Below are 115,668 nucleotides of genomic sequence, written 5' to 3'. Positions count from 1 at the left end.
GGAGGGAGATTTATTTCCTGTGAAATGGTACCAGCTTAACCAGCTCCCAACATCTGCCTGTACATGTCCACACTTTCAGTTTCCCTGTACCCGGGACAAGAGAGTCTTATTTTAATAGGGGTTGATAGTGCATCAAGTGTGTCGTTTCAGTGCACAGATGTCGTGGAGTTTACCGGAAATTTCATGCCAAAATGATCCTTTTACTTCTTTTAAAAACCTGACTTTTCTATGTGGATAAAAGCACAGACTGTGGACACTTTTTTTCACTCAAGTTAGTCAGAAATAAAGTTTCCGATCAATGCAAATCTTTGTGAATTAAATTGGTCTAGTTCTTTTGCCTTAAATTTGCCCTAAAATAAACCAGACTAGGAGTTTCCTCTTGTTCTTAATCTGTAGGGGAATTTAGACCAACTTGGTTGACCATTTATTGGCTTCTTTCCTCTCGTCATACTTTACTAAGAGGGTTGGATTTCCCTTTCTCTTAATTTCTCTTCAAATCTCTCCAAGTTCCCAATCCCTTCCTTTAAAAATAATCGACAAACAAACTAAATAAGAATAAGGATAAGAATTTTTTTTTTTCAGAACCTTTCAAGACAAGAAAAATTCTACTAATTTAAAATCTGTTAGCAAAGCTGTTTCATATAAATTATGCCAAAAAAAAGAAAGAAGAAATCTTACGATAGTACCTGTATAGGATTTAAAGGGCAGTTGCAGCCAGGTGCTGCTAGTTATCTGTCCTTGGTAAAATGATCCCCAGCAGGTGTGCAAACCCCTATACAAGCAGATGTTTGGGCATTTTACTGGAGCATTCAGGCGTGTATTAACACCACCACACCCAGGGGGAAAGACATAAGCAATAGTCTCAGAGAAGCAATTGTTGCTGCTCATCAATCCGGAAAGGATTATAAAATAATTTCAAAACATTTTGAGTTCAGTGTTAGACGTGTTTAAAATTATACATAAGGGGAAAAGATCATTTAAGACGATTGTCATTATTCCTAGAGATGATTGTTCCAACAAATTTATCCCAAGGTCAGACCAGGAAATAGTCAGAAAAATATTAATAACTCAAGAGCTAAATATAACCTTCCTAATTCTCACTTACTGTATATTGTAACTTCCAGATCTTTTCTCAATATGCCACGTATTTCAGTAATTGACTCCATTTTGGACATTCATATGGATCAGAAAAGCCTTATCTCAAAGATGTATACCTTGATCTTTGACCTTTCAAGAGATGCATCCCTTGAAAAAAATGACAGGATTGAGAAGCAGAGTTACGGTTAACAATGACTGGGATTCTGCACTAACGCAAGTAAATGAGAGCACTTCTTGCTCCAAGCTTAATCTGATACAATTTAAGGTTGTCCTATGCATCGACTTCACCAATTCCAATCTCTCCAATATTGCAGATACATCTAACAGATGTCAGTTGACACCAGCGAACATGCCGCACACAGGTTCTGGTCCTGTCCCCATCTGCAAGTTTATTGGACAGATATTTTTAAGCATCTTGAAAAAGCACTAAATCTGAAGTTGACGCCTTGCGCAGAATTGGCCATCTTCGGAACATTACCAATCTCCCAAACAATTGGGAAGAAGTTTAAGAACAGTATTGCCTTTGTACGCAGAGTGCACAGACAGATTTTGTTGGAGTGGAAATCGCAGTTTGCCCCCAAAACCTCTTTGTGGCTTAAGGACCTTATGTGATACTTAGATCGGGAGAAAATTTAACATAAACAGAGGGATACACCTAAACAAATTGGATTCCACCTGTGGCTGTATGATTAGTTACATGGTTATATCAAAGAAACCACAGGACAAATGAAACACTCACTTTTGAATAAATTTCTACCATATTTCATCCCCATCTGCTTTATTTTAACTCATTGGCAATGTTGCTTCTCTGTATGTTGTTACTTTCTGTTTTTGTTTATTCTTTCATTTGTCTACCTGTTTATTCTAAAAGAGAAGGTGGTATATTACTTCTCATCTTGACAAATTTTTAATAAGAATATGTAGAAGGGGAGGGAGGGTAATGGTTTGTTAATTTTTATGGGGGGAAAAAAGTTCTGTTCTTTCATGCCTGTTTATTTTACCTGTCAAATGAATAGAATCATAATATAAAATAACTCAAGAGCTATATCTCACACCCTACAGGTCCCAGCAAGGATTTCAAATGTAAACATCCATTACAGCACAATTAGAAAAAGACTGAGTATGATTTGTTTGAAGTGGCTGCCAGCAGAAAGCCTCGTCTGTCTGTAAAGAACATGGAAACATGTCTGAGGTTTGCAAAACAGTGGAGATGTTTGGCCAACACTATGTTTGTTGAAAATTAAACGCAGCATTTAGCAGGAACACTTGACACCCACTGTCAAGCACAGAGGTGGAAGTGTGATGATTTTGTGTGTTTTTCAGCCACACCCATCAAGTACACCATGTAGTAAGGCAAGTTTATTTCTATAATCCAATTCAACAAAAATGTGATTCAAAGTTCTTTACAAAGTCATTAAAACATAAATAAAAAGCATGATTTAAAATTTAAACAAAAAACAACAATAGATAAAAATCTGATAAAATCAGTAGTTAAAATATGATCAAGTTTAAAAGTAACAGTGCAGGTTCAGAGCTTTACTCAAATGCAGCTGAGAACAGGTGAGTCTTCAACCTGGACTTGAATAAATTGAGTGTTTCAGCTGATCTGAGGCTTTCTGGGAGTTTTTCCCAGACATATGGAGCACAGAAGCTGAATTCAGCTTCTCCATGTCTGGTTCTGACTCTGAGAACTGATAAAAACTGGATCCAGATGACCTGAGGGGTCTGGAAGTTCATACTGGGTCAGGAGGTCACTGATGTATTTCAGTCCTGGACCATTCAGAACTTTATAAACCAGCATCAGAACTTTAAAGTCTATCCTCTGACGGACAGGCAGCCAGTGTAAAGACCTCAGAGCTGGACTGATGTGGTCCAGTGTTTTCATATTAGTGAGGACTCGAGCAGCAGAGTTCTGAATGAGCTGCAGTTGTCTAACTCACTAGAAGCACATTTAAAAGCATCTGTCCAGCAGCGCTTGGAACAAGACCTGAGGATCACCAGCAACAGACTAAGTGAGTCCAGACATTAAACCAGTTGAACTGCTGTGGTGTCACCTTAAGAGAGCTGGGCATAAACAAACACCCTAAGAGCTCACTGAACCGGAACAATTCTCCACAATGATGTGAGAGTCAGATGAAGTCACGCAGGAAAAAAATAGTTCATATTAAAGCTGCAGAGGTGGATCCACAAACCACTGACTCATACAGGCTCTCAGTATTACCCACAGTTCCCCCCGTTTTGGTTTAATGTAGATTGATTAAGGGCATCGTGGGGTAAAAAATATTTGCCTGATAACCACTATGATACAAAAAACATTGCAATAAAAGAGGGCGCATTAACTTTTTCATAACCATTGTCTTAAGCTACATCAATAAGGAAAGTTTTGCCCCTGGTTCATCCCTGTTAATAGTGAAGATAATAAACTAAACCAGGTAAACTGCTAACACTTTTCCACATTTCATGTAGCATTAACTTTGTAACTGTCACCGATCTTCTCATACAACTTCATGTAAAAGCAATGAAGCATAATTCATGAAATCTTAAACATAAACACTGTCTTTATGGTCCATTTCTCTTTAAATTGTAAGCATGAAAACTCCATTAAATGAGTAACAATATTAAACCAGCTGTCGACTACGCTTTCATTATCACAACTGCTATTTTTCACGTTACTACTTTTGTGGAAAATCTTTCTGGTTAACGACTTAAATTAGTGTCATGAAGGCTTCTCGCAGGAAAAAAAAAAGATTTTAAACTCAGGTGCTATAGTCATTCTTTTAGAGGTTTTACTTTGTCAAGAAATCTAACCATTTTAACAGAGGTTGCACCTATATCTAATGATCCGTTCATCTGTTGACAAAACAAAGTGATTCAAAATGTGGATTGTAAAACATCCAAACACTGTGAAAATTGAATGGTTAAATACAGTTTTAATCGATTATTTTCAAATCTCATCAGACCAGACTTTATGTTGTCAAGTGTCTCCTTCTGACTGACGATCTTTGAAGGACTGTAGGTGAACTGATAAAACTTGGTGTAATTATTCCTCAGGACAATAAAGTGTAATAAAATCTCAGGCTCAGTCGGATTCAGGTGTACGTTTTAGTTTAGCTGCAGGGTTATTGGTTGGTTGGTTGTTTGGTTTGGGGAGACTTTGGGGAATCCTGAACAGATAGGATGAGTTATGTGTAATGGAAACAACTGATCATAAAACTTTGAATATGGAGAGTGGTTTTAACCTCAGTTGAAACTTTCACTACCACCACTCCAATGAGGCAACAAGCACTTTCAGTTCAAAGTTCATCATCACACTATAAAATTAAATGTTAAAAGCCCATATATGACAGATGAGGATTAACATGAATTCCTCCGTTGATTGTCTGTGGTCAATCAACCAACCAATCATCCAAATTTGGCACATTTTGCATTTAGTTTCAGAGTTTGTTTACTTACTTTACACGTGTATGTGAGAAGGGTAATTCCAGGTAAAGGCTGCATCTATAAAAGGAGTGTCTCTTTTTGTTCGTCACAGTTTTTTTGTTTTTTTGTTTGCTGTTGCTTGGTTACAACACCCACGGGAGTCCCCGGACCAGGGACTTCACCTCCGCATATAGGAGCAGGCTGCAACCACAAGTGACAAAAGAAAAAAAAAAACACAGCTGAAAGTGAAACTATGAGCAGCAGTTGTTTTGATTGCTTTTCAACATCTTTTTTTTCTTTCTTAAATTAGTCAACTCCAGGACCGTATAAGGACAGTAGCTCTGACAACCGATGTTTTCGGTGACGTATGCAAAGGTTATTCAAATGAACTATTTTCCTCAGAAAGGCACGTTTATCTGTATAGCACATTTCAGCAACAGGGCAAGCCAAGGTGCTTTAAATAATAATTATATGAAAACTGAGGAGTAAAAAGAAAAGGTTACAGTGCAGTGACAGAGTAAAGAAAAGTTAGACTTCAACTAGAGTTACAGCGCACTACTGTTCAAAGACAGCTGTAGACAAATGAGTTTTTTTTACCTAAAGGAAGGCAGACTCTCTTGCAGTAATCAATTCAACTGAAGATAAACGCATGTATGAGTTTTTCAAGGTCCTGCTGAGACGTTAGTCCTGGAGATGTTCTTCAGGTGATAGAAGGCCAACATTTTAAACGTCTTAATGCATTTCTGAAGGTTCAGGTCTGAGTCCATGACTACACCCAGATTTGTGATTTTGTAGCTATAATACCTGAAGCTGTGTGCTGACTCTTAAACGCTCTTCTTGTGGTCCACAAACAACTATTCAGTTTTGTTTGTGTTCAACTGAAGAAAATGATCTCATGCACTGATTGATTTGTTAAATCCATCTACTCAACACTTGTATGGAATCATTGTCTCCTGGTAACATTTGTAATGTAAAGTTGTGTGTCATCTGCGTAGTGGTAACATATCTTGTTTATTATTTGAGTTAACGGAAGCATGTAAAGTTTAATTGGAGGGCTCCAAGAATAGAACCTTGGGGAACCCCACATGTAATTTTTGTTGATACCGATGTAAAGTTACCTATTGACACAAAGTAGTCCCTATCCTTCAAGTTAGACTCAAACCAGTCAAGTGTCACAGGTAGGGTTGCCACCCGTCCCGTAAAATACGGAATTGTCCTTTATTTGAGAAAAAAATGTTGCGTCCCGTATTGAACTAATACGGGACACGATTTGTACCGTATTTTCATTAACTTTTACACCATATTCTAGTTGAATTATTGAAATAAATTAACTTTTACACCATATTCTAGTTGAATTATTGAAATAAATTAACTTTTACACCATATTCTATTTGAATTATTGAAATAAATTAACTTTTACACCATATTCTAGTTGAATTATTGAAATAAATTAACTTTTACACCATATTCTAGTTGAATGATTGAAATAAGCTAACTTTTACACCATATTCTAGTTGAATTATTGAAATAAATTAACTTTTACACCATATTCTAGTTGAATTATTGAAATAAGTTAACTTTTACACCATATTCTAGTTGAATTATTGAAATAAGTTAACTTTTACACCATATTCTAGTTGAATTATTGAAATAAATTAACTTTTACACCATATTCTAGTTGAATTATTGAAATAAATTAACTTTTACACCATATTCTAGTTGAATTATTGAAATAAATTAACTTTTACACCATATTCTAGTTGAATTATTGAAATAAATAATAATAAATATATTCTACATCTGGGCTGATGTGGACATACGTAGCATAGGAGGATATTTCAGTTGCTAGTATGGCTGGCTGTCTGTACAGTCATGCAAGTTCAATGCTATTAAAGCACTTTAAACTTTAAATCAAAGCATTTAGTTTTTTCATATAAAATAAACACATTTTTATTCAGTTTAGAAGTTTTGGGGCTTTTTTTTTGGCTCCTGCGCTGCTGAAATCAGGACGTCCCTTATTTCTATTTCTGAAAGGTGGGAACCCTAGTCACAGGTGGATTTTTAGGAACCAAATGCAGGACAACATCAGGTAAAGTTTAGAAAAGCCTTTGACTGAATTATCAATAGGAAGGTTCTTCAGCTGGAAGCAGGTAACAGTCCTTGAAAGACTTGAGGAACCAACAGAAAACAGTCATGTTTGGCAGGCTAGTGAGTCCTCTGGAACAGGCGCACTACTCCTATGGGTGTTTGATGAAGCCGACAACACTTGGAGGGGCTAGCTGGAGTCGTGATCAAGGCAGAAGCAGTATCAAAACTGGCCAGACCATCAACGGGGCAAACAAAGTCCAGAAGGAGCAGGAGCAGACAGGGGGATCGGAGTCAGGATTCGGAGTCAAAACAAAGACATCACTCCACTAATGAGTGCTTGAAAGTAACGCAAGCTGTGAAGACAATCTGGCCCAGACTGAAGACAGTGCAGCTTAAATGCTAGCTGGCTGATGAGCAGTGATGAGCTATAACTGGGACCAGACAGGTGTGGTACAGGAAGCAGATGAGGTGGTGTGGCAGGGAAGTGAGTGAACTCACTCACCACAGCATGAGCCAACAGGGCAGACTGTGACACGAGTACTGTGCCAGAAAATCCCACTCAATTCTCCAATAGCTTTGGCAATATACTATGGTCAACAGAGTCAAATGCTGCGCTGAGGTGCAATAATACCAGCACTGTGGTTCTTCCACTGACTGTATTTATGTGGATGTCATTGAGTAGTCTCAGTGCTGTGGTGAGCATGAAAACCTGAGTGGGAGATGTCAAAGCTGTTGGTCAGAGTTAAGAAGGTATTTAACTGTTGAAACACAGCTTTTTCAATAACCTTACTGATGAACAGAAGATTTGAGATAGGTCTGTAATTTAGCATCAGCAACTTATCCAGATTGTTATTTTTCAGCAGTGGTTTGATGACTGCTGTCTTCAAGGTCTGGAGTTTACTATTTGAATCAGATCAGAGGCCATGACAGATAAAGCTTTCTTGAAGAAAGTTGTGGGGGAAATATGACCCATAATATCCTCTGGGACTTTCTAGGTGATTGGGTGAAATGTGTCATTTTGTCCAAATTGGTTTTGCTTGGGCTCAGCACTGTTCCTGGACTTGACTGCTTTTCTAATCTTCTGAATCTTCTCAGTAAAGAAGTTGACAGATTGATTGCAGGCCCTAGAGTTCAGATGATACTAACACAGGATGGTTTAACTGGTCCACAGTAGCAAACAAGGCACAACTATTACTGATGTTTTTGTTGCTGATTTCAGAAAAAAATGATTTCCTTTCATTCCTCAGTTGTAAATTATATCTGAAATCTATCTGAAATCTCTCTTTATAGATATCATAGTGAACCTGGAGTCCAGGCTTTCGCCACATTCGTTCAGCTTTTTGACACTCCCTTTTTTCACTTCTTACTCGTGGGGCATAGAGACAACCTTCACCTTAGTGGGAGCAATAGTATCAATGATACCTGAAACTTTAGAGTGGAAGTTATCTAGTAATTCATTTATTGAGTAACAGGACAGAGTGGAGGTGGAAGAGCAGACTTGGTTAAAGGTTTCCGTTGATTCTTCCTTAAAAAAACTTTTTTTTTTTTTTTTACGACTTAGTTTTGGCTATTGGAGTGGATGGAAATGGTGCTTTCAAAGAAAACAGGAAAGTAGTCAGACAAGACCACAGCAGTCACAAAGACCTTGGAAGTGTTAAGACCCTGAGTGATGAGAGACTCAAATGAGATGAAGTCATTACACAGACAGTCAAGCTTTAAGTAACTTAAGTATTATTTGAAAGAAGACAGGTGGTGTTATTTGTTTAAATTATAAATTTGCAAAGTTCTCTTGTTGTAGCTTGATTGTAATAAAAAGTGCATTTGGCTCCATAATTAAAAATACCGTCCTGCTTTAATTTAAAGCGTTTTGCCTCCATCTGTTGGTGAAACACACTCATGACATTCCCATATGGTAAGTTAAAGAGCATGAAGTGTAGTTTTCCGTTTCAGGAAGGCATTATTTACAGTTTTCTATTTAGCGATAAATAAGTAGAGATAGAAGTAGTATTAATAAACTTTACTTATTTGAAAACACAATTTTAACATTAATGTGGATGGTTTATTAACCTAGCTAAAAGTTTATTTTATTCTTAGCCGTCTTATCTTCCATTACTGTTATTGTTACCACTGCTTTACTTCGTATTTGTGTCTTTAATGACTTTTTATATGTTTAAAAGTGTTTGTGTTGTTCGAAGAAGCGGACAGCCTCTCGTGTAAAGATGTTGTTTATCACAGTGGACATGCTCAAAGTGGGGAAATCGGTCAAACTGCAGGTTTGAGTAACCTAGAGAAGGCTTATTTTTATGACATGGCATTTTATGAATGATTGATACCGAGTTTTTAGAATAAACTGAAATGGAACTGATTCTAATTGTAATATAATTGGACTCAAGTGAACCGTTTACCTTTGCTGTAAAGTGCTCTGAAATGACTTGTTTGTGTATTGGTGTTATGCAGTAGAAACAAAGTGAATGAAAACAAGCCGATTAGTTTTTTCTTATTATAAAATTAAAATGGATTACTGATGAGCTGACAAGTTTTAAGAAAAACAAACAAGCAGCCCCCTGCTTTTTTCTCCTGTACATGTTTGCAGGCCAGAGCTTCAGGACCTGCATGACCTGACGTCACACCCTCTGATCATCCCACTTGTCTGTATGGATGTCTGGTAGATGCCTGAATTAAAGTGATAACAAAAACACTTGCTTTTTGTTTTCATTTTTTATTTTTAGAAATCTTATACACACTTTTATAAGACAGCTGGTCAGAGAGTATTGACATTGATGGAGGGTTTTCCCTTAATCCCCCAAATGTCCTTAGCAAGGCTCTTAAAAGTTACCGGGACATAAAACACGACTGAAATAAATAAACATAGGTGTAACGTGTTGTTGCTGTCTGGAGCACCTCCACCTTTACATCACTCCCAGGTGGAAACAGCTTTAGCAACTGCAGGAATTCTCCAAATGTGGACTCGTCACTGAAGCAGAAACCTAGTGACTAAACTCCCTCCACCGCTGGGCGAGTCTCTTACAGTCCGACCTACTTTACTTTCAGTCTCTGTCCCGTTCAGATAGTTGAGTTGGTCAATTCTTCTCTATGACATGAGGCTCCAACAGTTTCTTCGTTTGGAGCTCTTGCACTAATTTATCCACAAAGACCTGAAACTGAGGCTCGGGCTCCTGGAAGGCAAGAGTCAGGGAAAAACAAAACAAAGTCAATAACCTGCAGGCACACGACTGTGCATACTGGACTTAAGCAATACAGTCACGAAAGCAGTTTTATGAAACTGGAAGCAATTCAACACAATCAACATAGAAACGCTCCTAAAAGACGGTTTTATGTGGACGCCTTACACTAACTCTATACTCTCTATCTCTATACTCCTATTGCTGGTTTCCACAAGTCAAACTTTGCATGTTTACCACTTTATTATTCCATCCATTTCTCACTGGTCTTTAATGCAGCTCTCCTGCTCCCTGGTCTCACCTATGGCGCTTTTCCTTCTGTTTGAAATGAGCCGTTTTAGCTCATTTCTCTCAGAAAGTCTCTCTCAGATTTAGCTCAATCTTTACTCTCCAAAAGCCCATTTTCTTCTAACAAGCTCTAACTTCTGGAAGCATGCTGACGGACAGCAGCAGATGAGCTGTATAAGACACTTTCACAGAGCGTTTACCTGGTTAACTGGGGATATAGCGACATTTAAGAGTAAAGTAGTATTTATGAACTAAATATTATATTTATGACAGAAAAAAAAGAACATATAATAGGACTTCTCATGTCCTGCTAACTGAATTTTACCTTTGAGTCCTCAGCAACAATCTGATAGCACCTGTTTCTTTTTAGTGTTTGTTTAGTTGTTTTTTTTTTTAACTATGAGGAAACAGGAATTAATCTCTGTTAAGTGCTTATTAAAAACAAAGCAAAAAAAATTTGCATGTGAAAAAAAAAAATTTAAACCATCAGTGCTACACATTTTAAACTCACAGCTCTCCTTGCTTCGCTGTCTGCACAAACTTTACAGAACTTTTCTTAGTTATTACATCTAGAGCTCCTGAAGACTACAGAACCAGTCTTCACGTTCACTTTGTAAAAATGATCTCTCCTGAAATGGAGTCAAAAAGTCAGTTAAAAATGTGCTGAAGCAACCACTTTATGCCACAATTCCTGCAGCAGCTTCCCGGAACCAATATTCAAAACAACCAAGATGGCTGCAGAACGCCTAAAAAACCTTGGATCGACAGGTTTTTACTGCAAAACAAGTCATTCACCAGTGTTCCTACACAATGTATCTTACTTGTCTGGTTACAGCTCCGCCTCCACCGTGTGCTTAATTTCGCTGATTGGTTGTATGTCTATCTAACGTGTGACCAGAGACAGTTTCTTCTACATCTGTTGGTACTAACCCCTGAAAAACAAAGCTGAGACTCTACAGAACCACAGCTCAAGCAGACAGTCAGAAGAGGGCCGTTACCTTGTATTCCAACACTCTCTGTTTCTCCACAGCCTCCTCCAGACTTAGACCCACCCACTCCGCCTCTTCCTCTGGGATCTCAAACTCCTGGTTAAGTAAAAGAAAGTGTCAAATATCAACAGCTGATTCATTTTTTTCTAATTCTTCTCATAAAAAAGTCAAGCAGTTCTCCTTGAACTGGAAGATATTCGACCAACCTTGTATTTGCTGTAGATCTTTTCTCGTTTGACCTGATCGTTGGGGTAAAGCTCTGTGTCTCTGCGTGCCAAGCGAAGCAGCATTGCCCTTTTCAGGTCCATTCCCAGTTTGGAGTTCAGGTCTTCCTTTGGTGTCTAAAAACAGTTGGTCATTACTGTCACGTGGAGAACTCAGTCACAAAAGTCTTTTTGTTGCACCTGGACACTTTACACTTACTTTTAGGATATAATGGTCAAAGCCAAAGGCGGCATCAATGAGGTCTAGAGTGCGGGATGTGACTGTGATGGTAAACTTGTGATTGAGGATTTCACTGTACAGCTCTCTCGTGAACAGCTGGGGTTTCCAGGTCTTCTTCAGACGATTGGACATCTCAATAAAGGGACAATCAGAGTTTAGACGGATAATCAGTGACACTTAGGCCCAATCCCAATACACCCACTACTTTCTTACATACGTGGCGCGTCGCCGCGTAACATCGACGCAGAGCCTACGGCGTAGGTTACGTAACCTACGCCATAGGCTCTGCGTTGGTGTAAAGCTGAACCATAAACCAGCCTTTATTCTGGCGTGATCTTCGGCAAACGGGCAAACGAGTGATTATGTACATTCACTGAGTGAATATTATGAAAGTAAAATATATATTTCTTGCTAGAAATGTAATCAAAACACATTTTTATGCAGAAACTAACTCTAAATATTGATTTTATTCACTAAAAAATAAGAAATGTCCACCATGTTTTTTTTTTTGATTCATTCCGCAAATGACGACGAAAAGCATTCTGGGAAATTTTTCTGTCCCTAGATCAGCTAGTCAGCATCGGAAAACACTCGATCCGTAGGGACAGATTCATAGCCACTACACTCGTTTTCTTCACTACCCCTAGGTGGAAAGAGGAATTGGGACACCACTACCCTCACGGGAACGCGCAAAATTTAGGGGTAGGGATGAAAACTAGGGGTAGGGGGAGTATTGAGACAGGGCCTTAATGTCTGGAGTTACAAGAACAAGTTGAGGCCATTGGCTGTATGCAGATCTGTACTTTTATCAACAAAGAGCCTTCAATTTAATGAGTATCCATGGTAACCAAACGAAAAGCAAACAGCATTGAGCAGAAAGTAATCTTCCTGAGGACTCACTTTATCATTGTTGGCATATCTGAATCCAGAAATCCATCCTTCTCCCCCCCACAGGCCGTCCTGGGACTGTGGGGGGTAGTAGATGGGGATGGGGACGTCCTGCACCCGCTGCTTCTGCCCCGTGACCGGGTGGGCTCGGTACTGGACTCCCAGGGGCTTCCAGTGGACAGCTGTTGGTTCTTTAGGCTCAAGGGACTTGAGGTAGTGTTTCGGGAGACGGGCGTAGATGCCCTGCTTCAGTTTCAGGGCGTCCCAGATTTTTGGGGGGTATTTATGAAGAGGCATCGTGTACTAGTTTCCTTTGAAAGTCAAATGTGAAACACAGAAGAAAGACAGTATCACACTTAGTTACTGTAGAAAATGCTGTGGAATAAAACAAACAAAAAAACCCTTGGTCCTCTGTCGTCTTTATATGCACCAGTTCGTCCAAAAGCAAATAAGTAGCTCCAGAGGAAAAGAGAAACCCTCTCTGTGCTTGATGAAATAATCAGCCAAAACAACAGGCTGGTTTTACAAATGTGAAATATTTTCAATTATTATTCATAATATACTGAACCACTGGGGTGTTAAAAAGACTATCAAATAATCAGGGGTGGAAATTACATTTACTCACGTTACTGTAATTGAGTACTTTTTATGAGTTATTTGTAATTTTCTAAGTCGTTACTCGAGTACATTTTGACCCAAGTATTTTACTTTGCTACATTTGAACCCCCTCACGTTACTGAGTACAAAATGTATGGTGAAAATCTTGTGGGCATTTTATTGTGGTTTATTGTGAATAGCAGGATCCTGCGGGCATTGGGCACTTTATTTTGTGTTTGAATACTTCGATTCTGGTTTTAGTGTTGTCGGTGGGACAATATGACTGAAAATAGTTTGCACTTTACAGCACAGGTTGTGACTGTCCTTTTTGTCCTGTTCTGCGGAAGTAAAAGGATAATGTTACTGAGTTCAGCTGAGCTTTTACAAGTGTGGATGTGTACTTTAATAGGCCTCGAAGTTAATTAAAACAACTTGTGCTGGATTTGATTCGTGACTCATCCTTTTTTTGCATTAAATAACTGAAAGTAACTTTTACTCAAATTACATTTTAAATGAAGTACTTTTGTACTTTTACTCGAGTAAATTTTTAGATGAGTACTTTTACTTTGAGTAGGATTTAAGCAAAGTAAAGATACTTTTACTCAATTACAATTTTTCAGTACTTTTTCCACCTCTGCCAATAATATTTGGGTCCAAGAATAACCAAAATCTTTTTTATATTTTCTCTTAAAACATCTTAACCTGTTCCTCCCTTAAGAAAGAAATAATTAAGGTGATTAGAAAATGGTTAACCTGACCTCGAAAAAAACTAGAAAATATTATATTATTCTCCTCCACTTTGGCAATACTCACAGGAATCAGTATATATTAGTAAGTTTGTCGTGGCAGGAGTCCCGTCATTGCTTTTATTTTTGTGAACCTATTTGTTAATAACTCCGACACGTTCCAAATTGAATTTAATGGGTAACAATTCAGTAATAATTCAATAATGTTTATTAACAGTAAACCACAGCTGAGTAGGTTTTATAACGTTGCTCGCTTGCAGGAACCCACTGACACAGATCGATATCGATAAACGTTGTTATTAGCTGAAACAAAGCCTTAAAAGGTCTCTGGAAGAAATAGAATTAAAATAACATACCAAATGCAAAAAGAAAGAAATCTCTGTCAAACACAGGGCGAGTTTTACTCCAATTTATCCCAGGAGCAAACATGCAAGGACATCGTGCATTGTCTACCCGGAAACCTGACGTCCCCTCAGAACCTGATTGGCTGATTGACAGGAAGCTCTTAAAGACTATTGGCTGTAAAAGCTGTCAATCTCATTTTTGTTCTGACGAAAGCGGATGTAATGATTTTTTTTTTTTTTATTGAAAGACAAGATGCAAACAGCACAATACAACCGCCAGGGGGAGACATACACTCATCGGCGGAAAATCAGGACACAATGAAACAATGAACTACAAAAATACATTGAAAAGAGACATAAACTTAAGGTCTTGATGGCCTTTGCATTGGTGGAGAGTCTAATGGTTCTAATGTATTGTTTGACCTCATTTTCAAAAATACAAAAGAGAGGCTTTTGATTAGTATACCGGGATTTATGAATAAACCATTTTGTCAAAAGTATAATATAGTCAATGAAGCCAAATAATACATGTTCAAAGCAAAGGGAGAAATGTGGTTCAACACAAACACAAATCAAATTACAGATATGGACCCATAATGTGTAGTGAAAGAGCAACTCCAAAATAAGTGAAAAACATCTTCAGGGGATCCGTCACAGAAACAACAGGCAGTGTCTATGTCTTTTTTGAAGCGTTGAAGAAAAAATTTACATGGGTAGACTCTGTGAATTATTTTAAAAGATACTTCTTTCATTTTATTTGTAATTAAGTATTTTGAAGGTAACGACCAAATCTTTTTCCAATCAAGATAGTTAACAAGGTAACAAACCACATATGGAATTGATACAACAGGATGTAATGGTTATGATGTAGACCATGTACAATTTTTATGTCGAATAACATTAATAAATGTATTCTTTCTCATACATCATACTCAAATTCGAAAAATCCTATTGGTCTTTAAAAAATGAGAACATGCAAACATTACCCAGCCAATACCATAATTCACCAGGCCTGCTCACAGTAGTTAACGGACAATAACATGCATTTCTGTGCAATATCTGTCTACCTAACCCATCCCACCTGATCCCCCCCCTCATCACTGCTCATGAGGTGAGAGGGGTGTTGAAGAGACTTAATCCCAGGAAAGCAGCTGGCCCCGACCTGGTGTGCCCGAGGCTTTTGAGAGTCTGTGCTGAGGAGCTTGGAGACCCTCTTCAGTACATCTTCAATCTGAGCCTGCACCTGGGGAAAGTCCCCTCACAGTGGAAGACATCATGCATCGTCCCCGTCCCCAAGACAAGACACTCCAAGGACCCCAATGACTTCCGTCCCATCGCCCTCACTTCACAGGTCATCAAGTCCTTGGAGAGACTGGTATTGCACCGCCTGAGGTCACAGGTGCAGCAGACCCAGGATCCACTCCAGTTCGCCTACAGGGAGAGGATAGGATTGGAGGATGCTGTCCTCTACCGTCTCCATCGAACACACTCCTACCTCGATGCGGGAGGCTGCGCTGTGAGGGTTCTTTTTTTCGACTTCTCAAGCGCATTTAACAGCATACAGCCCCCACGACTGCAGGAAAAACTGTCTACCATGCAGGTGGACCCCCTCCTCATCTCCTGGATCTCTGACTACCTGACCGACAGACCACAATTTGTAAGTATCGGTAGCGGAGTCATTCTATAATTAGGGGTACATTTCATATCAACCAAAAGTGACAAAATCACTTTTCTTTTTTGATAAATAATCTAGTTGTTTCCATAATATACCCCCTAAATGTGCTAAATTCATTAATTGCCAAGCTTAAACTCTAATTACATATTAAATATTTTAATGAAAATAAACATTGATGGGGGCACGGTGGCGCAGCTGGTAGTGCAGCGGTCTCACAGCAAGAAGGTCCTGGGTTCGATTCCCGCCGGGGGACGCTGTGGGTGCTGAAGTGCGTGTTAGTTCCCCCATGACTTCAGTGCCCACACCATGGGTGGGGTTGGCAAAAGGATCTTTCTGTGTGGAGTTTGTATGTTCTCCCCATGTTCTCCCCATGTTCCCCTGGGTAGCTAATGGGAGCTACCCTCACAAAAACATGCACACAGTCCTGGGCTACACATGCCCCCTCTGGCCAACCGGGGCGCCAGATGGGGTGGGGAGGATCTGGCCGGAATAACGTGATCCTTCCACGCGCTACGTTCGGCCGGAGAAGCCCCACCCTGTCTGGTGAAAAGATGCGGCCTGCTCACTCAGGTTAAGGAGGAGACTGAGCTCAGTGCAGGGCCCTCCCGGGGTTGGTAGAGGATGGCAATGCCCAGGACTGTCAGTAGGTAGGAGCACGGGGTGGTAAAAAATGGGAAAAAAAAACGGGATAAAAATATATTAAAAAGAAAAAAAAAAAAAAAAAAAAAACATTGGACTCATTTTGTCAACCGGACAAATGTTGTGTCATATACAACAAGAACTAGGTACTACACATTTGATAATACATTTGTTTGAAAGGTTTTGAGTCTATTCACCAGGGGTTTTAAGGTTGCCTGTCTAACTGATTTAAAAATGTGAATTTTGAGCTTCATAATGGACATTCTATGGGATGTTATCAGCAGGGATTCATATTTTTTTCAAAATAAATGCATATTACACTGAATTTAGAGTTATTCACCAATCTTATGTAAGACCTCCCTCTCTACAGATATCCCCCATCTTTTTTGTTATAGTTTAGTCAATATTTAAAAGATATATGACACAAAAACCATTCATAACACAGTTGACAGGCAAAAATTACTATGTAATTAGGCAACTCCTATGTAATTACTATGTAATGTCTGTGTTATAACAATAGTTCATGAATGTTTTTTTTTCAACAACACTCAATATAAGCATAAAAAATGACAATAAACTGCCAACATTGTCAACCGTGTTAATCCCCTGTCAACTGTGTTACAGTTGGGTAACGCCATGGACATGACATGTACCCCTAATTATAGAATGACTCGGTATCTCCAGGACCAGCAGCACTGGAGCTCCGCAGGGGACCGTGCTGTCCCCCATCCTCTTCTCCCTGTACACTGCTGATTTCCAACACAACTCGGAACTCTGCCACATGCAGAAGTTCTCGGACGACACAGCAGTTGTAGCATGTATCAGGGAGAACGAGGAGGGGGAATACAGGGAACTAGTGAGCGACTTTGTGGGGTGGTGCCAGGAGAACCAGCTGCTCCTGAACACCTCCAAAACAAAAGAGATTGTGATGGACTTCGGGCGCCAGCCCCCCGCCCCACTCCCTGTCTGCATCAAGGGTGAGGAGGTCGAGATAGTGCCCTGCTACAAATACCTTGAACTCATACTGGACAATAAACTGGACTGGACTCAGAACATTGATCACCTCTACAAGAACGGCCAGAGCAGGCTTTACTTCTTGCGGAGGCTGGCATCATTCAACATCTGCACCAAGCTCCTACAGATGTTTTTACAACTCTGTAATCTATCTACCTCACAGACACCCTACCAGCTTTTTTTGCACTGTTTTTCTTCTTTCCCTTACTGCACTACTTTTATTTTCTTTCCAATGTATATACTGTTTATATTTCGTAATTATATATTTTTTACTTTTTTACCCCTCCCCTGCATGTGTGTGTTAAGTGTACTGCTCCTGCACAAAGTGAGTTTCCCCATTGAGAGAGAAATTTGATTTGATTTGATTTGATTTATTTTGTACATGTAAAAAACAACAATTCAAGAGAAGATAACAAAACAACAAAACAAAGAATTTCATACTTTTAACACTTGATATCTTAATTTACATGTGCAAAACAGAGTAGGAAGAAGTGTAAACTTATTGAATCCTATCCCCATTCACTAATCATTTAACCCATATTTATAAATACTCACACACTGTACTCACACTGCTAAATAACATTATTATTATTATTATTATTATTATTATTATTATTATTATTATTATTATTATTATTATTATTATTATTATTATTATTATTATTATATACTGTAATTATACTCACACACATACCTATACATACACATAGTTGAATATTTCTATATATTTGTACACACATGCCCATATAAATATTTATATAAATATACTAATTTACACTATACTGTCTATTAACTGCATCTGCTCTATATCCATGTATATATCTACTTACACACATATTCACACACACACATATGCATATATACATATACCCATATATACGCATACACCCATACATACCTATATATATATATACATATATACACATACACATATAATTAGCTGCCCATTTCTGAACATAATTATAAACAAATCGACCCATTCACCCAATAGTGTTATCTGCAGGCCCCTAAAAGCCACTAAACCCCTTCCTCTTTATACCTCGTGAAAATCATGTTTTTATATTTGTTTTTAAACTGGTTAATGACATTGTTTTAATTCTGAATCCATTCTGTTCCATAGTTTAACTCTGACTCCACTGAAATAAAGGATAATCTAATCTAATCTAATCTAATCTAATCTAATCTAATCTAATCTAATCTAATCTAATCTAATCTAATCTAATCTAATAGTGGTATATTAGTTTAGGCATATGTCATATCAAATATCAAAGCTTGAATTGATACATTTTTGGGGGGGTTAAATAATGAAAAAAGAACCTAGTCAAGAAAAAGGTCTTAGTCAGGTGCTTTTTGAGCTTTTATTATGAAATGGAAAACCAAACCGGAAGTTGGCTAGGTAAGTTATTTGAAGTGTTCCCATTTTTGAAACAGAAGAAAATACAGATATAACCTTAGCTTTACCTATTTATACAAGTAAAAGCTTTTACAGTAGATAAACATATATACGCCCGAAAGGTGGAATTGAACCACTCTGCCGCTAAGCAGCTACGGGTTTGAAGCCCGCACCCCGGACCACCGAGGCTCATCCGGGCATTTAGAAAGAGGGAGAAGAGACGTATATATATGCTAGGACAAGTAAACCTATCTACTTCATGGTTTTGACTGGAAATTTACTTATATTTGGAATTCATCGGATACAGATAATATAAATAATTTAAAATCTTACGTTACATGTGATATGACGTATACCTGTTAAATGAAGACTAAACGACACATATTGTTTGGGAATTGCTGCCCTATGCAAATCAGACGCAACTTCATTGGCTGTCTGAAAACACAGAGAGAAGCTGCTGCTCGAGCAGGTTACGGTTCCCCGACATCCAACATACATTATTTGTGTGCTTTAGTTTACGTAACTTATTAACTCAATCTTACAAAACTATGTATTACAATTTGGCTTGTACTTCTGTTTGCAGTAACAGTGACTACAGAAGTGAACTAGTGTTTGCAGGCATTAGTTGTTTGTCAACTCTTATTGTCATCCAATATATATAAACGGGTGACATATTATAACATAGTATGCAACTTTAGGGATATAGAAAAGATGTTTCGCATTAAAAGTAACAGTGGACAAATACTGTGGATTAATAAGCATTGCAATATTTTAAAAATAGAAGTGTCATCACATTATAGCATATTATTTGTCATGTATACAGGACTGAAAGAAAGGTCTCAGAAAATTAGAATATTGGGATAAAGTTCTTTATTTTCTGTAATGCAATTAAAAAAACAAAAATGTCATACATTCTGGATTCATTACAAATCAACTGAAATATTGCAAGCCTTTTATTATTTTAATATTGCTGATTATGGCTTACAGTTTAAGATTAAGATTCCCAGAATATTCAAATTTTTTGAGATAGGATATTTGAGTTTTCTTAAACTGTAAACCATGATCAGCAATATTAAAATAATAAAAGGCTTGCAATATTTCAGTTGATTTGTAAAGAATCCAGAATGTATGACATTTTTGTGTTCGTAATTGCATTACAGAAAATCACAATATTCTAATTTTCTGAGACAGTCCTGTATATCCTAAATTCCCTATACATTTAAAAGGTGGACAGCTCTTTATTTTATTATGCAGAGTGACCCTCCAAAAGTTGTAACTTTTGATGAATATATTTTTAGAGGTAGAACTAATTAGTTCTATTTCACTATTTCAATATACTGACAGTCATAGAGGGTTGCTAAGACGAATGTAATATTTGATCATATTTGACTATTTATGGATCCCTAAGCAAAATGTTTATATGAAAATGAAAAACAATGTTTTTTTTCTAATGTTTATTTCATTTTAATGCATACATGTGTGAAGATGAAGTATGAGAACAAAAAGTTTCAAATGAAGTCACATATATATATTATCAAAATAAAATAACATTTAAAACCCTTTACAGAATTCCTTTTGACAGTCAATAAAAATCTTCAGAGCAGCACATGGTAATGCAACAAATGTAACAGAACACAGCAGTGTTTCATGAGATAATTTCATTCCGCTCCACTCATCTTCTCCTATACATTGGAGCATGAACACTTGTTCATAAATGACTATCAGAGGAAGGTGTTCTCGATAACCAGAACATGAGGCTCTTCCTTTGTTTCCCCAGATGGTGGCGTCAGAACGCTCCGGGCCTCCTCCTCCAGGAGAGAGCAGCACATACTCCGAGCACAGGCCTTTCCACAGGCCAGGCTGCAGGCGGGGCACAGAGGAGGAGAGGGGTCGTCTCTGTGGATGAGCGGCGAGGGGTCACCAGAGCTGCCCGGAGAGGAGCCAGAGAAGGAGGCAAACTCTGGTTGAACGGTGCAGCAGCTCACGCCAACACTCTGTAGGACTTTTGTGGCTCCTGACATCAGATCTGCACACCTGGACAAAGAAAAGTTATTATGAGTTTATAAAATAATACAAAAACATTTTTTGCAAATACATATCTTTGGTTACAGACTACCGAGTAAGCTTCTGCCCTGCTTATGATCCATAGGAGCTGGTAAACCAAAGTAATATGTGATTTAAAAAGAGGTTCACAATTTCAGTCTTTTCTTAGACAAAAGCCTTCATTATGTTGTCCTGTTCAGCTCCCGGGCATTTATAAAACAATCTTAAACTGATATACTACTGTCATTTAGCAGATGCTTTTATACAAAGCCACCTTCATCTATGAGAACAACACAAGCAAGAAATCACATACGTAGGAGGGTCCAGCATGGATAAGTGCTGGTCAGAATACTGACAGTCCAGTTGGACACAGCTGCTGCCATGCTAGTGCTAGGGTTGTTTTTTTTTTGTTTTCCTTTCCCACCCAACACAACAGTCCCTTTATACAAGAAAACTGTGTCTTATAAGACACCATCATACGATCATCATATGCTTTAATGAAGAAAGATATCTCTTTGAGTCATATTTGTCATCTGACCCAAAACATCAGCAGATTTTCGTGTGCAAGCGCAGATAAACAAGTAGATATAACATTTCCCATTATATATTTGACAAAATTAAACAACAAAAAAACAAACAAAACTCATATGGGAAATACTAAGTACCCCTTACTGCTTTCCTATATATTGTATACTGTGGCCCGGTGCTGCTAAGCAACAGGCACTGATGAATTGATGATCAGCAAGTTTGCAGAGCTCTATAAAAGCAGATGTTTTGGAATTTTGGTTGTCTGGACCATTCAGGTAAGACAATGCCAAGTTGTTGCTGCACATTGATCTGGAAAAGGTTATACAACCATCTGTCCATCCATTACTTATGCCAGATTATTCATAGTTTAGGGTCACCAGGGTCTGCTGGATCATGGCCCAGCTCTCTTCAGGTGAAAGGCAGGGGTACACCTTGCACATGTCGCCACCAGTCTATTGCTGGTTACAAAATCAATTTCAAACAATTTGGAGTCAAGGAGTTTGTAGTGAGAGAGGTAATTCACAAGTGGAAAGCATTCAAGACCGTTTCCAATGTTAATATAAACGGATGTCTGAGCAAATTTACAACTAGGATTGACAGTGCAATGCCAAGTGATAAACAAAAGAAATCCAAAGCCTAATAAATCTAAGACCCAACATGGCTCACTGAACATGTACAGTAGGATATCAAAGTTCAAAGCAGCACAAAAAAAAAAAAAAAATTAAGGAGTGTGCCCAGTAAAAACAGACTTTTCTTTCTCTGGGTTGTTTTGCAGCCACAGGATCTGTGAGCCTTGCAGTCAACCCTGAACTTCTCTGTACCGGCCTATTCTACAGACAAATGTGAGGCTGTTTCTTTGACAACTACTACAGCTTAGTTGGATTTGAGTCATGCAGCAGGAGAATGATCCAAAGCACACCGGCAAATCTATGTCAGAATGAGTGAAAAATAAAAGAATCAAGGTTTTGGACTGGCAGAGATAAAGTCCAGGCCTCAACACAATTCAGATGCTGTGGTAGGACCTCAAGTGAACAAATGCCCAAAACCTCATAGAAGTGAAGCAATGACAGACAGAAGAACTCCCCCACAACCATGCTAGAGATGATTAAGTCAGGCAGTAAATAACTACTACAATATATTCTGCTAAAGGGGAATGAAAAGTCTATTTAATCATGGGGTACTTAGTATTGTACACATCTTTTCTTTTTTGGGTTCATTTTTGTGAAAAAAGTTTGTCATTGTTCATCCAGGGTTTTATTTACACAGAATGAAGATTTTCTATATACCAGATGATTTTCATTTTGGACTTTTTGCAACTTTTGCACCTGATAATGAACAGGTAGATATAGTTGTGTGTATTATTTCAATCTGTTTTAATCTGTGCAAATTTAAATCATACTTAATCATAAAGCAGAACTGCTGTGATGAACTTCACCTGTGTACTTGGTACCCGGCGTAGCAGTGCACATGGACAGAAGCCACTGTGAGTGTTTCGTTTAGCTGCCAGATGTGCAGGTCATGCACGGCCTGCACTCCAGGCACACTCGCAATTCTCCGTCCGAGATCAGACACACAAACGTGTGGAGGTGAAGCCTGCAGCAGTATCAGGCCATACCTGCACACCTGCAGGGTTGTACCAGAGAGAGAGGGGGTTCATGTGTCTTCTCACCAGAAAAGACCGTTTATCTGCAAGTTTTTAAATAAGGGATTTAAATTAACATGTAAGGCAAAGACAAGGATGTGGAAAACTTGGAAGCAGACCTGTGGCACAGTTGTGGCTATCAGTGTAATTACAGCCAGCAGAGAGAGGCCGGGATCCAAGTAAACCAGGACGCTGCGCGCTCCAGAGTCGTGCAGGAACTGTGGGATGATCAGTAGAGTCACCAGGCTGTTGATCAGAGCCAGGAAGGCTGTAAAAAGCCCCTGAATGACAAAGGCAGAGGGCAAGAGGCAAACCGGCCACGGGCTGTGTGGTGCAGGGAGGGACTCACAAACGGAAGCGCTTTTAGATGTATTTTGATGGTCTGAAACAGCAGAGAACAAAGAAGTGTTAAACTGTTACCAGGATGTCCCATGCAGGGATAGTTTTAAGTCCTCTTTTTGATGTCTTTTGAACGATTCTCACACTTTAACACCAGAGAGTTGATGTCCTCCTCACAGGCGGCTTTTGGTAATTGTTGCAGGGTTTTGCAGTCACTGTCAGGGATGTTGGGGGTTCCTGGATTACAGAGGACAAGCCCCCCACTGTGGACCGAGTCAAGCACAGCAGACTGGATGTTGGATTGGACTACATCTTCAGATTTGTCCCGGCCTTGGGAGTCCTCTTCAGCCAAGACTGTGGGGGTCGAACAGAGGAATGCAAAACAAGTATGGTCAGCCTTTTATCTTACAGTGTAACAGCTGAATATACACTGAGCAGCTGCACAGTCACCTGGACCGACAAACTAAACATTGTTAACACATAATAAGTGTTTGCTTTTGCATTAACAAACATTTTGTTCTGTTATTGTGTCAAAATGCTTCTTTAAAGTTGAATCAAGCTTATTTACAATGAATGGTTTTTAGGTCTAAAAACTGCCAGCGAGCATATTTTAAATGGGTGGGTATTTGCCTGGTGGATTTTAAGAGCTGCAGCAGTTTGCAGATGCTCTCATTTCTCGTATGTGTTACAGTTAGGGTTGCCACCTTTCAGAAATAGAAATAAGGGACGCCCTGATTTCAGCAGCGCAGGAGCCAAAAAAAAAAGCCCCAAAACTTCTAAACTGAATAAAAATGTGTTTATTTTATATGAAAAAACAAAATGCTTTGATTTAAAGTTTAAAGTGCTTTAATAGCATTGAACTTGCATGACTGTACAGACAGACAACCATACTAGCAGCTGAAATATCCTCCTATGCTACGTATGCCCACATCAGCCCAGATGTAATATAGCCTACAGGTGAAGAATATGGTGTAAAAGTTAATTTATTTCAATAATTCAACTAGAATATGGTGTAAAAGTTAATTTATTTCAATAATTCAACTAGAATATGGTGTAAAGTTAATTTATTTCAATAATTCAACTATAATATGTTGTAAAAGTTAACTTATTTCAATAATTCAACTAGAATATGGTGTAAAAGTTAATTTATTTCAATAATTCAACTAGAATATGGTGTAAAAGTTAATTTATTTCAATAATTCAACTAGAATGTGGTGTAAAAGTTAACTTATTTCAATAATTCAACTAGAATATGGTGTAAAAGTTCATTTATTTCAATAATTCAACTAGAATATGGTGTAAAAGTTAACTTATTTCAATAATTCAACTAGAATATGGTGTAAAAGTTAAGGAAAATACAGTACAAATCGTGTCCCGTATTAGTTCAACACGGGACGCAACATTTTTTTCTCAAATAAAGGACAATTCCGTATTTTACGGGACGGGTGGCAACCCTAGTTACAGTACCTTTTTGGTTCACTTCAAGGTGAAATTCAGTCTGTGCCCGTCTCACATCCTGAACCTGGTTCCGGTTCAGCCAGAACACCGCCACTTTATGGAGCAGACTGGCGGTGCCGACCACCACCGGCAGCAGGGGGCGTTGCACCGGGTGAGGTGCCAGAATAAAGCTGATTATTTCCATGAAGTAAGAAATGGATAGTGAGACCAGGAGGAGTGCAGAAATGAAAACTCCCACAACCTGGATCCTGCTGTTGGTGAAGGAGAGTCTGCAGTTTGTAGCTGGGGTGACGGGTTTCTGTGATCTGACCGGGGAAGATGCCTCATGATTAGTCTCATCTGAGGTGGTTGACCTTCCAACCACGGTCTGGGTACCAGACTGAGTTTTGGTAGGTGATTCTGCACATGGGTTGCTAGAAAGTGTTGGTAAAGAGGAGGAGGAATCCGGAGAGGAAAAGGGAGGTCTGGCGATGCTTGCAGACTGAGGAAGAACCAGGTACATGAGGACGAAGAGCGTGTGGAACCCATCTACCATGGTGATGAGGGACTTACACAGCTGACTGATGGCAACCTCACATAGCAGCAGCAGCGAAGTCACTCCCAGCACGCACCAGTGTGATACCCTCATACCTGCAACTTAAAGCACAATTAAGAAAAACAAGATTTGTACAATTAAACAAATCCAACCGCGAATGAAAATACAGAGTGGGTGCCGTTATTATCATCAAGTTTGATCGAGATGGCCACAAAACATGCTGGTGTTCATTGCTTAGGTACAGACAAAGTGATAAACTATTCCCATGTAGATTAGTGTTGTCTCTTCCAGAGGACTCAAGTGGCCATTAGATGAATTAGGGTTATTTGATTATTTTCAAAATGAAGTTAATCAGATTATATGGAGGCCTTGGTCACCAGATTTGAACCCAACACAATTAATTTTGGAGATGTTGGACATTATTATTCACCGTCATCATCAACACAACAAATACGACTGTGGACTGTAGAATCAGTGCCAAAGGTGCACTGAAACATTATGTTGGCTTTTATCTTCTAACCAGTCTGTATCAGCAATGAAGTGATTGATAGTTATCCAAAAAAATTAATAGAGAATTGGCACAGCATTTTTTCAGACCACCTGTAGTTTTAATTAATGCATTTGTCGTGGCATCATTTTGATAAGCTGCAATGTTTATTTGTGCTCAAAGTCGTCTTCATTTTTCACCAAAAACTTCTATTAACTCCGGGAGGGAAGAACCACGACATACTGCCCTTTACAGCAGGCCCCAAAGATTCTTAATGTGGATCAGGTCTGGAGACTTTGGTGGCCCAGATGTGTAAAAATGATGTGTCGTTCTCACTGAACCACTCCGTCACAATTTGAGTCCAACAAACGCTGGCATTTTCACTTTGCTGTCAGTGATTCAAAATGATTATCATTCATGCAGTCAGCTGACCTTACGTTTTGGTCATATGACCTTTCTGGACCAACCGGACCTTCAAGAGCAGACACTTTTCATAGCGCTGTCCTCCTGACCTGCTTGGTAGGCACGAGACATGGTGGGTGCATCACATCAACAATGTGGACTTTGTTTTGTAGATTAAGCATAAATCAAAATCAAATTTCTCACACAGGGCATAACCTGCTCTCAGAAAGCACATTTCCATAAAGGCCAACGTCCTTGATTTGTAGTTCTAAGTTCTAAGAAAGTGATGCCGATCACCAGCAGAGTTCTTGGGTTTTGCTCCACCTCAAAAGCAAAAATACTGTCTGAGTAGTTTTTGCATAATGTTGCTGCTGAACAGAAATCAGTGGTTACATGCCTTCCCCTCAGCTCTTAACTGGCACTTTACTGTTGGAGGAATAACGGTGGTACTGTAGTAGTAAAAACAAAATTGTTTGTGTTTCAAATGAGGATGGGTTCAACAAGGCCAATGAACATTAACGTATGACAGCAGTTTGCACTGATTTAATGATTTTATTTTGTAATTTGATAACAAAAATGCATCAAATACAGAAGATTTGTTCAATGGAAATTCAAATATTAATAAAGTTTTTAAAGGTAGTACAAATATGTGGTAATGATCTAATAAATTATCTTGGATCTACCTAATGATCACTTTGGATCTAAACTGAATCTTTCTGCAAATTCAGATCCTTAAAGCAACTTGAAAGATCAAATTATGAACAGTTGGTTGTTGATCATTCAGAAATCAGTTGTCCAGATAGTGGAGTTAGTCTGGTCTCATGTTGCATCTGTTAAACTCAAAAGTCAGGATGTGAATCTGCTCGTGCCAGTGCAAGTGTGTGTCCTCAATAATTTACAAGCGGAGTAAAGTTGAATTACCTCAAAGAAGTGGACGCCCCTCAACCAACAACCAAAGACAAGCTGGGCTCCTGGATGCGATCTATGCAGCGGTATCAGGAAAATGTCATTCATTGTGCTTCATCGCTCCCTGTCTGTCCCACCACACTCCTCCTCTGCTCTAATCACGGTCATGTGAGCCGGGGAGGAGGGCCGGCGTTATCGTCTTCTCCTCGGTTGTCCCTGTTTGCATTCCCTCCTCACACGCCGGTGGGACCAACCGCACAGCCACCCACTCTTCATATGCTCCCCGAGTGGATCGACTGAAGCTAATTTGCAGTGATTAATTCCACATAATGCTGTCAGAATGTATAACCAGATTACATAACCAGATCACATCAAAAGGTGAGACCTGCTTAGTGCAGTTAGGCCTCAAAGCATTCACAGCAGCACTATAGATGCCTTATATGGACTCAGTCTTCAGTTATTCTCTAGAACTAAAACTACATCTAAAACTCAGCAGGCTCTTGTTTTTGCATTTCATAGACAAAGTGGTGGGCCAAGTTATAGGGATTTTTAATAGGTATAAAAAGTGATTGAAGGATGCACATAATATAGTGAAACTACGGGTCAACAGAGGAACAGATATCAGGTTGGATTTTTTGAAATGTTGATGATTTTATTTTTTTTGCAGTTTTGACATCTTTTGCTTTGTAGAGCCAGTGTATTCATTTGACCCGCTGTGTTTCTCATCTTCCCACCACTGACCTCCAGTTTTCAGTTTGAGGCTTCATGTCTGAGACAAAACTGAATTCCTCTGCTTTGTAGACAGGACAGACAATGAAACAGAAGTCGCTGTATTTGTTATGTTTGAACACAGCAGGTGATTTACATGAGCTGCTTCTTTTGTGTTGAAAATACTGAGGGCATTTTTTGTGACTAAGATGATTAAGTCAAGTCAAGTCAATTTTATTTATATGGACCCAATGTGCTCAGAAATACATAAACAAACAAATAAAACAAAATTACAAGTTTACAATAACAGAAATAGATAATGAGTATGAAAAGAGAAAAAACAATAATAACAACCATAATTCCATTTTAACAAAAGTGCGATCACCCTGGCAACCATGAGTTTAGTCAAACGCCTGTGCAAAAAGGTAAGTTTTTACTCTGCTTTTGAAAGAGGGCTGTTGGAGCAGACCGTAGTTCCTGTGGCAAGGAATCCCAGAGAGTGGGACCGTAGTGACTGAAAGCACCATGAGCAGATCTAGTGTGGATTCTAGGAATGATTAGAAGACTCTTATTTGATGATCTAAGGGATCTGTCCGGAATGTATTCAGTCAGCATGTCAACGATTAAGAGACTTTTGTTTTTAAGTTAGGCACTTATCAAGAAATTGAAATTGAAATTAGGTACAGGTATAATTATTTGATTATTCCAGACTGGAAAGTTCTTCAGGCTTTACATTGCTGGTTGGTAGACTTTAACCTTTATGTCCAGTCAGTTGCATTTTTCTTTTTCTTTTTTTTAAATGGGAGTACACACTTGTAGATCTTTGAAACTGTGGACACCCCCTCCCTCTCGTGATCCCCTCAATGATGCTGCGGTCCCATCAGCCCCTGCTCCTGTGTGTGTTTCAGTCCACTGGGCTGCAAATCAACAGGCCAGATATGGGCTGACACCGCAGATAAATCCCCTCTGTTTCACCAGCTTGCCGGCGCATTCCTGAGGCACGGCTAAGCCCAAGGAAAGACCCGGCGAGGAGGCATTTAATCGCTTACTGCTGTCCCCAAACAGAAAGAGGGGTGACTGCAGATGCAACAGTTTGGTTAAACTTTGAACAACCACAAAGCTGTCTGGGGCTACTGTCCGCCTCTCTGCACTGAAATATTGCTCTGAATTAACTCACTGCGCTGGGCACAATCTGAACTCAGTTATTTTATAAAAGTATTTACACAACCGGCTTTGATGGAGAAACCTTGTGTTTTTCGAGTACTACTACTACTACAACTACTGTAATTTAGCAGATGCTTTTTATGGAGCTAGAACAGTCTCATAATTCGCAAATGCACACACCGTTTCACAAATGCACAGGACAAGTTACACAAATGCACACACCATTTCACAAATGCACACACGGATTTGCAAATGCACACACCGTTTCACAAATGCACAGGACAAGTTTCACAAATGCACAGAACAATTCACACGTGCGTAGGAAAAGATATACAAATGTATTTTTGATGCACACACAAATATAACCTGATTTACAAACGTTTTTTTGTCTGTGAGCTGCGCTGGATTTGCGTGTGACTTTTGAGACTCCCCTGACGTGACTAGATCCACAAATAGGTTTTTTTTAACACAGAAGGATCTGCAACCAATCAGATGTCTCCCTTTGTTTCAGCCAATCATAAGAGCGCACCCCACGTGGGGGACGATTTACTTGTAAACCAATCAGATTAAAGGGGCGGATACACCTGCTGTTTCAACTGCGTTAGCGCCGTTCGCTTAGAAAAGTGATTAATATTTGGAGTTGGTGGAGTAAAGATAAATAAACAAGACAGCAACACGGGATGGAGAGGAGATTACTGCTCTGCTTTTCTTGTGATCCCGGTAAAGAAAACAACGCGATCTGAGATGGTTTGTCGGGCTGTTCAACCAGAACCTTCGGGAGAGCTCTAGTCCTGCCGATGCAGCAACTGATGATGAGAAACAGCAGAGATATTTCTGTATTTGAACTACAGGTGTCTTTCAGGAGAAGGAGCCTGTTGACGCGTCAAATGACGGGGGTGAATATTGCTGCAGGTCGTTCTGGCTCTGGCCGCGAGTGGCGCTGGTCCCGGTCAGACACCAGCTGACCACAGTGACCAGACCTGGAGGTCAGAAACAAGCAGCTGTTATCCTCACATTTATGATGTGACATTGTCACCACACAGAGACAAACATGTGTCAAAACAGCGGTGGCAGATCAATACATTCCTGGTGCAGATAAAGTCATGCTCACGGGAAGATGCAGCCGTGATGATGCTGGTCGGGGTTTAATCCACCGATCATCAAACATCTGAGCTGGATACAGAGGTTCTTCGGTTATCAGTCGACTGATACCGACTTTACTCCAGATATTTCGGTAAATTAATCTCCTGACGACATGCTCGTACTGCTCCACCTGGCCACTGCAGCTCGTCCCCGTCAGGTAGCGCAGCAGCTCTCTGCTGCGGTCCGTCTGGTTCTGAATCAGCGGGACAATCCCATGTAACACCAAGTCAAACCAAACGGAGCAAATACATAAATATCTCCGCTGTTTCTCATCATCAGTTGCTGCGATTGGCAGGACTAGAGTTCTCCCGACGGCTCTGGTTGAACGGCCCGACAAACCATCTCCGATCGCGCTGTTTTCTTTACCGAGATCACAAGAAAATCAGAACAGTGATCTCCTCTCCATCCTGTTTATTTATCTTTTATCTCTTGTTGCTGTTTATTTATCTTTACTCCACCAACTCCAAATAGTAATCACTTTTCTAAGCGAACGGCGCTAACGCCGTTCAAACAGCAGGTGTATCCGCCCCTTTAATCTGATCGGTTTAGAGTAAGTCGTGTTTTATCCACTGCTCTGCGTCCCCCACGTGGGTAGCGCTCTTATGATTGGCTGAAACAAAGGAAGACATCTGATTGGTTGCAAATCCTTCCGTGTTAAAAAAAAACGTATTTGTGGATCGAGTCACGTCAGGGGAGTCTCAAAAGTCACACGCAAATCCAGCGCAGCTCACAGACAAAAAAACGTTTGTAAATCAGGTTATATTTGTGTGTGCATCAAAAATACATTTGTATATCTTTTCCTACGCACGTGTGAATTGTTCTGTGCATTTGTGAAACTTGTCCTGTGCATTTGTGAAACGGTGTGTGCATTTGTGTAACTTGTCCTGTGCATTTGTGAAATGGTGTGTGCATTTGCGAATTATGAGACTGTTCTAGCTCCATAGGTTTTCAGTTCTTGAATTTGAATCTTTATGACTCATGTTGTTGTAATATAACAGAGGCTGTGTGTTTAAAGTCATTTCTTACTTGTGCTTCTTTATTACTTGTATAACATTTCCAATAAAGACAATGTTACTCAGTGCAAATGAAAAATAAATTCCCTTGTCTCCTTCATCTCCAGCACATAATCCAGTCTACAGGCGGTAGAGGATGTTCAAACATGCTGTACTTGATCCTGAGGAAGGTTACCTGCTCCATCTCACCTGAGCTTGAGGAAATGAACAGTCTGTGGAGCCACGCCACAAAAAAGAAAACCCACCAATGATCCCAGTGATGAACTCGTCTGCCACTCGCCCCGAGGAGAACTTTCATTTTTCAGTGTGGACGCAGACCGGGTTCAGGAATTTCTCTGGTCATAAGATGAGTCAAGACGACTGAAAACATTTTTTTTCTACCTCAAGCATAGTTTTCACGAGAGGCAAAAGCAAAGAATGCTGCCCAAACAGAATACTGTACCTATAAAACCTACAATGAATAACAGAAACAACAACACTTGAATGGCACGTTCCTGTTTAAACATTGGTAGCAATAACGGAATGAAAATAAACTTTAGCTATCATGCAACTGACTATTATCTTTCTGAATGCTGACATTTCCTTAGAAGAAGGAAACTGTTGTTCGACTGGAAAAGGGTGGATAATATGAAAATACATCAATGGTGCTGCAATTTGAAACAGAAAAAAAGGCAGAAAATCACTATTTAGTGTAAAAATAATACTGTCTATGGCTTTATTCTCAAATTTTCAACATGATTCACATTAAGAATAAATATTTCTGACACTGTTCACAAAAAGTTAGTTTTAATTTTACTGATTGATTATTGGCTGATATCATGGTGGACTGGTGACGTGGTACATCCCCACTGGTCAATACGGATCAATCACCACCAAGGTGCAGTATTAGACACAATCGTTTGCGTTTCCATTAGTTGAAAACTGTATAAGCCTAATGTATGATCACGTGTGTGTTAAAGGATGGAGCTACACCAAAAGTCGTGCATTGATTGGTCAACAGAGTCGTCACTTCCATTTAACATGGTAGAAAAACAAACAAACAAAACACCAAAAAGCATTATTTTAAAAGCTTTTATTCAACAGTGCTTGACCTGAACTTGTGCTAAATTTCCTCTACTGTTGTCTTTACTTTTCCTTTTTTCTTCTAAATCGGAGTCGTGTTCCTCTTCCTTGATTTTATTTACGAAAAATGATTTATACTTTATTATAGGGTATGACGTCATGCGTATTGCACTTGAACTGTGGACGAAATATCAGTCTAAATAAAAAGAGAAAAAGAAATAGAAAATCAGGACAGCAGATACTTCCGAAAAGCAAATTAAAGTGTGTAAAAAGTTTTGCTTTTGCTAGAATATAAGAAGCGCTTGAGGGCATTTACAGTAACATTGCATTGCAGTAACCTCGGACTCTCTCAGCTCTGCTGGGCGGGGCGGGTTCAGAGGAATTCCTACAGTAACAACAGAGCAGATTCCCAGCCCTGACTCCACTCCCTCACCCGAGGAGACCCCCCTCGTGATGCTGCTGAGGGCTCACATGAGGGGACGGTTCCTGACGGTTCCTTTTTTTTAAACACTTTATTTATTTCAATTATTACAACAATACAGTTATTATTACACACAAAACAAAACTGAATCCTCCCTACATTATCATTCAACAGAATCATCCAGTACAGGTCCCAATGGATTACTCCTCATAAAACGAATAAACTGTCCCCAGATTTCCCAAAAGTCATCAGATTTCCCTTTCGTGGCATATGTCAATTTCTCTAATGCAAGACAATTTGAGAGTCTTTTGTACCATTGCTTGATGTTTGGTTTGTCTGGGTTCTTCCAAAACAATGCTATTGTACGTTTAGCCTGGAGAAGAGAGTAAATGATCATACTCTTCTTTTTACTGTTTATTTTAAAGTTATTAGGAAATATACCTAAGATACACAATTGTGGACAAATAGGAATATCTTCTGAGATAAGATACCAAGTACTGGTTCCTGCTGGTTCCTGCTCCCTGCTGCGCGGCCCAGCCGGACTGGGCCTTTGTTTTCTTGTCGTCTTTAAATGCGTAAAACAGACTAGACTATCCCAGACCTGGAATCATATTCACACGGTTAGTGGAGGCCTGTTTCTGGGGGGAAAAGAAATGTTTTTTTACGTGTTTTTCGGTGACAATTTAGTTAAAGACTTTTGTGATTCTCTGACCATCTCCACCAAGTTCATGCACTTAATTGTTCACGAGGATCGATAGTTGGCATGTAATGAGATAAATGCAAAGACAAACACGGGATTATAGCCGTCAAAAAGCCAAAATACAGCTCATATAAACCTCCAAGTATTATTTGGGGATCTGGGAACTTTTGAAGACACTTTTGTGCAATATGGATATACAACGAACCGCCTCACCACAACCGGGCCTTTGCAAGCCCAGATGTTAACTCACTAAGCAGCTGAGCCACAGCTGCAAAGTCCTCATCCTTTTTTAATGGTATGAAATGCCTAAAAAAAAACAACAAAAATCAGGAAAACAAGGAAGAGTGTGAAGAATGACATTCTGGCTGTGGAAATGTTTTCATCTGCTTCTGTTTTAGGTATAAAGTGCTCCCACCTTTATTTCTCACATTTTATGTTAATTTATACATTAATTTCACTTTTTCCATCAACTCTTCCCTATATCAGTGTTTACTGTCATGTTTACTAGAAAAAAGTAAAACATTTGCACCAGCCCCTAGAGGTGTTTAAACTAAAACTGGTTCATTTTTTGTTTTACACCCATCTTTCCTTCTATCATGTTATGACAGCATGTAAAGGCAGATGAGCCGCTCCCAGTTATGTCCAGTGGACTCATGTTGGTGCATTTCGCCCAAACCAGCTGGATGGAACCAGGCTAAGCTGCAGGCGTCCAACACTCTTGTATTACATGTTGAAGAAAACACTTCAGAACCATGATTTTAGCTTTTTGTCAAAAAGAAGAACTGAGTAAACTATGGAGGATTTTTTGTGCCAAAATTAAATAAATAAATACATCATTAATTAATTAAAATGGGAATGAAATATATAATTAATTAATTAAATGTGTAATTAATTAATTAAAATTAGAATGAAATATGTCATTAATTAATTAAAATACAATTCATTTTAAGTAAAAATATATATTTATTATTTCAGCATTTAATTAATTAATGACACATTTAATTAATGATTTCGTGTTGCGTGTGAATCATGAAATGTAAAACTGCATTTAATTAATTAATGACACATTTAATTAATGATTTTGTGTTGCTGAATCATGAAATGTAAATGTAAAACTGTCAGTTTCACTCGTCAAACTCAGTGGGCGGATTCCAAACTCCTCATTGGTTCCCCTGCACATCAAGTCAAGATGGGAAAGTGCAGAAATAACTTCGAGCAGTTCCTCAATTTCACACGCAACACAAAATCATTAATCAAATGTGTCATTAATTCATTAAATGCTGAAATAATAAATATATATTTTTACTTAAAATGAATTGTATTTTAATTAATTTCATTCTAATTGTAATTAATTAATGACACATTTAATTAATTAATTATATATTTAATTCCCATTTTAATTAATTAATGATGTATTTATTTATTTAATTTTGGCACAAAAAAATCCTCCATAGTAAACTACCCCCCCCCCCCAAAAAAAAAACAAAAAACCCCCCAAAAAGGTGAGCCAGACATCTGAAGCAATGCAGAAAACAGTAGCAACAGTTCACTCTACTTGGTAAATGTGGCACGATTGAATCATTAGTTTATGTCACTAGTTTATATCACTTAAAATCCTCAACGCCTTTTCTTCCCTCCTGTGTCACGTTTTGAAGGCACAATCTGAATCATTTCACTGACCACCGACTCATCTCATTAGTCATTACATGCATTTATTTGAGGAACAAATTTCGCCATACATATCTTTGTGATTACCAGCACATTTCAATTAAGTTAACAAATCATCATTAAAAATTTCTAAAAATTAAAGCATTACAAACAGTGGGGGCAAACTACCTGTTGGGTGGAGGAAAGCAGGAGGGGGTGAATGATGCTCCATGTAGGAGAACCCCCACCTCACCAGGCTGCGTCTGCTTCAGGGGCAAAAATAAAGCAAGAAAACCGTCTCTGTTCACAGACACTCATGAAGCTGATATTTAATGTTCAATTCTGCTGGCTGGCTTTGGAAAACTGTGTCACTGTTCACACTAATCTCCTTCAGGTAGCAGGAAAACAAGCAATCATCACCCCCTTGTGGTCACAGCTTCACCCAACAGAGCAGCTTAAAACAACAAGGACCTCCATGTTGACGTGTTTGCCGCTTCCTTGTACTTGCTTTCATTATTGCACCCCAGTAGTCAATGGTTTAGTTACTTTACCTCCCCTTATAGATTACCCCCCCCTCACAAAAAAAGTAATTATTTTCTCTAGTTTAAGTATGAAATATACATCAAAAAAGGGGCTAAGCTTTAAAAGCAACCCCCAGACAACAAAAAGGATAAAATGAGGAGAAATCAACTGAGAAATGGAGAAAATAAAATCAGAAAAGGCTCCAAAAGCTATGAAATAAATACAAAACAAGTGATTCCTCAAAGCAGCTAGATGGGAGGATCAGCAGTGATGAGATTGAAGGCAACATGAACGTGGAGCAGAGAGGTGAGAGGGTGCAAAGTCCCAGCTGATGCCTGAGGGAGAGGAGGAAACGGGCGGCAGATGAGGACAGACAGCAGGCTGCTATTTTTTCTTTTCTTTAAAGGAGGTTCATACAACGATGCGGAAATAAACTGATCAAGTCTGGATCTGTAGACAAACTGAAAAGGCATCTCACTTTCTGATATTCATTTAAAGTCTGTTATTTAATTTTTTTCCAAATCAACATGGAGCAAATTACCGAGACTGACTTTCAGACAGTAGTTTTGTAATAGGGGGGGGGGGGGGTCGCAAATTCTCCATGTGAGATTTGACAGGTCTAACGAAGAACACGAGAAGAACGCCAATTCCTGAGGGGCCGAAGGGAGAGAGCAAGACAATTCAAAGAGGAAGGAGGTCACTTTGGCAAAGGTCCCTTAGAGTTTTATTTCCAGGGGGAGAGGAGGAAGAGGAGGTCAGGAGGAATGATGGAAACGCACAAAATGTTTACATTTAAACAGACACGTGAACATCCTCAGGTTTCTTTATATAAAAACCTTCAACAGCGACATTCTCCCATCTCAAGTGTTTAAAGCCAGCAGGTTTACTCAGCAGGGTCCACCACTTAGTCTTCTGAGTGAACGCTGCTCGTCTCTTCTTCATCACCGTTACGTCTCTGTGAGTCAGGAAAAAACTTTTACTGCTAGTAAATTTGCCTAAAAGCCATCTACGGAGGAGAGCGAGAAGGAGCGGTGAGAAAAGTCTGTGCTGAGTCTTTGGTTAGTGTTTTCATCCTCTCTCTTCTTCTCCGTCGGTTCTCCCTCTCAGAGGCTGTTTGAGTTTAAAGATGTCGCACTGATAAAATGTAGTGAAAACCAGTTGATTTCAGTTTTCTTCTCTCCTCTTCAAAGTGTAGTGTGAATGTGGAGGACTCAATATTAGTCAGATGTTGGCTCCAGAGGCTGGTTTTGTCCTTTACTTGTATTTTCATGGAGCTTTGACTATAACTGGGTCTTTTGTTCTTTAAGTTTTTCGATGTTTGAGTAGAAGATGTGTCAAAAACATTGTGGCCTTGTAGCAAAACCCGACAAACCATCCGAGTGCTGTTTTCACGTGCTCCCACTGTTCCTGTGGAAGAAGAGCAGAGAGAAACCAGTTACAATTGTAGCAGAAGTTGTCTTCTTTTTAAAGTAAATTTACTTTTTTTATACATTTAGTATGTCAACCTAATTAAATGTTGAAAAAAAATGTATAAATGTGTATATATTAAGAGTTGTTTTTAATGCATTTCCTGTGACAGAAATGCTTATGGAAGAAAGAAAATCAAAATCCCATATTGAATCTACTTAAAGATGTTAAAATATCTTCCCTGGAGTCCTGCATGAAACCAACACCAGCAACATCAACCACTCTTAATCCTGCTTGAGGGAAAACCTGCATCTTCCATCTGTTTAAACACATTTTGGTTTTGGTAACCTTTACTGCAGTTCTGCTGGATCAAATGCTGTTTGGTTATAAATACAGGACATTCAATTCTAACTTCTTAGGAAACTCCCAGCTTTAAAGTTTGTCTTCAAACACCATGTGGTGAAAGCAGCCTGCCAATCCTGGTTTAGCATCAACACTAGATGAGCCGGGCCACAGTATAATTGCTCACAGGCATAAAAAATACAGCAGATGTGCATGCTAACTGGCAAAAAATAAAAGAAAGAAACACTTAAAAACTACTGACTTGGAAGATCTATGTTAACGCAAAGATCATGATGTGGATAGAAACAAGTGAAAGTGACAAATGAAAAAGAAAAAAGGTAAAACTGAGTGCCAGCTTTTGTTTTCTCTCCCAGTTGGTCCTGTTTTTAGTGATGTTACTATAGTTACAATTCAAAACGTCACTGTAAGGAACAATATCATGAATATCATGATCAGAGGGACAAAAAGCTAAGTATGTATGCATATGGATGGATTTGATTTCAGGAGTTTGTGCCAAAACTGGAGGTAAATGACCGTAAAACTTCTCTCTCCAATTATGAAAACCCTAATCAGACAGACGTCATTGTGTTCTCACTTTTATAAAATTGCAAATGTATTTAAGAATATGATATTAGTGGGCGACCGATAATCGGCCATATTCATAATTTTATTAATAATCGGTATCGGCCCCCCCCCCCCAAAAAAATCGAAAATAAATAATTTCGATTTTTTTTTTAAAAGTTTTTTAAAGTTTTTTTTTTAAAGTTAGCTTACTGTTACTACCTCCAAGTAGGCACTTGCTGTGGTTTGGGTCTGGGAATTGGGAGTATTGTGCCTGACTGTTCTAAAATTGAGGCTGTTATTCCTCTTAATTTGTTATTTTTTATAGGCAGCTTTTTTATTTTATGTAAAGAGAAAATTCACTTAATGTTATTTTTAATAACTGAAATGCTGCTTGTTTTGTTTGATGTTCCATAATTTGCACTTTTGATGTGTGAGCCGTGCGAAGTGAATATTGCTGTCCTTCCTAGTTAAAGCAATAAATTGCTCACCATTCATTTAAATGAATTCTTGTATTGAAGTTTGTTTTCTCCCAAAAAGGTAAAAAAGGGTAATAATCGTATTGGCTGATATCGGCTATCGGTCTTTTTGATTTCCCCCTAATCGGTGATCGAAATAATCGAAAAAAAGGCTGATCGGTCGGACACTATATGATATTATGAAAACTTTGAAGGAGAGTTCATAGAAATTCTATAATTATAATAATCATTTTTGTAGGCTCGAAAACTTCTCAAGTCACCTTAAAGGCAGCTTCAAAAAGCTGGCCAATCAGAGCCGTAAGAAGAAAGCCATTAATTTCAAATCGATGAATGAAAGTCTAATTTTATTTTGACTTTCAGACCAACTTTTTGCACGAGTACAAAAAGTAGTCATTTTAGATGGGTAAATCAACAATTTCACACTAATGTTTAATGAAAACCTAACAGTAGGTGAATGGTTTGGTTTCTATTGTGTGTTCATACATACAGATGTGTAGTTCAGCAGTTCATGGCATGTCTCTCCCAGTCTCCAAGCTGGCCTCTAGAAGCAATTCCTCCAGCTCCTGTCCACAAGTGGCACTCACTGCAGAAGCCACACGCAACACATCTTAGTTATCAGGCTTTTAACAAATTCAAAATAATCAAAAATAAGTGAAATCACTAGAGGTACACACCGTGCTCCATCACACAGCTGCCAGGCTTTGGGCTTTCAGTGTCGAGGAGATGGATGGAGAACTCAGGCTTGAGGCCGTTGGGCAGAGTGGAGCCCTCCGCCTCCCCCTCAAGAGCCTCCACAAAGCACTCGTCTGCAGAGCTCTCATCGGCAGATTCATCTTCTTCAAACGATGAATCTGGATTCTCCTCAGGCTGAGTGGAGGCAGCGCCCGGAGCCCCCTGTGGTGCTGGATTTGACTCCTCTGCTCCGCCCTCAATGACAGATGGCGCACTCTCATCAGCTTGGACAGAGTGAACAGGCGCTACTTCCTGCTCACCTGCTTCCAATTGGTGCTTTGGCCTCGACTCCTCTTGGCTGGTCTGCTCTTTCAGTGTTGAACTGGGTTCTTCATTTTCTGCTAAACTGACTGGTCCTTCCTGCTTTTCCTGTTGGTTTGGAGGAGGCGTCTCGTCTGAAGCGCGCTCACTCTGTGGCTGTTCAAGTGCAGGTGTTGAGAGTTGCTGCTGGCTGGGCAAACTCGTCTGGGATTCATTCAGTTCCTCTGATTGTTTACATCCTGAAGGCGCTACTGTCCTGTCATACTGTACACTGACCTCCTCCTCTCCTTCCTTGTTTCCTTCTGCCGTCGGCTCAGGCCTGGGGCTTTCAGAGCTCTCGGTCATTCCTTCTGCTAGCTGAGATGCTTCAACCTGCACTGAAGAGGAGTTTGAAGGCAGAGCTGGTGTTTGTAGACTTGGGTCGGTCACGTCTGGGTCTAAGGGTTCGCCCGTCACGCCTACAGTGGGAGGATTTGCTGACTGGGGGGCTTGTGTGTGGATCTTTGCAGTGTTTAATTCAGACTCTAACCCTGCTACAGGACTCTCCTCTGCCTTTTGAGGGTTTGTTGGTGGAGGTGGGGAGCTCCCTTTCACGTCCTCAGGTGTCAGTTGTGTTTGTGTGGGTGTTGGAGATGTGGGTGGAGGCTGTGTCTGCTGTGTCATGGGTGTGCTAATGTCTACCAGGCTTTTTGCAGCCTCTTTAGTCTGGATGGGAGCTACGGGGGAGCTTGTCTGAGACTGTAGCAGCAGCTGCTGCTCAGGTGGGCTTTCCACTCTTGTTACCATAAAGATCTTGTGACCCCGACCGGGGCTCGAGACAGATATGCAGCGTCCGGGAGAGGGAGGGGTCCCGGGAGGGACTGGTGCCTCAGTGACAGTGATCCCAGACATGAGACTTGGTCCTCCAGCAGGAGCGGCGGGCGGGAGTGAGGACGCAGCCGAGGCACTGAGGGGCGACTGCGTAACTCCTGTACAGGTTTGAGGAGCAGTCTGATTTGAGACAACTGAGGAGTTTGAAATGGAATGAGACCTCGTTACCACCTCTTCTTGGTCCTCATCCTCAGTGTCGGAGTCAGACTCCAGATTGATTACAGGAATATTCTTTTGAGATCCTGCTCCCAACTGGCTGCTTGCTTGTTCTGCAGTTCCTATCGAGTCACCGCCCCCCTCTCCTCTTTTCTCATCTTTCTCTCCCTTCCCATCTGTTGCTTGTAGTTCATCCTCCTCTTCCTGCCCGGTCCCATCCTCTGTGGCAATTTCAGCCATGGAAGCTGACTGCCTCATCTTCTGCTCGTTTTCTTCCTTCTCTTTAGCAAGGATGAAATTCCTCTTGCAGCCATTCTGGATCTCAGCCAGCAGAGCACGCTGTGTGTCAATGAAGCTCTTCACCTGGAAAATGGAAAGACGAGTCTCACAGTTGAACATAAACAACTAACAGTTCTTTTCCTCTGTTTTTTTTTTTAAGCGAAGAAATATCTTTTTCAAAACAGTTAAAAGCTTTTTAAAATCAAAAATATGTCTTTCAACGTGGGTCATATTTAGGGTTGCCACCCGTCCCGTAAAATACGGAATTGTCCTTTATTTGAGAAAAAAATGCTGCGTTCCGGTATTGAACTAATACGGGACACGATTTGTACCGTATTTTCATTAACTTTTACACCTTATTCTAGTTGAATTATTGAAATAAATTAACTTTTACACCATATTCTAGTTGAATTATTGAAATATATTAACTTTTACACCATATTCTAGTTGAATTATTGAAATAAATTAACTTTTACACCATATTCTAGTTGAATTATTGAAATAAATGAACTTTTACACCATATTCTAGTTGAATTATTGAAATAAATTAACTTTTACACCATATTCTAGTTGAATTATTGAAATAAATTAACTTTTACACCATATTCTTCACCTGTAGGCTATATTACATCTGGGCTGATATGGACATACGTAGCATAGGAGGATATTTCAGTTGCTAGTATGGTTGTCTGTCTGTACAGTCATGCAAGTTCAATGCTATTAAAGCACTTTAAGCTTTAAATCAAAGCATTTTGTTTTTTCATATAAAATAAACACATTTTTATTCAGTTTAGAAGTTTTGGGGCTTTTTTTTGGCTCCTGCGCTGCTGAAATCAGGGCGTCCCTTATTTCTATTTCTGAAAGGTGGCAACCCTAGTCATATTCACAGCCAAAAGTATGAAATTGACTTCAGTTCGGGTCAAGATGAAGGAGACTGTTGAGAATTAGACAGTAAAGCAGATCAATTGAGGAACTAAGTGTCTGCTTTTTTAGGTTTTTGCGGGTGAACCTGCAAAACCATCACTGCCTGTCAGCTCAGCCCCGCTTCAACTATGCTGCCATTTGGTCATTTTTTTATTCTAAAGGTGAGGAATGATGCTCACCGTTTCTTTCTTGGGCTCTCGGTCGAGGTCGAGACGCAGCAGAGACGTGTTGACCTTTAGGGCCAGTGACAGGGCCATGAGGCCGCCAGTCTTGATCTCGTTCTCTCGAAGGTCCAGACGCAGCAGTCTGGGGCTCTCAGCGATGAATTCAGCCACAGCAACAGCTCCTGTAGCCCAACATCATAGAAGAAAGACACAGTCAGAAACACTTACACAACAGTACACAACCGACAGCAGATGTGCACCCACAAATTCCCACCTTCGCAGGACAGTTTGGTGGAAGCCAATCCCAGTCTGAGCACAGAGCGGTTGGCGATCAGTCCATCTTTCAGCTTGTGAACTCCTTCGTTTCCTACTGCATTGTGGCCGAGGTTCAGGGTCTCCAGACTCTGGGTGCACGGCTGAGAGAAACACAATGGCACTAAATGTTATTAAATCTCATTGTTCAGGCCATATCAAAGTTCTGCCTGCTGGGGTTTGTCCATATTGCAACAAGATGGATTAGAGTACAACCACAAACTAGAAAAAAAGAAATCACAATGATTTCAAGTTAATTCTATAATTAATTGCAGAAGATGTTTCATGTTTTGCTTTGTTGATGTAATTTTATTCTTTCAATTGATTCCTTCTTTTCAAGACTCCAGTATATTTAATAAAAATATCCTCAATGTCAGAAAATCTTCTAAATAATGTGAAAACCAATGGCAAGTGGTAAAATATTTATCACTGTAATTTTTGGTGGAATGTGTTGCTGAGCTGATGTTTAGAAACGGATGAATATCATCAACAAATGAAAATAAGCTGAACAGATGAAATATTAAATATCTCATGTTCCTACCGTTTCCATTAAAATAAGCAAAGATCATGTAAGAGTTTCTACTAAACTCAGCCAATTTCTTTTATATCATCCCAGCCTTTTCAGACTAATGGGTTGTATAATGCCCCATTTGTTCTCCACAACATTTGACTGTATGTGATACAAACTTGGTTTGCAAATAAGGTAAAAATAACTTCTGATAGCAAGTTGTCAAATATGGTGAGTAACTGTTATCCAGATAAACAGTGTCAGTATGGATGTAGGGTTAAGGACACTTAAAGAGGAAGATTTTACAAGTAAAAATCCCCACCGGCTTCATCTTAGTACATCAATAAAATCTGTCTTATCTTACAAAAGGCTATATCGCCTGGGAATAAGGAAATCAAGAGGCACAGTCCAGCTGTTATTCCACAGTGAGTCAACAACGTCACTGTCATGCTTGAAAAAATATTTACTGGTTTCACAACTACCACCACAGCAAAACAAGACATTTGATCTTGCAGCAAAGATCCATCTTCATTTTACTATTCAGAGCATGTAATGACAAGGCAAAGTCTAAATGCACTGAAATTTGCTGCCTGGTGTGCGATTTTAGAGGAAAAAGGCTGCATATTTAGAATAAAAAGAGCTTTGTGTGTAGGTGTGAATGAGGCACTCCACTTTGAAGATCGTTGTTAAACCAGTGAAAAGGTGCAACACGAGTTTGAATAAAAAATAATGACATAAAAAATCAAATCGTAAAAACACAAACAACAGATTATGTAACAAATTACTGTGAAATGAATCCAAGATAAACGGTAGGAACTGGTTTTACAAAAACCTGAGCTTACATCTGTTCACTCAGTAAGATAGGAGAACACAAATGTCAAGTGTATTAATATGAAGAGCCTACATGGAAATGTCCACTCGACTCAGACGTCATAGCGCACGTCTACTGAGCACATTAATCCCTCAACCGGCACAGCTGTCACTCCCAGAGTTACGGTTAGGGTTAACTTTTTCAGGGATACCGGAGTCTTAGTCGCTGCACTGACATTTAATCATTGCAGCTGCTGTTTGTGATGTCGAAGATCACTGAATGTAAATATTTCTGCATAAGTCATGTTCTTTAAATTGGCAGACCGAAGTTGAGCAATTAAACATTTCTAATCAGTTCTATTTCATCTCTTCACTGGTGGGTCATGGGGAGAAAATGTAACTATGTCTGTAGCTATGTTTCCTTTGTGTGCACACAAACACATTTAGTTGGGGTTTTACTAATAAGTGTACGTGCAGTTGCTTTGCTGTCACACAGTGTGTGTGTGTGTGTGTGTGTGTGTGTGTGTGTGTGTGTGTGTGTGTGTGTGTGTGTGTGTGTGTGTACCAGTGCAGCTGCGAGGTAACTCATGCCGTTGTGTGTGAGCTGGTTGTTCCATAGCACCAACGTGACGAGGCCTTTCCTCTGCTCTTTCAGCCCTTCACACAAGTAGGCTAGACCTGTAATGACAAACACAGCCAGCGGGTATTTATGATGAAGTGCTGCATTTGTACTTTTACCCACATGGCTCAATGAGATATATAGTCAGGATAAACAAAGATCTACTGAGATATATGTAAACTCAGCTCCACCTTGGCTAAACAAAAATAGCGTACAAGCAACGATGCATTAGTAGTTCTTGCGTACCAGAGTCTAGGATGTGGTTATTGCGCAGGTCCAGAATCTGAATGTTGTAGTTAAATTTGAGCAAGTTGCCAAGTTGTGCAGAGTCCTGAAGTCCGTTGAGCTTATTGTCAGCCAGATACAACTCTCGCAGGTTCATGTTCATCTTCAGAGCCGTAGCTGACCACAAACAACAACAAAACGTGTTTTAGAAAAACAAAAAGTAAATCACTGGAAGATTTTTTTCTTCTTCATTTAGAGAAAAGGAGTGAAAGCCTTGATTAAAATACTTTGAAAAAACAGAACCCCTAATCCCCCTATTATGTGCTCCTCCATGTCCCTTGCCAGCCGTACCCAGCAGCATGAGTGGCCTGCCAGACAGGCCAGCGTTCTCCAGGTGGAGCACTGCCAGGCTGCCACTGATCCTTAAAGCTCGGGCAACAAACGGAGCAGAGTGATCCAGCAGAGGAGTGTTACGGGCATCAAGGTACTGCAGAGAGCTCGTCTGAGAGGAAGACAAGAATGTAAAAAGAAATTAATGTTTGCTCGGGAGGTAACAAATTATTCAGGGCACATATTTTTCTCTAAAAAAAAAAAGTGATGTTACTTTCTTTGTCTTTTTCTTTAATCTCTTCATACCCTGCAGCCTCTGGTCTTTATTTATAACACAATGCTACATGTTTTTAACTACTTCAGTGTCAACACACAGCATTTCGCCTAAAAATAGCAAAATGTAAATTTGATAAAAACACCGCACTGCTTTGTCTGTCTGCTTAATCCAAGATAAAATGGTGTGAACTTATAGTTTAAAAGTGATAAACATTGATTTGATCTTCTGAATTTAGCTACACCTCGATACTGTCAAACTAAGACAAGTGCAGTGAAATAATCTGTGTTTGTGTGCCGTCATGCAGATCATCATTAATCATCAGTGTTTGTGTACAGCAGGAATCCATTTTGATACAAAAACTGATCAGATAAGAAACTAGCTCCACACATTCTTACAGTCATAACATCTTGTACATTTAATGAATTACTGTTATTGATGTGGTGTTGATAATAGTAATTATGTAAACAGAGAGGAGAAAAAAGTTAAAACAAAATATCAATAATAAAGATTGCAAAGTAATTTGCAGTACACACGCGCACGCGTAAATTCACGAGCTGTTCAGTGTGATATATTGCAAGAATGTCAGAGTGAACCTCAGTGAAGCCAAATTACCACAACCGTAACTGAAATACTCCCACTGGCCACCTTGCTCGGACCAAGTTTAGAACTGTCTTAGTTCTTCATGACCTAAATTCTGGAGACATTCTTCAGAGATCTTGGTCAACATGTTGACACATAGTTGCTGCAGATGTGAGGATAGCACATCCCGCGGATGCGATCTGAATACAGTAATCTCATGGCTGTGTTCAAGAGAGCAGTCTGAGATGCTCTAAACTTTGTGACATGGTGCAGCGTTCTGCTGGATGTAGCATCAGAAGATGCTCCACTGTGGTCATAATGAGATGGACATGCTCAGCAACAGCAAATAATTTAATCAAACAGGTATGCTGTGGTATTTAAACTAAGTGGTTCTGCTTGTGGCTCAGGAGGTAAAGCAGTTGTGTGGTACCAATTTGGTCGTTCCTGGCTTTGCAATTCATTGATGGAAGTTTACCTGAGCAGGACACTGAAGCTCATATTACCTTTGGTGTGTTCCTCTGTGTGTGATTGATCGTTTCTGTTGAGGCTCGCCAGTGCTTTTTCCGTTTCATACAGATATCAGTATAGATCTCCATTTACTGAGACTGCTATGTGAATGTGAGAGGATGGATGAATGTGGCTCGCAGTGTAGAAGACTTTGAGGGATTAACAAGAAAAGTGCTATAAAAATGCAATCTGTTTACCATTTAGCATTCTGGTGCTGCTAAGGGGCCTAACATTGCCAAAACAAATACCCCCCCACCACTACACCACTATACCACCACCAACACCAGCCTGAACCTTCTACATAAAGAAGGATGTAATTTATGCCAAGTTCTGATCACATAAATGCTGCAGCAGAAACCAAGACTGTGTGACCAGGCCATGTTTGTCCAAGTTTCTGTTCTCTAATTTTGGTAAGTCCATGTGAACCTTTGCCTGACTTTCCAGTTCTCAGCTGACAGGAGAGGCACCCGGCATGGCCTTCTGCAACTCCGGCCCATTTGCTTCAAGGTTCGACATTTTGCACTTTCAGAGATGGTTCTTCTGCACAGCTTTCTGAAATACTCGCACAACCGTAAACCATGCCATGTTCAAAGCACTTTAACAATATTCCCAATACTAACACTCAGTTTGAAATCCATCAATCTTGTCTAAATGCACTGAGCTGCTGCTATAAGATTGATGCAGCTATCTAATCGGCCAAAGTTTCAAAAATCAGTCTTTAAATCATAATAAGTGTCCCCATTCTGAAATAAGTGATGTTTTTTTTAATCCATAAATATATTGAGTCCAGTCTAATTTCCATCCATCACATCTTCTCTGCTGGTTATCGTTGTTACTCAGCGCACAGAAGCTGGTCTCTCACCTTTCTCATCATGTGAGCCGCAGCCTGCCATCCCCGTGTGCCAATGTGCTTGTTGAAGGAGATGTTAAGATGTGTGGCTGACTCGTAGTACTCTATCATGTCAAAGAGAGCTGATGCACCCTGGGAAGTACAGAGAGAGAGCAGAAGACAGAGATATCAGGATAATTAAATGAACAATTTTAGCATTTAGAACAAAATTCAACAGTACCGAGTGAAGAAACACTGTCCATCGTCAAAACTCTGGAGAAAAAAAAAAGAAGTCTGGGCCAACTGTGGTTGTCAGGGTAACTGTCCCTCAGGACAGGTGAGAACTACCGAGGTGTTTCTATGAGGGTCTCAGGTGTGAGTGGAGAGAGATTTTACAAGTTCATGTCCTAATGCTGTCGTTGACCTCTGTAAAAATGATAAACTCGGTTAGATCCAACAAAGTGAACCAAAATGTAGTCTTTCTGCAGTCAAACGATTACTTTTTTTCTATTACTTATTTACCTATGTGCAACTCAGCACCAGAGAGAAAATGGGAAAATGCAGACATGCATATAAATATTATTACAATAATACGAGCCAACGTTCAGACTTATGTGTACTAAACAGGATAACTGAGAAAACCTAGCTTCCTCTTCATTATCTGCCAGATAGCTGCTTTTGCCACCTGTCTTTTGTCATCACGCTTCTGAATCCAAACTGCTCACAGGGCTGCAGGACTTGCCAGTTGCTGTTTTCACATATGGAGCTGCACAATTCCAAATATATCTGGCTCTCTCGCCCACTGCGGCCTGGCCTCCGAATCAAGAGAGGCAGAGAATCCACCTATACCTTTTCTCTGAAGATAACCTGTGGAACTGCTGTAAGAGTCGGCATTGTTGACCGACTGACCCACTCCCACAGTGCCTGGCCCGGGAGTCAGCAGCTCTTCAGAAGTGCTGAGAAATCTCCTTGCCGACACAAGCAGAGGTCGATGTTTCTATTGATCTGTGTTTTTTTTAATAAGCGTAATTCTAGTAACGCTCTTCCTGCGAGACTTCTCTTCAAAACAACAAAAAAGAAAATCTCAACCTCAAAGAAAAAGGACTAAAACATCTTTAGTCTTTGACAAAATGTTGTGATTGCTGCTACCGCTGAGGAAAAAAATAGCTAGAAGAACAACAAGGCAGCGGATCATTTAAATAATTATTCCAAGGAAAAGCCCTCATGTAACGCATAATGATTAAGTAGTTTTACTGCACAACTACATCGTATTAATAAGGCGACAAACGGCTGGAAACTGGATTTTGATTACTTTAGATTGACTGACTACATTACATCCAGCGCTGCCAGAGATGTGGAAATTCACCAAAAGTGTTTCCAGTACACTTTTGCGAATAATTAGATTATCGAATCAACTGAAAAAAACACCTCCTGGAAGCGAAAAACTGTTTATTCGATATTTGGGAGTTTTTTCAAATTAGTGCAGTTTCCTTTACAGGACTTCTTTTTCAATATTTGGTTTTGTGCAAATCTAGGGGCAATGGAAACGCGCCTAATTACTCTCTCTAGAGGACTGTGACACTCATCATGCCTTGAAAAATTACCATCAACCATGAAATGGAGTCACTAATCATGCACGCTTTAGCTTTTTAGACACATTCATCTATATTGCAATTAATTAGCGGCTCTAACAGGCCTGGCCTGCAGGATGGAGGGTCCTGAGGACCAGGGTTGAAGAACGCTGCACTAAATGATCAATGCTGTGTAAAATAAAGAACACAAAACGTAGTGAGGAGAAGATGAGGGTTTAAAGTAAAATATCAGGTGAGCTTCAAGTGAAGGTGCATGCTGGTATTGCTTCCCTTTCATATATTAACGTACATAAAGTATGCAGCCGAGTTAATGACATTGGAGACAGTACTTTTGAATTTATATTTTTTTTAATTTAGCCTTCAAACATAAATATTTGCTTAGCTTAAAGAAGATATAAGCAAATGACGATGAGTCCTAATGAAAGGAGTTTCTGCTCTCCTGTCAGTTTCAAAATGAGAACCGGATTTTCTTCTGAAGATGGTAAAAGTTACGAACTCTAACAAGCTACTCACTTCATAATATCTCCTAACCTACCGCTCTCTTAGTGTCTGTGTGTTTAGTAGGAGACAAGACCGAGTATACACAAGTGTGTTTATCTACAGGGTGGGGGAAGATGAGTCACATTTGGTCTAATGAAAGCCAGCTTGTGATCACGCTCTCCATGCCCTTTTCACCACAGGCTTCTTAAAACATCTTTCAAAAGCCATTTCTCTTCTTTTATCCTCCCAAATCATTCCCAGCAAGTTGCCACTATTGCAGATATGAGACCTTTTGTATCCCTCTAAGACCCACTTAAGAAAACTGAACCCATCCTCTCCAGTTCAATGCGTGGTCTGTCCCTCAATCCTCTGGCCTCAAACATCAGTATTTCAGCTATATTATCCCTTTTCAAAGTTACATTTCAAGTGAACCCAGCCCAGATACTTCTCAGACTGAAATGCTGCACTTTAGTAACTCAATCAATGACCTACTCAAGTCTTTTCATTTATGGTAAAATGGATATACATCACGATTCATTATTTTGGATTTTGTGAAGCTCGTATTTCCTGTAACGCTGGTCTATTTAAAGTTGAAAAAGTACATGTACATCATCATTTTTAATTTTCTTGATCTTGATGTTTTATCTTTGTGTCTGTGAAGCGTCTATGAGATCTTTTAAAAGCGCTCTATAAATAAAATGTATTATTATTATTATTATCATTTATATAAGTACCAATCCAATGAATGCCAGTTCAAAACTTTCACATAATATTAAAAATGTTATGAACCTTTTATGTAAATCTTTTTTAACATGCATATAAATGCTTCAACCACTTTAAAAAAGGTGTTGAAATAATGTGTTTGTCCACCCAAAAACATTCACGTCTACAAGACTGAGGTCAAAATAATCAACACATTCATTCTGCAGTTTCTGGGTGAAAGTACGGACACTGCTTTGCAAGAATGCAGTGTCATAAAATAATGAGACACAATTAGCATGAAGCTTATCTTGTGTGACTTGCTTGTGTCTGTGAGAAACGGTGCTACAGCATGCTTGAACTGTGACAGGAAGTAGTCAGGACCAACATCCCTCAACTCTACACTGCAGCACTGTGTATCTGTGCATGTCTAAAGCCAAAACACTTCAAATGGTGTGCATATACATAACTAAACACCCGTGGTAATGAGACAAATCCATGACAAACACTCCTATCCTTCCAGAGCAGTAACAGGGACATTGAGGCTGAATGTGTAAAAAAAAAAAAAAACTGAGAAAGAAGATGGATGAAACAAAAGCAGCTGATTGTTTTAAAGTTTTCTTACATCTTCATCCAGGTTGGTCTGCTCCAGGTCTATCACTTTAAATTGGACCCTCTTCAAAATCTCCTCCAGAGACTCACATGCTTTGTAGTCCAGCTTTTCACCTGTAGACATGCACGCACACTGGGTCAGTTCACTATTCAGTTGTAATGCACTGCATTTTGCAGATGAAAGGGTTGTACATTTTATAAAGCATAATCATATCTTTCAATCTCAGTCAGTGGTTCCAAGCCTTTCTTACTGGAAGGAAGAAAGTATATTATTATTTCTTGTTATTTCATGTAATCCCATAAAACACAGTAGCTATGGCAGTGATATATACACGTTCTTCTCACAATGACTTCCAGTCAATTGATACAAGAAAAATAAAATTTTTGATTTTCTCTTTGCAGTAAACCCCCCCCCCCCCCCCCCGATCTTTCAGAACCACTGGTCACACAGGTAACATGAACATTTTTCTCTTTTAAATGTGCTTACCTTTCAGATCGAAGCATTCATTTCGCTGCGTCAGGTCTTTCAGTTCCTTCGAAAACAAAAAAAAATATGATCAGGAGGAGTTTACTTTGTATATTTCCCAACTGAAACAAACTTTGCTTTCCAGATGTTGTAACTTTCATATCACCAAACAGATAATTTAACACGTACAAGAGATACCACACTTGTACAAACTAAGAAGCCTTTGCTGCACAAGTCTGATTAACACCCATATTGTTGACACAACTGCGTTGACAGCAACTCTGATGGGGACAGGGAATTACATAAAGGGCTATGTCATTTCTACTGCCAGACGTTCAATAACAATAGGATGTTCGTACAAGCTGGGCCACAACCTTTGATGACATACATAGTAAGTGACCTGCTGGTTTGTTGATGTGTAAAGCTTGCTATCAAAAAATCTATTGTATCTTTTGCTTTTTTTTTTAACCATACCTACGGGTATGTAAAATTGGTTAAAAAAATGCCTCTATGGCTGTTATATTTCCATTTTAATGTTTCAATATACAAAGGTTTCCCGTGATGTCTTGGAAGGTGTCTTAAGAAACAGAGGCAAGATCAAATAAATGATCTCCAGACACAAAGACAGTTTCTTCCCCCGAGCTGTTTCTCTGATGAACTCTCGTCACTCATAGTCTCAGAGTAAGTAATCAATCAATCAATCAATCAATCACCGTGCAACAACAACAATGACAATAATAATAGTAATTATAATAACACAATCATATGCTGTGACAATGCACCTTCCAATAATCATATCTACCTCATTCTGCTGCACCTTTCACTTTTTAAAAATTGTATACATGTTAATAAGAGCTGTCATCTGTCTATTACCTATTTACGATACGATACAAGTTTTTATTTGTCATTTTCAGGACACATGTAACAAACAGTGCACTGGGAAACGAAATTTTGTTGCCTCTGGCTCAGAAAAGCAAATAAAATGATAGTTTAAAACATCCTAACTTAACTAAAACTACATTTTAACTTAACTTAAAAGGTGCTTGAGTGCTTAAAAAATATGAAAATAAATAGAATATGCAGCTTTACATTTAAAAAAACAGTGTGGTCATTAGCAGCAGTTTGTGTACTTTTCCATTTTGTATGTGTGTGTGTGGGAGTGGAATCCTTTCATGTAGAGTTCAACAGTCTTATGGCCTGGGGGATGAAGCTGTTGCAGAATCTGGCTGTTCTGCATCTCACACTGCAGAACTTCCTGCCAGAGTTGAGTGTGAACAGTCCATGGTGTGGATGTGTGGAGTCTCTGATGATGCTGTTGGCTCTCGTCAGACAGCGCATGTTCCCGATGTCCAGGATGGAGGGCAGAGAGGTCCTGATGATCTTCTCTGCCGTCCTCACCACTCTCTGGAGGCATTTCCAGTTGCTGTGCAGCTGCCGCACCACACAGAGATACAGTTGGTCATGATGGACTCGATTGTGCTCCTGTAGAAGGTGGTGAGGACGGGAGGGGGGAGACGGGATCTCTTCATCCTGCGTAGGAAGTGCATGCGCTGCTGTGCTCTCTTCACCAGAGATCCTGTGTTTTCTGTCCAGGTTAGGGAGTTGGTGATGTGCACTCCCAGGAACTTTGTGCTCTCCACCACCTCCACTCTGAGTTGTTGATATGCAGCGGAGTGTGTTTGGGCTGCTTCTTTCTGAAGTCGACAAAGAGTTCTTTGGTTTTGTCGACATTCAGTTCACCAGCCGCTCCACTTCCTCTCTATAGGCCGGCTCGTCGTCGTTGCGGATGAGGCCCACCACTGTCGTGTCATCTGCATATTTTATGATGTGGTTGGTGGTGGATCTGGCGACACAGTCATGGGTCATGAGAGTGCAGAGCAGCGGGCTCAGGACGCAGCCCTGAGGTGAGCCGGTGCTCAGGGTGATGACTAAGGAGGTGTTCTTCCCCAATAGGGCTGGGCGATATGGACCAAAAGTCATATCTCGATATTTTCTAGCTGAATGGCGATACTCGATATATATCGATATTTTTTCTGTGCCATAATTGGGGTTTCCCCCAAAGCATTATAGCATAGCATCTCTGTTAGCTTCATCTTTTTCTGAGGCAAACCCTTAAAAAAACAGTCAGTCAGTTTTAATACAAAGCCTCGTGCCAAATGTCACACAGGTTCCTTTGTTAACAGAGGTCTGCACAATATCAAAATGTATAAAACAAATGAAATAAAAATAAACTGCCTGCATATATAGAATAAAAATGCTTATTGAATAAAATAAAACAAATATCCCTTTCCTGCATAACAATTAAATTAAAATACATTGCAATTAATACAATGTAGACAGTAATGGCGCTTTTGCACTAGTCTCGCCTCCGCCCGGCTCGGCTCTGTGCGGCCCCGTCTTGCACGTTTGCACTAGGGGCTGAGACGGGTAGAGCCGCTACTATTTCTGTAACCATTCTGGCCAGGTTCTTTGCGGGCTGAGCCGGGACTATTTCTGACGTCACCACCCTCCTCGCCACCGATTGGTCAGGGGGCGGGGCCGTCATCAAACTACAGGCCCCTGATTGGCCGGGGGGGCGGGGCCGTCAGACGTTTGAATCAGGAAGCGGGAGTCAGCGCGAGAGCGACCCGCGGCTCGCAGTGATTTTATTATAAAGCGCAAAACGTCTGTTTGGTGATCCAACTCTGAGGTGCAGATGTTCATAAACCTGGGGGCTGAGGAGAGAATTAACAAAGGGATGTAGACGGGCTGTTTTACTCTCAGGCGCTCGCGGCTCCAGCTGATTTCTCATCAGCGCCGACATGAACAAAGCGGTTGCGCAATAGAGTACGTCACAGCAGCTTCACCCCAACCCCCCCACTTCTCACCTGGTTGTGGAAAAACAAACGGGTAAAGGCGTGACGAGCCGAGTCGGGCCGAGTAAGTCCTAGTGCAAAAGTGCCATAACAGGCAGACTTTTCCACTGAGGTTGACAGTTGTGCAAATAACAAAACATTTGTGCAAATCTCAAATAAAACATTCAATTCAATTTTTCACAAAATAAGCTATATCAAAATCATTAAAAAAAAAATGTAAAAAAAAAAAAAAAGATTTTTTTTTTTTAAAATCGATATAAATGATATTTTCTCGTACCATATCGCGTTTGAAAATATATCGATATATATTAAAATCTCGATATATCGCCCAGCACTATTCCCCAACCAAACAAACTGGGGCCTTTCAGAAAGAAAGTCCAGTATCCAGTTGCATAGTGTGGTGCTGAAACCAAGGGCTGCCAGTTTATCTGCTAGATGCTGGGGGATTATTGTGTTAAAAGCTGAACTGTAATCAACAAACAGCATCCGTACAGAGGTGTTCCTCCCCTCCAGGTGTTTAAGGCTCGGATGGAGTGCATTTACTGTAGAGTGAGTGATAACAACCAAATCAAATTCCATGTCTTGTCTGACCTGACCAAATAAACCATTGTATTAGCAGTAACCTATCATAGTTCAAATTAAGCTTAAAGAGGCCCGTACACTGCAACAGGGTGCTATCGAAACAACAAACAGGCACGCAGGACTGAAAGTAAACGTACTGAGATGGTTATATAAAAGAAAGCATAATGTCTCCATTTTAATGGGAGAGAGGCCAAGACTGGGGGATCCTGGGTTGTGTTTCACTGCACGACAGATGCACAGAAACACAGAAGTGGCATTTAACCTCTTGCCCTGGTTAAACATCCAACCACCCACACAAACAAGAAAACATACAGTGTGCTGCCCTCAAAACTATGTACCAGCAAATCCCTGTCTCTCGTCAACTGGCCAGTCCTTTCAGAATGAACTCCATAACCCCTGCCTTCCTGCCCCACTGTCATAGCTGAATGTAATGATGCTGGCTGAGTTGTACTAACATTCGTGATCTCTTCTATGACTCAACAGGTCCTAAAAACATTACGTGGAATGATTACTGCAGCATTTAAAAAGCTCAACACTCATCATGCAAACGGGAGGGGATGCAATAACACTAAATAACTGAAGATGTGGACTTTAGATGCTAAAAAAGGAAAAACTATTTTGCAGTTTTTGCCAAGTTCTGTGAAATATATTTAAAATTGGATAAAAAGAAGCAGATGCACATTTGGGACTATGCATCAGCAAACAAGTCCCCAGCTTCATCGACTTTGGGGACCGATCAGTGATAATGAATGCAAGTGAAAATTCCTCACTGGCAGCTCTGTCAGAGCTCAAAATAGACACACAACGGGCCTTCGCATTAGTGCATTAGTGATGGCATGACAATCTGTGTTGTGGGTGGACTGCTAAGAGCTATTGTTCAGATCATTTTTATTTCTGATTCTTGGTATATTGTTTGTGCATGTTACACAGCACACATGTTATTGTAAAATGCAGAGTCCTGTTATCAAAGAACCTAAAGCTGATTTTTCTGGATAATTTTTCAGAAAGGTTCAGAAAAGAGTTGGAGATATTTAAAAAAAACAATGTTCCAATGTCCCTTTTTCTCTGTTTATCATAAGATTGTGAAATATATGCACCTAAAAAGAACAAGGATAGCTAGTTATTGATTACTATATTTAAAATAACTCACAATTACACAATTACCCAACAACATATTTAAGTTACTATGAGGAAAAACACTGCAGTTTTGCATATTTTGCATCATTTATACCTTACAGTGGCTTTCTAATAGTCCCCATTGAACAAAATGCTTGTCCCAGTTACTGGGCGAATTCAGACTTTAGATCACTTCAAGGTAGAAATTCACACCTGAATGGTCATAAAGGGGTAATCTGATAATAAGTGTGGAGTATACAGCAGGTGTTCGGCAAATGTTTCCAACCTTATGCCTTATACAGTATATATAGCACCAGGCTTCAGGAGAGTGCAATGCAGGGGTGGGATGTTCCGGTTTGCACTGTTGCTTCATAGCCAGTAGGTTCTCAGATCAAATTTCAAAAGTTTGCATCCTCTGTCTGTGCTTGCTAATTTTTCTTCCACTAATCCAACCTCCTTCCAAAGTCCAAAAAGATAACATATAAGGCCAATGGCAAGGCGCCAAGTGTGGAATCCAGTTTGACTTAACAGAAAAAAGTATTTAGATGCAAAAAGCAGAAGAAAATGTAAATGCTGCAGCACCTCGTGCCAACCACCTCTCACTCGCCAGCTATTCAGTATGTTTATGTGGCTGGTTACTGCAAGGATGACTAAGCAGAAATAAAAGCTTGCAGTAGTGCACCGACAGATTGCTCTACCTCTACAGAATAATACTGACCATGTAATTGTTGGTTTTTAACAGACGGAAAAGGTTTCTACTACATAGGGTTGGATTTGAAAGAACACTCACTACCTTACTATCACTGAAATTATGGCTGATGGAAAGCAATATCTTAAAGGCAAATCTGTCAGAAGGCATAATGAGCTAATAGGAGCATTATTGGCTCACTTAAGTAAGTGAATAACCACCTTTTAGGACCTACTGCAGTTTCCTTAATGTCCTGGGGTTGAAGCTGAAGATGCCATCATTTATCTGCTTCCTTAGGCCAACTTTCATCTGAATAAAGCAGGGAGCACCAGGAGGATCATGCTCTTTGTTTCCCCCAGTAAGCTTTACAAAACTGATACTGAAGTATTATGTGAGAAGCTTAATAAAATACAGGTGGATGCCTCCCACAGTGACTGGATTAGCGACTACTCAACAAGCTGACCACAGCTTTTAAGGCTAAAGGGCTGTGTGTCTGAGCAGGGAGTAAGTAGCACAGACGAAAGAGGACTGAACTGTTGCAGCTTCTCATCCCTCTGTGCACCATAGACTTCCAGTACAACTTAGAATCCCGTCATTTTCAGAGGTGTAGGTACTGAAGAACTACACTCAGAACAAATGCAACACTAAAAGCATCTGTAAGAAAAATGACAGTGTCTGCATTTCTTGAGAGAACAAAACCTTCAGTCTTTGCAACAAAACTTATTCTAACAAGATATCCTGTATAAGTCTGCAGTGGGGAGTACAGTTTTATCTGCAGTCGTCTGCTGGGGCAGCAGCATCAGAGCCAGATACTTGAAACTTCACTGATATAAAATGCTGGCTCATTGCTCAGAACTGTTCTGCGGCCCCTGAGAACAACAACAGGGTTTATACAGCAATCCTTATGTTAAATTAAATACCAATTTAATACCTTTTTCACTACCTTCAGATTTTTTTAAAAAACTGTCACAACATTAAGTGTTAATCACGGACCTTTTAACATTAATACATATTTTGAACTATAGAACACTATACAGAACAGATTTATAGACTCATTGATGTTGACCAGATGTTTCACATTTATTTCACTTTGTGAATGACAATAAAATAGACTGCTTAAAATGTAAAAGGTAAAAAATAATACCAATTAAAAAAAAAAAAAAACCTCTGACAGTGAATTTAACACTTTTAATGGCCTTAAATTTGGCAATTTTAATTTAGCACTTTTTAATACTTTTTAAAACCCAGCGGAAACCCTGAACAACAACAAAAATATCACTTGGTGAGAGTTGAAAATAATCGATGACACCGCACATAATCTAAACAATATAAGTATTTTACACATTCATACCTCTGGCTTTATTCAAAAGCAAACTTTGAAAATCTGATTTTTCTGAAAAGCGAAAAGCTGCTCTGTCTTTCATACTATTATTCCTTTTTTCCCTCCATTTTGATAAAAGGTGCATTTTCCCCCAAACATATAATGTAATGATATAATTTCTCTTAGAGAGTTAACATAAAGCTTTTACTGATCAATTATTGACCGATTCATCTTTTGAGGATTAATAATTATTCATTTAATCCAGTCCTGCCTCTAATGTGGACTTTAAGCTTTCATATTGTAGTGTGGAACCATATGTTTTCATTGCTGCTGTACCTCCACTCATACAGTACAGACCAATAGTTTGGACACACCTTCTCATTCAAACAAGTGTGTCCAAACTTCTGATCTGTACTGTACATGTTTTGTTCATCTTTTATTCTTGAGATTTTCAATCGTTTTTTTCCCCCTTGTTGACTTAATAAATAACTAAAGAAATGAACAAATGAATGAGCGAATGCTTCTCAGCACGTTAATTTCTGTCATTCTGGCACTTTTTGATAGCCTTCGTGGCGAGCAGCCAACCCAATGGGAGAGCTGTTCATACGTGAGAGCAGCCAACAAAGCTTATCAAAGCCTAACCACTGTCTAGAGTTTTAGACCCCAATCTCATGAAGAATCTGTCTGTAAACTTTGACTGTGGATCTTTACACTCTAAACTGTGTAAATGCAAACATGAGTGCCTTAATTTCTGTGAAAATATATTGTCATCAAACCATTTTACCTTTAGTGAGACTTCCAGGAAGCAAGATTTGGCAGTACTAAAGTTTGCAGTGGAGATATATCACTGTTGCCACAGTGCACACACCATAATGTTTTCACCGTCTATCAACTTTTCAAATTTGTGAGGGATGGTGTTAGAGAAACAATTGAGCCCCAGATGAAAGCAAATATGATTCAAAATCAGCACATGTTTGGTCAGTTGCGAGCATAGTTTGGGATAAGATCTTAGCTACTTGTGGAAATGCACATCACTGTGTTAAGGTGTTTTTCTAAACTTTCATTTGCTCTTATGGTCTGTGAACATTTACAGTACCAGCGGAAAAAAAAAAGTATTTCAGAGATACATTCTCTTTTAATCTCATTATTAGGCCCCGAGCACTGACAGTGCGAAGGCCCTATTGTATCTGTAGGAATTGCTTTTATTTTTATTTTGACAAAATGAGGGCCTTTTTGCCCCCCTAAACGTGCCCCAAAAGTCACCAAATTTTGCACACAAGCCAGGTCTGGCGAAATATTTGATATTTAATGGTTTGCATTAATGGGCGTAGCCTAATGGTTCAACAGCGCCGCCTAGTGCCTCAAGCCCCACAATACGGCTTGACGTACATGCACGAAAATCGGTACACACCTGTATCATGTCGCAACTTAAAGAAAAGTCTCTTAGCGCCATGGTCAAAACCGAACAGGAAGTCAGCCATTTTGGATTAATTGTGTCATTTTGGTGCAATTTATGCAATTTCTTCGGCTGTTAATGCGGCCCGAACCGTAACGTGCACCCAGGTGTGTTATACATCAAAATGTGCGTCTCTATCCTGCGACGATGTGCATTACCTTTCTCGGTCAAAAGCGTTACTGTGGCGACAATAGACGGCAAAAAGCGGGCCCCCCCCCCCCTTCATCTGATTGGTCCATATTTAATAGGTCCTACTTTCTGCCATAACTTTTGAATGGTTTGATATAGAGAGTCGTCGGTGGTGTCATCCGCTAAATCTCCAGGCCTGAAGAATCTACAAGTCATACAAGCGCTTCCACTGCAACACGCCTGAACGTACACAAGGGTGCGAGGGCCCGTTCATCGCTGCTTGCAGCTTTAATTTAATTTGTAATTGCCATCCATTCCCATCTCTTCTCTTTCTCCTCTCTATTACAAAAACGTGTTTTACATACAATTGAGTTATCTTATTCATAAGGAAACAAGTGGACAGTTTACCAAAAGGTAATAGAAATTGGATACAAGATCTGCCAAATTTACAGGCAAGCAGCCAGAAGGACTTCCCTACCGGGTTTGCGTATGGAGAGGTATTACACAGCACCTGACTATGCTGGTTACTCACAAGAGAGGGCATGAAGAAAAAGAGAATACTAGACCATTTAAAAGATTTCTTACCTGTATCTGTTTGATAACTTTGGGTATAGGTTTACAGTTGAGCTTCTGACAGGCTTGCTTATAGGAAGAGAGGATCTCCTCCACTGTCACATTTTGAGCTGAAAAAAAGAGAACACGGTTTTAAAATTAGAGACCATTTTCTCTGCAGTTTAATTAAAATATAAACATAAACTTCCACACTCAAAAGAATCAAACTGATACAATTACACAATAAACACTTGCATACATTAAACTTAAGATCTAATTTCATTATGTGATGGCTGACAAGCATCAAAGCTTTCCTGTGATTGGTAATAATAGCTCCTTTAAAGTCAGAAAGGTTTTCAGAAGATTGATAGTCTTTCTTCACTTCTATGGTGAATAAGGAGTTTAAGGGGTGTGCAGTTGCATTATGGCCATAAAATACTTGCACATTCAAAGAAGGTGGTCCCAACATTGTATTTATTGTACATTGTGTGTGTGTGTGTGTGTGTATATATATATATATATATATATATATATAGATATATATGCACACACACAAATAATGACTTCAAATTATTATGGGGACAAGAACACTGAGAATATTGTTGTTTTATGGTGTCTTTTGTTTAAACTTGAGGAAACAATCTCCTGACAGAAAGGATCAGAAACTGCAGCCCCTTGAAGAGTGGGCCTACTTAAAATCAGCAAAAAGGAGGTATTGTTCTTGGTTTGTGTGAGGGTTAGCTGCCACTGCCATCCCAGACTGTTGAAGTGGCTAACTCCAGTCAGATGACTGGGCAACATTGAAACCCACTGTTCTGGCTGAGAAACTTAGACAAGAGATGAAGTGAAGCACTCAAGCAGAGAAAGATGAGAAAAATATTAACAGAAATGGAGATCACAACCAGGGCGTTTATGTATGACTAGTGCAACTTGAATAAGTCTATAAATAAGCTGCTCTGTCTGTGTGAATCTGACCTTTTTTCTGCTTCTAGCACTTTGATTACCTTAGTCAGTTGCATTCATCACTGTTATCTTTTATCTTGGAGCTGAATCTCATATAGACCATTCAGATCAGTCAAATTCGTCACACATTCTTGCTAGCAGAACTGGGTACAGGGCATTTCTACCCTCGGGTTCAGCAACAGAAGCAGCATGTGGATTTGCAAAGTCTGACTTGTGCTCAAATGTACAACTTGAGATCAGTGCTCTGACTTTCTGAGGATTTGATGCATTCTTGAGATTAAACAAGAGTAGGAGCCAAGATTACATAAATAGTAGAATAAATGCTGTACCAGTTGTTTTTCTGGGGGAGAGGGGGCTAGATTCAGACCTAACAGTATACCACTATGGAAACTGATCATTCAGTAGTCCTTGATCGTTACTGTATATACACACACTACACGTGCACACAAATAACAACAATGAAAGCTGGAACAGGCCACAGGTTTGTGACTCCTTGCTTCAGCTCTCAGCAGCACAGGGGCCCCAACATGATTCACTGTAGCAGTAAGAGGAAGAGATGAAGCATCACGCGTCAGACCGGCAAATGCCATTTTGGGTTTTTGACCACATGATTTAACTAGTGGTTATGATTCCAGGAAACAAATCCTGGGTCTCAAGTTGGAGAATGTGAGCATCAATCCTATTAAACTCATTTGCCCTCATCACAATTTTTTCTCCCACGGTAATAACTATTGCGTAACAGCCAGAAACCACATATTGCACAAGTCACACAAGTATTCGATGCAAACATTCATACACCACAAGTGAAGTGTAAATATGCAGCACCAACACATCTGATCAACTGGTTTCTTACTTTTAAAACGCTATGTCATGTGTGAATAAAGGTTCTTTAGATTGTCTTTTTTCCCCACATTAGAAAAAAAGGAAAGATTTTTCTCTAAGATAATAAAAAATAGATGTTCAGTAGTAATTAAATTATGTAAATGGTGTTCCTTATCCAAATGATTTCAATGTTAAGACCTAGCAAAGCAGACAGTTAAAGTTCAAATAAAATACTACATAAATTCTAACCCAGATCACTTTTCGTCACATCTCATGAGTACTACCAAAAAAACAAAAAACAAAAAAAAAAACTGGTCTTCGTGCACAGCCCTGGCTCCATAAACTGGAAACAAACAGAGTAGAGGCTAAGCATAACAAACAGTGCTCCAGCCAATCACGGGGGAGGATTTGTACTCCTGCACATAAAGTGTACGTGGGGGCAAAGATTGGGATAGTTCACGATAGGAACTATGCTAAGGGAGGCGTGGAGGGAGGACCTAGCATTTTTTGTTTCAAATAACAATAGCCATGATGTCATCCAGGAATTGCTTACCCTATCTTTAAGCCTTTATAGAAAAACCACAACATATGAAGTTAAACTCTAAATGTCAAGAAAGTAGTAAAGTTTACATTTCTGACAAATATATGATGCCTTTTTTCAGCACACGTTGCAAAACATTGCCTTAATTAAAGAAAGGGTGTCAGGGTGACAGTCCATAGTATTCATGACAGAATGCTGGTTTTGTTAGTGCAATTCAGTTAAATCCTTAACAGTAACACCTTTAACAAAGGCTCTGGCAAGCTGTGTTTTTATTTGACTCAATTAATGTTCATCTGCATTTGGGATTTACCTACAATGTACATCTGAACATAGCTCTCTGACTTGACTTGTAGCCTCCACTAGTGTGCAGAGGAGCAGTGTTGTAAATGTGTAGAGTCTGTGTGCTCCAGTGAACACAGTGTCCTTGGAAAAGTTATTGTGCAGTTGCTCTGGAGCACGCATGTGTGTGTGCATGCAAACATTTCCTGAGGGAAGGTGGGGTTTGGAGTAGGGGAGAGCACCATGCTTACTTTACAGTACTTTCACACTGCTTATTAATTAGAGGAAAAGAATGGATGAGAGAGACGTTAACCGCATTTGAGAGAAACTAGGATCTGTTTGTTTTAATTAAAATTATCTGTCACCATCTTCCTCGAAAAAGCTGAGTAAGGAGACTTGACTTTAAACACATCAACAAAATCAAATACGCTATCAATGTGTGCAAATAAACAATATCAGGTAAAACAAAAGTCATGATGAGAGCTCCAAGCATGCAGAATCATTAAATGCTGAAATACAGCTGTGACTTGCATTTCTACTTGCCCTATCTTTGTTTTATTGGACTTGGTCCAGAGCTGCTGCTACATGTACACAGGGAGTGGGGATGGGAGGCAAGCAGGAGGAGAGAGAGCGGGAGAGAGAAAAATAACTGGCCCAAACCACTTCTTTGAAAATTAAGTTAGGAGCTGAAGATTAGCAGAATATGGCGGCCCCAAGGACAAAGCACATGCAAAAAGAGAAACACAAACATCCAAGGAAATGCACTTCATATCTGGAAATGAAACAAAAAAATTGAACACACATGCGTGCACGCACACACGCAGGAGTGATGGCAGAAATTTTACAGGAAACAGGCTAAATCGAGGAAGGAAACGCACTAAAAGATCTAAAAACAAGGAACAAGCCATTCGAGAAGAGAAAAGCCACTGGAAGGGTTCAGGCATGTTGGGAGAGAATAATGACCTTGTTTTAAAACTAAAAGTGAACAGGCAAGATCAAACCCCTTATAATTACTGTTCTTTTTTGTATCAAGCTTTGATATGGCTTTAGTCAACGTTTTGCTATCTGTTAAAGTGATCCAGTACATGGCATCAAAGTGCCCGAGATGACAAATGAGAGAAAAGACATTTAGCAACTCTATACTTCTGGTGTGGAGAAGAAAGAAGAGAGGCATCTCTGCTTTGCCAATGACTCAGTAAATCCAAATGATACAGAGCAGTAAGGCCTGCTCACAATGTTACTGCTCCTTGTTATCATCTGCAGTGCTACAAGTACGAACAGCAAATCATTTGCTGCTGCCAGCTGCCGCCCCCAAAAAACAACAACAAAAAAAATTAAAACATTTTTGACAGCTTGCTGACTCGGGTCACTGAAGGACAATACAGTTATGCAGACTTGGTGTTGAAAAGTGCATCATCATTCTTGACCAGAAGCGGTTAAAAATGAAGATCTGCTTCTGACCACTGCCCTGCTTACTAGTCAAGATCTGACAGTGTCCGACTCCAGTGTACATTTAGTATAATATCAATGACGGCACGTCATGCGAGTCATACTGACATATGCATGCATAATGCATGCATGTCATACAATGCATGATACAGTCAGGTGTATGTTAACACACTTCTAAGAAGGAAAGAGATCAGCAATGATTTCAGAGAAGCAACTGTTGCTTTCCATCAATGTGGGAAGGTTACATGGCTATTTGCAATCATCACAGAGTGTACATCTAAGAAAGTTTATTCAAAAGGTCAGGTCGTACAGCACTCAGAGTGCTCAGAGAAATTAGGTCATCTCAAGTAGTAGTTGTGAGCTGGGATAGGCTCCAGCAGACCCCCGTGACCCTGCAAAGGATAAAATGGGTATGGAAAATGCATGGATGGAAGAAGTAGATGTACATAGTAGATGTTAACTGATGACACTGGTAATACCAGGTAAAATGCACATCTGTTATTTTTCCCCAACTATCTCTGGTCTCATACGCTGCATTTCCTGTTCAGTGTTAGACAGAGAAAACTGTCAGAAATGGTGTCTAAAAAAATCCCTGCTAAGGCTACATTTAAAATCAGTTAAGGTTGAAAGGTTTTTTTTTATTTAAAAAAAAAAAAAAAAAAAAAAAAAAATCAGTTATGAATGATATTAACACTTGTGGGATTGTTTTGGCAACACATTTCACTGGACTTTAGCCATGGTTTGTACAACATGTTGATTGATTTGAAGCTAGTTCATTCTCAGAAAAGAAGAAACCGTAAAAATCTGTCAGAAAGTCTGATGCTCGTATAGATGTTGCTGCCCTGTGAGTTAGGAGGAACTGCCTTTCAAGGGAAATCAATGGAATCAAATACATTAGCATTGACTACAACTGACAATTTTTTTGAAAAAAAAAGAAAAAAAGAAGAAAATACTGATCCATCTTAAAAAGCTGTTACACTGCCCAACCCTGCATTGCATGTGATCAAAAACCCGTTGACTAACTCCCACACCTTAACTGTCTTGGACAACACAAAAGTGATAACAGCTTATTGTCAGAGCACATACTTCAACTATTCACTTATTTTGGCTTCAATACAACCAGGGTCTGATTAACGTTTTGGCTCACTAGCCAAGGGGACTGGTAGATAAAAATAATACCAGCCAAAATAATAAATGGCATTTTTGTGTTTCATATTCCTTAATTTCCATACATTTCATGGAGATAAAGTATTATCTTGAATACACACTTAAGGCTGAGTTATGGTTCTGCGTCAAAACGACGCCGTGCCTACGGCGTGTGGTACGCGTCGATGCGTACCACACGCCGTCACTGACGTGTACCTCCCGAAAATTGTAACTATGCGTCGAGGCGACGCAGAGCAAACGCAGACGGAGAGGGTTGTGATTGGTTCGCGTGGTAGCAACGCATTTCCGGTTTCCGGTTTGAAGCAGTCGTGAACCTTCAGCGCTCTTTTCTTCGTGTATGTGTGATTTTTTTTTTGTTTTGTTTTTTGCACAATAGTTGTCCTTATCTCTTTCATTCACTGTGACCGGAAAAGTCGGATAAACCATTCAGGAAAAGATCGCGAACTAGTGGTCGCGGGGGGGTACTGCACCGCTGCGAAATGGAGTGACGGAGAAGTCCGAAGGGTTCACAACGGCGTCACGGTGACGGTGTAGGCACGGCGTTGGTTTGACGCAGAACCATAATTCAACCTTTAAGAGTCCAAAGGCTGTTCAGTAACTATTTAGTTACTAACTTTTAAGAAAAACACTCAACATACCAGGAAGGAAACCCTAGGTATTTCCTTTCTGATCCAAAATCTAAACCCTGAGGGCCTGTCTATAGATGCAATTGTCATTTGTCAACACGAAGATAAGGGTTAACATCTGACAGCCCAAGATACCCCTGTCAAATGAAGGTAATGTATAACTGCAGAAAACCAATACCTTACACAAGTAAACCAATGCCTGGCTTCTGTTTCACTTTTGTATAACAAAATAATGCTATATCAGAGATGTTGCACACTATAAAGTGTATAACTGAATAAATGTATAGCATGCACGTCTGACTTGGTTCCTTTGTGAGTCATAGTCTGTTCTTCTTTTCAGCCTTGCCCATTTTCTACCTTCATCACTCTTTATATTCTTTGCCTCTCCTGACCCAAAATTCAAACCTACTGTGAATTCTCTCTTCAGTCCTGCAACAAGAAAGAAACAAGCAAATACATGTTTTTGCTTGTCTGCAGGGTAGGGAAATTGACTTCTACAACAGAGATCTGTCAAAAAGAGGGGATTTCACAGAAGGTTCATTGACTCACATTGTGGCTTGTATTTTTTTTAGTCTGACTTTTCTCCTGACGCTGCGGTATCACACAATTCGATTCAGTTCTTAGGTTTAACAACGTTAATACATGAGAGCTACCACACACCCCCACACACCCACACCCACCACTGTCTCCAACCTGTGATAAATGCATGCACTTGCATGTTATTTTGAAGGGTACCCTTGAACTAGGGCTGGGCGATATATCGAGATTTTAATATATATCGATATATTTTCAAACACGATATGGTACGAGACAATATCGTTTATATCGATTTAAAAAAAAATAAAAAATTTGCATTTTTTTTTAATGATTTTGATATAGCTTATTTTGTGACAAATTGACTTGAATGTTTTATTTGAGATTTGCACAAATGTTTTGTTATTTGCACAACTGTCAACCTCAGTGGAAAAGTCTGCCTGTTACTGTCTACATTGTATTAATTGCACAGTGTATTTTAATTTAATTGTTATGCAGGAAAGGGATATTTGTTTTATTTTATTCAAGAAGCATTTTTATTCCATATATGCAGGCAGTTTATTTTTATTTCATTTGTTTTATACATTTTGATATTGTGCAGACCTCTGTTAACAAAGGTACCTGTGTGACATTTGGCACGAGGCTTTGTATTAAAACTGACTGTTTTTTTAAGGGTTTGCCTCAGAAAAAAATGAAGCTAACAGAGATGCTATGCTATAATGCTTTGGGGGAAACCCCAATTAAGGCACAGAAAAAATAGAGATATATATCGAGTATCGCCATTTAGCTAGAAAATATCGAGATATGACTTTTGGTCCATATCACCCAGCCCTACCTTGAACCCAAAGCTTTTCCAATTTTTTTTTTATTTTTATATTAGAAATGGTGATAAGTAGCTTTCTCTGTAAAAACAGCACAACGGCAAGTTATAATAATTCTACTTAATTGGTTAAAAAACAAACACAACAACAACAACAAAACAGCAAAAAAGAAAAGTTCTCCTCTATTGTCAGCTTTGCTGTAGGTAGTGAGATCACACACAGAATTCACTGGAAGCTCGACAATGTGGTACAGATTGATAGGCATTTAACTTCAACATCTATTTACCCTGAGTCCTGATGAATAATGTGATCCCTGTATTTGTGCATATCAAACATGCTCAAGAGATCCAGATACTTTTTCCTCAGAAACAGTATAGCACAAGTACACTTTACAAGTTGTAAAGTGTAAGATGTAATGGTTTTACTGTGCAAAACTGCTACACTACAGTACTGTATATAGAAGTCTTATTTCAAAGACACTAATTTGAGCAGCAACTAATTCACATTCCAGTGTGTCCCCAATAATATGAAAGCATGAAAGTCTAAAGAGACACATGTCGAGTCAATTTTGCTCAACTGAAAAAAAATATGACTTGAATTTTCTTAAAATCACTACTCTTCTCTGGTAAAAATTGATACAGCATACTCAGTTCAGACCATGCTCATGGTGGTGCTCTTTGGTGTTTAACATGGTGGTTAAAATGCTACCAGAGTTAGAAAGGTTACTGCAGATAAACCTACTGGCCTGCAGTATGTGCAACTCTTAACATACTTTGATAGATGAGGTTTCAGCAGAAAATATAACAAAGTTCTGTGGTAAAAAAATAAAGTCTGTCGCCTTAAATTGATCTTTCACACAATCTATGAAGCTAAAATGTAAAGGACGGGCACAAACCAATGTTGACAGATTACATGCTCCTTCAGGAAATCATGCCCAGCATGCAGTGCATAAAAACCTCAACCACTAAAGAAGATTGAATACATAGCACAAAACACATGTTGGCCAGATGTACTGCTAAAGGGGTTTATGAATGAATACATACTATTTCAGACAAGGCATTCACTCAACCAGTTTTTGTAGTTTTTTGTGCTGCTGACTTAATAACAAAAATCACTTAAGACTTCAGAGGTACCATTGTTTTCACAAGTCAGCAAAAATAAAAGAAACTAAGCAAGCTTCTAGAGAAAATGTTGGCATCAGTACATAAAAGTGCCTCCAGTTCTTATTCAACATGCAAATGGCGATCCTGAAAAATAGCCACCCTCTCCTCTTCGTCAGTCCGCCTCAATGCAATTTCACACTGTTGTGCTGTGCCGTGTGTTATGGCTGCAGCGTCATTCACACATGGCAGCCGGCTGCCTCTTTTGTCAGAGGTGAGGCAAAGAAGCAGGACCTGTGGCACTGCTGCCAAGGGTTTGTGCAGGCCTAAATAACAAGGCTGTAACTACAGATGCAATTCAAATGAAAACATCTTGAATTGAAAACTATCACCAAAACCAATATTTACATAGTGTAAAGTGGGAACAAAATAAGATGTGTAAGCATGCACAGATCTTAACTTGTACTTCAACTAACTGCATTGAGAGGGATTATATATATATATATATATATATATATATATATATATATATATATATATATATATATATATGGTAGACAGAGAGACAATTAAACAAAAAAAAAAAATGCACAGACCTTAACTTGTACTTCAACTAACTGCATTGAGAGGGATTATATATATATATATATATATATATATATATATATATATATATATATATATATATATATATATATATATATATATATATATATATATATATATATATATATGATAGACAGAGAGACAATTAAACAAAAAAAAAATGTAAACTTCAGGCTCCCATCAAAACACACAATACTAGTCCCAAATGCTAGACATAGCAACTACAGGATATTAAATAATGCCATGACATTTCGTAAGGATTTTTAAACGGCCTGCTTATTAACAGCAATCTCTCTTTCTATTAATCAAAAAATTCTCTGAAAACTCAGAGCAACCATTTTAATCATCTTTGAAAAGATACCAGGCCTGTGTCTGATGGAGAGAAAGCTGTTAGACCAGATGGAGGAGTGACATTATGAGAGAACAAAAGTGTATGCTCAATTTATTAAATGGGAGCATTTAGCAGAATGTTTAGACAGCGTACTTCATGTTAGTCACTTCCACGCTCCTCACAAATCAGAGGAACTGGAAAAGGAGGGAAGATCAAGGAATTCCTGTACAACAAAAGTGAAAGGCCAAACATAACAATAGCTCTGACCATTAACAGCAAATGACTGGCGGTCTTTAAATTATTGAGCTTTAAGGATACAGTGAAGACAGACAAGTCAGAGGACGATGTTCAGCAGGAAACAAACAGGCACAGGCCTTCTTTCTCAAAAACTCTAATTTGTGTCACTTGTTTTCTTTTTCTATGCATTCACTACCTCAACAATAGTATTTGCCCTATATTTCTTCTGTCTTATAAAAATAAACAATCAGATATTACTGAAATGTACAATGCCCTACACCAGGCAGTATCAGCTGACAGCCAATGACGTGAGGTTGGATTACTTAACACTCAAATATCTGCAGCTCTTTGGTCTCAGCTTTAGAATAAAAAGTATGCAACACTGGATTCAGTGGAAGAGTAAAAATGGACAGAGAATAAAATATCAGCCAGATTAAAAAAAAAAAAAAAAAGAAAGAAAAGTGTAACCTGTAGTGTTGTTTTTAAATTAGTTATATTTTGGTAAGAAAAAACCTGCAACAAAAAACAACCCATCTTATTGGTTAAAAAAAAAAATCCAGTCAGCTGCTTGTGCATTCTGAGCCAGCTTTTAGGTTTCCAATTCCTTTGTTGTACTGCACACTCTGCACTGAAACCTTTGCTTATCAGTTTCTAAACTGGTCCAAAGCAACAACAAACAACATTTCATGAGTCACAGGGCCTCTAATGCGCTGGTGCCAAGTGGGCCTTGGGTTCAATGACATGAGACAGAGCAGCATGTATGCCTGACAGTTTGGTTGCTTGTAGCATTAACAGCTGGCTTGAAGATATTGTACACATTACAAATATAGCAGGCTTTATAGTGAAGTTTTTGGTAGTGTTACCCACAAAGTATTTACATAATTTATGAAAAGCTGTATGTAAAATTACTGACTATAATTAGAGCGAAACAAACCCAAAAATACATCAATATTTCATCATATTATGAAATATGGGTGAGTAACTCGGCTCAAACTACAGTGTGGGTGAGGATGAAGTCTTTGTAGTTACAACTAGTTAATCTTTATTGCAATTTGTATCATTGCAAATATTTGTTTAGAGCGGCAGGTTGCACAAACTCCAGCCTTTCAGGACACTGGGTCCACAGTTTTCTGAACTTTATGGAACTAACTTTCCTGCTTAGTTGCATTTTGTGCAGGGGAAGAGACAGGATTCCATGGTTCTCCACAGAAACATCAATGACTACGTTTAGATGCAGTCAAAATTCGGGTTATTGCTAATATTCCGGTTACTGAGACATTCGGAATATTCCGTTTACATGGTAATTAATCCTTTGGGATATCTCGATCAAACCAGCGACGCGCGAAGAACATCATGACGCAATTACCGTCATTTCCACTTCTTCTTCCTGTATCCAAATTCAAAACAAATGCTGCTTCTTGTAAATCTCGCTATCCCGGTACTTTCTACCGTATACAAATGCCAAAATGTTCATATCCTTCATTACATTGATAAAATGATTAGTCTCCTCCTCACTCCAAAAGTGTGGCGTGGTCTTGCGTTTCTCCGTGTTTATAAGTACGTCCTGGACTCAAAAGACCAAGATTCCTTGCGAACAGACCATGCGCAGAAAACAAATTCATGTTCCGTTTGATTGGGATATTCCGTTCGGCGTTTACATGACCGAATATTCGGGTTTTAAAAGGAGTAACCCAGAGGTCATATTCAGGTTTTTAAAAACCCGAATATGAGCAAATTTGGGTTATTCAAAGGGGTTATTGGTGTTTACATGGCTGTGCAAAATCGGGTTATTGCTGATATTCGGGTTTTAAAAGGGTTATTGACTGCAGGTAAACGCAGTCAATGCTCTGCCACTTCTCTTGTGGGGAGATTATTAATAGAGGAGAAATTTATATCCAAAGATTTGAGCTACAATTGAAATGTAGATGCCAACAATATTCCTGTCACTCATAATTCCTTGAGGGCAGCAAGTTATCTGTAATTACACATCAATGTGGCACTGTTTGGTCAGTGGGAATTGTCAACAGGTAATACTGATGGTTTAAAAAGGGCAGCTCTTTTGTACTGACATAGCGAATGCTCTGTGCAAAAAATGCTACTGATAGCAAATCAGTGGTTAATTGTATTGAGCAACTTCTAATGTCTCCATTGGTGTCATGTTGTCATGTTCCCAATTTACAAGAGAATTGACAGCGACTGAGCATCGAGATGTCCAACCTGGTGGAACTGATACACTGCAAATGCTTTCGGTAATAGTTTCATTTCCCTGTTAATTTACCCTAATTTTACCACAAAGATGTTTCGATTCCATTGGGCGCCTTTGTTATGCAATATGCAGTATTTGAAATGACTAATAGCCCATCAACTAATCCTTTCCTGTATCCAATTTGAGTTAGAATGCTAAAACGTTACCATGACAAACTTTACAGTTTTTTTGAAAACAACATTATCAACTGTTAGCTAACGACCACCAAAACATCGGCTGCGTCCGAAATTGCATACTTCCACCCTAATGCGTCCGAAACATTAGTACGTACTCAATAGTATGCGCTATCTATACTCATTCCGGAGAAATGTATTAGTGTGGATTGATGGACACTAGCTAAGCAGAAACTTCCCACAATGCAATCCAGCAGTGTTTGGTTGCTAAGTGATACGTATATGTCATAAGCATAATATTAAGTATAATAATATTATTATATAATATTAATATAATATTTGTATATAATAATATTATATAAGGTCATCTTGTTTCGGCCAGGATAAACGGGAAATAGCGGAGCGGAGCGCTGCTACTGCTGCTGCGACTGCTGCTGCGACACGTCACTTCCTCCCAACGGCAGGAAGTGACGTATGCACTCTTAATAGTACGTCCGAATTAATGCATACTACTGATATTTACTCAAAAGTGTGCCAAACTTAAGTATACTTTTTAGTATATACTGTTTAGTATGGCATTTCGGATGCACCGATCAACTGGTGTGAGGGCAACCTGTGGAAGCTGCCTGAATTCCACTGATTCACACCACAGATCCATTTCTCTTAGATCTTTATTTTTGCTTCTCTAAGTCTTTGTTCTTTTAGACATTCAAATAATAAAAATCTACAACATTCTCGGGACCATTTACCTTTAAAAAAGAAAGAAAAGAACCCCCCAAAACTTTTATCATCAATGAGGCCTGACTGAAATAAAGTTTTAAACAAAACAAAAGAAAAAAAAAACTCAACATGCAGAGTGTGTTGAACGGAACAAGGTGGAGGCGGTATTCTTAAAAGGAAATTAAGTCAATTCTACAAGTGACCGATGCAGAGAAAATGATTTGACCAAAGTCCTCAAAAGTGTGCAAGGACTTCATGCTTCACAAAACTGAAAAATGCATAACATGCAAGCTGCAAAAGTGATTTGACATGGCACAGGAGCACCATGGTGATGATACAGCATCTAAAATGGAAACATGTTGGAGTTATTGATGCGGATGAAGGGAGCTCAACATCTGAGTAAGTCGTACAATATCCTAAGTTTGTTCCAGTTCAAAGTGAGGAAATGTAACGTTCGTCTCTCCAGTAGCTCGCCTGATGCTGCTGTTTGCTTGTTAATGGCAGGGATAGAGTATCTGTATGTTACTTTTTATTTCAGTTTAATAGTTTAATGACTGGTTTAGTCAAGTTTTAATTTGCTGACAAAGTCTGAGTGAAGATACTGCACTGTATGGGAGTGAGGCAGGATGCATTGCATTTCGAGATTAGAGCAATTTATCAGGTCTACTCAAATTAAGTATTTATATATATATATATATATATATATATATATATATATATATATACACAGTGCCCAGCATAAATGAGTACACCCCCTTTGAAAAGTAACATTTTATACAATATCTCATTGAAAACAAACAATATTTCCAAAATGTTCACAGGTTACGTTTAATACAGCATCTGTTGAACTTTTGACTTAAAACAAAGGTTAATAATATAACTCAGATGCCATATTTTCCTTTTTTAGTCAAATTAGTGTGGTGCAAAAATGAGTACACCCCACAACAAAAACTACTAAATTTAGTACATTTAGTACTTTGTATGGCCTCCATTATTTTTAATGACAGCTTCAAGTCTCCTGGGCATGGAATGCACAAGTTGGCGACATTTGGCAACATCAATCTTTTTCCATTCTTCTACAGTGACCTCTTTCAGAGATTGGATGTTGGATGGAGAGTGATGCTCAACCTGTCTCTTTAGAATTCCCCAAAGATGTTCAATTGGGTTCAGATCAGGTGACATACTTGGCCACGGAATCACTCTCACCATGTTCCTTTTCAGAAAGCCAGCAGTGGCTTTAGATGTGTGCTTAGGATCATTGTCGTGTTGGAAAAGGGCACGACGACCAAGGGCAAGAAGTGATGGAAGCATCTTAGTTTTCAGTATAGAGCAGTACATTTCTGAATTCATGATGCCATCAATGAAATGCAGCTCCCCAACACCAGCAGCACTCATGCAGCCCCACATAAGGACACTACCCCCTCCATGTTTCACTGTGGGCACCATGCACTTTTCTTTGTATTCCTCACCCTTGCGACGCCAGACAGTGTTGAAGCCATCGGTTCCAAAAAGATTGATTTTGGTCTCATCACTCCACAGTATAGAGTCCCAGTAGCGCTCACCTTTGTCGGCATGTGCCCTGGCAAACTCTAGACTTTTTGGAACCGATGGCTTCAACACTGTCTGGCGTCGCAAGGGTGAGGAATACAAAGAAAAGTGCATGGTGCCCACAGTGAAACATGGAGGGGGTAGTGTCCTTATGTGGGGCTGCATGAGTGCTGCTGGTGTTGGGGAGCTGCATTTCATTGATGGCATCATGAATTCAGAAATGTACTGCTCTATACTGAAAACTAAGATGCTTCCATCACTTCTTGCCCTTGGTCGTCGTGCCCTTTTCCAACACGACAATGATCCTATGCACAGATCTAAAGCCACTGCTGGCTTTCTGAAAAGGAACATGGTGAGAGTGATTCCGTGGCCAAGTATGTCACCTGATCTGAACCCAATTGAACATCTTTGGGGAATTCTAAAGAGACAGGTTGAGCATCACTCTCCATCCAACATCCAATCTCTGAAAGAGGTCATTGTAGAAGAATGGAAAAAGATTGATGTTGCCAAATGTCGCCAACTTGTGCATTCCATGCCCAGGAGACTTGAAGCTGTCATTAAAAATAATGGAGGCCATACAAAGTACTAAATGTACTAAATTTAGTAGTTTTTGTTGTGGGGTGTACTCATTTTTGCACCACACTAATTTGACTAAAAAAGGAAAATATGGCATCTGAGTTATATTATTAACCTTTGTTTTAAGTCAAAAGTTCAACAGATGCTGTATTAAACGTAACCTGTGAACATTTTGGAAATATTGTTTGTTTTCAATGAGATATTGTATAAAATGTTACTTTTCAAAGGGGGTGTACTCATTTATGCTGGGCACTGTATATATATATATATATATATATATATATATATATATAAATAAATAAATAAACTTTTTGCATTGCAATGCAAAGTTCCTTAAAAAAGGGAATGATTGAGTGCATCAGCAAGTATTTATCGCTATGGAAGGTCATGTTTACTTGTTCTCTACATTTATAGTAATACACAAGTGTTAATGTTGAAACAAATCCTGCATTTCTTTATCATTTATTAATTTATTGTTCCGACAGCTCATGGCCTTTAAAACAACAAAAAGGCCCTTTTTTTTTTACATTGTAAAAAAAAAGAAAGAAAACTGGCCTAAATATTTTGCAGGTATATAGCATATATTTGTAAGTATTTTAGTTACACTATTCTTTTACTGAAGCTATTTGACATAACGGAAATAACATTTATTTATTTTGTGTTATTTCATATTAATGATGCGAACATTTGAGCATCAACCTGTCAGTTCAAATGTTTGTGCATTTTCATTATGGTCATCTTTCGTCTGAAACAGCCAAACATCGTGCAGTGTGCAGTTTAACCTGAAGGTTCACTTTAACTTATTTAAATGCAAAAATGACAGAAGAATTTCCTTTTACAATACACAAAAGCAGTCAAGTCATTTTTATATGGTTCTTGTAAAATAAAATAAAACAATCTACACGATGACTTGACAAATTATAAGCAATACAGTTCTTGCAGTGACTGATCAAACTGACAAAATAAACAACTTATGCTACTTTGCATACATTAAGTTTTTAATTGTTTCTTGAATTTTTTTGTAATAATGTGCACAGCTCCTGTAAACCTGAATTGATCTGGCCAGACAGGAAGGTGAAGAAATAAGGGAGAGGAGGGAGGAAGGGTAGCTATGCAGTATGTTGGAAAGCCCAGGAATCTCAGGATGTGATGCAGTATTTGCTCTGGCCTGGAGGGAGAGAACAAGTGTCCCTAAAGTCTTGACTGGAAGGTTATTTATAAAAAAAAAAAAGGAGGGAGGAATTCCCAAGCATATTATGCAACTTAGGAAAGAGAAAATGTTTGCCTATTTTACTACTTTTCTTCCATTAAGGGAATAGCTACAAAATAAGTCACCATATCATTTTAAGTGCACAAATCCTAGCTCTATACAACGCATGCTGGTTTATATCACAGAAGCCTGGAAAAGAAGAGTCAAGAAAGATGGAAATTTGACACTAACAGCTTTAGACAGTTTTCTCCTAAAACCTAATTGTTTATGTTAAACGGTAGCTTACACAAGGTTCACTCCTTTCAAAAGTATATTTTCTGCCACAGATTAAGTTAGATATCAATTTCTTTGCAGATATTCAATGCCAAAATAGCATACTCTTTCATCATTGGGAAGGTGGCTCAGTTGGTAGAGCCCATTAACCTGAAGGTCAGTGGTTCGAGCCCTAGTTCCTCCCGTGTCCACCAAAGTGTCCTTGGGCAAGACACTGAATCCCCAGTTGCTCCCGGTTTTCAGGCCAGCGCTGTTGTATGGCAGTTCCGTCAACAACCCGTGTGTAAAACGTGAGTGTATGGGTGAACGTCTACCATGTAAAGCGCTATACAAGTGTAAGCCATAACACTAACACACAGTGCCAAGATGAAACTTCAGAGTCTGAGTTCACTTCACTGTTTTTGACAGAAAAAACAGGACAGGGAGCCAGCGAACCTGACACAACATCAGCAGATAACAGATTTAGATTGGGTCTATTGTTACCATGAATGTCCCAACAAAGACATGGCAGCCTACTTCAGATAGTGTTTTCATGACGGAAATAAGCCATCCCTAGAAAACATGTTCAAGAGAGTGGCAAAAGATAGTTAGGTTTATCACTGACCTAATAATTTCACAAATAGTATTACTAGGTTAAACATACAGACATGGGTTTATATGAGGGGATTCGGAGTTAAACTGGAGGAAGGGTTTGAATGATACAAGTTCTTAAATGTGCAGAAACATCTTGTTTAAAAGATCAAATGCAGTTGAAAAGTTTATTAAAGTATGAACTTTTCCCATGTTATTCTATTGCTATCTGTTGGGATGGGAATCGATAACCGGTTCTTGTTCAGAGCCGGTTCCCATTGTTTCAATTCCTTGGAATTGTTTGCATATTTTGCAAACGATTCCCTTTTCATTCCAGTGAGCACGAATTACGTCATCACGCACGTTGTGTAGCCAGCAGTCAATAATAAACATGGCGCTCAAGTGATACAAACGCTCAAAAGTCTGGTTACATTTCAGTAAAAAAAGCCGACAAGAGGGCAACTTAACAAGTGGATATTTCGTCAAAGGGTTAGGGTTAGCGTTGCAGCTTTGCAAAATACAGAGTTAGATTGGATTCGACTTGATTGTATTTTTTGTAATTTTTGAAATGCAAACTATTACAAGTTAATTTCCAAACTGTAACATTATTATCAGTGCAAGACAAAGGTGTTTTCTTAAATGGTCTTTCAGTCCAATTTGGCTTCGTTAGTCAGCATGACCAAACATAGTGGGGGGGTGGAATAAACTGTAACACCCACGTTCAATTAACCTGGTTTGCCTGAATCTTCCTTGCTAAGAGAAAAAAAAAGGAGGTAGAAAGATCAAACAAACAACACGCACGCGCACGCACATGCCAGCTAGACCTAATTTATATATATTTTTTCTCCCTCCAGAACCTTTTAGAAATGTGTGTTGGGAAAAAATACATCCAACTAAAAAAAGTTCACTTCCCTCCTCCTCCTCCTCCCCCCCCCCCCCCCCCGAAATATTTGAGGTGTTCCCCAAATTCTCCGGCAGCTAAATTCACTAATCGATTGTTTTCTCGTGCATGTACACTTGGATTTCTTGGAAACCGCAGTTTAATCCTTAGCTATTGCCAATAGTTCGATTTAGATGTGCATGTAATCACACCGAGTGTAATGATGATTAAACTGGTCCAGCATTACCCTTCCTCCAAAATATTATTGATTAATATTTTCACTCATTTACTTCAAACTGTTCCCTTTGTGATTATAAGTGAATATTTTTTCGTACCATCTTAAATGTTATATTTTAAGTTTCCTCTGGTTCAACCAAAAATAACCTCATCTTTGTGCCCACCACAAACAGGTGATTTTATATCATATGATTAACTTCACAGCTATCAGCTGCCCGTCTGCCTCTAAACTGATAACACAATCAGTGGGACCTTTGAAACTTAAATAAAGATTCAAATAAATAGATAAAAAATGATCTAAAGCTACACTACTCTCATGCAGATACTTGGCTGCAGTGTGTTTTACAAGGCGCAGAGCTAAGTTGGACTTCGCTCCCTCAGAATCCTTCCACAGAAGCTTTCTGCTAACATTACAATCAGATCGGTTGCCTGAAAGAGACCCACTCTGAAAAAACACTGAAAAAAAAAATACAAAAATAAAATAAATAATAAATATATATATATATTATATATAAATAATAAATATAAATGGTGGAGAGGTTATTTGCCTATCTGAGTTGTTGGCCTATCAAGTGCCAAACATTTTGCAATTTAGTACAAAAAGATTAATCTTGATCCTTTTGTGCCAATTTGTACCCCCCCATGAACATCTTGCATCTTCAACCCTTACCTTTAACCTGTCCTACTTTTTTGATGTTATCCAGAAGGAAGGAAAGCAAAAGGGACGGTAGGAAGGAAAGGCTAGGACGGCAACAATAATTTTACATAATCAATGACATTTCCTTATTACATACTGTATTGTGAAATGTGTAACACTGCCACCCTAGATGAAATGACATAAATGCCTTACATATACTCTGTTCTTTCTAACTCAATGCTGAATCTTCATTTGCAACTGCAATGCACTGCAGGAGATGCTGGTGTTACTATCACTTCCCCTGTCTGCTATGATAACCACATGCACCCTGTGAAACAAGAACATGGACAATGACAAACTTTCTGTAGGTGACTATCCCTCAGCACTTGTCTTTAACTTTATCAAGTATGAGAAGAAGAAACCAACCAGCGAAACAAGCGAATTGCAGACTGATACAGAGTTGCCATCTTGCACCACAGCTTAACTTAAAAAAAAAAAAAAAGATTAACCAACAGGACTGTCAACTACTGAGATAAACATTAGTTGCAGCCCTAGACAAAGTCACACTGGCTCACCTTTAAGGCTACATGGGTCACATACACACTGTAAGGCTGCAGTATACTGCTGTTACAGCAGTGTGAACAAACACCAGGTTTCGCACTGGGACTGTACGACTGTTTATTAAATGGTGACCATTGTAAACTAGATGAAGGAAGGCATGACTCATGGTCATATCATGATCTCACACACAGACACACACACACACACACACACAACTGTCCAGCTCCTTCACCATGTAGCTACTGTGAAAAATCAGTATTAAAGGAACAAGACTAAAATAAATATTTAATCAAAAACAAACATTGTGGTGACCGAAACTGGTCAAATATTTACATAAATTATTCATATAATTAAAAAAAAGAATTTTAATGTATTGTTCCTGAGCCAAAAAACAAGTTAAATGATGAACATTCATGTCTCAAAATTCATATACTTCTACAGTTTTCTGCTGATCTTCATTCTGTTAATACTCTGCCCATATATGATTAATTGTGAGGTCAATATCAAAACATTAGCAGTTATATGTGAAAACTTTTAATTTCAAAGCAACTTTAAATACTGAATTGCTTCTGTCAACAAAGTAAAGGCAGTACTACATCCTCCAGCAGCAGACTGAACAAACAGGAACCTACTGTGGTATAATGGCACACCTCAAGGAGTGGTGGGATTCACCACAATACTGTATACAGCTCAGGTTTGGGCCTGTGTTTAGATAGACAGTTGTACCTTGGTATTTCCGGGAAAGAAAAAACAAAACAAACCAAAAATAAAAAACACCAGAAAATTCCTACAACCTTATTTCTTTGACTTTTTTAACTCCTGTTTGTCAACGGGATTGGGTCCCAGGTGCTGCCTGAGGACTAAAGACACTGTAATTTGACCCTTGAAGAGATGAAAAGCATTTTGGAAAAATACTAAGGAAAATTCCTCTGAATCATCAGCATTCTGACTCTCATGATTCAACGTCATCATGTGCCAATCGTTTTTTAGAGGCAATGTATGGAAAAAGGGAAAGACGGAAAGTTTCAATCCTGTCTGACCAGTCAACTGCATTTTAAAATTAGAATAGGAAAAAATGCTATTAACCTTTTACAAATCACTTCTGGAAAACTTTAATTGAACCGACATGTTGACACAGGCCCAAGACAAGCAACATAAATAGAAAGTCATTTAGAGTCAAACATGCAGAAACAGAAGTATTACCGTGTCTCCAGGGGTCCTTGGGCTCCACTGCTCCAGAAACTATATCGTCATCTAAGGGAAATGTCACCCTTTTGCCACTTGGTTTGTGTTTTTCATCCTCCTCCTCCACAGTGGGATACAGTCCAGCTTGATCAGTGGAAGAAGCCTCTGAGCTGGATGTCTTGTTTGCATCTGACAGACTTTCCACATTTACGCCAGTTGGGACATCCTGAGGAGTAGACTCAGAGTCCAAAATATTATCTGAGAGTGAGCAAAGTTTTGCAGATTCAGTTTCCAAGACCCCACTCTCATCAAGACTCAAATCCACACCGATGTCCATGTCGCCATCATTGTCCCCCAATTCCATAACAAGCCTTGCAGAATCACTGTCCTTATCCACTATCATTTTCTCCGTATCACTGTTGTGCTTGTTTTGCTCATCGTTAGAAAAGATTACGTCAGTGGGATTACCCCTAAGAAGAGTCTCTTGTGCACAGCTCTTTCTGTTTCCATTGACTTCATCAATTTCCAGTGTGTCTTCTGCCTGGTGGTTGTCTTTCTCCGCGGCCTGAAGGTTGTCTGTGAGCTGAGGCATCAAGTAGGTCTGAGAGGCCTCAGTGAGAACAATGTTTTGCTTTTCTGCATTACCGTCTGTCATCAGCTCCGAGATTCGAGGGGTGACCCCTTCTGTGCTGTTCGTAGTGTTGTAGTCACCATCGACATTGCTTTTCGACTTCACATTACACAAATCCAGACACTGGTCTTCGATATTCATGTTTACATTTCCCAGTGACACCTCAACTTTAAACCACGTGACAAGTACTACAGTAACTAAGGCTAGTCTTGCAACTTTTTATTCAGACGAGTAGCAATTGTTTTTGGTCTTTTTTAAATACGTTCAGGTCCATGAGAACATCATTATATCCGTAGTTGTGACCTGACCTGACTGCTGTATTGGGATTGTAATCTGTTATTGTAATTTTCAAAAAACCCTACGTCACAGGTGCCTTTAGAGCATACTTATACATCAACTAATTAAAGTGCCGTTTCAAACAAACCTCAATACAACGAATATGTGATATCTGTGCAAGAAAAAAAATGGACTGCTTGATCAATTATTAATAGAGCAAAGTAGATAAGTTCAGCTATCAGACGGCCAGGTATATATATATATTATATATGTATGTATATATATCAATGATTTGTACCAGCCGTCTCGTACTGGGCTCCCTGGTCGTCAGCAGTTATGAATATGAGCAGGACAATCCTCTCTCACATTAGCGCAGTCAGCTTATGGTCCGACACCGACCTAACTCCATGAATTAAAGCAGCTAACGCTGGCTAGCTGCTGCTGGACTTGTTGTCCGACACCGACGTCCAAGGCCCGAGTTTCTGTACACGAATACCTCCTGTTTCCGTGCGACAAAGTCCATTCTTCTCGTTGTGTTAGATAAATCCCCCCCCCTTCCCCCTGTAACTCTGGTGTCCCTCGCTGTCTGTCGTGCTGCTGCAGCTCTGCTCGCACCGCGGGCAGCGCTTCAGCGGAGAAAAGCTGGCGTCACACGCCGAGGAGCAGTGGGCATGTTCCGGCGGCTAAAGCTCGGCTACCGCCATGGAGCCGTGCTGGAGCAGCTCACAACTGCAACGCTGCTGATGTTAGGGAGTTAGATACGAGTTAGGATATTCCCCACCGCTCCGATCTTGGACGTATCTCGGTCTCCGGGGGGGGGGGGGGGGGGTGTCAGCTCAGCTGAGCCTGGGTTTCGTGCAGCGTTGCCCTCCGCTAGCTTTGCTTGAAGTCCCGTCAACTCTGTTTGTTGTTCGTGCGTCTGACGTCATCACGTCGCTTCCCCCCCTGCAGGCTACATCCTGAATTATGGGTCTGGGTTAAATCGACGCAGAGCTTACGGCGTAAGGTACGCAGCGACGTGCACCGTAGTGCGTAGCGCGTCGCCGCGTACCCTACGCCGTAAGATCTGCGTTGGTGTAACGTCTGCAGACTCACGAGTGAAAACAAACATCTGCAGATACACAAGCCCTGACAAAGTATATTTAATCAACCTTCTCTTAATTATTATCCATCCATCCATCCATCCATTATCTATACCCGCTTTATCCCTTGCGGGGTCACGGGGGTCTGCTGGAGCCTATCCCAGCTCATTTCAGGTGAGAGGCAGGGGTTCACCCTGGACAAGTCACGACTCACCAGTCCATCACAGGTAGGGTTGCCACCTTTCAGAAATAGCTTTAAGGTTTAATAGCTTTAATTCAAAGTACTTTACATCAACGTTAAAAGCAGCAAGACACAATTAAACAGTAAATAACAAATACAATGAAATACAATGATAAGAAAATAGTTAAAATAATAGGTGCATTGTTACAGCATATGATTGTGGTTATTATTATTATTATTGCACAGTGATTGATTACTCTATGAGTGATGATGCACAGTGATTGATTACTCTATGAGTGATGAGATTCATCAGAGCAACAGCTTGGGGGAAGCAACTGTCTCTGAGTCTGGAGGTTTTGCTTACAGAGCTTTGTAGCGCCGTCCAGAGGGGAGGAGTTCAAACAGACTGGGTGTGAGGGGTCTGCAGAGATGATACCTGCCAGTTTCCTGGTCCTGCACAGGTACAGGTCCTGGATAGATGGGAGGTTAGTCCCAATTATCCTCTCTGCAGACCTAATTGTCCGTTGCAGTATGAGCCTGTCTAGTTTGGTGGCCGATCCGAACCAGTGATGGAAGTGCAGAGAACAGACTGTATGATGGCAGAGTAGAAGGTGGTCAGCAGCTGGTGTGGCAGGTTAAACTTCCTGAGCTGACGCAGGAAGTACAACCTCTGCTGAGCCTTCTTCCAGACAGAGTTAATGTGGGTGGTCCACTTCAGGTCCCAAGAGATTGTGGATAGCTCCGTCATCTGAAAAGTAAACGCATGAACAGCGCGTTTGGATTAGCAAAACAGACAAACAGCTCACCACACAAACTTATTCTCTGGGGGTAGTCAGCATACATGACCACTGGGGATGCAATTTCCTCTGCTCCTCAGATGCAACCAGAGGAGGTTTAAATTGTGCAAGCTTGGAGCTGTAGTCTGAAGGAATAACCTGGGGTAAATAAGGTGTGTTTCACCACAAAGTGTTCTTAGACCCATCTGATGCAAACCACACACATGAGGGTTTACCGGACAGTGCATGAAGTTAACCAACCCTCTTAGCAGAAATTAAAGGAGGAAATACAACACCCTAGGATGAAAGAAAGTGAACCTCAACAGAGGACGGCAAAGCGCTTCAAGCAGTAAGATCAGGTCCCATTGAGAGGATGCAAGGTTTAATCACAAGTCTCAAATCACAACTGCACACTCCAGAAATGGCAATCACATCTCCTTCTTCTGCATGGCAATAGATATGGATAAGACACATTACCCTGCTGCTGGAGCATTTTCTTACTCCGTCCTACAGGCAGGAGGACTCTGCCTTCTTCTTCTTTTGCAGTAAGTCTCTGAAAGCCCAGAGGTGGGCTCCAGGTGAGGTTTATGGGCTGGAGTTTGGACTTCGTAATTTGGGGGGGGGGGGCGGTCAGTGGACTCTCAGAAGGTACCTGTGCTTCGAGATCTGTGAGTTGGATGGAAATATAGTGGATCTGCTCACACCTAAAGCTTGATTTATGGTTCTGCGTCAAATCGACGCCGTTCACACGCCGTCGCCGTGACGCCGTCGTGAACCCTTCGGACTTGTCATGGAAAAGGGCCAGATACACTGCCAAATCCAAATACTGACAATAGTCAAGCATTGTAAAGTGGATGAACAGAGATTCGCTCCATGATGACAGCTCAGATACAAAGTCTTGGTGGGGACATGATTCTTCACCATAATAGGCTCTAATGGCACTTTTCCACTAGTACCTACTCGGCTGTGACGCAGGGGGGGGTTTATTTTTATTTTTATTTATTTATTTTTCTTGTGGCACCACTTGGTTCATATTAGGGATAAAGCATTGTATAATATGTTGTGCTGACATTTTCACTCTCATAGTTAACATTAAAACAAAAATTGCAAGTATAATCTCCAAATGTATTTTGGGCAAAATCGTTCTTCATCAACAGCCATCTATCAACGTCATACGTCATCATCGATCACTTGTCAACATCCTACAGCCCAAACATGAGCGGGAGTTATAAACACAAAAGTGGAGCGATAAAACGCAAAGAGAAAGAAAAAATTGAGCAAGAAATGCCAAATTACCCAAGCAAGATGCATATTTTGTTTGCCCTAATCCTCCTTCTGTGGGAGATGAACCCTGTTGTTAGCAGCGATTAATCCCGGGCCCCCGGGCGAGTTCGCGGAGCGCAAGGCTCGCTGAGTACCTTCAAGTAGTGGTGAGAAGGCCACAATACTTCAAATTGAATTTGAACTTTTTTGTGAATTTATGGGCCGCCGTGCCAATTTTATTACACTACTGTCATTAGTTGAAATGGATGTCAGATGGTGATTTCAGAGTGATCTGGAGGTTATCCGTGGTGCTTAACTCCTACAATGTCTGAACTGTATTTGTTTTTATTAGGCTATCTTTTTCTTGTTCTTGTGGTTTGTTGGACTTTGTTATGACCACAGGCCAGCATGCAGCTCCTGAAGCTCTGGCCTGCAAACATGCACAAAAGAGAAAAAAGGCGGCCAGCACAAGAAACTACAGGAACAATGGACAAAAATGATGGCTATGAGATACTTATAATAAATAAAAATGGAAAAGGAGAAGGGAAAAAGGGAAGAGGAGAAGAGAGGAGAAGAGAAGAAGAGAAGAAGGGTGAGAGGCACCGGCCAGTGGATCATGTCGGTGACCCCCTGCAGCATAGGCCTATTGCAGTTTATCTACCACGAAGCTATGTTTGACACTAAAGGCTCAGTTATGCTTCTGCATCAAAATGACGCCGTGCCTACGGCGTGTGGTTTGGATCGACGCAGAGGACACGCCGTCACCTGCGCCGTCACTGACGTGCACCTCCCGAAAATTATAACTACGCGTCGAGGAGACGCCGTCCACTCGCAGACCGAGAGGGCTGTGATTGGTTCGTTTGAAAGCGAAGCATTTCCGGTTTCCGGTTTGAATCAGTAGTGAACTTCCAGGGCTCTTTTCTTCGTTTATGTGTGATTTTTTTTTGTTTTTGTTTTTTGCACAATAGTTGTCCTTATTTCTTTGATTTACTGTGACCGGAAAAAGTCGGATAAACCATTCAGAAAAAGATCGCTAACTAGTGGCCGCGGGGGGTACTGCACCGCGACCAAATGGAGAGACGGAGAAGTCAGAAGGGTTCAGCACGGCGTCACGGCTGCGGCGTGTGCTCTGCGTCGGTGTGACGCAGAACCATACCTCAGCCTTAACTGTTATAGTCTTGTTCTATAGCTGCAGCTATGACTACTGACTCTAATACACTAGAGTTTACACTAACTAGAGGTTTACTAACACCAACTAGATGTTTACTAAACACTAACTAAAGGCTTTACTAAACAGAAAGGTTTTAAGTTTAGTTTTAAAGGTGGAGGTGGTGTCAGCCTCCTTAACCCAGATTGGAAGTTGGTTCCATAGTAATGGTGCCTGATAGCAAAATGCCCGCCCTCCAAATCTACATTTAGATACTCTAGGAACTACGAGTTAACCTGCCTCCCGAGAACGGATAGCTCTGCCAGGAACATAAGGCACTATCAGGTCTTGCAAATATTGCAGAGCTAAGCCGTTTTGAGCTTTATACGCAAGTAATACAATTTTAAATTGGATTCTGAATTTTACGGCTAGCCAATGGAGCGACGCTAGCACTGGAGAGACGTGGTCTCTCTTGCTGATTACTGTCAGCACTCGCGCTGCCGCCCTTTTGGATCAGCTGGAGCCTATTCAGCAAATTACTTGGACATCCTGCTACTAACACATTACCATAATCCAGTCTAGAAGATACAAATGCATGAACTAGTTTTTCTGCACCACTGTGCGAGTGGATTTTCCTAATCTTTGCAATATTACGGAGATGGAAAAATGTTATTTTACAAACCTGATTAATATATGGTTTAAACTTTAAACGACCAATCCTGATCGAAAACAACACCAAGGTTTCTCACAGTTGCACTGGAAGTCATCGCAACACCATCTAATCCCTTTCTAAGATGCTATGGACCAAGAATGATAACCTCTGTTTTATCTGAATTTAGAAGCAAAAAAATTCCAGACATCCAGTCCTTGATGTCCCTAAGACATGCCTGAAGTTTAACTAACGGTTCTGTTTCATCTGGCTTTATAGACAAATAGAGCATAGCATAGCAATGATGCCGTGATTCTGGATTATACTTCCCGAGGGCTGCATGAATAAACTGAATAAGATTGGCCCTAGCACTGAACCCTGCGGAACACCATAACAGACCCTCGACTGTTCTGAAGAAACCTCATGTACATGAACAAACTGTAATCTGTCAGATAGATATGATTTAAACCAACATAGAGCTGTCCCTTTAATCCCAACAACATGCTCTAACCTGTGCAGTAAGATGCCATGATCAACAGTGTCAAAAGCAGCACTGAGGTCCAGTAGAACCAGTATGGACACTAATCCTTTTTCTGAGGCCATAAGAAGGTAATTCGTGACTCGAACCAGTGCTGTGCTATGATGCATTCTGAACCCTGACTGAAAAACTTCAAACAGATAATTTCCATACAAAACTGGCTTGAAACTACCTTTTCCAAAATTTTAGATACAAATGGAAGGTTGGAAATGGGTCTATAATTAGCTAAGATGTCTGGGTCAAGATAAGGTGTTTTAAGTAAAGGTTTAATTACTGCAACTTTGAAAACCTGTGGTACATATCCTAAGTTTAGGGATAAGTTGATCTGGTCCAGTATTGTCGCACCAATAAGAGAAAAAACATTTTTGAATAGTCGAGTCGTGATGGGGTCTAACATACATGTGGTTGACTTAGCTCTATTGACGAGTGTAGTCAGCTCAGGGAGGTCTACAGGATCGAAACAGTCCAGAGTCAAGTCCCAGCCTAGGGAAGTCACTAAAGCTGAAGAAATGCCCACAACCGGCTGGTTGAGTTCTTCTCTAATTCTCTGTTAAAGAAGCTCATAAAGTCTTCACTACTGAGAGCTGCAGGAATGCACTGCTCCACAAAGTTGTGACACTGAGATGATATATGTGCTGCTGGGTCTGTGGCTTGTGTTGGATATCAAGTTAAAAAATGAGAGTGAGAGAAGGCTTCAAGCGGCAACGCTTTTGTATTTTTTTTAGTTAATCTCGGCGCTGCTGAAAAGTCCATTGGTAGCTGAGAGCAGCTATGAAGTGACAGAGCTCCTGGTAGATCTTGTCGTTCCTTATCGCCCTTCTCCCTTTTTAATTCTCTCAGCCACCAGGTTTATGAACATCTGCACCTCAGAGTTGGATCAAGAAACAGACTTTTTCACTACCATTGCTTGTCGAATAAAATGAAGAAGCCGCCGTCAGTCGCTTTTTCGCTGACGTCCACATCCTGACTCAGATGTCTGACTCCCAAACCAATCGGTGGCATGTAGTGTGATGACGTCAGATACAGCCCGACTCAGCCTGCTTAGAACCTCGGCAGAGTAGTTAGAGAAAAATTATCTACTCGGCACGGGTAGACCCCTGGTGGAAAAGCACCAAACCGAGTCAAGCTGAGCAGGTACTAGTGGAAAAGTGCCATAACAGGAGGTCAAATCCAGCAGACTGATGGCTTCAGAGCAGGTGGTACTTCCAGTGTTTCAGCTGCATGATGTAACTCAACAGGGAGGGATGCGTCCTCTGTGGTGCAGCATCAGCACATTGACCTGATAAACCTTCCTGGTTGTCCTCTGACAAACCATGGATGTCAAATCAGGGACACCAAACCATGATGTCCCTCCTTTTCAGCATTTCAGCTCCTTGTGAGGTATTCAAATAGTTTTAATCTTAACCACGTCCCTTACTGCTCAGTCACTTGCGCAATTCAGTCATTTGGAAAACTCCTCAAGAAGTTCTCCATAGCATGGCCAAACAGTTGAAATGCCATTTATGGTATTCAAGATTCTAATGAGATTGATATTACCAAATTATCCCCTTTTCCAAGACACATTGGACACTTAAGTATATAAAAAAAATAGCTTTAATGTTTAAAAAACAAACTGGCAGTTTTGCAGTTAAAACTCTTGAGACTGGACATCCTTAGCAGAGCCACCTTCCTTTGGTGCTCCAGTCTTCTTGGGGAGTAGGCTTGCCTGGATGTTTGGGATAACACCACCCTCCGATATTGTGACGCCTGCCAACAGTTTGTTGAGCTCTTCGTCATTCTTCACAGCCAGCAAGATGTGGCGTGGAGCTATGCGCCGCTTCTTATTGTCTGTGCTAGCATTCCCTGCCAGCTCCAGGATTTCAGCACAGAGGTATTCCAAGATAGCCGCCAGGTACACCGCAGAGCCGTTGCCAACCCGCTCTGCATAGTGGCCTTTCTTGAGCAGCCTGTGGATGCGGCCCACTGGAAAAGTGAGCCCTGCTCTGGCAGAACGGGACACTGTAGATTTTGGTTTGGGGGCAGCTTTCTTCCCTCGGCCAGACATTTTTAGGCTGAGAGGAGAGTCAAGAAAAGTGAGTCAAGTTATTACATCATGGTCAGCATCCCTTAAAAACACAGTAGTCAACATTTAATTGGGTTATTAAACTTACTGTACATGTTAACATTTTTAAATATCTGTTATTGTCTTAGGACAACTTTGATGAAGTGTTTTGATCCACCTCAAATGTGGACAAGTATACTATCAGTTTGAAATTAAACTAAGTCACTGTAGACAGCATTGATTGATCTAGTTGAGCAAACAATGGTTAATGTTACAATTTAGTCACCGATAATAAACACAGGATACTGTGCTAAACCACTCACCACCACGTCTACTCAAGACAGCAGAAACACAATGAGGTCCCAGAGAGCTGCTTTAATATGAGAAAGGTTGTGATTGGTTGAATAATAACACCTGGCTCCACACCTGCAGCAATTTAAGCTGATGGACAGTGGAAAGTGAACATTTTAATGTACACAGCTTGTATTAGATTGTGACCATTTGATCATCTTATTATATCTAAAATGTAACCCTCCATGAACACTTAGAAGACACAGTCAATGGACTTGTAGTCTACATCAATTTAAGAGCAGGAGTTTATATATAATCAGCATGGGATGCGTGGCAGTGCTGAGCATGGGCAACAGATGGCAGCACAGACCAAATTTTTATTTGCTTCCTGTGGATGTCGTCTTTGTTCTTTTTACCAATCTAATTTGACTTTATGATGGCGCACTAATAAATCCACACTAAGTGATGTCAAGATCCTTTACTTTATGATTATGTGCTTGCTGTGCCCGTTTTGAAAAGTGCCTGACTTGATTACTAATTAACTGCTTGAGGCAGTGATAACCCATCTCCCACCACTGTGAACAAATCAGCATTTCTTTACTCAACTCAACTCAATTCAATCTTTATTAATATAGCACAGGTTTAAAAAAAACAAAAAACAAAAAAAAACGAGGTTAACCAAATCTCCCATCTTTAGTACAGTTAAAAACAGCTGAATAAAAGGCATATATTAGAAAGATAAAATTAATAGAGTAAGATGAATACAAAATACAAGAATACGATGACATAAAAAATAAGAGTAAAATAAATTAAAAATAAGAACATTCTTGCCCCTCCTTGAACCGCACTGTCAACCAGGTGAGCCTGTATGTCATTTTTTAGAGTCTGGTTTAGTCTCTCAACTCCCCCATTTGCTTCAGGATGATAGAAGGCTGTGTGGATGTGTTTAATACCCCGGTCAGCCAGGAAAGTAGCAAACTCTGCAGACACATACTGTACTGTGGGCCGTTGTTTGTGGTGAGAACTTTGGGGAAACCCCAGCGAGGTTACCACCATACGTGTGGTAACAGAGCCTTGTTGGGAAGACATTGAGCCACTTAGAGTGTAAGCCATAGACCACCACTAGGAACCGCTGGTGGTGGGCAACGCTCTGGAGCTCCCCACAAATGTTGAGCTGAAGATGCTCCCAGGGGCGAGCTGTTTACTGTAGTGGTTGCATCGGGGCTGGAGCAAGAGGCTCAGTCTTCCCACTCGGAAGTCAAGCTGTACAGTCTTTCACCAGGACCTCAATGTTTTTGTCAATGCCCAGACTGACAGCTGATCCTTGACCCGATGAAAGGGAAGCAACTCCACCGAAATTTCAGATTTTGGAGGCCAGCCTGAGTGGATGAAGGTACGAGCACTGGGTCTTGTTCTGAGGCCTTTTGAAGACGTTGGAGTGAAACCATAGAGAGGAGAATGGAGCATCTGGATGACAACTGGGTCCAAGGCAGCTGAGCCTGAATTTGATGAAGGGCAAGGGGGTAGCCGTGACAACAAATCATCCACCACATTTTCCCTATCAGGAGTGATTTCTTGATTGAAGTTATACTGCTGGAGCCTATTGGACCAGCGGTGAAGCCTCAGTGGTCTGTGTCCCGTGCCAGATGAGCCCAGTAGGGCTGTAAGGGCTTGGTGATCTGTCCACAGTGTGCAAGGCTTGCCATACAAATAAACAGTTCTGTTCCGCTAAAGAGAGGGCTCATGATGCAAAAGCAACTGGCTGCTCCACACCACTCTGAAGCTGGGACAAAACAGCTCCCAAGGCTGTGCTGGAGGCATCACAGGTAAGCAAGATGGGGCAAGTTGGATTAAAGTGTGCCAGAGAGGTGAATTGGGGCTTCAGATGTTGGACCGCATCCGAGCAGGGAGAGGTCCTCGCCCATGCTGCATCTTTTCTCAGCAGTTCACGCATAGGGGCGGTGGTTACTGAATATTGGGGAAGAAAACGTAAGTAGTATGCTGTCATTCCCAGGAATGATAAAACCTGAGCTGGGCAGGAGGGCTCAAATACGTTGTTGCTTCAACTTTCAGGCCAATGCAAACGCAGCGACGCAACGAAGTTGTTCCGATTAGCACCCCGAGCATATGAAAAAACAAACCGGTTCTCAGCTGGTTTGCAAGTTGAACGAGTTGTGAACCAGCCCTGGAACCAGTTTGGTGGAAAAGGAGTATGTGTGTATGGTTGTAGGTGGCTGAATCGCTAGTGAGGGTGAGCCTCTAGAGGTGTAGACTGGAGCAGAATGACAGACTCTGGCAAAGTGTGTGCAGGGCAATGGAAAACATTTTTGTGCAATGTTACCCTCCGCTAGCTTGTTGAAGTCCGACCATTTGTTCACACATTTAACACACCGTTGCCCCTACAGGCTACGTTCTGTAGACTCACAAGAGCTATAAAAACAATTTGCAGATACACTTGCTTTAGTGGTTTTATATAGCTCCCGTCATTGGAAAACACATGAACAGCATGTTTAGATCTTAAAAAAAACCTTAGTGCCGTTTTTGTAGGTCACTCAAATGTTGTATTACATGGTCCTAAAAAGTACATCTTTTTTTTTTAATCTTAACTATTTCCCTTGTGCAATTCAGTAATTTGGAAAACTCCTCAAGACGGTTTCCATAGCATGTCAAAGGCCAAACAGTTGAAATGCCATTTACGGCATTCAAGATTCTAGAGTAGAGATTTATATTACCAAGTTCTCCCCTTTTCCAAGACACATTGGACACTTAAGTATATCAAAAATAGCTTTAATGTTTAAAAAACAAAACAGGCAGTTTTGCAGTTAGAACTCTTGAGACTGGACATCCTTAGCAGAGCCAACTTCCTTTGGTGCTCCAGTCTTCTTGGGGAGTAGGCTTGCCTGGATGTTTGGGATAACACCACCCTCCGATATTGTGACGCCTGCCAACAGTTTGTTGAGCTCTTCGTCATTCTTCACAGCCAGCAAGATGTGGCGTGGAGCTATGCGCCGCTTCTTATTGTCTGTGCTAGCATTCCCTGCCAGCTCCAGGATTTCAGCACAGAGGTATTCCAAGATAGCCGCTAGGTACACCGCAGAGCCGTTGCCAACCCGCTCTGCATAGTGGCCTTTCTTGAGTAGCCTGTGGATGCGGCCCACTGGAAAAGTGAGCCCTGCTCTGGCAGAACGGGACACTGTAGATTTTGGTTTGGGGGCAGCTTTCTTCCCTCGGCCAGACATTTTTAGGCTGAGAAGAGAGTCAAGAAAAGTGAGTCAAGTTATTACATCATGGTCAGCATCACTTAAAAACACAGCAGTCAACATTTGAATTGGGTTATTAAACTTACTGTACATGTTAACATTTTTAAATATCTGTTCTTGTCTTAGGACAACTTTGATGAAGTGTTTTGATCCACCTCAAATGTGGACAAGTATACTATCAGTTTGAAATTAAACTAAGTCATTGTAGACAGCATTGATTGATCCAGTTGAGCAAACAATGGTTAATGTTACAATTTAGTCACCGATAATAAACACAGGATACTGTGCTAAACCACTCACCACCACGTCTACTCAAGACAGCAGCAACACAATGAGGTCCCAGAGAGCTGCTTTAATATGAGAAAGGTTGTGATTGGTTGAATAATAACACCTGGCTCCACACCTGCAGCAATTATGGACAGTGGAAAGTGAACATTTTAATGTACATAGCTTGTATTAGATTGTTACCATTTGATCATCCATTTATACCTTAATTTTAACCCTCAATGCACACTTAGAAGACACAGTCAATGGACTTGTAGTCTACATTAATTTAAGAGCAGGAGTTTATGTATAATCAGCATGGGATGCGTGGCAGTGCTGAGCATGAGCAACAGATGGCAGCACAGACCAAATTTTTATTTGCTTCCTCTGAATGTCGTATTTGTTCTTTTTACAAATCTAATTTGACTTTATGATGGCGCACTAATAAATCCACACTTAGTGATGTCAAGATCCTTTACTTTATGATTATGTGCTTGCTGTGCCCTTTTGAAAAGTGCCTGACCTGATTTACTAATTAACTTCTTGAGGCAGTGATAACCCATCTCCCACCACTGTGAACAAATCAGAATATCAAGTATTTCTTTACAACACTCTCAGAAATAAACAACAATCAGTGGGGTTACTGAGTCTTAAATTTAGCAGAGGGTGCAATCCAACAATAATGAGTAGTTTTGGCAATATCTTTTATAAAATTATGTGACAGTTATGTGGTGTGATTTGATTTGATTTGATATGATGTTAGAGTTAGAAAGTTTTGAACCAAGGTTAATTTATCATGTTTTTCAAAGATTTTAAACTGTACTTTGTAGTTTTTCTGTAAAATATCTAGTATATCTGTTGTTCACAGGAGCTGTTCTTCATTTACTAAGTTACGCAGTACAGTAAAACATTTTTTTTTAATCAATTTCATTGTCTTTGGGTTGATATGCATCCATTCAGGTCTGCAATTCATTTATTTAAAAAAAGTTGGCTCAGTAAAGCTTTTACCACCTTGTAATGTTGCCATTCCTTCTCAGATCACTTAAAAGGAGTTCTGGCATTGAGGATACCAAGTGATGAAGCACTTCATTCTTATTTTGTCCTATCCTGCAGTCTCATGCCGTGCAACAGTAAGAAGTCACCATTAATCTTTTTTTCTTTTTTCTTTTCAAATTTCTCCACACATCTTGAGTTTGGGTCAAGTTAGGACTGCAAGAAAGACTATCCAATACCCATACTCTCTTTCTCCTTATCAGTGCTTCTGTAATGTTTGCAGAATGTATCTTTTGCCTTGTTGAAAAATGGATGGACGTCCCTGGAGAAAGGAAAGCAAAGTGTTCTAAAATCTCAGTGAGCATTTCTGCTTCAATGAAACCATCACCATAAATATTTTTCAGGCATGTCTTAGGGACATCAAGGACTAGATGACCAGATTCTAAATTCCAGAGAAACAGAGGTTATTATTTTTGGTCCCAAACACCCTAAGAATGGGTTGATGGTGTTGCGATAGCCTCAAGTACAACTGTGCGAAACTTCGGTGTTATTTCGATTATTAATCAGGTTTGTAAAACAGAGTTCTTCCATCTACATAATATTCCAAAGATTAGGAACATCCTTTGCCAGAGTGATGCGGAAAAATTCATTCGCTGAATAGGCTCCAGCTGAACCAAAATGCAGCAGTGAATAAATGCTAAATAAATGTATTCAATGCTGACATGAATAAACTAGAGAGACCATGTCTCTCTGGTGTTAGCCTCACTCCATTGTTTCCCCGTAATACTGAGAATCCAATTAAAAATGTTATTACTTACCTAATAGTACCTAAAAGAGCTCTCTGTTCTCAGAGTGCAGGTTTACTCGTAGTTCCTAGAGTATGCAAATGTAGATTTGGAGGATGGGCCTTCTGCTATCAGGCACCATTACTATGGAAACAACTTCCAATTTGGGTTAAGGAGGCTGACACCACCTCCACCTTAAAACCAAACTTAAAACGTTTCTGTTTAGTAATAGTCAGTGCAAAGTAATTGTGTCTGTGTCTCTCCTCTCTCTGTTCTTCATTCCCTCTGTCTGATCTCCCTTTTCCTGCTCTGCCCAGCTGACCTTCGGTAGGAGGGTCCCCTGTTACAACCAAAAACGTAATAACGGCCAATAACGTAATCATTTTGGCCATTTCAAATGTAATAAAGCCAATAGTGTAATAATGTGCCAATAATGTAATAAAACTTTTGAGCCAATAACGTAATAACTTTTTGCCGATAATGTAATAAGGCATTACATTATTGGCTGGTTATTACGTTATTGGCCTGGTATTAAAAAAAACCTTTCAAAATGTAATAACTGGTGCCGATAATGTAATAACACATAAATATGACAGCAGCTCTTGGAAATAAAGGTTTTTTTTGCAGTTTTTGGGCAGTTAGTCGATGACATATAGTCGTCATATTTATTCATCCAAGATATGTTGATTTTGTACTGCCCGAAAGTCAGATGAGTAAGGACTATCCAGGCTTTCATCCATCGGCTGTCCTTGCTAAACAACTCCTTTATTCTTATGCTCAGACCACTGTTGCGTCCAGCAGCCTTGTACAGCTTCATAACACTAATAGAACAGTCATTTTCTTTCTCTAGTTCTAGGCTCTCCTCAAGTATTTCTCTGATATAGAGGTTGGGATGAAATGGTGCCGATAGTGCCTGGAATAAGTGTGAGACCCGATTAAATGTCCCCAGCATGGACATATCTTGAATTAAAGCAAATTCAATCATTCTTGATAAAATCTCTGGAGGCAGGTATTGGCCTCCCAGCTCATTTCCAGCATCCTCAATGTCATTGTCAACCAAAGGGTTAGCCATAGACTGTTTATCAGAATTAGCTTCAGTTTGAAACAGAAAGCCAGGTTCATCAGCTATACAAGCAGGTTCATCCGATATAGAGGGGGCGTCGGGATTGTTACAACCAATAGTGTAATAATGTGCCCATAATGTAATAAAACTTTTTTTTTATTACATTATTGGCACATTATTACACTATTGGCTTTATAACATTTGAAATGGCCAAAATTATTACATTATTGGCAGTTATTACGTTATTGGCCGTTATTACGTTTTTGGTTGTAACATCCCCCCATGTGAACCAAGTCCTGCTCAAGGTTTCTTCCCTCCTAAGGGGAGTTTTCCTTGCCACTGTTTGGCTTAAGGCTTTTTTCCCACTAAGGGAGTTTTTACCTGCCATTGTCTATGTAATAATTGCTCAGGGGTCATGTTCTGGGGTCTCTGGAAAGTGCCAAGAGGCAACTTGTGTTGTAAAAGATGCAATATAAATAGAATAGAATTGAATTGAAATTGAATAGTGAGTGTGTGATTCCATGTAATAACTTTAGATCTGTACAGCAATCTAAACGGATCTGGTTGATAGCTGCAGACATTCCTTTGTGGCATGCTGCTAAGTCCATTTGCTAATGAGAGGTTACAGGAGAAGAGATTTTAGAAATGGTGACATATTGGATCTAATATTGTGCAGTGCGTAGCTGGCCACTGGAGAATGATTTTTTTGTTTTGGTTTTGGTCCAAGAAGGTTCTTGGTTTTACGCCCAGACCCAGCAGGAGTCTTTCTGTGTTTGCATCTTCTCCTCCTGCTTGTGTGATTTTTCTGTGAATGCTATGGCTTCCTCCCACAGCCCACAAACATTAATGTTAGGTTGATTGGCAATTCTAAATTGGCCGTACAGTAGGTGTGAGTCTGACTGTGTATGGTTGTTTGTCTATATATGTGAACGATGGACTGGCGACCTGTAATGAGCTGGGATAGGCTCCAGCAGACCGCCGTGACCCTGTATAGGATTTAGCGGGTATAGAAAATGGTCGGATGGGTTCATTTCTGGTTATATGGTTTCTCATTGTGCATTTTGTCTGTATTTGTGTTTTTGTGGATCTTGTAAACTACCAGTCCCTGCGGAAGTATTGTTGAAGTTCAAAGTTGGCATTAAACCATGCACAATTGAAATCTCTAGTGTGTTCTTCCTCTGTTGCCCTTTAAGGCTTACCAGAGTAGATAATCTGTTTCCTTTGTGCCCTGTCTTCCCACCAGCCAACCCACTGAATATTCTCTTTCACCACATTCAGAAATCTCATTTTTAGTCTTCCCCTTTTTCTTCTGCATCCACCTCAAGCATCCATCTACCAATGTATTCACCATTCCTCCCCCTTATGTGTCCAAACATTTTTATTTCCCTAACCCTGGCGGTTCTTCGGATGTGATCATTCCTGATCCATCCTTGTCACCTAAAGAACATCTTAACATCTGTTATTTTAAATACATGCTGAGTTTTTGCTTTCATTTTGTCTGAACAAGTGACCAATCAGAGTCACATCGGCTCCCTCGAAGGAGGATTTAATTTTATTTATTTTATTTAATTTAAGGACAGAAAATATCAACACCTGCAACGGGATTGTTCAAGTAATGGCTGTTTTCGAACATGCATGTTAACCTGTTTAAAAAGATTGATCCCAGGCTAAAATTAAAAGAAAAGAAAATGAGAATATAACTAAATATTTTTTTGTCATTGTTTAGCATATTCAGTACCAAATGAATATGCTAAACAATTGGAACTGAGAACTGTCTTTATTCTTTGTACCATTTGTCTTCTACACTTTGTACTGACACTAAGAGTTAGAAAAGTGAAAAAAGCAACATTATGACTGTTCAGGTTCACTTTAAAATGTGGCAAAGAGCCAGTCACAGAACAGTGGGAAGACAAATTGAAGAGAGACCTTCACAGGACGTTGTCCTTGAATAGACTGAATGTGATTCTGTTTAACCTTTCAACATCGTCTTTGCACGAGTAGGACAGGCCGAGAGTCACAAGCTTGTGGTTACCAGAACGTTTCACTGCAGCCTGACTTTCAAGTACGTTAAGTAAAATGCCAGGACACACATTGGTTTTTTTTCTGAAGAAAATTTATGATGTGTATACGACTGTGTATAAGACTGCAAGGTTTAGTTTTTCATCATGTCAGTTGCCATCATTGAAGCAAGGCATCTGTTTTTGTTCAATTCTCTTGAGAATATTTGTCTGGATAAAGGATGAAGCTCCTTGTATTTATTAGCAACAGTAACTACTAACACTGTTGTTCGCAGTCTCCTGCTGAGCAAAGCAACAAGATGAAAGAACGAGCGGAGGAAGCAAGATATAAGCTAAACATTAATGTAAGCTAGCGATGGCACAACCGGATGAGAACAAAAAAGCTCCTGACTTGATTTATTTGTATCTTCCAAGTCTTAATAATGCAAATAACAAAACTAGCCCTCTCTTGAAGGATTTTGTGTTTCTTTCTTAAACTGATTGATGAATTCATGTCTGCGCGTTGTCCTGTTTTTCCCACAAGCACCTGAAGAAGAAGGCTATATACTGAAGGCAGTCAGTTTCTTTAGCTGACACACAGAGACCTCTTCCTTCTCTCCCAGCGGAGCAATAAATCTGTTGATGTGGCTTTTAGGAGGATTGTGCTGTTACTTTGACATCTTGTTTCTCCTTTTTCCAGAGCTTTATGGAGAAGTTCGTGACAACCTGGAGGAGATTGTGCCTAATCTTCTGAAAGCAATTAATCTTCCACAACAAACTCCAACGGTCAATGACTTCTTTCATATGTGCAAACACACACTCATATGATTACAGACATGCTTACACACGTGCCAAGAGGGGTGAGGATCTTTCCAATCAATTTTCATGCACAATAATTCAGATGAATTGGCCACGTCTAGTTAAAAACTCATTCTGACTGCTAACTTATACATACACGAATACATACAGTGGAAACCAGAAGTTTATACACTGTGCAAAATATTTTTTGTCTCACTGTCTGAAGTTAAATCAGACTAAACTTCTCTTGTTTCAGGTCTGTCAGGATTACCAAAATAATTTAATTTAGCTAAATATCATAATAATGAGAGATAATTTCTTAGAGGATTTTATATTACTTTCTTTGAGGTCAAAGGTTTACATACACAAAAAGTACTATTTCTTTAAATAATGTGATGGAGAAGTCCAAATGATGATGTCATGAGTTTGAAAGCTCCTAATAAGTTAGCTGACAACATGTGAGTTAACTGAAGGCACACCTGGGGATGTATTGTAAGGCCACACCTCAAACACTCTGCTTCCTTGTTTGAAATCGTGGGAAAATCAAAAGAAATCAGCCAAAAAATCTGGGAGAGAATTGTGGAGTTCCACAGGTCTGGTTCATGCATGGGTGCAATTTCCAGATGTTTGAAGGTGCCACGTTCATCTGTTCAAACAATTATACGCACATATAAACATCATGGGAATGTCCAGCCATCACACCACTCAGGAAGGAGACAGGCTCTGTGTCCCAGAGATTAATGTGTTTTGGTCCGAAATGTGCAAATCAACCCCAGAACAAAAGCTAAAGACTTTGTGAAGATGCTGGATGAAGCTGGTAAGAAAGTGTCATTATTTTGCACCGACATGGGCTGAAAAGCCACTCAGCGTGAAAGAAGCCATTACTCCTAAAGAAAGGTAAAAAAGCCAGATTACAGTTTGCTAAAGGACACCAAGACAAAGACCTTAACTTCTGGAGAAATGTCCTGTGGTATGATGAAAATAAAGTGGAGCTGTTTGGCCATAACAACCAACGTTACATTTGGAGGAAAAAGGGGGATGCTTGTAGACCTGATAACACCATACCAACTGTGAAGCACAGATGTGGCAGCATCGTGCTGTGGGGCTGTTTTGCTCCAACGAGAACTGGACCTTTTTATAAAATAGACTGCATCATGAAGAAAGAACTTTACATGGAAATATTAAAGCAACATCTCATGACATGACAGCCAGGAAGCTAATTCTTGGGCACAAATGGGCAATGACCCTAAGCATGATGCCAAAATATTTAAAAAGTGGCTTGAGGACAACAAAGTCAATGTCTTGGAGTGGCCATCACAAAGCCCTGATATGAATCCCATTAAAAATTTGAGAGCAGATCTGAAAAGGCACATGCGAGCGAGGCGACTGACAAACCTGACTCAGTTACACCAGTTCTGTCAGGAGCTTGTGGGAGGTTACCCAAAATGTTTGGCCCAAGTCACGCAGTCTAAAGGCAATGCTACTAAAAGCTAAGGAAATGTATGTAAGCTTTCAACCCCTAAGAAAGTAATATAAAATTATCTAAGAAATTGTTTCTCTCATTATTGTGGCATTTAGCAAAATGAAATGATTTTGGTAATACTGACTGACCTGAAACAGGAGAAGTTTAGTCTGATTTGCCTTTAGACAGTGAAGTAAAACATTTGATATATTTTTGTACAGTGTATGTAAATGTCTTGTTTCAACTGTACCCTTTTGTTGTTATGCCATGTTTTTTTTCTCATTTATTAGTTAAGAAATGACAGTGACAGTGATAAATGATAATGGCCCGGTTCCCCAGATCAGTTAAGTAGTTCTTAACAGCGAAAGACTTCTTTCAAACCATCTTAAGGAGCCTGTGAAAGAACTACTTAACTGTTAAGAACTACTTAACTGATCTGGGAAACCGGGCCAATGTTTTTTTGTCGCTTGACAGTAGAATAATGATGCTTAACATGTCTTCCCCTTTTATTATTAAAAAGTTAAGATAGAGTCAATTGATGCATGCACAGTAACTGAGTAATGAGTCAAGCTCTGTGTGGATAGTCTTTGAAACATTATGGACAGACTAAAGCTAAGTATCCTGTGGACCTTTAGGTGCCTCATTTCTGTTGCCTCATTAACCCTCTGAGGGAACTGAGGGCCTTTACTCCAACTTCCCTTAACGCCTTGCAAGGGTTAAAAAAAATCCTTGGGAAGCCGTAAATGTTTTACCACGACTGTTTCAGTTATAGTATGGACTCACTCCTATTACAAAAGAGACACCACTTTGAGAAACAAATCTGTGTCTGTTAAAGTATTTCTTCATATAATATCAACCTCCTAAGACCTAGTGCATTTTTTAAATTACTGCTTTAGGCACATAATATGAATTATTAAGTTATGACATGGACAACAAAACATGTGATGTCCACATATGTGGACGCCAAGTCTGAGGTCAAGGCAATTGCCCTCAAAGCAGCACAAAAGAACTTTAGTGATTTTTAGCTCAGATGGTCTCCCTAGAGACTGGACTAGAGACTGGAGGTTAGGTTGCATTACAACGCCGTCCAAGATTTAATGTTGTTCAGTCTCTAGCTCAGTCCCTATCTTTGTTGCCTTAGTCATTCTGTTCACTGTAGTAGCTCTGTGAGCTAGTTTCATCATTGTTGACATCACTGAAATCTGGTAGATGCCTTATAGGAGCTGACTCCATCCAACCCTAAATAAACCCAAAAATGAACAAGAAAAGGATTGCTGGAGCTTTGACCAGCTCTGCTGGTGCAATGGTGGCCACGTAGCGGCTAGCCCCCGTCTGGTTCGGTGGCCGGGCTGCTGAAGGAGTAGGCAGCTATGCGTGGATAGCAGCATCTACGAGTCCACTACCAATGAGGTCTGACTAGTTTGGCCAGTGTTCTTGGTTCCAGAGGGAAAAGATAGCTGATTCTCTGGCTAGCCATGTTCACCTGCAGACCTTTCCAGGACAGGGTTAACCTGTGAAGGGTATATTAGCCTTTCCAGAATAGTTTCTTAAAGTTCCTTTATCCACTGTTTGACAGAGAGTGCTTCAACATAATGCAATGACTCTTGGCTTGTAAAAGTCCAAAATCTAGTAGTTTAGTTGTTTCTGCATTTTTGTGAAGCCCACTGGGTAAAGTCCAAGCACACAAAGTTTAATACTTAGTGGGATATTGATATTAAATACCTCTGAAAGATATCCAATGACTTCTTTCATAATTTTGGAATCTTAGGGCATTCCCATTGACGGTGAAGAAGGGCTCTTTTTTTCATCAAGACACACACAAGTCTGGAATAATTCAAGACATATGATTACATTTTAGGAGTTATATACATCCTCATAAACCATTTCAATTGCAGTAGCCTAAATCAAGTATTTATTCATTTATTTTGGTGCCTTTATACAGGCCTCGTTCTATTCTCTCATCCATGTGCTCTTTATTCTTTATTCTTTATTCTTTATTCGGATCCCCATTAGCTTCAACTGTCGTGGTTGCTAATCTTCCTGGGGTCCACATAAAACATCACATAAACATACTATACAACATACAAAATAAACTGACACGTGTCAGTCTAAATCTAAGTACATTAAAAATGGCAATAATATAAAAATAGAGATATAAAAATAGAGAAACATTTGTCAAGCATCATGTACAAAAACATTGATTATTCTAACTGTGTGGTCTCACTCATACATTTTTGTTTAATAGATCTTTTGAATAAATATTTGCTTTTGATACTTTTCATATTTGCAGGTAATGTGTTCCATTGTTGGGTGGCTCTATAAATAACAGAATGTCTTGAATGTCACTTCTACAAGAATGTATCTTTATTAGTAGACATTAGTGAGGTATATAATATGTGTATTGTAAACCTTTCCTTTTTACGTGTCCAAGAGCAACTTCTTATATTTCTGATAATAGTGGGACATGCATCATTTGTTTGTATCTGGATGACATGTAAATATTTAACTGTAGATATTTAAGGGAATGTTTTTGAGGAATTTGATATTTCTCATATGAATGATTGAAGAAGATTGAAGATAAGCAGGACTCCATCTATGTGGGGATCTGTAACTTTCTGGATGTCTGGATTTTTTTTTACCAGATTATTCCAAATTACCAAATATTACCAAATTATTCATTCCAGGTGAACTGGGAGATTGGAGAAAATCCCTGTTATGAGCCATGTGCAACACTAAAATGTAATTTTTTTGTATGCTGTCTTTGTGTTTTTAGGTCCCAGGGGTATAGATAATGTTACCTTTCTTATTGTTCTCAATGAAAATTTTCTTGCTTTTTTTTCAATTTGACCTTATATCACACGCTTGAACAACCAATTTACTTGCCAGCAATTTAGTATCAAATAAGTACATTAGACAGCTTTTCAGTTCTGTATATTTCATAGTTCTTTTATTGTCTTTTGGTGTAAACAGATGTTGTTTCTGTCTTTGATGGCTGTCATGTCAGCATGTTTTGCAGCCAAAGCTTTTTTTAACAACTCTGCAACAACCTATGTGAAGGAGGGAAGCCATGATGAGTTTTCAGTCTGTTTTTACTTGTGCATGTCTGTGTCCGTGAGTGAGTGCGGATTAGCAGTTGATAAATATGCATAATGTTGTAATGTGGATAGAGATTATTTCTGACAGAGATGAAAATCTTGTTGCTGATCGATTTTGATTTGTCACAGCGTTTTGGAGCAAACATGGACTAATGTTGACGTAGTCATAAGCTCCAGGCCCTGCGACCGTGAATAGGACTGCTGCGGATATCGAAAAGAAAAAGAAAAGGATGAATGAACTAGATCATTTTGACAAGAATGCACTAAGTAATGAACTTTTTATCTTATAATTTAATAGAAAACATGAACTGAAAAATGTTCTCTTGAAGCTTTTGCTCCTCTCCAACTTCTGGTCAAGCTCTTCATCATCTTTTAGCTTCCTAAGTTAGGTCGTAAGCTCTCTGTAATGGCTACCATGTGTCCTCTGCAATCCCAATAAAAACATTTCCTATTTTAAACAAAATGAAAACACAGGGTGAATCTAGGGATTCAGCCACGGCAGGTTTTGATCTGGTGCTGAACACCTGGAAGTGGGGATTGACCAGAAGAAGACAGTCACAACAAATCAACTGCCACGTCATCAGAGGAAGGGACAAGAACGAAGGACAAAAGATTTTCCATCAACCACCCAGCAAATCATCAGTCCGTCCCACCTGTGCAAAACTCCCATTCCTCCCTACTTTTATATCCTCCATCTGTTTTTCTCTCTTTCCTTTCTGTCTCTTTTCTTTTCAACCATAACTTGTTTTGGCTCATTGACACACTATTCTCCACTGTATAACCTTTTTTTTTCTATTTTGCTCTCTTCCTGGCCTTGCTTTCTCCTCCTTGGACCCTTGGTACCTCTTCATCCTATGCAAAACACACACACACACACACACACACACACACACACACACACACACACACACACACACACACACACACACGAGCGAACGAGAGAGAGAGAAATCCATGCACTTTATTTCTTTAAATATTCATTTCCGTCTGTCTGTGATGTGTTTAGTGGAGTTTCCTGTTCCCAGCCCTCCCGCTTCCCTGAGAACCGCCATGTAGGAAGTGGCGATCCTGCCAATGGTTCCTCCCGCCCCTCTCACTGGTCACGTTCCCACCTTATGGAGGCTGACTTACATGGAAAAAGATGGAAAGAAAGAGATGGGGTGGTTCTGAGGTTATTGTTCATTTAATAATAACGATTTCTGGATTTTTCTCTTTCTGGCCAACAATGTTCGCCTGCTTTACAAGACAATCTGGAGAATACCCCCCCCCCCCCAACCAAAAAAATATATAATTAAGAACTTTCCAGTTGGCAGTGTATCTTAGTTAAAGGAGCGTGAAGCAGGATTGAGGCAGGATTTATGAAAAAAATTCGTATACGTTTTAAGTTTTCTAGTAATAATGTCAGATGAAGCGTTCCAAACCAAAAAGAATGAGCCCTCTAGTGTATCTCTCCTTTGCCTTGAACAGGCTGTGTGCTGCAAAATGTGCTGCAATTCCGGACCGGAATTTCCCGCGCTGTCCTGTGGATGTGACGTCACATGACGCTGCATGCGCGTTCTCGGCAGCGCACGAGTAAACATTGGATACGCGTTTGAGTCATGGAGGCAGCTTCAACTTGAATTGGGACTGAAAACAGATGCTGACATGGCTCACCAAGTAAGATAACATTGTAAGTCATATTTAGAGCTTGATTTGAACGGCGCTCCCGTGCCGACTTCGCTGTTGGCTGCAGGAATCCCGACGGTCGTCATGGCGCTAATGAGTCTCATTTCTTATTCTTGCCTCAAGCTCCTTTAATGAAAATCATTTGACCATAGTGACATGTTAAATTAGAGTGTGTTCTGTAATCAGCATCACAAGTGTTTTCAATCTTGCAGTCGGGCTGTTTATTTATAAGGGGGAAATAGTCTCTCTGCCATTTGGTATCATGGTGTGAACAAAACTGAACACGGAGCAGCTCAGTATTTCATATTCAATCTCAATATGACTATTATGAAGGTGTGACGAAACTGATAAAAAATGGAAATAAATTGAAGAGAAAGTAAATTCTCTACTAACTGTGGTTTCAACAACACCCCCTTTTGCCACTACGGCCTTCTGTTTGTGTTAAATGTCTTGGCCATATGGTGTTTTTGCTGTCAGATGTTTGAGTGAGTTTATAACGAGGATGATCACCACTTGCTCAAGAAGAAGTGATCAGTTCACTAAGTTTGAGTGAGCACAGTTAGCTGACAGCAAACTGGGAGGATTACAGGTATACTTCTCAAATGGTCACCAAATATTGTCAAAGAAGCTGAAAATGGTCCCTCATCTGTCCACACTTCTTATAAACAGACTGGGGCTGCAGCAGCACACATTTTAAACTTTACGCTGGAAAACGCAAGAACTAAAGAAGTTTGGTAGGACAAGAGGAAATAAATTCTTCCTGAGTATTCATCCACTTCTAATGATGAGCCTGTATTATGAGGAAATGTCCCAGATTCTCCCAAGTCTGAAATATATCAGCTAAGAATTCACAGGTAACGTTCACCAGTGTTATAACTGACCACATCAAGCCTGATGGAAGAAATGTCGTCAATGAAATCAACCAGTCAGGAAAGACCCCAGAAGAGTGAAAAACCTGGAGATTGCAGTGAAGTGCAAACTTTTTCCAGGGAGATACTGTAGTTGATAAGATATATGAGTACTAACTGGTGAAGTATCTAAAATGCCCATTGTTCTAGCTGGAAATTGTTTGTCAAAATGAAAACAAAAAAAGACAAAAATTCAGATGGAAATTTCTCTTGAGGAAGTCAAGTTAGAAGATGCAATTGGAAAGTTCTTACAACAAATCCTTCTCTGCATATTGAATGACTCATCGCAAAAAATAATTCACAACAAATACGTTTGCACTGAAAGATATATCAAGCCTTTTAAAATAAATTATTAGTTCACCAGAAGGCACAGAGTCTGATTTCATTAGAGTCCCATCAACATCAACATCATCTCCTTTAAGTACTGCATTAGATCCTATTGATATTACTGAAACCGCTGTTGATTACGCAGGTGATAGAAGCTTGAAAGATGAATCAAACAAGTATGTGAGTGAATGCAGCTCTTGATACAAGCTGTAAGGAGACAACTATCACTTCCTCCACTTATATTGGGTCTACCATCAATACACTGCCATGCTCTGACAGTCTCTATCAATCAGAGAAAGCATCAAAGCATCAGTCAGTCGAAGGGGCACGGTGGCGCAGCTGGTAGTGCAGCGGTCTCACAGCAAGAAGGTCCTGGGTTCGATTCCCGCCGGGGGACGCTGTGGGTGCTGAGGTGCGTGTTAGTTCCCCCATGACTTCAGTGCCCACACCATGGGTGGGGTTGGCGAAAGGATCTTTCTGTGTGGAGTTTGCATGTTCTCCCCGTGTTCCCCTCGGTAGCTAATATGAGCTACCCTCACAAAAACATGCACACAGTCCTGGGCTATACATGCCCCCTCTGGCCAACCGGGGCGCCAGATGGGGTGGGGAGGATCCGGCCGGAATAACGTGATCCTTCCACGCGCTACGTCCGGCCGGAGAAACCCCACCCTGTCTGGTGAAAAGATGCGGCCTGCTCACTCCTCAGGTTAAGGAGGAGACCTGAGCTCAGTGCAGGGCCCTCCCGGGGTTGGTAGAGGAGAGCAATGCCCAGGACTGTCAGTAGGTAGGAGCACGGGGTGGTAAAAATGGGAAAAAAACCGGGATAAAAATATATTTATAAAGCATCAGTCAGTCGAGACCTGCTCTTCTGCAGCTCTGACTGATTGTCACTGCACAAAATATAAACATCCTATCCGGTGTTGTGCAAGTTCATACTTCTCATGAACTAGTTCAAAGTTCAGTTCACATAGTTTAAAAATGAATAGTTCACGTTCATAGTTCACCATTTTCACTTTGAACTAGTTCAAAATCTTCAAATTCAGTTAATTTCAATATTTTTAGGTGAGAAGTACGAATGAAACGCCACCCTATCCTAAAACTGTTCACTGTATACAATCATGTATTGTCCTAGCGGCTTTTTAACTTTACTCAGAGGCTGTAAATCTTCAACAATGTAGTCCATTATCAATGTGTCTACCTGCTGCTGGGAAATCAAACCACTGAAGGTGCAGCAGTGGGACTGGGGTCGTTTGGGGCTGTTCAAATCAAATCAAATCAAACTTTATTTTTAAAGCACCTTTCATACAAAAAAAATGTAACACAAAGTGCTTTTCATAAAACATAAACATAAAATGTATTAGTGCCCCCCCCCCTCCCCCTCCCCGCACACACACAGATAGACACACGCAGACACATGGTGCAGACATGGCTAGGCACAGAGGATCCAGGTGAGGAAACGGTAACAGGGAACCGTCCACGCCAGGAGGTCTCATAGCCCGCAGCTAGAAGGGGGGGGGGGGGGCCCACAGAGACCATCCCGGCCCGGACGGATAGAGAAGTCCACACCACAGCGGTGAAGCCGTGGTGCAGAACTCCACCACCATCCAGGCCAGAACCATCCCCAGGACGACCCCCTGCAGGCCAGAGTCACTCCCAGCATGGAGGCTCCCCATGAGGAAACACTGGAGATAAAAGCTACAAGAAAACAGGATAAAATACACTAATAGAGTTTAAAAAGTATAACATAACGTAAAATCCTAAAAGTATGTCTAAAAAGCAAGACATTAAAAACTAAAGGACTAAGACAGTAAAATGTATAAAATAGACCATAAATAACGACTAAAATATTTAGATAAAACATTAAGATAAAACAATGAGAATAAATTATGATAATAAAAAAGGATAAACTAACTATAAAACAGAGTAGTAAGATCCAATAAAAATAAGGGTGAGCATAAAAAATGTAAAAGAGTTAAATGAGTCAGTTAAAAGCCTGATTAAAGAGATGAGTCTTGAGCCTCTTTTTAAAAACATCAACAGTCTCTGCGGCCCTGAGGTTCTCCGGGAGGCTGTTCCACAATCGGGGACCATAAAAACTGAATGCCGCCTCCCCGTGTGTCCTAGTTCTAACTTTTGGTATGGTTAAAAGGCCAGCACCGGAGGACCTCAGGGTCCGTGAGGGTTGATAGGGTAAAAGTAGTGCAGACAAATAAGAAGGCCCAAGACCATTAAGACACTTAAAAACTAGTAAAAGAACCTTAAAATCAACCCTGAAGCGCACAGGGAGCCAATGCAGCGATTTTAAAACAGGTGTAATGTGCTCCCGCCCTCTGGTCCTCGTCAGCACGCGTGCGGCTGAATTCTGTAATAATTGTAGGTTGTACATGTTCTTTTTAGGAAGACCAGAGAGCAGGGCGTTACAATAATCTAAACGACATGAGATAAAAGCATGCATTAGCACCTCCGTGCTGGCCTGAGAGAGAAACGGGCGGACTCTGGCTATGTTCTTAAGATGGTAAAAACCGATCTTTGTTATGTTTTTAATATGTGGAATAAAAGTGAGCTCAGAGTCAAAAATCATGCCCAGATTTTTAACTGATTTTGAGGGTTTAAAATCCTGTAACTTTGGTAAAAGTTTCTCTCTCTGGCCTTCAGGACCGATGAGTAAAATCTCTGTTTTGCCCTGGTTGAGCTGTAGGAAGTTTGCTGCCATCCATGACTTGATGTCTAAAATACAGTTAAAAAGGGCATCAATTGGCCCTGTGTCATCAGGAGACACGGCGATGTACAGTTGCGTATCGTCAGCATAGCTGTGGAAGCTGATGCCGTGTCTCCTGATGACGTCCCCAAGGGGCAGCATGTACAGATTAAAAAGAGTTGGACCTAAAATTGACCCTTGGGGAACCCCACACCTTATCTTATAGGTTCCTGAGGAACATGTATCCATACTTACGAAGAAACTACGATCAGTGAGGTAGGACGTGAACCATTTAAGAACAGTACCAGAGAGGCCGACCAGGTGCTTCAGTCTGTTTAATAAAATGTGATGGTCTACTGTATCGAAGGCGGCGGTTAGATCCAGCAGAACCAAGACTGTGAGTTTTTGGTTATCTAAATTGCACCTGATGTCATTTAAAATCTTTAAAAGTGCTGTCTCTGTACTGTGGTTCATCCTAAAACCGGACTGATGAGCCTCTAAAATGTGTGTTGAGTTTAAAAATTCATTCACTTGATTAAAAACAAGTTTTTCTAAAATTTTACTTAAAAACGGTAAGTTGGATACAGGCCGGTAGTTATTTAAAACATTGGGGTCCAACCCACTCTTCTTCAGAAGGGGCTTCACCACCGCCGTTTTAAAGGCGGTGGGGAAGACACCCGTCTGAAGAGAGCAGTTGACCAAATATAAAAGCTGTTCCTCAAAGAATCCATAGAGTGTTTTAAAAAACGGTGTGGGAATGGGGTCTAAAAGGCAGGTTGTGGGCTTTACCTTGGAGAAAACTCTACAAAGTGTCCCCGCATCAACCAAGGCAAAACTCTCCAGTGTTTCCTCAGGTAAAAGCACTGATCCAGGTGTGTTAAGAGTTAAAATCTGTTGAGATAAAAGACTGGATCTAATGTCATCAATTTTACCCCTGAAGTGGTCTGCAAAATCCTCACAGTAATGGTCTGTTGCTGTTTTATGGGATCTGTCAGGGTTTCCATTTGTTAAAAAATCTATTGTGGAGAATAAGAATTTGGAATTGTTTTTGTTATTTAAAATTAAGTTTTTGAAATGTGAAGTTCTTGCTTTTTTAATAGTATTATTGTAGTTTTTAAGGAGTTGGCATAAAATTTCATAGTGTATGGTTAATTTTGATTTCCTCCATCTCCTTTCAGCACTCCTGCAGTTTCTTTTTAGTTTCTTTATTTCCTCAGTTCTCCATGGGGGTGTAGGTTTTCTGCTAATTCTTTTGGTTAAAATCGGAGCCACTGAGTCCAGCGTTGTTTTGAGTATTTTGTTAAAATTGTCAACGATAAAATCACAGGGTGCTGGTAAAATCTCTGCAGGAGTGTTCTGTAAAATCTGGATAAAATTTGCAGCCACTTCAGGAGTTAGGTTACGTTTCCTCACCGTTCTCACCGGGGCCTCCCGCTGGTTAAAACTGGTGATGTTAAAAAACACGCAGAAATGGTCAGACACAGCCAGGTCCACAACAGAGCACGCACCCAGGGACAGGCCGTAGGTTATGACCAGGTCCAGGGTGCGCCCTCTGCTGTGGGTCGGCTGTGTGACATGTTGCTTAAAATCTAGACAGTTTAAAAGGTTTAAAAATTCTCTAGATACTGGGTCTGAGATGTTGTTTAAGTGCAGATTAAAATCACCAGTTATTAAGATCCTGTTGTAGGAGGTGTGAATAATTGATAAAAGTTCAGAGAATTGGCTGATAAAACAGGTGGAATACTGGGGGGGTCTGTAGACTGTTATGCAAAGATTGGGTCTTCTTGGCCTTTCCTGAAGACTTTTTTTGATTGTCAAGGACTTGCAGATATTTTCTCACACTGGACGGAAGCTTTAACTCCACATGACGTTTCAAATTTGAAGTTGACGAGGCAGATGTTCTGACTTGATTTCTCAGCGTAGGTGGACATAATTTGCACAAAAAGGTTAGATTTTTACTGTGGGACTCTTTGGGAGACAATGTGTAAAATTCCCGCAGATAATCATAAGTGGAGGCATCATCTTACGGCTCGCTGATGCAGTGTCTGCAATGTCTCTCTCTCTTCACTTGTCATTCGTAAAGACTGCACCGGGCTCGGGCACCATTTCCATGGAGCTGGTGCCCATTGCTATGCTAGTGTGCACTGCATCGTGGATAATGTTAACAATGTGAAGTCGTCGTCTCATCGAGTATTTTAAATGTGTGCGCCGGCCGCTGGTGAAATGTATTCCGTAATAATAGGACCTAAACAGTGAAGCTGAAACTCACATAATCTGAACAGTTCAAACTTCAGTTCGTGATCTGCAGAATGAACAAGTTCACGTTCCAGTTCTTTATTTGTAAATATGTTGCGTTCAGTTCACCGTTCTCCCAGAAATGAACGTGTTCAATGAACGTGTTCAATTTGAACTCGTTCATGCACAACACTGATCACATCGCATCTATCATTACAAATCAATACCGTAAAAGTCAGAAGTCAAAGGTCTGTGGACAAACCTGCATGATATCACCCAGACTGTTGTCAAACACCTCCTTAAAAGGTTTGGCTCTCAAGAGCACCGTCCTCGGGCAGAAATCACTCGAGATTCAAGTTTCAGTTGGGCTATTCTTGAATGTCTTTAATATAGGCTGAACGTTCTTCACTGAAAAAGGTAGAACCACCAGGTTCATTTTCGGCAGCCGGAAATGCCTTGAGGAAAAAAAAATAGCAAGATATATATCCTCTTAAGCCTTTGTTTGTCACTGGTCCTCTTCTTTTCTCGAAGCAAAGCTTTTAATTTGAATTAGATGCGTTAAAGCAGGGAGAGGACACGTGGGACGGCAACGGCTCGTCCCTCGAGCACCGGAAATGCCCGGCCCTGGTCTGCAGGCTGCAGCAGGTGGAGCTTACAGATGGATGAATGTCTAGAACTGTTTTTTTTTTCTCAATTCAAAACCATTTTACAAATGTTAATTGCAATGAAAAGGTCCTTTTACACAATTGTATTTATTTATTGTTTAATTAAGCTTTATTTAAAAAAACAGTACTTTAAGGTGGGGCATTTATTTTCTGCCATTGCTGCTTTTGTTAATATTCTTGGCATGTTTCCTACTTCATGTGTTGACATAATGGATATAATCATGCGTCCTCCTCCTCCTGTTACCATTGTTGGTGAGTTAATGGAGTCATCCCTCCCAGCTTTCAGTTTCCAAACAGCTTCCTAAATAAATGAAATCAAATGGAGTGTGAAGGATGTTTATAAGACATGTTTTAGCGTTTCCATCCTGTTCCCAAACCACAGCCAGGGTGTCTTTCTTCCATCTACTAAAACATTATACTATTTCATGATTATGAAAAAATTTGAAGCGGCCTTCACTGAACTCTATTGCCAGGCATCCTCAAAACAAGAATAATATGTACACCTGCTATAGTGCTCACTATTACAACAGGCTTTGTTGATGTCCCATAGGTGTTCAAATGGAACTGCTCCACAGCCTCTTGGCTGGCTTCTCTCCGCTTCCTTCCTACTCGCTGTTGTTGCAATCTTCCAAATGTGAGGTACATAGCATCTCCGCACACTCATAGATACTGACACGCACACCTGGTCTTGACTCAGACCAAGTTTCGGGAAATCTGGATGACCATGCGGTGGCTTGTTTATATTTTATAGTGCAGCGCATGCTTCCAGTTAACCACTGAACTCAGCTGGACATCTGGTTGTCTGTAAATTGTCTGAAGAGCTGGAGTATGAATCAAAGTGAAATTTGTTTATAGTACAACCAGAGAAAGGTAAATTTTAACAACAGGGAGGGGAAATACATCTGCTAAAGAAATAATACTAGCCATATAGCAGCCCATGAGGAATATTGTGTTATAACAAAAACATTATTTTTAGAGTAGCCAGCCGCAAACTGCCATCTGTACCTTGAAACAATGTATGAACGGGAAACCAATATGAAATATGGCCCCCTCCCTCAAAGAATAACAAGTATTTCAACATCTCAACAACCCAACCACATAATTATTAAAGTCTCTTCTTCTGATTTTCTAACAAGTTACTCTTCTGTAGTTAAAGGAATCAAATGAAAACAAAAGCAAAGCTGCAAACTCAAATAAGTTAATGAAAACGCAGAATCTGATGGGAAATGAACTCCCTGCATGACAATGTGTTGCTCCAAATTCAAACATGTCTGAAATCCAAATGTAAACTTTTTCACATATATATTGGAGGTTTGGTGAAATGCAATATTGTGAACCTTTGTGCAGTTAATTATTTGTGTGCACAGACACACACGCTCTAACAACACAACAGAGTCTGGTTTTTGACGCCTGCACAAAAGTCTGTGAGATTGTTGGACTTAGGCCCCGTTTACACATAGCAAAAACGGTGGTGTTTTCATGCGTTTTGGCCCTTGGTTTACACCAAAAAGGATAATTTCTCAAAACTCTGGCCAAAGTGGAGATTTGCAAAAACTCCGTCTCCACGTTTGCTTGTAAACAGAGGGAAACAGACATTTAGGCTTCAGAACGTCACATTATGCAACAGAAACGTCACCAGCGTCATGTGTGCGACCTGTGTTTACAATTTGTTTGGCCACCGTCAATATTTTCTTGTATTTTACCTGTTTTATATTCTAAAGTCACACTGAAAAGTAACTCCACTTCTCTGTCACTCCAAACGAAAGACTCTGGTTCCATCTTGGAAGTTCTGGCAGTTACTTTTTTCCAGGACTGATTGGCTAGCATGACTTTATGCTTCTCGTTACACTGCCGCCTGTAGGTTTGGCTACTCATAGCACCTTAACAGCATATTTATGCGGGTTTGTGTAAATGATGGTATTTTTCAAAAGGTAGAGGTGGAAATATCCGTTTTTGTAAATACTATGTGTAAACGTGGCCTTAGGAACCACATATTTATCTGTTGCACTACCACTAAAGAAAATATCTGCAAGGCAGAGTATTGACAGATATGTGTAGTTCTTAATACCTTTTGGGAAAGTAACAGTATTTAGAGTTACTCTTGGTATCCATATTATAGCCTTTCACGTGTATACAGTATAATGACCCCCAGGGAAGATGAGAAGATAAGTGAACGTCAGGAACAAGCCACAACATGACATCCTTTATTATTCTGTTTTGGTGTTCTGTTTGGTGACAGCTCACCAGTCCATCGCAGGGCCACATACATACAAACAACCAGACATACTCACGCTCACACCTACGGGCAATTTAGAATAATCAATTAACCTACTACGCATGTTTTCGGACTGTGGGAGGAAGCCGGAGTACCCGGAGGGAACCCACGCAGGCACGGGGAGAACATGCAAACTCCACACAGAAAGATCCCCGCCGGGCCTGGGAGTCGAACTGGGAACCTTCTTGCTGTTAGGCAACAGTGCTAACCATGAAGCCACTGTGCTGCCCTCACAGCAAACAATTTACACTGAATACTTTTCGAAATCTGAGATTTTTTTTGGAGCGAAACCTAAACGATAATGCAGTAATATAAAATCTGTATTGGAGTTGGAAACAAAAACATGTGTTTCCATTAAACAAGGCTTTATGCAGTGGGCGTGTACTCTCTTATGTTGTGGAGGAATTCATGCAGACACTTCTCTCACTTTGACTCCATTTGTCATTTGTTTCCGGGTCCTGGTCAAACAGAGGAATGCACCTCACAGTCAGGTCATTGTGCTAAGCTCTGTCAAATAAAATGCTAAAACACTAGAAAGAACTAGGTACTTTCAGACAAAAGTTGCATATAGGTTGCAGCAAATTTCCAAAAGTGACTGACACAGCATCTGCAGATGATACCATGTGGGGATGTTTTGCATTTATAGATTAAAACAAAAAATAGCTCATTACTAAACAGTTTACCAGAGAAGCACTGTGTGACAATTCCAGACAGTACAATGAAAAAAGTCAGAAAAACTGAAGAAAAAGAAAATTACATCAACAATAACAATTATTACACTTCTAATTAAGGCACCATGCAGGGGGACTAATAATTTTTTTAATTAAACCAGGCCAAAAAGATATAGGCTGCAAGCCTTTTCTCAAAATTTACTTGGGTGATGATTTCAAGGAGTATTTTTTCATTTTACAAGTTCAAGTCATGTACAAATCATTTGTACATGTCAGCAACATAATTGTAAGTGTTCTGAGATGAATATGAAACACATCTGGAATCTGCTGCAGCTGGGACACTGTAAAAGGATGCCTTATTAATTTACTGAGGCAGGTTGAAAATATTTCTTTCTCTTTCTCCCAATCTACAGACATTTTGTGTTTGAAGTGTGTTTGCTTAGGTGGTTATTTTAAGGTGGAAATGGTCTTTGAAAACTGAGATTATTCCCTTCTGTTAGGTGAGTGCATGCACATTGTTACACACTTTGTATAATTAAAAATGGCTTTTCACATTGACAACACCTATTAGTTTGCTACATTTACGCAAGGATTGAAATAAGGGCCAACATCTGGTATTCCAGGTTGGTCTTGTGATTGATGGCTGGCATACCCAACAGTTATCTATCATCACCTTAGCCAATTAACACTTAGGGCCTGATTTACTAAAGGTTTGCGTGTGTAAAAACGTGTGCAAACTTGACAGCACCCGCAAACCAAAGTGCAAGCTGATCTACTAACAGCGTGCAAAGAGGACTGCGCCTCTCAAATGCGCAAAATAGCACACGCTATTCATTTAGTACTTTTGCCCTGATGAATAATCAATATGGGGCGTACCCGCCAGAAATTGCTAAATACTGGGAGGGGAAAATGCAAATATCTCCATTTACCACCCGCAATGAGATACCAAGCCTGAAAGTTTTTGCGGGGATTGTGATTGCGTCTGTATTTAATACATTCGAAAGGAAGGTGCTAATCTCCACATGCAAAAGGAGAAATATTTTATTTGAATGTTAAATCGAGTATTATTCAGCAAAAGGTTGCCACAGGAGGCACATTCATTTTTTTATTTGTGATAATAAATAAATCACGTGTTTTCATGGAGAAAAAAGTGTTTCTTATTGTGCGCCTATACTTGTTCTGCAGTTGTCATACCCCGGTGTTGTGCCGTATTCAGCACCCCTGCCGTGAAAAGCACCCCTTCGTCTGACAAAAATGATATTCTCATTCTCTGTCACGTTCTGTTTAGCGTCCAGTTTTGTGTTAATGATTCATGTTTAAATGCGCTCATGGATTCCACAATAGTCATACTTTCCCACAATCACAGTCACAGATAACGAAAATCGGGTAAATGGTTATTGATGTCATTAATTAATAGCCTGCCTACTGTGTTGTCTTCCATAATATTTGTAAATATATATAATATAAACTCCTAAGTATGTGTTTGTGTGAGTGTGTAGATATGAATATATTGAAGTGTCAGTGTGTTGTTTTTTTTCTTGGTCTACTTATCATTGAATATACGAGGGGGTGCTTTTCACGGCAGGGGTGCTGAATACGGCACAACAATTTGCCTCTTCCACTAATATCTCTAACTCCAACTCGTCAAATTTCCTTTTGCGCTTGCGACTATATCCTGCTTTCCATCCAGACTCTCCATGGCGCAAAGTTTGCGCCGCAAACCCGCAAACCGTAAGACGCGCAACACCTCATTTAAATACTGAGGTTTGCACCTGTTATCAATTGCGCACGCAATCTTAGTTGATCACCCGCAAAACACACAACAACAGCACGCGCAAACTTTTTCAGTGCACACGCAATTTAGTACTCTTTATTTAGGATCTTAGTAAATCGGGCCCTTAGTGTGACACGCAGTGTCTTGACTTGACTTCAGAGCATAATAATTTTGACTTAATATTTATGTATTTATTTACTTGTTGTGCTCTTAACTGTACTAAGACCTGACTGTGACTTGTTCAAGATTGGTCTGGGAGGGTTACGAGGCAAAGCGAAGCAGCCCAAAGCGGACAGAGGACACCAACTGTCTGGCTGTCTTATTGTCTCTGACTCATCGGCTTCTACCTCCTGTAGCAGCTG

At 39.9% G+C, this 115,668-nt stretch overlaps 5 protein-coding genes and 1 non-coding gene across 6 annotated transcripts; all 6 read right to left on the bottom strand.

Moving 5' to 3' along the window:
- Window positions 1-9,314: 9,314 nt before the first annotated feature.
- mrpl28 (mitochondrial ribosomal protein L28) lies at window positions 9,315-14,212 on the bottom strand. Its single transcript, XM_061720352.1, has 6 exons — window positions 14,097-14,212; window positions 12,410-12,708; window positions 11,489-11,641; window positions 11,272-11,406; window positions 11,075-11,161; window positions 9,315-9,782 (listed from the first exon to the last, which is right to left on the bottom strand). The coding sequence occupies exons 2-6, from the start codon at window positions 12,692-12,694 to the stop codon at window positions 9,687-9,689; spliced, it is 756 nt and encodes a 251-aa protein (XP_061576336.1). The 5' UTR covers window positions 12,695-12,708; window positions 14,097-14,212; the 3' UTR covers window positions 9,315-9,686.
- A 4,705-nt stretch (window positions 14,213-18,917) lies between these two features.
- trnastop-uca (transfer RNA opal suppressor (anticodon UCA)) lies at window positions 18,918-19,004 on the bottom strand. The gene has a single exon. It is a non-coding gene; the product is annotated as a tRNA-Sec (tRNA).
- Window positions 19,005-20,328: 1,324 nt separating this feature from the next.
- Window positions 20,329-27,256, bottom strand: LOC133442373 (uncharacterized). Its single transcript, XM_061720351.1, has 6 exons — window positions 27,161-27,256; window positions 24,825-25,451; window positions 23,502-23,711; window positions 23,138-23,400; window positions 22,812-22,999; window positions 20,329-20,839 (listed from the first exon to the last, which is right to left on the bottom strand). Exons 2-6 carry the CDS (start codon window positions 25,441-25,443, stop codon window positions 20,527-20,529), a joined length of 1,593 nt encoding a protein of 530 aa, XP_061576335.1. The 5' UTR covers window positions 25,444-25,451; window positions 27,161-27,256; the 3' UTR covers window positions 20,329-20,526.
- A 7,795-nt stretch (window positions 27,257-35,051) lies between these two features.
- On the bottom strand, window positions 35,052-81,287 carry ppp1r37 (protein phosphatase 1, regulatory subunit 37). Its single transcript, XM_061719398.1, has 13 exons — window positions 79,515-81,287; window positions 59,278-59,375; window positions 50,567-50,612; window positions 50,093-50,193; window positions 46,730-46,849; window positions 44,526-44,676; window positions 44,196-44,351; window positions 43,896-44,008; window positions 41,975-42,116; window positions 41,716-41,882; window positions 38,989-40,696; window positions 38,802-38,897; window positions 35,052-36,932 (listed from the first exon to the last, which is right to left on the bottom strand). The coding sequence occupies exons 1-12, from the start codon at window positions 80,266-80,268 to the stop codon at window positions 38,821-38,823; spliced, it is 3,633 nt and encodes a 1,210-aa protein (XP_061575382.1). The 5' UTR covers window positions 80,269-81,287; the 3' UTR covers window positions 35,052-36,932; window positions 38,802-38,820.
- A 6,379-nt stretch (window positions 81,288-87,666) lies between these two features.
- LOC133442371 (histone H2A, sperm-like) lies at window positions 87,667-88,083 on the bottom strand. Its single transcript, XM_061720349.1, has one exon. The coding sequence runs from the start codon at window positions 88,081-88,083 to the stop codon at window positions 87,667-87,669; it is 417 nt and encodes a 138-aa protein (XP_061576333.1).
- A 3,110-nt stretch (window positions 88,084-91,193) lies between these two features.
- LOC133442372 (histone H2A, sperm-like) lies at window positions 91,194-91,610 on the bottom strand. Its single transcript, XM_061720350.1, has one exon. The coding sequence runs from the start codon at window positions 91,608-91,610 to the stop codon at window positions 91,194-91,196; it is 417 nt and encodes a 138-aa protein (XP_061576334.1).
- Between the last annotated feature and the right edge of the window lie 24,058 nt (window positions 91,611-115,668).

Source organism: Cololabis saira, chromosome 4, assembly GCF_033807715.1.
Source record: "Cololabis saira isolate AMF1-May2022 chromosome 4, fColSai1.1, whole genome shotgun sequence".
NCBI lineage: Eukaryota > Metazoa > Chordata > Actinopteri > Beloniformes > Belonidae > Cololabis > Cololabis saira.
Note: the sequence above shows the minus strand (reverse complement) of the source record. Positions and strands in the feature narration are given on the sequence as shown.

What these genes read in the sequence shown, in the direction of transcription:
- ppp1r37 (XM_061719398.1), bottom strand. Translation starts at nt 80,268, where the DNA reads ATGAATATCGAAGACCAGTGTCTGGATTTGTGTAATGTGAAGTCGAAA. An exon ending in CAAGGACCCCTGGAGACACG is followed by an intron (nt 59,376 to 79,514) that starts GTAATACTTCTG and finishes TCTTTTTTTCAG; the next exon opens with CTCAAAATGTGACAGTGGAG. An exon ending in CAGGCCACTCATGCTGCTGG is followed by an intron (nt 44,352 to 44,525) that starts GTACGGCTGGCA and finishes GTTTGTGGTCAG; the next exon opens with CTACGGCTCTGAAGATGAAC.
- LOC133442371 (XM_061720349.1), bottom strand. Translation starts at nt 88,083, where the DNA reads ATGTCTGGCCGAGGGAAGAAAGCTGCCCCCAAACCAAAATCTACAGTG.
- mrpl28 (XM_061720352.1), bottom strand. Translation starts at nt 12,694, where the DNA reads ATGCCTCTTCATAAATACCCCCCAAAAATCTGGGACGCCCTGAAACTG. An exon ending in AGATCTACAGCAAATACAAG is followed by an intron (nt 11,162 to 11,271) that starts GTTGGTCGAATA and finishes TTACTTAACCAG; the next exon opens with GAGTTTGAGATCCCAGAGGA. An exon ending in AGAGAGTGTTGGAATACAAG is followed by an intron (nt 9,783 to 11,074) that starts GTAACGGCCCTC and finishes CTTGCCTTCCAG; the next exon opens with GAGCCCGAGCCTCAGTTTCA.
- LOC133442373 (XM_061720351.1), bottom strand. Translation starts at nt 25,443, where the DNA reads ATGAGGGTATCACACTGGTGCGTGCTGGGAGTGACTTCGCTGCTGCTG. An exon ending in CCTTGAAGTGAACCAAAAAG is followed by an intron (nt 23,712 to 24,824) that starts GTACTGTAACTA and finishes CGACCCCCACAG; the next exon opens with TCTTGGCTGAAGAGGACTCC. An exon ending in TAGCCACAACTGTGCCACAG is followed by an intron (nt 23,000 to 23,137) that starts GTCTGCTTCCAA and finishes ACAACCCTGCAG; the next exon opens with GTGTGCAGGTATGGCCTGAT.
- LOC133442372 (XM_061720350.1), bottom strand. Translation starts at nt 91,610, where the DNA reads ATGTCTGGCCGAGGGAAGAAAGCTGCCCCCAAACCAAAATCTACAGTG.